Raw genomic sequence first — 109,723 nt, forward strand, 5'->3', positions numbered from 1 at the left:
GTAAATTCTTACTTTAATGAAAAAAGATAGAAGAGTTTCAATTTTGCAATTAGAGCAACATATATAGGGATGAACGTTTTCTAATTTATTAAATAAATGTTGCGCTAAACCTAATTTATAGCAATTGCTATCGAACTGATCCGAAAATTGTGATTCTAATTTTTCAATATATGTATATATAATAACAACACTCAATCAAAGTATAATTAATAATATTAATTTCTCTTCAGGATTTTTCCTTTTTTATAATTATTAGTATATCATGGAAAAAATAAAAAATAAAAGCACAACTTAATTCGTAGTTTATTATATACACTAATTAGGCACACATCTAAGTTTCTAATGTGTTAATACATTTTATATATTTACTTTATTCTACAACAATAAATTGCGTTATTTTTAATTAATAATATACCTTCGATAATCGTTTGGAAAAATATAGAGATGTTTGAAATTTAAACATCCAAGTACGCACTTCCGTTTCAATTGTAAATAAATTTTAATTAACTAATAATTCATATATTTTTCTGGAATAATTACCTTTTTTTAATGCTTTTATAATTGAAAACAAATTCCGCCTTATTTTTCTTTTAGTAATGTGGTATTTGTGCACTTAATTGCAACTTTGGCGCATTTTCTCGTAACGGATTTTTAATGTCAAAAAACCAAAACAAACAACGAAATTTCTCAGAAACCTCTCTTACTTTAGCAAATATCGTGGTGAGTAGGGACCGGGTGGGCAAAGTATCAGGGTCCGGGTGGGGAAAATATTCACGCGCCATTATGTAGCATTAGGCTTTTTGTTATTGTACAGCGTAATATTTTCACCTCATTACACAAAATTTTTGAATATTTTTTGAATAATCCAGAAAAATTTATACACAATTTTTCGAGTAACTCTCAGTTTCTTTTCTTTATCTTCTTTGATGTAGCATTAGGCTTTTTGTTATTGTACAGCGTAATATTTTCACCTCATTACACAAAATTTTTGAATATTTTTTGAATAATCCAGAAAAATTTATACACAATTTTTCGAGTAACTCTCAGTTTCTTTTCTTTATCTTCTTTGGCTTAGATTTAAAGTCAGTTTTGGTCAAATCTACAACTGTAAATATTGACATAGTTTTTGATAAGAATCTATAGTTTTTAAAAACACACAACAAAATTTTTTTTTGGTTTTTAGTTGTTAAATCCTTTGTTAGTTTATTTTTATATTAGCAATTAATTGTCAATATTTTAAGAATATCTTGGTATTAAAAAAGTTTGTTCAATAATTTAATCTTCACTATTGTTTATATATGCATACACATATACGTATACATATGTACATATATGTACGTTAATATATTAAGAAATGTCATTATATTTCAAAATATGATAAAAATTGAAAAGGTATTAATAAATCAAAAATAAAAATATTAACATAATAAAGGTAAAAGCTATAGAAGCGAAGTGTACAATCTGCGTTATGATAGTGTTTAATATAAGCACAAACACGCAATTGCAAATGGCCAAGAAACATTCTCCTTTGCTGTCCAGTTCGTTTCTTTTCGTTTCAATGTTATGCTATGCTTCGCTGCAACAGTTTACTGCCCCAGTCAAAAAATATGTACATACAAATATAGTATATATATGTATTATAATTAAAAAGTTTTGCTACTGCAAGTGTATGTATTCGCTGCATATGTATGTGCCTCCATTCATTAGCTTTGTGTACTATACACTAGGCCAACTTTTCAAATTGTTAAACAATTTGGCTAATCTGAGTTTTAGTCTTTCACCAAACGTTTTGCATGTGTGACGTTCGGAACTAAAATTCGGAGTTTAATAAAATTTCAAAATTAAATATTAGAGTATATTTGTGTTAAAAAAAGGTTATTATATATCAAATCGCATAAACAATAAATTGATAAAATATTATATTTCTATAATAAAAGCGTAAAAACGGGCATACAAGAAGTTTTGTTCTAACGGATCAAAAGATCAATTTTAAATTAAATATCTTTTAAGTTACATTGACACTGAATGCGAAAATTATTTATTAAAACAATAATAATTAAAAAATAAAGCATACCAAATGTATTACTATAAATAAGATAACGCGTTTAATAAACAAACTTTTACCGTTGTGAACGTGTTTCTAATTTTTATTGCATATTATTTTGTGTTGTAACGATAAATAGATTTTTGATAAAAGAAAATTTGTAAAAGCCAGACATATTTCAATTTAACACTGTGACAAAATTTATATTATAAAAACACGTCTGTACTTTCTTAATTTAGTTTTCATGGAAGCCTTAACTGTTTTCGAGTTATTTACAAAAACAAAATTTTAAATATGACATTTTTTTAGAAATATCGCAATTTATTGAATTTGATTAGAAAGACACTGTAGTTTTTAAAATACTTGCATAGAAAAAGTCAAATGTAAAAAATAGATCATAACAGATGCACCTATGAACTGCTGCGAAAATACTGAACAACCGTCAATATAAACGTGATTAGTAACAAACATCATTAATAACGAACCACAACTTTTTTCAGGCATTTACACTTTTACTTCGTGACTGTACAGAGAGAGAGAGTTCATTAAAATGTTATAAATAACAACAATAACAACGACATACTTACTGCTAAACATAAAAAATGAAACAAAAAAAAAACATGAAGTATTTTTCACCGGTTTTAATAATTTCTTTTAAATCTGACTAAATGCATTCAATAGTTTGTTTAATTTATTTGTTAACAATTAGTTGTAGTAGTTATAGTTATTGTGATGATAAAATTTTATAATTTGTGAACTGCATTGAGTTTAAAAGACTTTTATACAGTTTTTTTATTTTTTTAGTTTTCAATGTGTTCCCCTTTTTAAAAAATTGTGATTTAAAAAGTACAACAACTATATATAATAAATAAATAAATATTTGGAATCTGAAGTCAGTGTAATGAATTTCTTCGTAATCTGCTTTTTAATTATGCAAGCGTCAAGTGAGTACCAAAACCTATTCGCACGTTAAAGAATTTGTCCTTATAATTTATGTATATATAAATATTTACTTAAGCTACTAAATGGTTTTCGGAATGGTTAGTTTCGGTAGTTACATAAAAAAAGAATACTAAATTCCACATGAGATGATTTTTACTTTCACACACAAAAATTGCTTAAAATTATGTTATTTAATTCAAACAAACTTGTAAATAAACTGTGCTCTCATATGTTTTCCTTTATATGTATGTGTAGAATGGTTTTTAAAAATTAGAGATTCATCTGTTTATCTTATTTTAGAATATATCAGAAATGTTTAAGAGCGAATAGTAAAATATTGAATAATTGAAAATTAAATAGATATAGAAGATATTACTTCAAGCCCATTTTATAAAATATGTTTACGAAATTTCGAATTATTTGTGTAAATATGAGATTAGTAAAGTGATTTTACGTTTTTTAAATGTTAATTTACAATTAATTATCTGCTTTAACAGATGACAAAGTTCAAAACACACTGAAATTCGAAAATAAAAGATCTGTTCCACGAGTTATTCGTAGTAATTTCGAGTAACTCTGCTTATGCATAATACTATGTTTACAATACGAACTTTGCTGGCTGGAATCGACTTTGAGCGCAAAACCAGCAACCAAAGTCGATTTTGCCACATAAAAATAGGCACAACAAAACTCAAAGTTTGGTTTCATTTAATACCTTTTCCTGAATACAGTGCTGAATTTAATGCGTTATCGATAAGTTTTTAGTATGAAAATGGTGAAATGACATTTCGTTTTGTTTACACTTTTGTTTGTTTACATTTGTATTGACAACAATAAGTTAAATGCAAGCGGTGTTCAGTAGAAAGAAACTTTCTATACCTATATAAAGAAAGTTGCATATAAAAAAGGAAATATAAAAACAATTATATTTATAGAAACGTTTGTTATTAAAATAATTTTCTTTTATTACTACAGTGTTTAATCTCGAGTTCGGATTACCAAAATAAAAAAAATGTGAATGAAATTGATTTTTAATGAAAGTCATTTTATTTTTAATATTTTAAACTTTTATACAAGTTTTTAACAAAATTGTTAATTGTTATTTGCTGGGTTTGTTTCATTTTGTTCATTATATGCAATTTTTCTTAGACTAAGAAATTGTAAAATGTTCTATATTTATTTGCCGCTATTAATTGCAATGTTTTGCCAATTATTTTACGGCGCCTTATTCGAATTTAATTTAATCATTATAGAGAATTTTATTTTGTTGTGCAGATTCACTGCAGAGCAATGTAATAATATTTAGATCCATAATTTTTATCAAAATATATAGTATAAAATATATACAAACACAATATTCACAAATATCAAAATGTAAACAAAAGATAACAAAAACAGCAACTGTCAAAATGAAAACCCGAAACGATAATGTAAGCGCTGAATCAACTTTAGCAAAGTTCGTTTACTAAATTTCGTAATGTAAACATAGTATAAGTGCGTTCCACCAGCAAATTTTCGAGCAAATGAGATCATATAGAGAGCATAACATCCCTGTCGAAATTTAAAAATGCTACACAGACTTTACTGGAACATTTTCTTTCAATTTAAATTTGTTTTTATGTGTGAATCATCTGTTTTGGTTTGAATTTAAATTTTAGAATTGTTTATTTGTGCGGCACTGGTGAAAGTAAAAAAATTCTGAAATTTTAATTATATCAACTGTTATAAATAAATAGGGAAATGGATAAAAACATAATAAAAATTTTGTTAAGTGAACTCAGTATTTCAACACAGCCAAAATATAAAGTAATTAATATACTTTAATATAGTAACTTTGAAGAATTAGAATTGCTAAATTTATTATTATATAAAGGAAAAAGAAAACGAGTATGTGTAAAAAATTATGTACAAGATGTCGCCGGGCTTTTTTAATTCTTTAATTATAAAATTCACCTCTTCAGCAACACCCCACTGCGATAGATAACTCATTCACATATTCATCATTCAATAAAAAATGCATTAAATACAATATGTAAAATACAATTTTTATTATTTTGCAGTTGCAAAAAAGTTGTTGGTGAACATGGCACTACAATTTGTTTTTCCTCTAAAGTGTCTGTCATAAGAACAGAAAATACAATTTTATGAATTCTAACTCTAACTGAAAAAAATAATTTCAACTTCTATTTTAGTTTTGTTTTTCAAAAAACAGCTCACCAGACTTTACACAAAGCTGTTCTATGAAAATATATGTACAAAGCGTAGTCTGGCATTTTATTTGGGTTACGCTCTTAGTTTGTACTTTACTTATGTTTTACTCGAGTTTTATTGACTAGCTTGTGGAAAAATCCTAAAATCACTTACTAAATTAAGATAAATTCTAAGAGTACACAAGTATGAGAGCGCGCGAACAAAAATTATTGCTACGGTTGCACTAAAAGCTCCAGTATTTCTATGTGAAATGCTATTTAAAATGCATTTCGCAAATAATACAAGTTTACAGCCAACAATTTCCGAAGACTAGACCTGATGTTTGTATAATAATTTTTTTTCGTAGAAATCTAAAAACCACATGATTTTTTAACTATGTACTAGTGCTGTTCACATTATTCGAAGTTTTTAAAAAACCGAAGTTCTTCGATTATTCGAATATTCGCATTTCAATGAAGTCTTCGAAGTTGAAAAAAACTTCAAAGTTTTTGTAAATTTTTGTTCTCTCGAAGTCTTCGAAGTTTAAGTGCAGTGAAAAACTTCGAAGACTTCGTAAGCAAAAGGTTAAGTGAGAGTGCGCAATGCAAACAAACGTGCATCACACAAATTATTTGAGGGATGAAAGCACTTACTTTTTTTGTACGGTTTTATGTTTTTTTTGGTATTTTATGCAGAAATTAAAAATATGTTTTTATGGCTCATTCTTGCACACAAAATTTCAAGCGCGAATGGGATCCATTGGATCGCATTCTGTATGAATGCGTCCCAACGACGTTTGAATGCGTCCCAAAGATGTTCCAAATGCAAAGGAATACATTGAACGTACCCTAAATAAGCTTTTCATGACATTTTGACAGTTTGAGAAAGCTGTATCTAATATATTTACAAAAAAAGGTAAACAAATGTTTGGTGGTTGCATTTTCTTGAAAACCATGCACCTCTTTTTAGAACTTCTATTTCCCAAAAAGTACTTAATTGAACTTAAAAATATGTTTTCAGTTTATATTGTAAGGTTTGAAGGTTTCATGCAACATTTTTTTGCCACAGGCCAAAAATTAAATCAACAGGAAAGTTGAAAAATTAGATGTTTGAAATGGGAACAAATGAATTACAACGAAAGTAAACACTTTCAAATGGCTCATTCAAAATGAGCCATTTTCAGCCAATGTAAACGCCATATTATTTTCGAAATATAAGGCAATCATTTATTTATACTAAAATATGTCATTTCATATAAGGCGCTACATGATCATGACCATATCATGAACCCTATTAAATTTATATGTTTATAATGTCATTTAAAATCTGAAAAAAAATATTCATATATCCTACACATAAACAATACACAAAAAATGTTTTTTTAATTTTTATATTATATAAAATTTTTATAATATTCATCAAAAAGAAGCACTAAAAATGTATAGAATATATCTCGTTTAAAACTTGCATTAATTTTGGTGTAACTATTCACTATTCGCGTACTTCATTTCATAACAATAATAAATTATGTAAGCAACTTTGACTTCTTTTAATTAAACTTAGCTAATATTCTTGTACCGAGAAGAGTTTTTCTTGGTAAAACAACAACTAAAAAGTGAAAAGTTTTTTTTTTTTTTTTTTTTATTTAATTTAAATTCAATAAGTATTCTGTCACATAGTACGGTGACATTTTACAATTTTTTAATAAATACTATTTGAGACTTGATCATTTACAATTAAAGTAGTTCTCCCTGTAGAGAGCTACTCTTTTCTTTTTAATTTAAGATTTCTTTATAATAAAATTTGATTTTTATAATAAAATTTGAAGCGGCGTTTTCCTTTTCAGTCTCGTAAATATATTTGAGGGGGACATCAAATTCGAAGCTAGGATGTTGGGATGAATTTGTATTCGTTCATGGTATTTTCTAGCTACCTTTTTTACTTCATCTCTTACCGGGATTATCCCAAGGTCCCGATGGATTTGAATGTTAGTTACATACCATGGGGCATTTACTATTTCCCGTAAAGTTTTAGATTGAAATCTTTGAAGAATTTCTATGTTGGATGTTGAGGCTGTTCCCCATAATTGAATGCCATAGGTCCATACTGGTTTTAGCACACTTTTATATAAAATAAGTTTATTCTTTAGGGATACTGAAGATTTTTTATTTAGTAGCCAAAATATTTTTCTGTATTGAATCCCAAGGGATTTCCTTTTGTTAAAAATATGTGTTTTCCATGTCAGACGTCTATCTAAGTGCATGCCCAAGTATTTAGCGCTATTTGATTGCGGAATTATTATATTATTAAGTTTAATTTCCGGGCAGGTGTCTTTTCTCATTGTGAATGTAACATGAGTAGATTTTGTTTCATTTGCTTTCATGCGCCAATACTGCAACCATTTTGATATACGATCAAGACCAGCTTGTAGTTTGAATGAGGCTACAGACGGATCGTTTGCACTCGCCAGGATAGCTGTATCATCTGCAAATGTACCGGTTACAATTCCTACCGTCTTCGGTAAATCGTATGTGAAAAGCAGATAAAGGGTTGGACCGAGTACACTGCCTTGTGGTACTCCAGCTCTAATATCATATAGAGAAGACATTTCATTTTCATTGTTGACATAAAAGAGTCTTTTCAATAGATACGATTTTATGAACGTATAATAGTTAAGTGGCAGAAGCTTTTTACATTTGTAAAGAAGTCCTTGGTGCCATACTCGATCAAACGCTTGAGATATGTCCAAAAACGCTGCTGAGCAGTATTCTTTTCGCTCGAAAGTGGTATGTATTTTTTCAACAATTCTATGAATTTGCTCAATGGTTGAGTGTTTTCTTCTGAATCCAAACTGGTGGTTCGGAATTATTCGTTTCGACTCAATTACCGGCATAAGACGTTTTAAAAATAATATCTCAAGAACTTTTGAAAGAATGGGAAGGAGACTTACTGGACGATAGGATTTTACATCTTCAGCTGGTTTCCCTGGTTTTAGTATCATCTTTATTTCGGCAACTTTCCATTGATCAGGGATGAAACTTTTTAACAAGGATGCATTGAAAAGATGAGTAATAAATATTAAAGCAACATCTGGAAGTTTTTTAAGAATTTCAGCAGTTATGAGGTCATAACCAGGTGCCTTTTGATTTTTAAGAGATTTAATAGTATAAATTATTTCTCGTTTTTTAAATTTCCTAATTGGTAACTCCATTTGGTGAGTTTCTTCTAAAAATTTGGAAACATTGACATCTATTTCTGAATCGCCAGTCATATCATGTGGAATAAAAACGTTTTTTAGATGGCTTGCGAAAAGTTGAGCTTTTTCAGACGGTTTTTTCGCCCAAGTATTATCTGTATTTTTAAGTGGGGGTCGATAATCTATTGTATTATTTACTTTTTTATTTGCTTTCCATAGAGAATAGTGAGATAAGTGAGACGTGTCGAGGCTATGTAAGAACTTCTGCGTATTTTGTTCCGTCTGTCGTTTCAGCAGAGTCTTTAGATCTTTAATAATTATGTTAAGTTTCCTCTTGTCTTCAGGAAATCTGGTACGTTGCCATATTTTTCTAGCATTTCGTTTATCCTTTAGTTTTTTTGTGATCTCCCTAGTATACGTTACTAGATTCTTCATATAGACTTTTGGAGAAGGAGTAGCTTCCCATGCTGCCTCTTGAATAGATCTGGTTAGGTATTCAGTCGCTTCAATTATATCTTCTTCAGTTTTTAGTGGAATTTTGACGTTTAGAGACGATGACAACATTGTTTCAAATATAATCCAATTTGTTTGCTTGTTGTATAATTGACATTTTTGGATCTTGTTTCTAAGGTCTTTATCTATTATTACAATCACTGGTGAATGGTCCGATGATAACTCTAAGCTGGTCTTACATTGCACATGTTCATAAAGGAAGCCTTTGGTAACGCAAAAATCAATAAGATCAGGAATTTTATCTGTATCTGATGGCCAGTATGTGGGCTCTCCTGTGGAAAAAACTTTAAGTTTCAAGAGTCTCACTGCTTTGTATAATTCACGTCCCTTTGTTGTGGTTAGTCGTGATCCCCAGAATATATTTTTCGCATTGAAGTCGCCACCAGTTATAAATCGATTCCCTAATGTTGAAAAAAATTTTGTGTAGGTTTCTTCCTTCATATTATGTTTTGGTGGGCTATATATGGCAGATATAAGAATTGGTCCGACTGAGTCCTCGATCATAATATTTGTGGCTTGAATTTCATCAGTGCTATAGTGAGTACATTCATAATGTTTAAGTGTTCTTTTAATTAATACTGCAGAGCCTCCATGAGCTTTTCCGTCCGGATGCGGAGACTGATAGAAACAATAGGATGGAATTTTAAAAAAACTTTTTTTTGTGAAATGAGTTTCTGAAACTAATAATACATCTACGTTATTTTTTGATAGAAATAATCTCAGTTCAGAGGAATGTTTTGACAACCCATTGGCATTCCATAAGACGAGCTTTATGGGCATATGGTTTGTTTAGAAACAAGACTTACTAAAAGATTTGTCATGGTAGTTATTTGATTCATTACTTCCCGCATTAGTTTCATCATTTCTTTCATTTCACTCACCAATGCATCGCTGTGAAGATTATTTTTATTGGAAGAAATTTGATCTATTTGGTTGGCAGCAACTTGAGCGTAAGTTTGCTGTGAGTTTTTATTTGGAGTAGTTTGACCTGGTTGAGCGCGTGCAGGTTGAGCGAAAGTTTGCTGTTTTTCGTGTTGTTCTTGATGCTGATTAGTTGAGGATACAAATTCAGCATCAGGTTTTAGAAATTTTTTTTTAAGTGGTGGGAAAGTAGACGCTTGCAGTTTTTTATACACTAAGCAGCCCTTGTAGTTTGCTGGGTGGTTACCTTCACAAAGAACACATTTAACATCATTTGTTCTGGATTTTCTTTCGCAGTCAGCCGATGCGTGATTACCAGCACACTTAATGCATTTGGGTTGTCTTCTACATCCTGATTTAGTGTGGCCATAGTGTTGGCATCTTGAGCATTGAGGTAACTCACGTTTAAAATGGGGTGGCTCAAAGGTAACTCGACTGTGGAGTAAGCTTTTAATGTTGTAGATATCTTTGTTATTTGGTTTTTGCTCTATTTCTACAACGAACATTGGAAGGGGCCTTTTTGTTTGGCGATGTTTCATATTCCATATATTTGTAGTAGCATGTCCAAATTCTTCTAGAGCTGTTTTTATATCCCCAATATCGACGGAGGGATGCATATTTCTTAATATGACCTTAAAGCTCCTTTCATTTTTGGGTTTGTATGTGTAAAATTCCGTGTTCTTACTTTCTAGCATTTTAACGATTTTTGAATAAATTTCCGGTGCACCGGGCTGTATACGAACCCGAGTAGATGAAATCACTCTCATTTCATATTTATTATTTGCAATTTCGTTAAGCAGATTTAAAAGTGGGCGAACGTCCTCAACTTTATCTACAAAAATTGGTGGTGATTTAAGCGGTTTTTCCTCTTGTTTAGCAGGTTGGTCTTCTTTTTCTTCCACTACCAGTCCATCAAATCTATTCGAATTACTGAGCCAGTAGTTCAATTTTTGTTGCTTTGGTTTTTTCATTTTTTCAGGACTGTCTCTAAGTCTTTTACTACCTTTAACTTCGTTCCATTCTTCTTTTCTGCACGGAAAATCAATTTTGGCGTTATGAATTTCGCTCATAGATCCTGCTCGTTCTCGCTGAGAAACCTTTAGTAAAGTCGCAATGTCTGTACTTTGATTATTCATTTTTTCTAAACTTTGAACTTGTTTAGTTCCAACATCTGCTGGTGAATTTTCACTTTTTAATTGGTGTGTACCACCTTCTTTTACCGGAGGTGGTGTTCTATTTATAGGCATGAAATGTTTTTATAAAATTTGTGCAGTCGTTTTATATAAAATATAAAAAATATATAAAAGAATACAAAAAGAAAAAACAAATTAAAAGATTTTATTATAAAATTACACAATTACACGATAAGCGAATTGCAATTGGTATAATTTCAGAGTCAATTTACAACACTTTTTTTTTCTTTATTTATGTGAAGCTTTCAAGCTTTATATGCTGTCTCTATCAGCTGTTTTAGATGTGTGTGAAAAATATTAAAATAAAATTCAAAACAAAAATAATTTTGCAAAGTTAAACTCTTTTTTTTGATAAAAAACAAATGTTTTAAATTCAATAAAAGTTTCACTTATCTTTTAAAATCAGGCACAATTTTATTAGCTTTTTATTTAGAGTCACTGTCTCAACTTATTTAATTAAATTTGTGATCACTGTGTTCCATTTTTTTAATAAAAAACATTAAAAGTTGCGGAGTGAAAAGTTAATGTGAGTTTGATCAAGACTGACTTTTTTTTATTGTATTAATTGCATTTGTGCAACAGGGTTGCCAATGATACAAAACATTCATTATTTATGGTAATTATTTATTTTATTTCACTGAAAGTGTATTGTTATCCAACAGATCTAAAATATTTTAACATTTATTAATAAATATCTAATATAATATATAAATATCTCGTGTCACGGTGTTAGTGTGTAAGCTCATCCGAAACGGCTCGGCCGAATTTCATGAAACGTTTTGTGTATATTTGGTAGGTATAAAAATAGGTCGTAAAGTATATTTCATACCGCTAAAGCAATTAGGGTGTCCCTATCAAGTAAATTTTTTTATTTTTTTGACAAATTTTTTTATATTAACATTAGATGACATTAAATTATTTTATTTCAACAGAAACATCATGCCATTAAGATATTTTATTCTGCCCTAACAACCTCAAGTCCACTTCTTGATTCTCAGGAAAATATACTAATTTAAGGTCTGTCATCAACTAAAAGACAAATAAATGATATGATTTCTTAGCCTAGTTAAAGCCTAGTGTGGGGTAGAGATAAGCCCCCCAGCCATTATAGAGTAAAAGTGCGTAATAGCACTAACTCAAGAAGAAGAATCAAGAATCAAGAATCTGTATTTGTTATATATCAAACGTCAGTGTCTGAAAAATTTAGTATTTATTTTAATTTCTAAGACTTATAAAATAAATAAAATCTGTGTAATTTGGCACTTTATTTGTGTTACGCTCTCAATTTGTACTTTACTTGTTTAGTGGGTTCAAATCTCACACGGTAGCTTTCGATGGTTCCACATACTGTCAAAAAAAAGTGCTTTACTTGTGTTTTACTATGAGTAACTCGTGAAACAGAACTAATGTTTTACACGCTTGAAATTTATTGAAGAAAATGTAACTCATTAAATAAGAAATATTCAACTGTCAACTGTTTTTTTTTATATTGTAAAAACATTCGCTTCTACAAAAGTTTTGTTACCGAAAATAATAAATTAAAATACTGTAAAAATCATATGAAAATATGAATATATATTACATGATTAAGCAAATTAAACTGATGTAAATGTTTATATATTAATTTATATATTTATTTATTATTTGTTATAACATATATTTTGTTCATGTGATGTGATATCAGCCGTAATTTTTGCCTTCAGAGTTGTAAAAAAACAGCATTTAGTCTAGTTGAAACAAATTGGCATCACTTTTAAAATATGTAAAATGCCATATTATTATTATTTAAGTAATAGGCTATTAAAGCACCCCGACCTAAACGATCTATTGTGCGCCTAAAGGCCCAACTAGGACAATTTTAGACTATTTATAAATCTTGTAATTGCTGTGGGCTTAACTTTACTTATTTGACTTGGGACTAATATTCCGCTTCCAAGGTAATCGAGTCTATGTCTTGCCACCGCTGGGCAGTTGCATAGAACATGTTCTGATGTTTCCTTCTCCTCATCACAGTCGACAGGAGTCACTTTCTATCACAGCTATAATCTTCATGTGGTAATTAAGTCTACAGTGTCCTGTAAGAAGTTCAGTGTAGATTTTTATATCGTTTCTGCTAAGGCCAAGGATAGCATCAACTTTGATGTGATCAGGATCAATGAACCATTTTGACTGTCGCATGCCTGTTTGGGCTCTCCAGTGTTCAAGTAGATGTTGTTTCTCCCGTTCACATAATAAGCTATTTGTGAAGCTATTTGTTGTCCCATAGAAGGGCTCTGGACCAATGAAAGGAGTACATGCACCCTTCTTTGCTAGGGAATCTGCTATTCCATTGCCCTCATGCCCCTCACGTCCCGGTACCCACATAAGAGTAACATAGTTTCTCGATGCTAGGGTGTTGAGAAGTTGAAAGCATTCCCAGACCAACTTTGATTGGAATAACGATTTTGCTAACAATTTTAGAGCTGCTTGACTGTCTGAAAGGATGCATATTTTGGTACCTTGGGTGCCCCTTCGTATGCATTCTCTTGCACATAGCTTTAAGGCATGGACCTCTGCCTGAAAAATGGTTTTTTCCATAGCGATTACTTTGCGGAATTTCGGTCCTATAACTCCTGCTCCCGTACTGCCATCTTCCATTTTGGACCCATCAGTATACCATAATTGTGAGCACTGTTTTAAGTTAAATTCATTGTTTCTCCAGGTGGATCGGTCACTAATGACCACTTCGAATTCCCTGGAGAAAGCTAATTTTCTATTCATCTAGTCAAAGACCTTAAGGCACGAAGAGTTCCAGACTTCATCTAGAATCATTGCGTGTCCTGTCAAATTGCCCTCTTTAAGATTACATAGAATAGGAAAGCTTAGTGCGACACTGGTCGCAGTCCTTTTAACTGTAATGTGTAATGGAGTGAGTCCAGTAAGCATTGCTAGGGCTTCTGTGGGGCACGTTTTCATTGCTCCCGTTACGCTTAGGCAGGCTGTCCGATGAATCTTATTGAGGGTCATCTTTGCCTTCGCCTGATTTACCTTTGGCCACCATGCCAAGGATGCATAGGTGATCATTGGTACTATTACGGTCTTGTACGACCAAGCCATCATTTTTGGTCGCAGACCCCATGTTTTGCCATACAGTCTTTGGCACGCATAAGCTGCTCTTAGAGCTTTGGCAGTTACATATGATAAGTGATTTTCCCAAATAAGAGTTTTATCTAGAATTACACCTAGATATTTCATTTCCTGAGATAGTATTATGTCAGTGTCCCCTAACTTAAGGGTCTTAGACTCATCTTCCTTCTTCTGGTGAAGGGTACTACGCTTGTTTTATTCGGATTAATCGAGAGTCCTTTCTCTTGACACCTATCTTGAGTGACGACAAGGTGACTACACCATGCCATATACATTATAACCCAGCGAACATTTTCAATCGCAGAAGAGTCTTCCGCGAATCTTAATGCTGAGCAATTTAATCGCGGAAGAGCGCGTCTGAGAGTCGTAGACGATGCTTTCGTTGTGAGAACTTGTCCGCTCATCCGCGATTGGCTTAGAAGCGTAACAAATTAGTCTTCTATATGAATCGTTTATGCATCGCCTAGAAGCGTAACAAATAACTCTTCCATATGCATCGCGGAGAAGCGTAAAAACTTACTCTTTCGTATACACAGTAGAGAAGCGTAAAAATTTATTTTTTTGTATATATCAAGGAGTAGCGTTACTCCGCTACTCCGCTAGATAGAAAGGAAACAGCGAAAATAAAATTTAAATAAAGTTGAAGTTAAAATTGTTGGTTTATTAAAATTACTGGTTTCTTATTGGTTTATTTGTAAAATTATTTACAAAAAAAAAACTAACATAGTGAAATAAAATACTATGTATGAACAAAATATGTATAGATAAATGTTTATATAATCACATACATAATATTAAACTTTATAAATTTATAGATGAGTCGAAATGATCGACTGTTGGGGGCGAGACGGAGTTGTTTGTCAACTAAATTATTAAAAACGGTTAAATGGTTTAGTTCGTAAACAAGTTTGTTTTGTTTGTTACAGTTAATCGTTTTAGTTGAAAAACACTTTCGTTTTTAGAAGGATTATTTTGTTGTACTTTGAAGTGAAAAGACGTGAATAATTAAATAAAGAAATAAAACTTAAATAAAAAAAAACTAAATCGAAATGTCTTTTTAATTTAATTATTTAATTTGTGTCGATACGTGTTGATAAATGGCTAAATGTGTGCAGTGCAAAAAATCCTAAAAAATCTCCCATTTGGTTTAGCATCAACTTAGCCTAACTCGCACACGACCTTAGTACATTACATAGTTAATGTTATTAACTTTGAATAATAAGATATCAAAATATTACTTACGTATGTATATATATTAAAATTTTTTTATTAAAATTTATTTATTTAAATTTTACATACAACTGTAACACTCCAATTGCACTTTAATATAAACAAAAGCGAAACAAAAGCGACATATGTAAATATTATGTTACAGAAAAAACAATAAGAGCAAATTAACAATTTTGAGACAACAATCGCTTAACGATCGTCCAAGTGCGTAATAAGGGAGTAACTTAAAAACACATTCGCCAAACAATCGTCGAGGCGAGTAATAATTGCACTTCAAGAATAGAGAAACAAAAGCGACATACGTAAGTATTATATTTCAGAAAAAATAAAAACAGTAAATTAGTAATTTTGAGAGAACAATCGCTTAACCATCGTCAAGGCTAGTCATAAGCGACGCATTTTGATGATTGGCGATAAATGAATCGTCTAAATGCTGGCTGGGAATATATGTACACATATTTATAAAACACATACAGACATACTAACTTATTTAATTTTTACTGAAATTAATTTTTGTTTTCTGATTAATTTTAACCAAAGAAACAACAATAAAATTGTAATATAAAAAATTAATATTTATTCTTTAAAAAAAATTAAACACAGTTATATGCAAAAATAACAATTTTCGAAGCAGAAAAAGTCTACGGACACTTCTTAATATTTGAATTAAAACAATTAAAATTCACAGAAATCTTAAATTTAATAGCCTATGGGGCAACCTTTGGGTTGAACAAGCTCTTTTAAGCGTATTTGCATGGACTCAGCCAGCTTTGCAGTACCCTGCACGTTAATTGTTAGCCATTCTTCCTTGATGACGTTTCCTAACATATATTTGCTCGAAATCGTGTGCTGGCGAATCTTTTTTTCAAAATAAACCAGCAGATATTCTTTGGGACTAATGTCTGGTGATTCTGGTAGTGTTTGAAGTTGCCTGGCAGCATGGTCCAGCAGCCAAATCCGTACGATCGCTGCTATATGCTTAGAGTCGTTGTCCTGTTGAAACAAAAAGGTTGCCTCAAGCCCTAACATTCTGTCATTTTCTTTCGAACTTGTTTTTAGTATACTTATATACCCATATTTATCCATTGCATCTTGTATCAATTCAAGTTTGCCAGCACCATTACTTGCTATACACTCCCAAACCATTACGCCTCAACCACCATGTTTCACCGTTGAAATCAAGTTTTGTTTATCATAGGCCATAACACACATCACTTTCTCCGCACAAGTTTGGTACCTTTGATTCCAAATATGCAAAATAAACTCTCATTGGAGTAATAATTCATTTTCAGAACTTCATAGGGTTATTTACATGATTTCTTGCAAAGCTTAGTTATTTTACTCTATTATATCTGGATATGTATGGCTTTCTTGCAAGACTGTTACTCTTGGATTTACATTCACTGGGTTGATTATGCTACGTCTTTCACTACCTGACAGCATTGAGGAGCGACCAGTAGGAGGAATTTTTTCTGCTATAACTGTTAATTTTCGTTAATTTTTGGTTAAAATAAATCAGAAAACATAAATTGATTTCTGTAAAAATTAAATAAGTTATGCAAAATTAAAGAAAAATTTTGTGGCTGTCCGTAGACTTTTTCTGCTATGTGTATATGTATGTATATACATAATTATATGAATGTATAATAAAAATAGAGAAATTGATTTTTGGCAAGAAATTTGCATTTGGTCAATTTGCAAATGGGCTCTGTTGCAAATGCAAATATTGAAACCAAAAACTTTTACAAAATAGTCCTAAAAGAGCTTCAGAAGGAATATGATGAGAATATAAAACTAGTAGCACAAAATATGTTTCTCGTATCTCGATCGAAATATATATTTTTAAGAAGTAAATTGAAAATTAATTTGCCACATGAAAAAAACAATCAACAACTGGTCACTTATAAAAACCGATTTTCCATCGTTTCGTTATTTTCTGAGATATATAGCATTAAGAGTTTTACCAAAAATTGATTGCCAATCATGTTTTAATTTGTATTTAGATTCTTATCAGCTTACAGACCCGAACAATTAAACGCATTTATTTAAAAATGTTGGCAAATATTTCGTTCTTTATTTAAGAACTTCATTAGTGCTATATAATAACAAACATTAATTTAAATATAAAATACTAACATCAAAATATATATACCTTATTTTTTATAAAATGCAGTAATTTTTTGTTCCACAATAGTCATTAGTAATAAAAATTGAATTAACAAATTAAAATAAAAAATTAAAACAATTAAAATTCACACATTAAAACTTAATACACAAAAATATCCGCCAAAAATAATAATAATAACAAACGTTCTCTTTTTTATCTCTTATTACTCAATTAGTAGAAACCCAACAGCTGACTTTTATTTTCTTTTATCTCTTATTTTTGATTAACTTGTATTTATCCAATAAATTAGAGTAAAGTGTGCTAAAATTATGCGTCTCTCTTGTAGTTTACCACCTGTTCATTATTTAATATAATGTGAATAACTTCACTCATTAATCTTTTCTGATAATTATTTTCAATTTCCAGAATTATTATTTCATCAAAGTTTAAATCCATTTGTCACCCTATTCATTAATTGTTAATTCTTAACAATGTGTTGTAACAACGTTGTTATGTTTTGAGGAGTGAGTGAATTCGCAAGCGTCGTCGTAGTCAGTTCGTACTGTAAATATTATATTGAAGTAATAATTTAATGACAATTTTACTGTAAATGTTGTATTGAAATAAAAATGTAATGACACATTAAACCAAGCAATACAACCAACTTCGCTAAGAGAAATAAAAAATAAAATACGAAATATGAAACTAAAAAAGGCTCCTAGTTGGGATCAGATAACTGCTGAGATCTTAAACCAATTCCCTAATAAAGGAATAATCAAACTAAGCAAAATAATTAATGCAGCTCTGCGCTTAAGACTCTTCCCAATTTATTGGAAAGTGGCGGAAGTACTTATGGTACACAAACAAGGAAAACCTGCTAATGAAGTTTCGTCGTATCGTTCAATTTCTTTATTACCAGTTTTATCAAAAATCTTTGAACGAATTCTCCTTAATAGAATACAGATTGTTCTCAGAGAAAATCAAATAGTTCCGAGTCATCAGTTTGAGTTCCGAAAAAAGCATTCTACTGTAGAACAAATACACAGAATATGCAACAAAATCGAAAGAGCACTTGAAGAACAAAAAATTTGCACTACAGCTTTCCTAGACGTATCGAAAGCCTTTGATAAAGTTTGGCACAAAGGACTTGTGCATAAGACTGAACAGTGGTTTTCAAGACAAATATCCGAAATTATAAGGTCCTACTTATCTTGCCGATTCTTCAGAGTAAAATATAAAGGTGCGTACTCTACACTTGAACCAATTGAAACCGGAGTACCGCAGGAAAGTATACTTGGCCCAATTCTGTACCTCATTTACACACCCGACTTGCAAGTCCCACCAGAAAGTGTCGTGCAGATGATACAGCGATCCTTACTACTGGAAACACCATAAACAAATCAACAGAAGCAACGCAACATTCTATTAATCAAATTATGCGTTGGACTAAAAAATGGAAAATTGAACTCAACCAACCAAAATCCGTCCATGTAAATTTCACAAAAAAAAGTCGACTATTTGCCGATAACTATGTGCAGTGCTCGAATACCATACTCACACACAGCTAAATACCTTGGCATGAACTTAGATGCTAAGTTGAAATGGAAAGAACATATAAAGAAAAAACAAGTTGAATTAGAATCCAAACACAAAAATTTATATTGGCTTCTTGGGAACAAATCACCCGTCTCTCTAAACAATAAATTAATGATATACAAGCAAGTCTTAGCTCCGGTGTGGACGTATGGAATCCAGTTATGGGGATGTGCACGAAAATCCACTATTCATTCATTCAAAACTTTCAAAACAAAGTTTTAAGAAACTTAGTCAACGCTCCGTGGTTTATTAGGAATACTGACCTCCATCGGGACTTGAAGAGCGAATCTGTGGCTGCAGTAATCCAGAAGTTCGCGGTAAAGCACCAAAAACGATTACAATAGCATCCAAACGAGACAGTCAACCATCTGTCTAATACATCTGGCCTGCTGAGAAGACTTAAATGAACAAAGCCTTCAGATCTACTCCCGAATTAGTAGTCTAATAATAATTTAGATTACTACTATTAACATTAAGTCTTTGACAACTTCACAATTTTAATAAGTATACTGAAATGTAACAAAACTGCTTGATAGTTCTTGTATGAACTAGTCATAGTCAAATGAAACATGTATTTATATTATTGTACATATTGTGTTTCAAATAATAAAAAAAAAATCAAAGTTAAAACTATGTCGTTTAGAAATAGAATGTTCAGAAAGAGCTGTTTTTTTCCCTAACATCTTTACGCTTACACGTACTTTTGTGTTCACCAACTCTTTTTGCCAATCTTTGTTTGGTTGTTCCTATATAAGCTCCATTGCAATCATTACAATTGATCTTATAAATAAGATTTGACAAATTTTCTTTCTTTTCTTTGTCTTTAATCTTTGAGAATAAATTCCTTGTTGTTTTCAAGTTGTAAAGTACAATATCAATTATTTCCTCTTGTTTAAATAATTTTGAAATTTTTTGAGAGAGTCCTGGTATATTAGGGAACTTACATCTAGGTTTATTGTTATTAACATTGTCAACTGTATTTTTTGACAGAAAGATTTTATTTATAAAATACTTAGGATAATTATTATTCATAAGTATCTGTCTAATTTGTTTCTTGTTATCATCCATAAACCTGTCATCACTGAGACTTGTAACTCTGCTAATCAAGTTTCTAACCGTATTAATTTTTTGGTGAATTGGGTGGTCTGATAGAAAATTAAGTAACCTTCCCGATGATGAAGGTTTCATATACCAGTTTGTAATAACTTTGTTATTGTCCGATCTTATCACCATTATATCTAAAAACGGTATTGTTCCATTGCATTCGATCTCATACGTGAATTGAATACTCGGATATATATTATTAAAAATCTCAACTGCCTTCTCTACCTCTTCTTTTGGTATTGCAGAAAGAGTATCATCTACATAATACATTGCTAATTTCACTTCATATGGTAATTTTTCTAAAACATTTGATACGATAATTTCCATAATGAAATTAGCTAATGATGGTGAAGATGGGTTTCCCATTGATGTTCCATCCAATTGGTGTATAATTTTTGATTGAATTTGAAAAAACTGTTGTCAAAAATAAACATTACAATTGAAATATATATATTTTGATGTTAGTATTTTATATTTAAATTAATGTTTGTTATTATATAGCACTGATGAAGTTTTTAAATAAAGAACGAAATATTTGCCCACATTTTTAAATAAATGCGTTTAATTGTTCGGGTCTGTAAGCTGATAAGAATCTAAATACAAACAAAAATTTAAACAGACGATAAACTACATCAAATCATGTTTTAAGTCACGGAAACAAGATGAGGTTGTACCTGCTCCATCATAATTGTTCCTGTTCTTTCAGAACTACTGCATTATCACTGATTTCGGGTGTCAACATATATCAGTTTTCAAGAACATTTTCAAAACAAAATCAGATGAATTGGTAATCAAAAAAAAAAATCATTGAAAGCTGTACGTCCTTGACTCCTGCCTGGTTTATGAATGATTGCAGCCAGCACAGAAGACATTTTATGTTATTTATTTTACTTTGTAAACATAGCCATTGAAAAAGTTGATTGATGACAACAATAAATAATTGTGATATGATAAAAGTGTAATATTATTAAAACTGTTTATTAAATACATTTATTCTTTTAATTATTTATTTTATATTCTACTAATGTCTTTCGTCTTAACAACCAAGTTACTATCTCGGCAACAGAATTTGAAAAAACAATTGATCGCTACGAAAGACAAGCTTTTAATATATAGCTCTTAATATATGTGTGTATACTGAAACAAGTAGTAGGCCTTTACATATCTTTATTTAAAACCAGTTCTAAGTCAGAATCGAAACAATTAGTCATTAAAATCAATGCGAAAGTAATTGACACGCACAATTATGTTTCCAAACAAAAATAATAATAACATTATTTCTGATATGAAACCAAAAAAAAATCGAACTTCTTTTTATTTGCTTATAATTTCTTAATATTGGGTACAATATTAATACAAACATACAAGCTGAGAAATACAAATTTGAATATTATGAACATATATATTATATATATTACTATATATCTTTCAAGTGTTTTGTAATATACATACAATATTTTTGATTTTTTCGTCTCGCATAAATCGAACTATGTATGTATTTTTTTATTGTGATATTTGTAACATACGAGTATTATTGACCATGAGGTCAATATGTCTTTGAACAAGTATAGACACTTAAGTTTTAAAACTAATTACCATTCTCTCGACAAATCTAGAGTACAAATATAAAAGCATTGCGATCATGTGCTGCTGTAGTAAGATTTTTTGCTTATGTTTGAGTCTATATTTAAAATTTTGAAAACATAATATTATCTATGGAAACAGTGTAAACATGGCACAACGTGGTTTTAGATAGAACCTGTTAAATGAGGTAAAAATTATTTAGACTCCTTGGTTGAAATTAGTTGCACTGTTAAAGTAGTCGTAGCATCTACGGTACAAGCATGCAAATGCAGTACTTCACTTGGCTGTATCTGTATCCGTCTCTGTCGAATTCGTGTAACTCGAAGGGCCCTTTTTCGCTAAATGATACCATTTTCTCTTAATACAAACCAAAAACATAGAAATATAAAGACATGTAATTTGCCTCTGTTAAAAAATTCATGAATTCTGAAAAGCTACATACAATGGGAAAACATATACATATATTCAAATATAAAAACTATCGAAGTTATTATTTCTTGTATGATCGCTAATATTTTGTAGTGGAATCAACATATTTTGCTAGATAATTGATTAAAGATCAGTAGATTTGCGAACGACCCTCTGTATCTTTTTTAAAGTTCAGTCTCTGATTGTCCGGAATATCAATTATATGTAACATTTCCAGCATTAGTCTGCGTAATCTGCACTTCTTTAAAACTAGGGTTGATCATTGGGAGTTGATCATTGGTCATGTTTATGACCAGTGATTCTCATCCGAAGCTTGTTTTTAGTTTTATTAATATATACCTGGTGTCATGTCTGGAACCCGTCCCTTCTACATAGAATTTTTTTTTTTCTTTTATTATTATTTATTATATAAACACAATCTGTAAAAGAACATTCAGTATTACTTATGGATATAAAATAGAATAAAAATGATATGTAGACATGTGTAGTAAACACCGCTAAAGATTAAATTACAACTAATAATGAGTAAATTGTTGGCTATAAATGTTTAATTTCAGTGAGTTTACGATTACGATTCACGTATTTAGGGTGCTACTTGGCAAGTCCGACGTAAAAAATCTTCTTAGTCGACGTGGATGATTGATATCTGATAATCTGATTCTGATTTGATAGCCTTGTGCAGTAGTTTTTGCTGTCTGTTTGTATTATTTCAAACACTTATGGGACGTGGAAATCGCGCTGTAAAGTACTATTTGGGATATTTGGGATAACTTTATATAAAAGTGTTTTTTTATTGTTCAGTGATAGCTTTGAATGTTGGCAAAGAAGCCAGTATATGGAGCGCATTTTCTGATCCAGTTACTTGCGTTTCGTAAATATATGGTGTTTCTAGGTCAGACACCGATCAAGATGAACACCTAGATACATCACGTGATCGAATTATGGTAGTACCAGTGACGAGTGATCTAAGGTGCGGAGGTGTGCGGTGCACACCCTAAAATAATTTGTAAACTGACAAATTTATTAAATATCTTTACATCCAGAATTAATATTATTTATTACATATTCATATATGTATATATTTTTAAAGATTAAAGTTTTAGCAAAAACAATTAAATATAATTGTCTATGAAAACTCATTTAATTTGCTTCTCTTAGCTACTAAAGTCGTTAGTTGTGCTCATAAGTTTGCAGCTGACATCGTAGAACATTTCTATTATATTTCGTCTTTCCCCTTTAAACAACTGCATTCACAATTTTCTGTCGTTAGTTGTGCACAAAAGTAGAATGAACAAAATTTTGAGCGTGTGCTCTAGCTTAAAATATGAGAAATAGAGATTGGGAATTGTATAAGAGTAATTTTCTGTTCTATTCGAATATCAACTGCATGTATAAGAATCCAACATGTTAACTTGCCTAAGCGGTTAGATGTGTGGTTAAAGTTTGCAGTTCACATCACCATACATTTCTTTCAAATTTCGTCTCTCCCCTTTCAGCTGTTGCTCTTGCGAATAACAACCGCTATGTGTGCGGAGTAGCTGGCCGCACATTTATACGTTGTAAGTGTGTTCGATTTTGTTTGATCACTGCGTAAACATGTATGGTTCTCTCGTTTGTTTGAAAAAAGTTGATTTGATGTTGTGAAATGAAAGGCTTGAGTATTAGTTTGATACTGATTTATTTCTTAAAATACTACGGTTTATATACAATTTTTGTCTTAAATCTTAATCTTAATCTTAGAAATTAAGGTTGAAATAATCTTACTCGGCATGTTTTTAATATTATCATTAACAATATTGCATTTGTTTTTAGTGGACTGTATTTTCTGGTTTTTACAATTTACATTAGTGATAAAAAAAGATTTTAGTGCTGCACATGCTCATATGCTATTTTGGTATTATATGCTTATCCGTAAGTATACAACGATTAGATGCGGTTATTTGTTTAGAATAAACTGAAAATTAAATCTATCTATATTTATCTTTACAATCCCATGCAGAGACGCCGTGATGGCATTTGTTACAATAAATTTAATATTTAAGTTTCATGTAAGCAATGTGGTGAACCTATTATTTACTTAGGTTCAATTATCAATATGATTACAGTTGTTGGGTTGCTTATTTTTACTTTTGTTGTTCTGGAAAAATATTTTATGATTCTATTTCTCTTTATTCAAATAACAGATAAAGCATGTTCATTATTGAACATTCTGCCAGAACTTTTTAATGCAGAGTCATGTATCATTAAATACAAAAGATCGAATTAGATATAATTTTAAAAGATAATATAAAATAATAAGATTATATAATTAACATTATGGTATATATGTATAAAATTAAAGCAATGTTCATTTTTGAACAGATGTTATAAGGTATATGTGAAAAGTTGTATTTATTCCTTATTTATGTAATATTAAACTTATATATAAATTATTAATTTTTATGTTATTATGTTTTATGTTATTTTGTTAATGAATTGTTAATATTATATTGTGAATATATTGTTGCCTAATGTAATATAGTTATTATTAATAAAACATCTCAAATATTTCAATTGATTATTTTTAATTTAAGTGGTAAATGTAAAAACAACATTGTAGAAGGGCCGCACACCCTTCCAGATAGGGCACATGTCGCCACTGGGTAGTACGTTACTATTTAGTGTGACTGGTGGGCAGTAACTATGGCGAAGAGTGAATATGGTTTGTGGAGATTTAGATTCATTAGCTGTAATGCGCCATTTGTTAAGCCACACTTAAATGCTGTCTGGGTTTGTTTACAACTGACTAGTAGCGATTGTTGGGTCTTTGCTTTTAGCCATTATCAGTATGTCATCAGCAATAGTTACGGTATACGTTGATGGATTAAGTGGTAAGTCAGCTGTGAAGAGTGTATAGAAGATTTTCCAACTTTTATCGGGAAGATTTTCGTGTTATAGTCTTCTATTTTAACCATGAAATATCGATTATTGATATAAGACTTAAGTAACAAATAGAAGCTGTCTGGTAGATGTAATCTCAGTCCGGTAGAACAGTCCGGTGTGCTATAACTTGTCAAATGCTTGCGTTGTATCGAGTATTCGTTTTTTTTCCAGACCATCTCTTGCATATTGATAAACTCGATTTATCTGTTCAATGGTTGAGTGGCGGTTTCGAAAGCCGAATTGGTGAGCAGGAATTAGTGAGCGACTTTGGATGATATGGTTAATATGCTTTAAAAGTATTTTTTCGAAGACTTTGGAGAGCGCTGGAAGTAAGCTTATAGGTCTGTAAGATGTAACTAACTCTAATGGTTTACCTGGTTTTGGTATCAGAATAATTTGGACTACTTTCCATTGACTTAGATAGTATTCTTGACTAATAATAGCATTAAAAAGTTGGTTAATGAAAACAAGACCAATGTTTGGGAGCTCATTTAACACTTTGCCAGTCATCAATTCGTACCCAGAAGCCTTTTTGATTTTAATTTTGGTCTTGATTGTCTATTCAACTTCTTGTATTGCGGTTTTTGGAACTGGAAAATCCATTTGATGCAGTGTTTGCAAGAAAGTCTCAATTTCAATGTCGTTTTCAAAATTACTGCACGGGTATGGTTGAAATACGCCTTGAAGATGCTCTGCGAAAGTTTGAGCCTTGTCGATTCCGGATCTAGTCTACTGTCCATTATACATTTTGAGTGGTGGAATGTGTGGCGTTAATTCATTCAGCTTGCGAGGTGCCAGCCGTAATGAATAGTCGGTTGCTACACTGGGAGACAATTCAGATAGGTATGTTTCAATATGTTTGTTTTTGTTCTCCCTTATGGTTTTTTTAAGTTTTTTTATCGCTTCATTCAAACATCTTTTGTCTTCACGATTTTTTGTTATTTGCCAAATTCGTCGCAATCTACATTTTTGAAAAAACTGTTACTTGATGCCTCTGTCTATGTGCTCTTATTTGTATTCATTGAAATGCATGATTAAGTTCCACGTGGCATTCTGTACGGTTGTATTAAATTACTCGACCGCAGATTCGATATCGTTTCCGGTTTTGAGTGGGATGTTGGTTGTTAAATTTTCATTTATGATGCTTCTGAAAATACTCCAATCTGTACTTTTGTTGTATAATCGAGGCTCTTTATTTTTTACAAAGATTTTTCTCTTTCTCTCCATCTTGAACGAAATCTGTGCGCGTTGGTGGACTAGTGGCTTCTTTTCTACAGAGAGGTGGAAACGCTTTTTGTTGAAGCTGCCTGTATACTTCACAGCCCTTGTAATTAGCGGGGCGATTTCTGTTGCATAATATAAATTTTACTTCATTGTCGACTACATTACGAGCACACTCTGATGTCAAGTAATTTCCAGGGCATTTGACATAGCGAGGCGTTCGTCTACAGTAATGCTTAGTATGGTCATAGTGCTGACAACGAGAGCATTGCGGAATTTCGCGTTTTTTTCTTAAAGATTCAAATGTAGTTTTTGTATGCAGTAGGCTGTTATAGTTAAAAATACTGTTATTTGTATCTGACGGTTTCAAACCAATGAAAAACACCGGGAGTGGATTTTTGCTTTTTTAAGTGTGGAATAAGTATTTTTATAAGTATGGAACTCTGTTTTTTGGGTTCAAGAGCCTTAGTGATAACAGAGTATTTTTCTGAGCTACTTGGCCCTATTTTAACCTTATTGCTGGTAAGTATTTTTAAATCATATTCGTTAGGGGCTATTTCATTCAGAAGCTGCCTTAATGGTTGTATATAACAGACTCCTGCAACAAATATTGGGGAAGGCTTTGACATTATAATTTTTCCATTTTGCTCGTTGGGTTTTTCTGATGAATGAGCGTCTTCATCTAGCATGGAATATCGGTTTGAGTTTTTTTTGGATTCAGTTGATAACCAATAGGTATCCAGCTTCTTTTGTTTGATATTTGAACTTTGTCGAGCTCCTTGGGGACTTGAGCGACTTCTTTTTGACGAATTTACCCACTACCATTCTGGTTGCGTTGTTTCACCAAGGCTTTTTGTACGAATAAAAGTGTTTGTTGGCATGCTTTTGACGATATTTACCGATTGAGTGTCGCCTTCTTCATCACGAGTATATTTCCACATATTTTTTTGACTGAAATTGATGTTGTTTGCGTCTTTTGATGAGAAACTTGTTGAAATATTAATTAATTTTGTTTTATTAGCTATGCCAATTTCACTAGCTATTTTTGATATATTTCTTTCAGTAATTACTTTATGTAAAGGTGTGGTTGTGAATTGTTCATTTATTTTCATGTTTTCCGAACTTAGCATTATATAGCCATTTAAGCCGTTGTTTCCCCTTACAATTAATTTCCCTGCTCCACTAAGTTATAATATTTATCAGATTTATCCATGTAAAAAGCAATTTATGTCTAGAATAAAATCGCATAGTTCTAACGATTAAATTAAATTTATTTTTTCTTTTAAACTGCAAAAAACCCACATGCATTACTTATGTTACAATCGTGATAAGCTCTACGATTTCTCATTGTCAACCGAACCGTTTCACAGGCTGCCTCTCTTTGCTCTTGTGTTTAAGAAGCGCGAACTCGGGTCATACTAATGTCGAATTGTCAACGGTTTGAAACAGAATTTATAAATTTATTATTTATGTTAAAATTAGTGGATTTTTTCAATATTTTATAATATATTCAACTATTCGGAGCGGAGACGAATCCAACAAATCAAAGATAATTAAAATCGGACACAACTTTCTTTTAGATTTTATATTTATAAACAAATAAATTTATTTTTATTTAAGTTTTTTAAAAACACTTGAAACTTATGCTGTAGCAACACAACATTTACAATTTTAAACTTTCGTTAGCTTTCATATGTTGTCTCTATCAGCTGTTTTGAGCAAAATACAATTTTTGTTTTTGTTTATTTTGAAAATGTAAAAATTAATTTTGTTAGAATAAAAAAATTTTTGAAGTAACAAAAAGTGAACTTCAGCGTTTAAAATCGGACACCGTTTTCGATAATTTTGTATTATTTATGATCAATAGCTCGATTGTTCATACATTGAAATTAACTTTTTCCGATTAAAAAAAGGTGATCACCTTTTGCGCCCATTCGTTGACAACATCGGGCTCATCTAATTTGTTCATTGAAGATTTTGTTTTGTTGAAATAGTAATAAAGTATGTTCTAGCCTAGCTCAAAAGTGGGTATTTGGATTTTTTCAACTTTTTTGAGGTCATTGGAAAGTAAATTTTTGGCTGGGGATTGGATTAGGTTTTACACACTATATATATAGTGTATTCTCTTTGTTGTCAATTTTTATGACAGCAAATATATCGTCTATGTATTCGTGATCATTTTGTCTAAGATATTCTCCATGACAATATCTGTCACAAGAGGTGGGATCGGAGATCCCATTGGCATCCCTTTCGTTTGCCTGTAAATTTTATTTTTAAATATAGAGTAGCTATTTTCTTTTAGGAGGAAGTTTAAAATCTCCATAACCGTTTCATTATTTATATTACTTCATTTTTGATAAGTGACCGCTTGTTATCAATAATTTTTAACGCATAATCTACTGAAATGCTTGGAAATAATAAATCCACATCAAATGAAACTAGTTAGTCTTGCATATGTACAATAGAGGCTCACAAATTAGAACCACTTGGTTTTTCAGGGTAGTTCGAATTTGCGAAAAGCTATCATTTCTGGACTTTTTATTTCTATAAAAAATGATCAAAAAATTAAAACTAAATAAAAACTTTATTTTACAGTTGAAATCAATCCTTACTAAACAATATTGTTTAAAATATTCACAAATGTTTGTTTCTTGTTTGGATTAGAATAATAATTTATTAACGGGCTAATTGGTCAATTTAAACAGAAATAAAAAACTATAATTTATTATTTTTATTTAAGAACAGTTTATATTTTATTAAAATATTTTTTCAATATTTCGACTATCTTCGATAGTCATCTTCAGAGAAACTGAACAAAATATATAATGCTCAAATTTATAGCGGAAAATTACAAAAAAAATCATACAATACATACAATAATAATAATGACAACAAGATAAACAAAAGAAAAGAGAATAAAAATTATAAAAGAAATATACAAACATTCTCTCTCATTTGTTTATAATATTCCTATAAGCCTGAGCACAGTAATCTGTATCCGTTTTATAATTTAGTCTTATGGTTAGATTAGGTGCGGAAGGCGCCAATGCTGTACTGGCTTCAGCACCACTTTTATTTTTCAAACTATGTTTATGTCCAGCCATCCTTGTCTTAAGTTTGGTCTTAATCGTACCTGTATATATTTTATTACATACTTTGTAACCGTCACCTTTACAATTCAGCTAGTACACTACATTAGATTTCTCCTTGTTATTTATTTTTGTTTTGGTGTTACTATATAGTGTAGCCATTGTGTTTGTTGACTTCTGGGTGATTTTATATCGTTTCTTGTCGTATATATTGGAATTCATTATTTGATTTAATAATTTTGGAACGAAATTAATTGATTTATATATTTTCTAGTCATTATTATTAGTTTGGTGGATATTTTTCAAGTTCCTATTAAGAATAGTGTTAATACTTTACCTGGGAAGTCATAGTGCGTGGTATGCACTGTTTTTTTTGTTTGCTATGGAAAATATTGTCACAATTGTTTGGATTAGTCAAATTTTTTACAATGTTTTCGTTACGGAGAGTTAAAAATTGGTCATGTGACCAGTAGGAAATGAGTCAATCCTTTTGCACCAATTTGTTAAGATGTTGATGTTTTCAATCGCTTCAGAAAGAAACACATTTGTTGTGGATTGGGAACATCATCTTTCACTGTTGTTTAACGTGACATTATCAGTATTGAACTCATATTCAGATCCGTCCTGAAGTTGAATTTCTGAATGCGTTTTATTAAACTGCGCATTTTGAGAATTACACCCTTTATTATTTTTTTTTTTTGAAACAAAGAACGAACAATAGCATTTATTAACTAACTAATTTGTACAAAACTTAAAAAAAGACAAAAAGGAGAATTCGCTCAAAAATTAGAACCAAAATTTCTGGTTGCTAAAGAATAACTTGGCATCATTGCCTAAATCAGTAACATAACATATGACAAATAAACAATATTTTAAACAAATTAGTGGTTAATAAACATATGTAAATACAAAAATACCTGCAGGTAATTTAATAAAAAAAATTTTTATATAGGTATATATAAAAAAAAGTAATTAGTGAACCTTTTATATTGCATTTGAATTTATATAAAAGTACACATTTTATTTAGACTTTGTCCATGATAACGGAAAAAAATAATGAAATAAGGAGGATACAAAGAACGCGGCGTATTGACCAAATATTTGAAATTTTTGATAGCTGCAGGTTTTCAGAAGGCAATATGAGATCGTCAATAAGTTCGTTTATATAATTTTCAAACTTCTAACATCACTAGCTAATGCTAAATGAGCAGTATTAAACACTGTTTTATTTTTCTTGCAATTGTCTCATAACTTTTTGCTTTTATTATAACAATTGTATTTTGTATTTATTTATGTATTACTTTTTTTAAAGAACACAAAAATTAAAAAATTTTTAATAAATTATCACGAAATTTGTATACAAATTATATAAATAATTTATTATTTTTTTCATTTCCACTTTATAAATTTAAATGTTAAAAATGTCAACATTGAAAAACACAATAATGTCTTTTAATCTATCTATCAGATATTTGTATCTGGTCATCTTCAAATAATTTGTTGTTTTTTTTGCTTATATAAGTTAACATTCCCTACACATAAATATTATTTTATTATTACTTATAAGCCAACACAGTCGACATAAATATTGTTTTATCATTACTTATAAATTATTTCACCGTTTACAACAGTATTGAAATGTTTTCAAAATACCGTTGTCAGGTTATATAAAATTTGCTTACTGGAATCGGGTTGGAGCATGTGAACTACATCTCAGCAACTTTTTAAAGCATAAAAACTTAGACTAAGAATGTTTAGGTAGATTTAAGAAATTAAAAATTAAAATAAACAGATTTGTTTCTCATACGAAAACGGAAAGTCGTTTCATTTAACTTATACATTGAAGATGGTTTACGAAGTAGACCGAAATATATGTATTGTAAATATTTTAATAAACAAATTTAAATATAATTAAAAAAATTTTACACAAATTAATACGTATAATTTTTGTATCATTTTTATGTGTTAAATAAACGACATAAGCCCGATGAAAATCAAAAAACTTATTATAAATTGGTGGTAATAATAATTAATTATTAATAATTATATTATTAATATAATAATAATGACTAATTAATATTAATTATTGATTAATAATATACTTAATAATTATATATAATGGTTTATGGCTTGATTTCAAATTGAGTATTAAAGAATTAAAGAACATCCGTACATTAGTGCTGGCCTAATTATTTGAGTATATAATAACTTTCTATTTTTGAGGTTGAAGCGATTATTATTAAACAGCGGCTTAAGGAGATGTAGAATTTTAGAGCAACTATTCCGTTTGCATTTCATATGTTTATAACAATTAAGCCGTTTATCAAAAGTGAGACCTAGATATTTTATTCTTTCCTCTCACCGTGTCTCCGTGCCACCGACGCTCACTCCTGGAGGATACTGCCTTTTCTTTCGTATTATAAATATAGCCTCGGTTTTGTCGTTGTTAATTATAATCTACCATTTCTAGAAGTATTCCACCATGAGGTCTATATTTCTCTGTAAGGTGTTACTTACATTTATGGCATCCCGGTCAGAGTAGATCAAGCACGTGTCATCTGTGTAAAGCGCTATTGACACGGGGCTTAAGGTGGGGATGTCTGTTGTATATATATTAAACAATGTGGGGGACAGTGGCGACTCTTGATGTATTCCTGCTTTTATTATTCGTGCGGATGAAAGAGTGTTGTTAATTTTAGTTCTGATCTTTCTTGCAGGAAGCCACCGATGATTTTAATCAGCCCGCTTGGGACCCCAAAATAATAATATAAGAGTATTTAACTGACAAAAAAATGATTTCCTCGTACTGCTACAATTTTTGTATAGCATTCTTACGTTTTGTGCACCTTGCATTGACTTTGCAACACAGATTGAATACCCTCATTGTGTTATTTGTAATACCAGTGTGTACGGTATCTGTATACGCCAGGCGCTTTCTAGAAATATCTTTACAAATGTAATTTTTCATTATAAAAAACAATAGCATCACAAAAAAGATTATATTTGAATTGTGATTATTTTTTAAATTAAATGCGATTAGTATGCTAATTAATGCTAAATTTGTCTTAAATAATTTTAAATGGTTAGTGAGTGCCCTGATTGTCTAACATATAGAATATTCAACATATACAGTTATGCGATGTATAATATATAATATTTCAATGAGTAAAATAAAATGATTTTGTTATTTTTTTACGGGCTTATTGGTCAACAGTTTAATAATGATCTTTTTGAAATATATTTATTTGTTTTTAAAAGATTTTATTTTTACCAATATTTCGACTATAATCTATAGCCATCATCAGGGTACTATACAATTTAAATACATGTAACAATATTTTAGTACATATCACAAAGAAAGAATTATAAAATACATTAACATCGAAAACATGAATTATATATATGTATATAGAAAATAATTATACAATACTATGACAATAGATATAAAAATAACATATATAGGAAAAATATATTCATTCTCTTGGAGATTTGTTGAAGGTGTTTTTATACACCTGTTGTATGTCACTTTCAAAGTTCAGTCTTGTGTCACTAGGAGTTTGGAGAATATATAACATTTCAAAGAGAAAGCTTTGATGTTATACAATGTGATAACTGTATTATATTCACTGTGTTATATATGAAGAATGTTATGCATCCTCTAAACTCCTAGTGACATGTCCTAAACCTAAATCTTCTGCGTCCTGGTCAACTCTATCCATCTTAGTTTTGAACGACCCCTGCTTCTACTTTTTGCACACTGTCAGATGATAATGTGTTTTGGGGGGTAATTTTGTACTGCTCTAAGAATTATTTGTTTTAATAACTGTAATTATATTAAGATGACCAAATAAAATTTCTTATTTATGATTGTATCGTCGTCGTCAGATAGTTGGTGTTGATGTTGACACCAAGATACTGCAAATTATTCATAACTTCGAAACTGTACTCTCCGATGCTGAGATTTTATCCATAATTATTTTGTGTACATGTTCTCTATTTATGTGCATGTTCATACAATATCACAAATTATATATTTATTTTCAAATTGTGTTATAAAAATTAAAAAACATCATAATTATTAAATAAAAAATATTTTAGATACCCCTGAAGATGTTGGAAAATAACCAACGAGACGTCGGGTGAAAAACTGAAATAAATTGAATTTTATTTGCATCCTAGTAATAAGACCAGAGTAGCCTAATGAAAATTCTAACTTAAACAATAAAACGTACTGGTCAAAAACTTCATTATTAATTAAATAATATCTTTACAGAGTTGTGATTGACTTTACAGAGTGATTGATTTGATTTTTTGTTTGTCCATTTGGCAACATCCACGTCGCTTTGTGGATATTTTTTTTGTCTCAAACAAAGTACTACCAATAGCTAAGTTATTCAAAGCGGCTAAATTTATGAGTCTAGTACCGTTGTTATTTGTTATTTCGCGTAGGCTATGGTTACCTATCTGCTGCCGGTACGCTTATTCGCTATCAATCTTCGCGTTTAGGTCACCGATTATGATTTTAGTGGCATGGTAAGGACATTTTTGATATTGCGACTCAAGATCGTCGTTAAACTTTTCCTTTTCTTCTTCAGCGCTGTCTGCTGTGGGTGCGTGAACGTTTATTATATGTACATTGTTAAACTTAGATCAGATTCTGAGTATATACATTCTGTTCCTGATTCCTTCAACAACATTCCTACTAAAAAACCAACCCTTAGAAAGTATTTTTTTGTTTCGTAACCTCTGTAATAAAAATCATCTTGCTTATTATTTATAATTTCTTGACCAGTCCATCTAATTTCCTGCACTGCTAAAATACCAACGTTGTATAGTTCAATTGTGTTTATTCATTTTTGTAATGCTCTATTGTAGTGTAGTGTCCGAATATTCCATGTATATAATTTCAAATCATTTTCCATGTAAAGGTTCCGAGTCCGTTGACGTATCGTATCCTCTGGTACCACATTGGGCCATCATTTGAGCTCAAGTAGTCTTTTTGGAAACGAGGCCGCCACTCTAACCTACCTACCTACTTAGGTTGTCGGCCTAGCGTCTAACACCTTTCAGGAGGAACCAATCTCATGTTTATAGCCTTTGGGAGACAGCGATATAAAACACGTTTATCTAGCGATCCGGTTGCTTCAAGAACATACGCCTGCCTCCAGCCCCACTTAACATAGTGAAACGGATGGTGGAAGACATCATAAGTCCCTCGATACCGTTAACCACGATAAAAATTGGTTCCTTCGCCATCGTTACGATTCGATCGTGCCTATGTATGTTGATTGACGAAGTTTTCATTTCCAGTCTATTTGTTCCGCGATAGGTATTTCATTTTCCTCCTACCACACATATCAAGGAGACCTTCCCCTATCCACTACTTGGGGACACGCCCTTTAGGGATATTAGACTCCCTTAAGTCTAATGGGACATTGTTTTTATTTATGTATTGCTATATGTGTGAATGTAGCATTAATGCATTTGAGCAGTTTATTCGTTCTCTTTTTATAAAATCGTTGTTATTGCCTCTTTAATAAAAACATTAATTACATTAAAAATTTTGCATTGATCACAAATGAAATACGTTTAGTCTAGACAATGCAATCATTTGCCATTTCAATCAAATATAATTGTGAACAAAAATTTTTTTAAAAAACTTATTTTTAAATTTATTTTAATTAATTTACCGGAATTAACAAATATATAAATGTGTAAAGGTTTTTTTATGCCGTACGATTTTCAAGAAGAAAATTAAAGTTTTGTTAATTTGTCTAACATTTTTCTTTCAACCTTTTTAACGATTTTTATAACTTTGTTCTTGTAAGAATGAACCTATTTCCCGATATTATAGAGCATAACAATTATCAAAAAATATAAAAGTGTTTTTCTATGCTCTGAACGTACAATTTCACCATGACACAAATCTTTATGTTTGCTTTAATTTGTCCTTGTAATAAGCTCTTTCAAAATATAATTCTTGATCTTGAGTGATGCTTCAATTTAAAAAATATATTTTTATATACATACATACATATATCAAAGTGAAGTTGACAAACGTCGTAAAATAATCCACTTGAATTTATTAAATAAAGACTATTTGCGTGTCTTTTATTCTTTGGTTGGTTGCAGTGGCAGGCCATTAGATAACTTCCATGTACTTCAAGAACCCTAGTATAGAAGAGTAGAGACTAAATCCATCCCGCCGAATTTTGGTAATTCAATAGGTCTTTCATCTTCACCGTTCAGCAGTCTGATAGACTATCAAAGAAGTATTTTCGTAAGAACCTATATCTTGGGCGCTAAGGCCGGACATTTACAGAGAATATGTATTATTGTTTCTTTCTCTTGCGGATTTCCACAACTTCTGCAGTGTGGGTTATGGAGAATGCGCAGTTTTTCCTACAAACAAATGACCAGTAAGAACTGCAGTAAGCCTTGTAGTGTTCACTCTCTTTTGATGAGTTCCGAGGATTTATTTTTAATATAAGTGGACCATGTTAATCTGGAAGTCGCAAATGACCAAGTGCTTTTCATCTGTTATTGGCAAGTTGCATAAAGTAGAGGTATGATCTTTTAATGATCTCCAGGGTAATATAAACTGGTACCGCCAGTGACGCATCTAGGAAGGCACCAGAGCGGGCTAGACTGTCAGCTTTCTTGTTCCTTACGATGTTCCTATGTCCAGGAACCCAGATGAGGGTGATATCAGCCAACTGATTTAGCTCATCAATTGCTTCTCTACATTCCTTTACTATTTTTGATTTTATTATGAAAGATTCAAGGGCTTTAATTGTTGCCTGGCTGACAATAAAAATAACAACACTACATATGTTCTCGATGTGACTTGCAATATTCCTTCTCTAATTGCTAGAATTTCAGCCTGAAAAACTGTAGCCTCATTAGGTAGCCTAAGTGAATTATTTATGATTTCAGGTGGTACGAAGGTTCCTGCTCCTGCCCCACATTTTTCATTTTCGAGCCATCTGTATATATTGAGATATCGTAGTTTGCTTCGAAATTTTTCCTTTTCCATTTATTTCTTGAAAGGAATATTGTTTGAAAATTCCTTTCGAATTCTATGCACGGGTTCAGATAATCCGATGTCGTCCTATACAGACAGTGTGGAACTGTGCCTAGTGTAAAATTCGTTTAGCTGATATAGTTATGTATGGTTTTTTCTAGCGCAGCGAGACGCCCTTCTTATTCGCAACGAGGCGAATAAAACTAGGTTACAACTAGGGAACTTAAATAAAATAATCAGCGAGACTCAATGTTCTGTTTGAATCTGAATTTCTTTATTAAATTTGTATAGCATTTATACTTATTAAACACTAACCTACCTGAATATTATTATATGTTCTTCTAGTAATTTTCATATAAAAATGCTTAATATGCATTTTAATTAATTTAAAAATATGAATTTATTATTATTATTTAATAATTACTCGAAATTACTAAATAATGAAATTCCAATGCAAGTTAATCACTTTACGAATTTCATTTGCGCAAAACAAAAGAATCAAATTATTTTTCTTTTGCGCTTTTTCACATGGCAAGTGTGTGATCAATGTCTTTGCTTTTGGCATGTGCCAGTAACGTATATCATCATATTACCATTAACAAATAATTATTTTGTTTGTTGATGGTATAATTAATATGCAGATATACTACACTAGAATCCGACTATGTCCATATGTTCGTTCCGACCAGACGCATGTTACTTTTAGTCTTACATTGATTTGCTGTTGCAAATCATGTTTTTGATGTGGAGATCGATAGGTAGCAGTTGTTTTTTTTTTTTTTTATTTATATTTAAACAAAATGAAGAGTTTAAATTTACAACAACTAGTCATATTGACTAACAAGAGGTTTTTTTTTATTACAAGTAAGTTTATCTAAGTCTATCTAGGGTGAGCATATAGATACGAACTAGTCATCTTCTTGCTGGTTGAAACGCCTCAAAAGGTCATTAGGTTTGAAGCGGCATAAGCGTCTGTAAGTGACATCACAAAGTAGCGCTGGAATGGTGCTGTTTAAGTGTTGTTTCAGCCTGTCATAATGTTTTTTAGCAGCCTTCTGAATTTCTTGCTTGACAGTAGGTATTTCAAGGTCACGATGTAGATCAGAATTTCGCACGTACCACGGAGCGTTAACTGCATCCCTGATTGCTTTGTTTTGAAATCTTTGCATCATATCTATTATATGTTTTTTCGCACAACCCCAGATTTGGACACCATAGAGCCAGACCGGCTTGAAGACTTGTTTATAGATCATAAGCTTGTTTTGCTGAGATAATTTAGATCTCCTTCCAATAAGCCAAGTTAACTTTTTGTATCTTATTTTTAGCTCATTTAATTTTTTCTTGACGTGTACCTTCCATCTCAGTTTGGCATCTAGACTCATACCCAGATATTTTGCAGAATTTGCAACTGGAATTTTTACGCTATTTAGAAATAATGAATTTTGATTTTCTCTTTTGTTAGTAAAGTCTACATGATTAGATTTTGAACTGTTTTCTATCAGCTTCCATCTATTTGTCCATTGTTCAATTTCTTGAAGAGCGATTTGAAGCTTAGTGGTAGACACCTTGTTGTTTGGATCTGTAGCCATTAATACCGTGTCATCCAACAATACATCTTGGGTTCACTGGCAAATCATATGTGTACAGCAGGTACAGCAATGGGACTAGTATACTCCCCTGAGGGACCCCGCGATTTATAGGATATAATTTCGAATACGCGTCAAGTAGTTTAACTCGATAATACCTTTCGCCAATATACGATTCCAGTAGTTTACAATATTGATGTGGCAGGATAGTGTTTAACTTATATATCAGGCCAGAGTGCCAAACCTCGTCAAAAGTCTTTGATATATCCAGAAACACAGCTGAACAAGTTTCTTTGTTTTCTAAAGCCTTTTCCATTTTGTGCGTAACTCTGTGTACTTGTTCGATTGTTGAGTGTTTTTTCCGAAATCCAAACTGATGATTTGGGATAAGATTTCTTTGACAAACTACTTTTTCAAGTCTTTTACAGATAAGCTTTTCGAACAGTTTTCCTATGGTTGGCAGGAGAGAGATTGGTCTATATGAAGTTGGAGAATGTTGGTCCTTATCTGGTTTTAGAACCATCACCACTTCAGCAACTTTCCAATAGCTAGGGACATGATTTAATTTTATACTCGCATTAAATATCTGTGCAAGTTTGGCTACTCCTTTTGGAGGTAGCTTTTTCAACACTCCACTAGTTATGAGGTCATATCCTGGTGATTTCTTTAATTTCAATTTTTTGATTTCTCCAGTTCTTTATTTTTTATCCGCAAAATAGCTTCATCATCTATGTTGTTATTTGGCTCTATATGATGGGTTTCTTCTTGATTGAAGGTATTACTTAAATATTCAGCCAAAACGTGTGCCTTTTCAATGTTGCTTTTCGCCCATTCATTATTATCTTTTTTTAATGGAGGATTATGAGTGATCGGTCTTTTATATTTTTTCATAGCTTTCCAGAGAGAATAGTTAGTTTTGCTATCATATGTCAAGTTTGTAAGATATTTCTTAACATTTTCATTTTTAAAATTACTGATTTCTCTTCTTAATTTTTGAGTGGCATTATTAAGGTTTTTTTTATCTTGCATTAATCGTGATTGTTGCCATTTTTTACGAAGTTTTCTTTTATTATAGACTAGATTTAAAATTTCTACCGGATAGTTTTTATCAAATTGCTTACTATTCTGCAGTGGAGAACTGCGCCATGCCGATTTTTGAATCAAGCTTGTAAAGCAATGCGTTTCACTCTCTAGGTCATTTATACTTCGTATTTTGCAGGATAGGTCAATATTTTCATTTATCTGGGCCTTAAAATAATTCCAGTCTGTTAGACGGTTTGTTAGTGTCGGTTTAGGTAGCGTAGATAGAATATTACATCCATAAGTAAGCAATATTGGAGAATGGTCAAAATTTAAGTCAAGTCCTGTTTTAACTTCAATGTCTCTTTTTTGAATTTTATTTACAATAAAGAAATCAATGACATCTGATAATTTATTTCTATCAGTTGGCCAGTATGTTGGAGAGCCAGTGGAGAGAACTTCAAAACCTGTGGCCTGACATGCTTTAAGTAATTCCTTACCCTTTGTGGTATTTAGTCTTGACCCCCATTGAACATTTTTTGCGTTAAAATCACCACCAATTATTGCTTTATGTTTGTGTAATTTTAATAGATCTATGTATTGTTCATATTTTACGTTATGTCTTGGTGGACTATAGATGGACGTTATTTGTATTTTGGAACCACTCTCTTCAACTGCAACGGTTGTTGCCTGGAACTCTTCATTAGAGAGTTTATTATCTTGATAATGCTTAATGCTGTATTTAATTATAACGGCACTTCCGCCTCTAACATTATTGCTTGGATGAATAGTATGATAAATATTATAGTTTTTAAAATTGATATACGTTTCTTTTGTAAAATGAGTTTCGCTTATTAGGCATATGTCTATATTTTCTGTTAGCAGAAGTAATTCTAATTCGTTTTTGTGTTGAAGCAAACCATTTGCGTTCCATTCCATAATTTTAAGAGCAATCATACAGATGTACAATTATGTTTTTGTTCTAAGTTGTCTAGGCGATTTTCTATTGCCATTAGTTTTTCAAGAATAACAGAGAGGACATTTTGTGATTCATCAGATATATTTATTTTTTGGGCTACGGAGGTTGTTGGCTTAATAGCGTCTGCATATGATACTTTAGCGATTCTTCGACTTGTGTATATTATTGGTCTTTCGATATTATCTGTTTGAACTGGGTAGCAGTTGTAGCATCACGTTTAGGGCGTCCAAGGGAGTCGTCCTAAAAGCTCCTGTGATACCTATACATGCCGTCCTCTGAATTCTGTTAAGTTTATCGATATTATACCTCTTATTCAGAGCCGGCCACCAAACGACAGCACCGTACGTGAGAATTGGACGTACAATTGCCGTGTACATCCAGTTGGTAATATCGGAACGCATCCCTAATTTTTTCTCAAACATCCTTTTGCAAGAATAGAAAGTAAAGGTTGAAATTACCACTAGTTAATTTCAACCATACATAATAAATCTGACTTCAGATAACGTCAGTATAAAAAGCAACAACAACACTATACTAGTAACTTCAAAAGACATTTTAGTTACACATCACAATACACTATGTTTAACACATAACATATAATTTAATTTCACTCACTGTTAGAACTTTAATATAATCTAAAATAAAATAGATTAATTTTATTTAATATATATATTATATTGAAATAACTCACAAGTAACACACCGCACCTGCATCGGTAACACACGGAATGCATCTGAAATTATTATTACAAATAACAAAAAAAAATAAAGAAATGTATTTAAATAAGTGAAGAATTTACGCACCTTATTTATTCACTATTTATATATATATTTTATTTTTGTTTGTTTTATTAATTGTTGTTTTATCTTATTTTTATTTATTTATTAATAAGTATATATAAATAATAAAAGCACAAACATCGGCACTATATAAACAAAAACACGTTTGTAAACAAGACAAGAAACGTCAAAGCTTGAAAGCTTTGGTTGAACTAAATACAATGAACGACGAATTCAAGAACGCACGAAAACACAAAGCACAGAAATTACACCCAAGCAAACAATAGCAACAAAAGAAAACAAGTATAAAAAATACCAACGGCAAATGTACCGATGCACTAAATAAACGCGCATTGTACAAGTAAGGAGACTTGGCTCTATGAATTCAGACAAGAAACAATTTACACTCAAGCTCATTCCAGCCTATTGGTCAATTCGATCAAAAATAGCTTACAGGCTCGTTGAGCCTAACTGACCAATCCCATCAAAACTAGGATAACCCAGGTTCGTTGAGTGTTCCGGTCCATTGGATCATTTGTTATTAAATTGTTCCTAACTAACCTGGCTCATTCAGTCAACATCACGTTCTATACAAGTCTTCCAGCACTACTAGGGGTTGAGATCCAGATTACAGCAAGGAGTAAATACGTACCTTTCAAGACTTCCGTAGGTCGATTTCATCCTAGAAGACAAAGCCGTGTGTGTTTTTCTTTTATCTATTTCCGTTGTACCAAGGCTGTGTTATTGAAATTATCTTCGAATTTATGAATTAGCTTTAGAATTAATTAAATCTATTTATCCCAGTTTAATAATCAAAAACAAACAACTTTGAATTATAATTTATATATATTAATCTATGAAATTTTAAAAGGAGGAATAAAAAGAGATAATAATCAAACTTAAAGTGAACTGTATTTTAGTATATAAAAATATTGTTGCAACGAACCTGGACAGCCGCTTTGCTATCTCAGGAAACAAAACGACTGGAAAAGTGGGTCGTTACAACATGCTTTCTTAATACGAAGATCAACATTGTGTTTCCAGTTTAGCTTACTATCCAACAGAATTCGTAGATATTTAAGTTTTTCCAACAGTTTTAATTGTTGCCCGTTTAATGAAGGCAACCTGAAAGCCAATATTTTGATTTTGATGGTAAACAGCATCATTTCAGTTTTTCCTGGGTTAATACCTAGTCCACAACCTCTGGCCCAGGTACTTATTTATATTAACTAAGGCCCTTTTCATAATATCGCTTATTATTTGAGGAAAAATACCTGACTCTAGAGTAACCACGTAATCCGCATACGCTACTGCTTTCACCCATATCTTATCTAGATTATTAAGAATATTATTCACGACCAGCAGCCATAGTAGTGGTGAAATAACCCCTCCTTGTGTCGCACCTCTACTGATGTGCTTAGTTTAGGTTATGCTGTCTAACTTTGAATGAATAGTCCTTGTTTTTAGCATAGTAACTATCCAATTTTTTAACTCCTCTTCAAACCTATTCTGGAAAGCGAGTCATGGATAGCTTTATTGCTTACATTGTTAAAAGCCGAGTATTGTTTAAAATGAATCGATTTTTCCACAGTACGAATGACCTCATGTAGAGCTGTTTCCATAGACCTACCCTTGAGGTAAGCATGCTGGGATTTAGAGATTGGAAAACATTCTACCTTTTTCTTAGGTGGAGCTCTATTACCCTCTCCATTGTTTTCAGTAACAATAAAATTAGACTAATCGGCCTGTAATCTTTGGCGGACTCGTGTCCGATTTTGTCTACCTTGGATATAAAAACGACTTTAACCTGCCTCCAACTAAGTGGTACATAACTATATTTAAGACACGCTTTGTATATTTCCCCTAACCATGGAACCACTCAGTCTTGTAGTTTTTGCAACATAATCGGGAAAATACTGTCCAAACCTGGCGATTTATAGGGACAGAAACTGTCGATTGAATACCTAATTTTTTCCGCTGTAACTATTGCTTCAGCCATCTGCGATGGTGTGCTTGCTAAGGTGATTGAACCATTTTCACTAGCATCATCTTCGCAGTTTGCGAAATTTTTTTTTTTGTTTTTTTTTTTTTTTTTTTATAAATTGTTTTATTATATATGATATTAAAGAACAATAAATAAAACAAAACAAGACATAAAGCAACTAGTTATTAGATAACTAACAAGCAATTTAAATTTAAACAGATTAGGCGATTCCAAGCAATAATAAATTAATTGTAGTACATTTCAATGATTTAAGCCCAAAGATCGCACGGCTTTTGGCGCTTTAGACGGCGTATTCGCTCAGTTGTCGCTAGTAAATGCGCATCAGCATTTATGTGACAACTAAGTCTACCTTGGTGTGATTTGGCTTTGGTATGAATTTCTTCCTGTACTGTTGACACTCCGAGGTCACGATGTAAGTCAGAATTTCTCACGTGCCATGGCGCGTTTGTTACACTCCGTAGCATGAAATTTTGGAATCTTTGAATGATGGAAATTTGTGTTCTGCTTGCGCAACCCCATAGCTGTATTCCATATGTCCAGATTGGCTGGAGCATTTGTTTGTATAATACAAGTTTATTGAAAAGCGATAGTTTTGATTTTTTGCTGATTAATCAACGATTTGAATTTAAGATATAATTCACTTCTTTTCTTTTTTATGTGCTCGCTCCATCTTAGTTTAGCGTCCAAAGTCATACCCAAGTATTTCGCAGTATTCGCGTGAGGGATTTGTGCTTCATCGATGTAGACAGGTATATGACTGATGTTTCGATTTGTGAAATTTACATGCACTGATTTTTCTTTATTCAGATTAATTTTCCATTTATTTGTCCAAGCAATTATACTGTCCATACTATTTTGCAAATTATTAGCTGCTATTACTGCGCTTTCTCCAACTGCAAGGACTACAGTATCATCAGCAAAAGTTGCTGTGAACGTCGTTGCACTCGTTGGCAAGTCGTGTGTATAAATCAGATATAAATGAGGACCCAAGACACTACCTTGCGGAACTCCAGCGTTAATTTTATGCAGTTTACTATAGGCATCACCGTGCTTTACTCCAAAGTAACGATCAGATAAGTAAGAGGAGATTACGTCATAATACTTCGTTGGGAGAATATTTTTTACTTTGGTAAGCAGTCCGGAGTGCCAGACTTTATCGAAAGCCTGCGAGACATCTAAAAACACAGCTGAGCAGATTTTTTTTTGCCTCAAGATCTTTTTCTATTAAATTGATAATCCTATGGACTTGATCTAAGGTGGAGTGATTGCACCTAAAACCAAACTGATGTAAAGGTATTATGTTTTGACTTTCAATCAGAGGAAGGATTCTTTTCAGTAAGACTTTTTCAAATATTTTTGAAAGTACAGGCAGAAGTGCTATTGGTCTGTAACCACTTACGTCATTAATATCCTTTCCTGGCTTATGTACCATGATAATTTCAGATACTTTCCACAGGGATGGAAGGGTTCGCATCTGTATTATAGCGTTAAATATATTCGTAACAGTTTGGGAAATGAGTATTTAATAGTAATCTTAGTATCTCAACAGAAATTTCAGTTCATGTGCCGTCCTTTTTCTTGAGATAAAAAGGATTTGCACTTTTTTTGGATAGAACATTGTTGAACCTAGCAAAGGATGACTACTGTTTTTGTAGCTTGCATTAAACTCTTTTCATGTTTTCGGCCTGAGATAAGGCGGAAAAGATTTTTTTACTTCTACTTATTGGACAAGATTTCTTGTAACCTATATTAGAAGCTGTCTCAAGATTATATATCCTATCTTCTAGCTCACTAATAGAATCAATCTTGATTTGTTTTACTTTATTAAGTTCCATCTTAGTTACCCTTGTAAAAGTGTCCCATTTTATCTTCTTCGGGTTTCTCAAGGTAATTGTATAATTTGGTTTAATGTTTAAGTTGAAGAGAATTCAACTATGATCCGAAAAGGATTCCTGGTCAGATATCTTCCAATTACTAATTACAATATCTGGATTTTCGGATAGAAGTGTTATATCTAGCACTTCTTCCCTTCCATTAAACCCCTCTGAACTGGGGAAAGTAAAAGAAGGAGTTTTACCTCTATTACAAATTAAAATATTTGAGTTGTTAATAAAATCAAAAAGGTACTCACCCTGTCATTGCTTTCCGAACTGTCCCAAAGCGTAGGCTCCTATCAGCATTCATGCGCCATGTAGTCAGAAGCCACAATAAAATTTTGTCCACCTGGCTTTTTGATCATATCGTCAAGCAATTTTTTAGCATCTACTAACTCCTTTTTTTTTTTTTTTTTTTTTTCAAAAGAACGGTTGGGAAGTAGTCACCGCGTCACTGCATCCTCGAGGATTATTGTGACATACCCACTTCAGTTCCATAGACGAGTAGCAGTTAAGAATGCCAGTATGTACTTTGGAAAGATGTTGCCTAATTTCGTTATAAGCGGATAGGCAATGGATAAGTAGCGAAGTCTGAGTCTTGCAAGACTATCACAGTGACACAATATGTGTTCTGCTGTTTTCTCTTCTTCGTAACAAAGTCTACAGCTATCGTCTCCAGTAATACCTAGATTCAATAAATGTTTTTTGGATTACCAATGAGGTTTCTGCTGGTCCATAATGCCTCTCTGGCTCTTCGTATAACATTGTCTACATGAGAATTCCACGTCCACTTCTCATCCAGAATCATTCCCAGGTATTTTACTTGGGTAACGGATGATAGCTCTTCTCCATTCAGGAATAGGTAAATGGAAAGTATTTTTTTCCTTTTCTTTGTGAAGACTACCAGACTTGTTTTCTTAGGATTTACATTTAATCCTACTTCACTGCACCATCTACTAACGATGTTCAGGGCTTGCTGGAGTCGATATGAGATCATGTCTTCATATTTACCCCTGACAAGTATGACTATATCGTCAGCATAGCCTTGTGCGTCGAAATGTTTGGCACTGAGTCGATGCAAGAGCTCGTCTACTGCAATTGACCACAGGAGTGGGGATAATACACCCCCTTGTGGGCATCCTTTTCTACTAACTCCTTACCTTCATTATCTTTGCCTGTTGGGCGAAAGATCTTGATTTTTGTGTACCATACTCCAAACCTTAGCTTACAGTCCATTTCTTCTAGCGGCTTCACAGATTCCTCGTTTATTACCAGAAGAAGAATCATGTTGTTTTTTTGATTACCCTCATCCTTGATGACTACCCAGTCATTCATTGGCACGTTTTGATTCCCGTGCTCCATTTTCATATTTGGCAGCCAAATGCGGGCCCTTGGTCTTCTTGGGATAAGTTTAAGTCTCAAACTTTGCATCACTTATCTTAGCAATGCAGTTGCTAACAAATGCCTTGGAAAGCTGGTCATCGCATTTGAAGACACTGTGGCCATGAACCATTTCTGATAAGTCAAAGTCAGCGATGAGTCAAAGTCTAGATTTGTTAAAAGGTGTTCCATCACCATTTTAGCCACCTTGGGCTCAATCGCACCCCATTTCTCCAGCACCTTTTCCCCATTGTCGATAATGTCATCAATGAGCGCCACATGTAGCTCGTTGACGGTTTACTGAGAGAAGTTGTTTTCACAACCTTGCTTCTTGAAGTGTGGGTCCTTTCTTCCTGAGACCGATCCCTCTTCATCGCCTTTGCGAATTTCGATAGGGTGACCTGGTATTCCTTGTACTCATCCACCACCTTTTGGTTTCGTATTTTGTCTGTACCTTTTTTGTCCACCTGGCTTTTTGATCATATCGTCAAGCAATTTTTTAGCATCTACTAACTCCTTTTTTTTTTTTTTTTTTTTTTCAAAAGAACGGTTGGGAAGTAGTCACCGCGTCACTGCATCCTCGAGGATTATTGTGACATACCCACTTCAGTTCCATAGACGAGTAGCAGTTAAGAATGCCAGTATGTACTTTGGAAAGATGTTGCCTAATTTCGTTATAAGCGGATAGGCAATGGATAAGTAGCGAAGTCTGAGTCTTGCAAGACTATCACAGTGACACAATATGTGTTCTGCTGTTTTCTCTTCTTCGTAACAAAGTCTACAGCTATCGTCTCCAGTAATACCTAGATTCAATAAATGTTTTTTGGATTACCAATGAGGTTTCTGCTGGTCCATAATGCCTCTCTGGCTCTTCGTATAACATTGTCTACATGAGAATTCCACGTCCACTTCTCATCCAGAATCATTCCCAGGTATTTTACTTGGGTAACGGATGATAGCTCTTCTCCATTCAGGAATAGGTAAATGGAAAGTATTTTTTTCCTTTTCTTTGTGAAGACTACCAGACTTGTTTTCTTAGGATTTACATTTAATCCTACTTCACTGCACCATCTACTAACGATGTTCAGGGCTTGCTGGAGTCGATATGAGATCATGTCTTCATATTTACCCCTGACAAGTATGACTATATCGTCAGCATAGCCTTGTGCGTCGAAATGTTTGGCACTGAGTCGATGCAAGAGCTCGTCTACTGCAATTGACCACAGGAGTGGGGATAATACACCCCCTTGTGGGCATCCTTTTCTACTAACTCCTTACCTTCATTATCTTTGCCTGTTGGGCGAAAGATCTTGATTTTTGTGTACCATACTCCAAACCTTAGCTTACAGTCCATTTCTTCTAGCGGCTTCACAGATTCCTCGTTTATTACCAGAAGAAGAATCATGTTGTTTTTTTGATTACCCTCATCCTTGATGACTACCCAGTCATTCATTGGCACGTTTTGATTCCCGTGCTCCATTTTCATATTTGGCAGCCAAATGCGGGCCCTTGGTCTTCTTGGGATAAGTTTAAGTCTCAAACTTTGCATCACTTATCTTAGCAATGCAGTTGCTAACAAATGCCTTGGAAAGCTGGTCATCGCATTTGAAGACACTGTGGCCATGAACCATTTCTGATAAGTCAAAGTCAGCGATGAGTCAAAGTCTAGATTTGTTAAAAGGTGTTCCATCACCATTTTAGCCACCTTGGGCTCAATCGCACCCCATTTCTCCAGCACCTTTTCCCCATTGTCGATAATGTCATCAATGAGCGCCACATGTAGCTCGTTGACGGTTTACTGAGAGAAGTTGTTTTCACAACCTTGCTTCTTGAAGTGTGGGTCCTTTCTTCCTGAGACCGATCCCTCTTCATCGCCTTTGCGAATTTCGATAGGGTGACCTGGTATTCCTTGTACTCATCCACCACCTTTTGGTTTCGTATTTTGTCTGTACCTTTTTTTATCGTATTTTGTCTCAAACGCCTGTTCTGTACCATCAGCTTCATTTTTAGCAATCTTGCCAAGAATGAACATAGCCTTCTGGCACCTTAGACGTCTGATTTTTGCCTCAGACTTTTTTGGTTTTTCAGCAGGCGCACTATGGCTGACACGCTTATCTGCCGATTTTCCTGTTATGGATGAAGTAGGAGCAGTGCGGCTACTACTGCCTACATTGATTGGGGAGGCGGTTTCGACTCGCTCGTTTTCTTGACGAGCCAGTTCATCTTAGGAACTGGTTCCGTGTTTGTTTTTTGAGTATTGATTTATTTGAATGAGTCCATAAATGTTCCCACGAGTGTAGGGGAGAGGAAGATCGTCCGAAGCATAGTAGGGGGCTATCTTCGGAAAAGCTAATTGAAACCGGAGATCGCCAGTTATCCGAAGTCCACCGTTATAAGACACACTCACGCAGTGCCATTCATCTTTGGGCACGGTCGTTCATACACCCAGGATTTCGGGTTTTATCGAGTTTTCCTCTCTAGATCCGCCATAATATGTGGCTTTGCACCTCGTATGGACGATCTTGATTCATCATGAACCCTGGTCCCCAGACCTTCACACTTACATTCACTCTAAAAACACAAAAAATACACATGCATGTTATCGCATGCTCTCACTTTGTAGGGTTAAGTATAAAACAGAAAGTTATTTTGTAAGAGAAAATATAGAGAACAAGTAGAATTTAAATTACGATCTGAGCAAGCTTTGAGTAAAAAGCTTTATTTGTAAGCTCAGATCATTTGAATATAAAAGCAAGAGCATCGCTCACTTTGTTGGATTTTGTCGGCTAAGCGTTTTAGAGTAAATATCGTAATATGTAGAACGTTGAAGTTTTCATTTTTAGTTTTAAGTTAGTTTTAAGTTTTCATTCTTTTGTCCGGTTTTAAGAGGGTTAGAAGCGAATTCTACCCATTAATAAATATATCTTTTTTAAAACATATAACCGAACACGAATGAAATAATTTGCATACATAAAAACACACAAGAAGACAAAGACACACAAGACTGTCTATGCAATGACCATTGCATAGACAGTGAGCAGGACACCCGTAGTCAGCAAGCTTGCCTGTAGCTAAGCCCCTACTAAGCTACTCTGTATTTAAAATGTTGAGGGATTATTGTTACATAGCTATGACACGAATTTTGAAAAATAAGTTTTTCCTCACATCCTGATTGCATTTCCCAGTAAAAACAAAAGAAATACTTGACGTTGACGTGAATATATTTTTAGTAAATTGCATCACAATATTGAGAGTCAAATCAATCCCGTTACTCTTTAAATACAGTATAAATTTACGAACAATTTGCATTTTACCAATACTACTTGTAAAAACGGTCGTTTATTTATGCGTCGGATCCAAACAACTTTTAAAGTAATTTCTTTTATTATTGAAAACATTTGATTTCATATACACACAGCCAATAAAGTCTGCGTACACCTTACGAATTTTGATATGTTATAAAGAAACACAACATAATTATATATTTTATATTAAAATTTTTACATATATTTATTCTTTGAAAACTTAAGTTTAAATAGTAAAAGACTTAAATTGTATTCGTTTGTTCAATCTTGAGATAACGGGATAAACGTGTCCCTGCATGTAAATATAGGCCCCATAAAGTCTGCGTACAGTTTATTTGTTTATATAATATAGTTAATTTTTAAGCAGTTTGTTCTTATTTTTGCTCGTTTTGTATTATTTAGCATTTGAATTGAACATTCAGCGAGATCAGTGATCAATTCATTTTTAAGTAGTTACTATTTTAAAGTATGGAATCGAGGGGAAGACAATTTAGTGTGCACGAAAGAAAAATAATTATTAGACTATGGAAAGATGGAAAAAGTTTCCGAAAAATTGGGGAAACTTTTGAAATAACGTATTCATCAGTCTAGCGCATAGTGGCCAACTTCAAAAAAACCGGAATTTTAACATCTAAGCCTCATATTACTTCTTCGAAAATTAACAATACATAAATCAATCATTTAAAAAAAGTATTTGTGCAGAGACTGCTAGGAAAGTATTACATAAAGCTGGATATCATGGTAGAGTCGCTAGAAAGAAACCATATATTTCACTTGTAAACAGGCAAAAGCGCGTTGAATTTGCAAAGAAATACATAAATAAACCTCCGGAGTTCTGGAAACAAGTGATATTTTCAGACGAAAGCAAGTTCTGCATCTTTGGTATAAAAGGTCGTCAAATTGTGTGGCGGAAATCAGGAGCGGCGTTTGAGAAACAAAATCTTGTTGGTACAATCAAACACGGCGGTGAAGGAGTTATGGTATGGGGTTGCATGGCGGCTGGTGGTGTAGGCCAGTTGGAATTTATAGAATCGACAATGAATAAATGGGGATATTTAAACATTTTAAAAAAAAATTTGAAACAAAGCGCAGATAATTTGGGCTTATCCACGACTTTTTGGTTCCAACAGGACAATGACCCAAAACACACAGCGGAGATTGTTAGACTTTGGCTTTTGTACAACGTTCCAAGACAGCTTAAAACACCTCCACAATCACCTGATCTCAATCCTATTGAGCTTCTTTGGGATTTATTAGAAAAAAGAATTCGTCAGCATGTGATAACAAGTAAAGAGTCTTTGCGGAGTACAATGCAAGCAGAATGGGCGAAAATTACTGCTGAAGAAACTCAGAAATTGGTTAATTCCATGCCAAATAGATTAAGTGAAGTTCTAAAACAGCGTGGTTACCCAACAAAGTTCTAATTTAATAAAATTTATAATAAAATTTAACTTTATTTTTATTATTTTTACCGATTTTATCAGTTTTTTTATAACTGTACGCAGACTTTATGGGGCCTATTTTTACATGCAGGCACACTTTTATCCCGTTATCTCTGGAATAAATAGTCGAATACAATTTTTGTCTTTTGCTATTTAAACTTAATAATTCAAAGAATAAATATATGTAAAAATTTTAATTAAAAATATTTATTTATGTTATGTTTCTTTATCACATATCAAAATTCGTAAGGTGTACGCAGAGTTTATTGGCTATGTGTATATATATATGTACAGTGACGAATAAAAATTTTTAATAAACAAAAAATTTTTTTAGATAAATTGCTTAATTTGCTTTTAAATTCATTTTATTTCATTTTATTTTCTCTTATATTAATTTTTTTTTAAATTAAAAAACCAAAAAAAGAGCTAAATTTAGCTGAACAAAATTATTGGCACAGCTAATGTAAAAAGTAAAAAACAATTTTACAAAAAAATTATTTTCGATAACAATTAATATTTAGTGGCCAAGCTCTTCTATTTAATAATAGCTACTATTTGTTCTTCTTCCATACGTATTCAATCATACATTCAACCCTATTTATTACATTATACGCATGTTTGTATGTTCGCTGTAAAATGTTCAAGCGATCATACAGCATTTCAGTGACGAAATCAAAATTGTGTACATTTGATAAGTTTTTGAATTTAATAGTACATAAAACAAATTAACCTGTTTGCTATTGGTATGAATTGTAGTGTTAAAACACATTACAAATTTATTTATGTCTCAAATTTGATTTTTTCCATTCTATGAAGCTTTATTCTTAAATGTTGCCCATGCGCAATGTTTCCGAATCAACATCGTAATCACCAATTTTAAAATTTTAATCCGGTGTAAATAGCATTCATGCGTGTACACATTTTTTCATTATAATTTTTCTTTCATTTCTAATATTTTTCTTTTCTCTAAAATACTTTTCAAACACTTTTATATGAATCTTGCAAATATTTTTTAAAATAATTACAAAAAGTTACCAAAAATTCATACTATTAAGAAGTACATAGTTCCATTTGAGGTAAAATATATGCACAAATGTGCAATAAAAACATACATATTAATATACTGTAGACTTAATGTCTCCAATATCACATTTGTACATACATAATAGTTTTTGTAGTGCATCATTTTTTGCAATAAAAACAAATATATTCTATTACTCTTTACTCCTATGATAAGGGCCTTTCCAGTGCAAGAAGATAAAGCAACAAATTATATGCAAAACTTGTTTCAGGGATTTCTTTACCATACACTTCGCTACTAATCAATGTATATTAATAAAATAGACAAATAAAAACAAGAAAGGCAGAAGAAACAGGCGTATAAAAACAATTGTGGGTTGCAATGAGTTTAAACTGAACATCATACCAGTTGTGACTCGATCGAACATTGTTGCATGAGGTTGGGTGGATTTATAATAAATCCACCAGCAAAATAAAGTGGGTATTTCGTTTGTATCAAGAAAAACAAATCGACACACACCACCTATTTGTCGACTTCAAAGCTGCTTTTGACACTACGACTAGAAGCACACTCTATGCCGCTATGTCTGAATTTGGTATCCCAGCAAAACTTATACGGCTATGTAAAATGACGTTGAGCAACACCACCAGCTCCGTTAGAATTGGAAAGAACATCTCTGAGCCGTTTGATACCAAACGAGGTTTCAGACAGGGTGACTCCTTGTCGTGTGACTACTTTAACCTAATGTTGGAAACGATAATTCGAGCAGCAGATTTAAACCGTACTGGCACAATATTCTAAAAAAGTGTAATGCTGCTTGCGTATTCCGACGATATTGATATCATTGGTCTGAACACCCGCGTCGTCAGTGCGGCATTTTCCAACTTAGAAAAACAAGCAAAACAAATGGGTCTTGTGGTAAATTAGGACAAAATAAAGTACTTTCTGTCAACAAACAAATCTCCTGAGCGTCTTGGGACCTACGTCACTGTTGACAATTATAAGTTCGAAGTTGTGAAAGACTTCGTTTATTTAGGAACCAGCTTAAACACCAAAAATGACGTCAGCCTAGAGATTCAACGAAGAATTACTCTTGCCAACAAATATTACTTCGGGCTAAGTAAGCAATTGAGAAATAAAGCCCTCTCTCGACAAACAAAAATCACGCTCTACAAATACCTTATCATGCCTGTCGTGCTGTATGGTGCAGAAGCTTGGACAATTACCAACAGTGATGAGAAGGCGTTAGGAGCATTCGAGAGAAAAATTCTTCGGAAGATCTATGGTTCCTTACGCGTTGGCGACGAGTATCGATTAAAATGGAACGATGAGCTGTATGAGCTATACCGCGATATTAACATAGTTAAGCGCATAAAAATTCAGCGGCTACGCTGGCTTAGTCATGTTGTGCGAATGGAAGAAAGTGCTCCGACTAGAAAGGTATTTGATTCGGTACCCGCAGGTGGAAAACGCGGTAGAGGACGTCCGCATCTTGGGTGGAAGGACCAGGTGACCAACGATTTGGGGGCGCTCGGTACTACCAACTGGCGTCAGAAAGCAACTAATCGGGCTGACTGGCGGAGGCTACTCGACGCGGCCAAGGACGACACACGTCTGTAATGGCCAACTAACAAAAAAAAAAAAAAAAAAAAAAAAAAAAAAAAAATTTCGTTTGTATGAGCGTGGCACTTCTTTGTACTATAGATTCTTTGCTTGTACTTTGATAAACGACCTAAAATGTTGAAATATTACCATAGAACCGTGTAGGCTATCAATTACATAAATTATAAAATTTATTTATATTATTTAATTTTAATTATTTTTTTATTATTTCTTAAATATAAGAAATAATTCCAAGACCACTGATGATGGGTACACTCGAAACAGCGATATAGTCAGCCAAAAATTCAATTAATTAATAAAACAATAAAATTTTGTTGCTGTTGTTGTAATTTAATACTATTCGAAACACGTCTCTATTAAAAAGAATAGTTTATATTAAGAATTTAGTTTCTTTCATCAAAACAGACATTAAAATTCAATTTAGTAAATATAAATTTATAAATTCAATGCATTTAAAGAATGTTTTTTTTTGTTGCTAATGTGTAAAGTTTATTTAAAAAATCTTTATCGTAATTATAATTATTATTTTTATATATTCCAGTTCATTTAAACAATATGTTAACTTCAGTGTCGGTTTTGCTTATGATCTGTGTGCTAATTGTGGAGATAAAAGCATTGCATAGATTTAATTCATTTGCTGACCTTATAAATAAATTAATTTAATAATATTTTGTGTATATTGTTAGGCCCTTGAACTTTCAATAAATATCAATATAATTCACAATACATAAGTGAATGAATGCACTAGTTTGAGTAAGTAATTTAGTTAATACTATGTGTAAGCACACAAAAAGTTACTTATAAAAAGTAATTTCCAACGACTTGTTTTATGGCTTAATAGATCTTTTTAAAGTGATTAAATCAAAACTCATTTTGATGCAAAAGTCAGTTATGATTATAGTTAGCGAACTGGCAACGTTGTCGAATTTCGTTAATGTGTTTGCATAAGAATAAGAAGGCATGACAATAATCAAAAAATAGAAACGTAAAGACATGGAATTTGCCTCTATTCAAAATAGGAAAAACAAGTCTGTTCAAACATTTTTTTTTATTTTTGAAATCCATTTATTTTATTACAATCTGTCAGATATAAATGACAAATAAATGACAATAAGTAATATATATAAATATAAATCGTAATAATAGTTATTACGATCTAAAGAAAGGCGCGTATGTACTATACCCAGTGACATATCCATATATATCTAAAATAGAAGTGAGTGACCTACATATACATATCTAAAATGTCTCTCGATGTTTTCCTGCTCAGCCTTGTAAAAATGTTGGAAGAGGACATCAGGTGTGTAACCAGTTCAAACATATATAAATGATCGAACTTATTATTTAATGTATGTTCGCTATTTTGTTAGTGAAGTCAGCAATCAAACTAAATAATTTTATTTTAAAAACATGTATATTACTAAGTTTTGATAAATAAAATACTACCGAATTGCGTCGTTAATTTTATATTTTTTATATATAACAAATATATAATAAATTAATATATATATAATAATTAATATATATATAATTAATGTATCCATATATTTAATATCAAAAAATATTTGTTTTTGACCACTTGTCGATGGAGAATTATTTTTTAACTCATTAAGTATCGACAGAGCACTTTTCTGAATTCGCATTTGGCTCAATTGCATTCTTCTTTGATTCTGATTTTCTATGCAAATGGATGGAAGGGACTCAATTTTTACGATAACTGGACTTTTACTTTTTGTGATTTGTTTGACCTTCAAATGTGTGATCACTTCTCTATAGTGTTTTAGTTGGAGCTAAACCCAGAATTCTCCCAAAGTCAGCAGTTTTTTTCTCCAAGTTAAAAACTTTTTAAAATGTCTAACTTTTGTTCCAAGGATATTTGTTTTCGCTTCTGTCTCATTTTTATACATTTCAAAGCTGAAATTTACATTACCACACAAATGTAAACTAACATCTTTTAACTAAAAACTTAATACATGTAAATCCCTTTTGAAAAGTGTAACCACAACAAATAAAATGGTAATCCTCTATGTACTCAAATATTAAAAATCGACGCAAATCGAAACACTACCGACGCAATTCGAAGTTAAAACTCATTTTTTTTTTGCAACGCAATACGAATTAACGCTAATCGGGGCGACGCAAATCAAGTGTATTTAACAATATCTGGTAGAGAAGAACAAGAAAAGTTTAAATTTGTTTGTATTCAATTATTATATGCTCATATGATTTACATATGTATGTACGTATTATTTTGTATTGTTTAATTTAGCTTAGTTTAGCTGTGTTCCCTTGACATCTGTTTCCAATGCTGATACTAGTATGTTTCTGTATCTTGATGCGATTTAAAAACCAAATTCGAAATTATGAATAATAAAATTATCAACATATCTAGTTTTTAATTTCCATACAAAATTTTTGGAGCTTTTAATTTCGCAAATATTTCACTTGTAACATATCTATATAGCTAATCTTTGTAGTAACAACAAAAATTGAATATAGCTTGTAAAATCTCAACGATATCACTATAAGGGAATAATGCTGTTGTTGAACGCATTTTAAATATAAATACTAAACTAAAATAAGCAATTGAAATGAATAAAAACAAATAATAAAAACGAAAATAAATTCATAATAACGGTTATAAGTTCTTTTGAGCAGTGACATGACTGATGGATATAAAAAAAACCGAAAATTTTAGATGAAAAATTGCGAAAGCTTCAACAAAAATGTATTAAATTATTTAACGTCAATGTCAACAAAGAGTAGTTTATGAATAATACTGGAATATGTGTTCTACTCGATCTCTTTTGGTCTCAATGGTATTACCTAATATTAAAAAAATCTTCCATTTGCTCAAACTTTGATGTGATGGGGAAAACTATAAAAAAATCCAGCAAAGATAAACTAGAAACAGAAGGGGAATGTTTTGTCTGTATGATGGATAAATTAAAAGACAACTTAAAAGGAGCGCAAAAAAGAAATATATATACATACGTATAGTGGCACTAGCAAGAACATGTTTAAAACAAAAACATATGTATACTATAGCTAAATTTGAAAAAGGTTATACAACTGTAATATTATTGAAGAATGATTATGTCGTTAAAATGACAAATGTTTTAAATTATATATATGATGTCATACAAAATACTTTGTAAAAATCCAAGTAAATGCTTACAAACAAAGAATAACACATTATTTGATAAGCTCATTAATGACAAAATTATAAGCAAGAATGTAAATCCCTAGGATTTATGGTTCAACAAAAAATCACAAGGAAGATACGTCACTTAGTCCAATATACTCTTACATCAACTCTCCCTGTGATACTTCATGTAAATAAAAAATGAAAAATCTAAAAAGTTTAACAACGAATTTTATACGCATTAATAAAAAATAATAAAACTGCAGATGAAAATAGAATTGTAGCTAAATTCGTAAATTTGGCACATCTCAATTTATATAGTAGACAATAAAATCATACAATTATACACATATTTGAAAATGCATTATCTACTACCAAATAGTTCCCAAAAAGCAATAACAATTCCTGTTTTAAAAAAAATGACCCGAATAGTAGGTCTGTTCCACGAGCTACTCATAGTAAAACACAAGTAAAGTACAAACACAAATAAAATGCCAAATAACGTTCTTTATACAGATTTTCATGGAAGAGCTTTGTGTAAAGTCTAATGAGAACACCTGTTCCGCGCAAATAAACAATACAAACATTTAAACTCTAGCCAAAACAGCTGATTCACATATCAACACAAATTTTACTTGTAATAAAATATACGTGTAAAGTCAGTAACATTTTGAAATTTCGACAGGGATGTAACGCGTTTAGATGCTCTCATTTACTCGAGAATTTGCTGGTGGAACGCAATTGTGTGTACACAGTATTATTTAAAGTTACTATTAGCAGCTTATGGAACAGGTCCAATGTTTTGTCCTGACTATTGTTGAGCAAGAATTTATTTCAAAAAAGAGTGAGATGGGATTTTTACTTGGTTTAGGAACCATTATAGTAGCAAACACAAATTCTTTACAGAGAAGGTGCATATATACAGCTGGTTAATGTCCTCAAGAAATATAAGACTGACATTACCGCCTTCCAGAGAATGCGATGGACGGGACAAGGATGCTCTAAACGAGAACATTGTAACATCTTCTACAGCTGCCATGCAACAAAGTACGAATTCGAAGGTCAAGAAATTTGGTCTCAACATTTACACCAATAAACGCAAAGCTCGCCAAAATCCATATTAAGGCAAAATTTTTCTACATTATTCTAATTCGTGCACATGAAACTTTCTATAAATAGCTTGATCAAACATATGAACGCAGTCCCCATCATGACACCAAAATCATTATAGGAGACTTCAACGTAAAGGCAGGTAAAGCAAGTATTTTTGATCGGAATGTTCAGCCTTCATACAAAAACTTAGCAGTACCAGATATCAGCATCTTAACATACATAAGGCAACATGGCTGTCACCTAATCAAAACACAAGATCTCAAACTGATTACGTTGTGATACACGGAAGGCATGCTTCCAGTATCTTGAATGTATGTACTATCCGAGGAGTCAATCATCATGTTGCAGCTAAGAACCGTACACGTCGATGACAGGATCGATGAAAAAGGTACGTGAACAAGCACAGCAAAAGCGTTAAAAATCTGCAATCACAACAGACAGCTAATGACTTCGCTACTCGACTCTTCCAGTATCTAGAAAATGTGTCTGAAGAAACCATTATATGCGCGCAATGGAACCACATCTCCAACTCTATGCGTACCGCTGCAGAAGAAGTGATTGGCTATCACCGTAGACAAAGCAATAATTGGTACGACCAAGAGTGTCGTGATGCTACCGCAGAGAAAGAGGTAGTATATCAAGCCACCCTGCGGTCAGTTGTGACGCGCTCTGCTAAATAACGATATAGACAGAAGAGAAGCGAAGAGAAACGTCTTTTCAGGCAAAAAAAAAGGAAGTAGAAAGGCGAGAGTGCGAAGAACCTAAGAAGCTGGACGACAGGAATATAACTTGAAAATTCTACCAAAGAATAGAAAGCCTGACAAATGGTTACAAACCCGGAGTTAATACCTGCAAAGATGAAAATGGTAATCGGGTGATAGATGTGCAAAGCATTCTTTATATTTGGAGGGATCACTTCTCGAACCTATTGAATGGCGGTGGTAATAATTTTACTATCGCATAAACATATTTTTATTTCGCAAGTCAGCTGTTTCTATTTTCTTCTTAAATTTTATTTAGTTTATTGATCACAATACGTTAATATTAATTAATATTAACAATATGAGGTGATGTTATTTGTTTGGATACATTTCGAAAAAATCTTCTTTTTGGTCAACACAACGATCAATTCTGAAGTGTACTATCATCTGTTCATGAATTATTCACACGTGTAGAAAAGGCCAGCATTAATCAATTCAAGAGGTAATGTTCCAATATTATAAAATTTCATATCTGGCACTTTCTGATTATAATAGCCGTAATTTTTTCTTTCAGAGTAGGAAAAAAAATAACGTTAAATCAATCTGGTTGAAAGAAATTGGCATCACTTTTAAAATATGTCGTGTTTTTTTTTACATATGTTTTTTGTTGTGTTGTGTACAATATGGTATATAAAGAATGTACAATTTGAAGTTTAAAATTTTGTAATTCGTTTTGTATATATTTAAATTTATTTATTTATTTATATTTTTGAATTTTTTAGTAAATGAAATGCGCAGTGATTCGAGTCGGTTGCAGGATGAAAACAATGTTGCTGTCCTAGATATTGTAATTGAGAATTCCTCCTCCAGTTCTTCGGAAAGGTCTCATTCAGAATAAAAGGAGCACATGAAGTGCAACAACTTTGAAGTAACGATGCAGATTTTAAACTCCATTTCTGCTTACTTACATAGATAGTTCAACCTGATATTAAATATCAAATAAAGAAACAAAAAGTAATTAAGAAAGAAAAAACTTTATTTAAATTGACATTAATTATTCACTAAAAGCTTAAAATTAATTAAAAGTCACAAAGCTTTTAGTGACTAATTAATCACTAAAACCTGTTTCAATTAGTTGCAATTTTCTGTCTTCTCTTTCTGCATCCCTGTTCCATTTATTTCGTAACATATTTTGCATTTTGTTTAAAGATTCACATTTCCTTTTTTTCCTTACCCTCTACAGTCGTTTTCTTCACTGCAATCATGTCGCAATATATCTCCCGAAGGGATTTGCGCATAATGCCACGCATGTTTCGTAATGTCGAAATTGGTAATAAGGATAAAATTTGTGGAAATAAAAGTGAGTCTGATGATGTTTTGCCACTAAACAAAACTGCTGGCAACGAAACTATTTCTTTCTAAAGCATCAAATAAAGCATCGATGTCACTGTGTATCTTTTGGCATCGATGCCACTATAAACTGTTGGATATTTCACCTATAAATAATTAAACCGCACACAAACAGTTGTTGCTAGTTCTCTTATATCAGCGCTAGCAAAAGTGCAAGAATATAGAAACTTATTTTTGTCAGTGCCAATAGTTGCATACATATTTGGTGTTAAGTAGTGTTGGAGAATTCCTTTAAGTAGACTAAACGAGATATACAAGCGAGATATACAATTCTTACATTTCTACCACGAATATATTGATTTCACAGCAGAGAAACCTAGATTTCCGTAAGAAAGACCTCTGTTTACGTCATACGTCACACATCGCTAACGTTCCACTGTTCCTACCAAATAAATTTTATTGTAGGACTGAATCTGGAATCCGGCGAGCAAAACCTCAGCGAAAAAGGTTCGTTATAGTTATTTTACGTATTTTATTGCGACCAAAAGACAAAGTTCTCCTAATTTTTCTGAAGAAGGTCTTTATAGAAGACGATAAAATTTTGTATTTCATATATTAACATATTTTTAATATCCAAATATAAATATGCATTCAAAATGAGTGATAACAATTCGTGATAACAATTCGGAGTGATAACAATTCGATAGACCAAATTTTTTTTTGAGTTCACCTTTCACGACTCCATAATAAGTCTTCCTAATAATTATAATTATAATTATTTTTAAAGCAATAAAAATGTATAGACAAAGTAAGCAAACTTAACCACCGTTGAGTAAACAGTTTAAAAAGAAACATTTTTACGCGTAAGTTGTTAGTGCAAGTTTAGTGAGCTTTCTCCGATTAGCTTTGTGTATAATTCAAATTAATGTGCTGAATAAAGGTTTGACACTTACAAATAGAAATTTGTAAGCAAATATGAAATCAACTATCAACATTTTTCAGTTCACATATTAAAAGCTGGGCCTTTTACTCGTAATCAATTAACATACGATACGTCACTTTTAATGCATTCACAAATAAATTCGCACTGCCCTTATTCAACTGTATTCTTCTTTTATTGGCGAAGTGACGCACTCGTATTATGTGGTTTGCTTAATCCACATTGCTCAACATTCAGTGCAGATTTGGTTTCAATCGTGTTATTTTAGGAAGTTTCTTGTTCAATTAACTCTGCTATAAAATTTTGAAAGTGGGTCAATAAATAACATTTTTTTCTATTTACGCATCTTCATTTTTAATTTGTGTTTGCGTACATATATTAGCGTATGAGAGTTCGCTTTTCAGTTTTGTTTAGGAAACAAATTTGATTATTTTGTTTGTCTTGAACTGAATTTTAGGTTTCGACGTCTTTTGCTTAACGATTGCATGTATAAATTTTTGTTTTACTTGCTCGTATATCTATCTACCTATCTACCTACGTCTGTTATTTTACAAATTATCTCAATACTAGTAAAATACACCAGCTTGTCATCACCTTTTAATTTGCTTAGGTAGCCTTAACCTTTGGTGGTGAATTGTTAGTCGTAAGCCAACCTCATAAATCTGTGTCAATTACATAATTAAATGTTCACACTTTGCTCTCATAAAGCAAAACACGAATTTACGTTGTTATTGAAATTATTTATTTACATACATACATATGTATGCATATAAGATATCATGCGTTTATGTACATGGTCTTCTTAAAGTTACTGTTTTTGATTTAAATTAATATTCTGAATTATAAACTGAATATGTGAACAATTTTAAAATACATTACTTATGTGATGTAACAAATTTTTGGAACTTAATTTTCCTATTTACCTTTTTTCAAATATATCAAAGAATTCTAATTTACAATTATAGGCAAACATAAATTGCAATATTTTTACACAAATTTCTTCTTACACAAATTTTGAAAGTGTTTGAATAAAATTTTCTAAAATAAAAAACATGCAGTCAAAAACCACCTAATATCTCAAAAACAATTCACCAAATTAACTTAAATTTATAACCACTTCTTAGGTCATTAATAACCTTTTAATATGCCACTACTATTGTTTTTACTAAAATGGATTCAAAAGGTGTAGTATTTTTATCTGGTATCTATTACCGTACGTTTCTTCTTTCAGAAGTAGCAAACAAATATTCGCAACATACGAAAGAAAACATGTAACGCAACAACAAAGATGTTACAAATTTCAAAGTTAGGTTTTACTCGCAAAAACTATTACGTTTCAGTGCAGCCAAGTTCAAAAATCAGTCTATTGTGAATGTTCACTAGAAATATGTTGCAAAATTCCAATATGAGGATTTCATTTACTTATAAATTTAAACACATAAATAAATAAATTAATTGAAATAATAATAACTATTTAATGTTTACAATTTTTATATTTCATATTGTACACAACACAATAAAAAACATGTCAAACACAAGCATTTACCATGTTTAAAAAGTGATGTCAATTTGTTTCAAGCAGATTTAATGCTGTTTTTTAACAACACTGAAAGAAAAAAATACGGCTATTGTAAACAATTATTTACTATAATTATTAAATTTATTTTATAAAAAATCTTAAGTGAAGCGACAAGCTCCCTACATTCTTCCATATTAACTAAAAACAAATAATCAAGCTTATAAATGTGCAAGCTGTGTAAAACAGAAAGTTTACTACTTTGTTTAGATAAAATTTTTAATTGTGTTCAATGCTACGAAAAAGACTTTCTTCGGATGGATAATTAACTACAACTCCATAACATAGTTCCAAATTTCTTAACTAATCAAAGTAATATGGTGTATGATAAGTTTTTTAATATTCTGCGCTACTTCTGAAAGATGAAATTATGACTAATATCCTTCTGCAAATAAAATAATTTTGTGTGCATTATTTAAGTTATTAAGGTCGTGTGCGAGTTAGGCTAAGTTGCGTTCTAAATGAGGGAAATTCTAAGTTGTGTCGATAATGTAGTAATGTGTCGATACTTAGCATATTTTCGAGGTGGCTAAGTCGAGACTAAATCGCCAGGGTTCCCATTTTAGTATTTTCATAAGATAATATTTACATAATTGAATTCAAATAAATATAAGAATATAGAAAATGACAATAAAAAATAATTTAATTAAAATGTTTTGTGTTATTTGTATTGAAAAAATTAATAATCGCTATTAGGAAACTTTTAACCGAAAAATGATCACTTTTAGCATATATTTTTCATTATTTAATGAACATTTGCAATAAATTCTGTAAATATTTGTATTTTCTAAAATTTTAATTACTTTTATTTAATATTATAAACATTTCTTTGATAAAATTTTATTATAGTGGCTGATTCCAAAAAACAAAGTCAATTTCTTTTCAATGACTTGGCAATCTTGTTTTGATTATTTTTGACATTTGAATAATTTGTTTGTGTTCAACATTGTTTGTAAACAATTTGTATATTGAAATGGTAAAACATCTTGATCCGCTTTGGCAGCCAAAGTTAAAAAGTCCACAGAAATGTGAACCTGCCTTTAGTTTGGTAGTTAATTTCACTGAGCTACCGATAAATGATGTAGTACAAAAAGCTGAACATGAAAAAGATGTTTTTTACTTTGTCAAAGAAGCCAATCTTCGAAGTTTTGCAAATGAAGAACAGACTGCTTTACATTATGCTGTTAGTGGTGGTCACTTTGATTGTGTACGTTCTTACTATCATTTAATGCAAATAGCAAACTAATTGATAGAAATGTTCAAACATGTTAGGATATTACTGATAATAATGATATTCGTATGCTGTTGTCTTCATAACAAATATAATTTTTGACTTACCTTTTAATTCAGGGCCCTGTTGCACCAACACTTTTCACTTTGCAAAACTTATGAGTTACTTTTTTTTGCAAAGTAAAAGTGAAAAGCGTTGCACCAAAGACTTAACATAATTTACTTTGCACTTTGCAAATAAAAATTTCACTGCAAAGTCTTTGCATAAAATGCAAAGCAAAGCGTTGCACCAAAAAATTAGATCACTTTCATTTTGTATTGGTTTTTGAAAGCATTTCGATTCTGTATGTATACTTGTTTTTTGTTTGTTTGATATTTTGATGCTATGAGTACATGATTTATGCATAGTATGTACTTATGAGTTTAATTTTTGTTTAAAATAAAAGTTTTTAAAATAATATTTTATTTTAATAATTTATATTATTACAATTTGTAATATTTGTATAATTTTAGTACAATTATATGTTATATATTAATACAAAACACAAAATTTTTGTATATGATTTCTTTTATTGATATTGAATCGTAGATAAAGAAGTTGTATATATCCATAGAAACAATTTTTATGCTTTTAATTTTTTTTGCAGTTTGAAAAGTTATAAAAAAAGAATTTAAATGTAAAGAGTATGAGTATGAGTTGTTTTAACAACAATTATATTGAAAAACAAAGTTAACAAATATAATAAGTTGCTTTTATATAAAAATTTAGTTGAAAATCTGTCATTATTATTTAATTTTAAAATATTATAAGTTATTAAAGTATAGTTTACTTGTCGCTGTGTATTATCCTAATACAAAAGAAACCTACGCATAAAGGGCCTAAATTACTGATTTTATTTAGAACATTTCTCTCAATTTATACATTTTTATACATTTATATATTTTTATCTTATAACTAACTTAACTAATTTTATTAATTTTAGTCTTTAGAAATATATTTTTATTATCATAATTAGATACGGATAATTATATATTTAAAAATGTTACAATGTTAGCTATTATAGGATATTTTTTACCCATGTTTTTTCTTAGTTCATAATTCGGAGAATTTGAACGATAACAGACTTATAATAATAATAAACTGATCATTATAATAAATAAGTGTTCATGCTTAAACAATAATTCACATAAAATATTTATTTTAAATGTATTATAAATTTTTTTTAGAAACTGAACTCTTCAATTCTCAATTTAAAAGTATTATCCGGTAATATATCCCTTTAATTATTGCAACTAAATTTATTTGAAAAACAGCAATAATATTTGCTTAAACTAATTTTCTATTTATATTTTTTTAAAACTATTTTTATTTATTTATTAATGATTTCTTTCATTTTACGCATTGAAAGAAATCACTTTGCAAAATTTGCAAAGTGAATTAATCATTTGCAGTTTTTTTGTATTTGCAGTTTACTTTTGCAAAGCGCAAAGTAAAAAGTGTTGGTGCAACAGAAAGTGCAAAGAAACCAGTTTTTTGTCAAATATTTCACTTTTCTTTTCATACTTTACTTTTCATTGAAAAGTACATTGGGGCAACCATTGAGTATAAATATTATAGAGTAGAAATCTGAAAACAAACTCAATTTGCTAAGTAGACCTGTGGGGGCGCGGGTAACAACGTTACATGAAATAGAGAGCACAATGAATTTCTCTACAACGTTCTATAACATAGTGAGCACGTGCATGTAAGTTTTTTGTTATGATTTTGTTTCCTTGTACTCTATTTTGTACCCTTGTGTATTTATATTTCATTGAAACTAAATATCACTTTTCAGCACCAAATTTAAATAGAGGAATATATTCTATTTTATGGTCATAGGCATAGGCATATGAACATATTATTATTTTTGTTTCAGAACTTCCTAGAAATAAAGGGTACTCATGTTTTTTTTAATGAATTTTATTAGTTTTGGGTTTATTCTCATATATTCCTTACATTCCCATATATATATATACATATATACGTATATATAATATACGTAGAGAAATAGATTTTTGGCCCCAAATACGGAAAGAAGATGAGGTTGTAACTGCACCATCAGAATTGGTTAAACATTTTTATATTTATTCTTTTTATTTATTTATTTATTAACACATGAAGCTCATAATATATACATACATACATATGTGTATAATGAAGCAATTAGTAAGCCTTTACATATACATAGATATTTTTAAAAACAGTTTTAAATCAGAATCAAAACAATAAAAATAATAGTAGCATTGTTTCTGATATGAAACAAAAAAAACCAAACTTCTTTTTACGCTTACAATTTCTTAATATTGGATGCAAAATCAATACAAACATACCTACATGCTGAGAAATAGAAAAGAAATATGTAAATATATACAGTGATGAACAAAATTATTGGCACAGCAAGCAAATTGAACTTTTGCACTATTTTTATCCTGTTAATAATGCGATTTTTAATAGTTCAATTTGCTTACTGTGCCAATAATTTTGTTCGTTACTGTATGTATGCTAGTAAAGTGCACATGCAATATGAAAGCACTCAAAAAGACTAGAGTAATATTTTTTTCCTACATATACCTTCCTAATAAATTCGCAGAAGCACTGATCAATATAACAAACGACGAAAAGAGTTATTTGAGAGAATCGTTTTGCCCTTTACTTTAATTTCCAAAGCAATTCAGAAAACAAGACATGAAGAGAATGGAGTGTTTTTTGAGTGCAAAAAGGTTGCCAGCAGCAGCAACCTCATACAAAAATTTGCTTGTACGAGATTGCTACTCTATAATATTTATACTCAATGGTGCAACGCTTTGCATTTTTTGAGTGTTTTCAAAACTTTGCATAACCATTGAGTAAAAATATTATAGAGTCACAATGCCATAGAAATTAATTTTTGTTCTAGGTATCTACTACTGGGTACCCAAATCACTCAAAACTCTGCCGACGTCGCTTCAGTCGTTTTTGCTTCATACCAAAGAAGATTTTGCAATATTCTCTGCTTCATAGGTTCAAGAAATTTTTATATTCCTTTTTTGTGTTTTTTTCTCCTTTTGCTCTTTGAGGTGTTGTTATTGCTTCCTTGAATTATAATGTAAGTAGTAAAAAAAATTATTCGCTATTTTATATTCATTCATGCCTACTTGCTTTGTGTTTAAATATAAACATATGGACATTGATATTTTTGTATGTAATTTCGGGGGCAAGAGATATCAAAATTTTATTTGCAGCATTGAAACAATTTTTCATTGTGATGGCATTTGAAGAAAGAGTTATAATTGTTTTCGTAATTAATTGTTATTAAGTATGGATTTTCAATTTTATCGCATTTACATAATATTTATATTAAATCTTAGGAAGTAATACAATCATAAGAACACATACATATGTATATAAAATAATTACCAATAATTCGTAAAACATTTTTTAAAAATAGTATGATTTAGCTTTGCCAAATGTATTACAATAAAATTATATAGAAATCGATTTAAGATTAAACCTTCAGTTTATATGGCAGTTTGAATAGTTAACGCTATTTTACATATATATGCACTTAAAAGATACTGAATAAGTATAAACGGAACATCAGTACAAGGGGTACAAGTGTATCGACTATTAGCTTTTGCAAGCGAATAATTGCCGAGAAATGGAGATTTATTTAAATAACTGCATAATCATTGATAGTTACTAGATCGACATACATGAAAGGTTATCGTTAATTAAATAGAAATGACAATTTTCATGTTACTAGTTGCGTACTAATTTCCAGACCACCTTTGAGGTATAATGCATCGCGCGTTTTTTTTACATGGTGTCCCCAGGAGGCCTAGTCCATGTTAACGAAGAAATTTTGTTTAAAAAAAATAATATAGAAAAGAGATTTTTTTACTATTTCAAAGTTTTTTTTTATTATTTGTTCTCTATTTCGACTATAATTTATAATCGTTCTCAAGAATTTGAAGAACTTTAGTTTTTTATATTAATATACATTAGTATTTTCGACAAAAAGATTTTTTGCATATAAATGATAAAGAAATATATTATCACACATAAATAATTGGAAAATAGAATGGTAAAAAAGAAGAAAGAAAACAACCTGCAGAAGATTTTCCGAAAATACTCCAAATCCTGCCTAAAATCCTACCACAACAAGGGCCAATGACAAAACGACAACAAACAATGCTCAGGAATAGAGGAATATCACCACCAATAAGAGAACACATTTGTTCTTGCCGTTATTAGATATATATATGATACATTATTTTTTATTGTTTATATGTAGAAATTGCTTTGTTTAAAATATTAATGTATATTAACACAAAAAATTATAAATTGATCAATATCCCGTGAATAACCATAAAAAATAGCAAAAGTTTCTACGTAGTAAATATTAATATTTACATTTTTATACATATTTATTAACACATGTTTATTAATAACTATCTTAAAATTAATTCACTTAAACTATTTTGAACAATAATAAATAAATTATAAATAGATGTTATTAAGCCTGTATAAGGGCAAATTTGTAATATAAGGTCATATAACAATTTATGCCTTAGTCGATTTCACTTTCTCTACCATCCAAAGGAATTGCTTACGAAGTAATATAAGCAGAATAAAGTTCAGCAATTCAATTCGATGAAGTCTGCAGGCCCCAATAAACCAACTCAATAAATTATGGTAAAGTAAACTGAAATTTCTTAGGGTTTTTTTGCAATGCACTTATGTTAAAAGTTTTCAAATTTATTTATTTTTTTATTATACATCTTATAAAATGTTCCCAATGGTAATATCAAATTTACCTAATTTACCATACTCGAAATTTTGGTAAATACCAACATTCGCTGCCATACTGACATAATTTATCATTTTCCTCAATTTACCATCAATTACTTGAACTCGCACATGGTCAATTACATACAATTATCTTATTTTAGCTAATACTAATATAACATACATATAACTATTATTATACCTGATTAAAACAAAAAATTGAAATTGGTTGCATTTGCTTCAAATGTTCCTAATATAAGATCAAAAAATATTCATATTCTTTCAAATAAAAGTACATATGTTTATAAATATACATTTATACTCATACATATATATATGTAGGTCAGTAAACTTCCAAACAAGTAGGGATGATTGTCTTATTTGCATTATGAAGTGATATTAAATGCATGCAATTTTTACGTGCTGCTTGCTGGTGCCAAGCATTAATTGCAAAAACAAATAATTACACCAAAAACTAATTTCACTCTTTTCTTGTACTGCCTGCCTTCGTAAACAAGCAAATCTGTTTTTTGTTTTCAGTTTTGTTCTTCATTCATCAATAGTAAAATTTTTAGAAAGAACAAGCACAAGCGCGGCCGATCTAGCAGCAGCGCAGAAAGAAGAAATATCTTCACTCCGCCCTCCCGTGCCTGTTGCTGAAAATTTTAAAATTGAGTCATTGTGACTCTATAATATTTTTACTCAATGGCATAACTCAATTTTCAAATTAATGCTTTATGTTCTCAATGAGAGAAAAATGTTAAAAAACTCATAAAAATTTGCAAAGTGAAAAGTGAAAAGTGTTGGTGCAACAGGGCCCAGATCTTGTAAGGATTGTAAATACGGTTTTAGTAATTAATAAATAAAATAAAATTTGATTTATTCAACACAATTATTTTCTGAATTTTTTATATATAAACCTGGCTAGATTTAAATTTACTTTGTGACAATAACTCTAAATAATAGTGGCCTAAATAACTTCAAAATAAGGGTATCATTAGCACTGGTGGCATGTAAAATATTGAATTTTTGCCTTAACGATATTATTTGTTTCAAAAATATTAGTACTACTCTTTGCACCAGATGCTTTTAATAATTTGTTTGTAAACTACATTGAATATTTTTTTGGTCTACAGCATGTCTTGAGTCGAGAATCACTGCTCTAATTTATGCAATGTCTGCAAACATTTTGTTGTTAAAGCCGAGATAAGTGCTTTGATTTATTGAATTCTACTTGATCTCGTTTTCTTACGAACGATGAAACTTTCTCTAAAGTTTTTAGTGGCAATGGTTAGTTGATGCTGAGTATGTCCGAGAAAAAGTCAATAATCCCCTAGATTTTTATTGTACTGTGGCATGTTACGAAATTTTTTATTTAGAAAACGCAACTCAGGAGGTTTTGAAAAAAAATTTAAAACAAAACATTTTTTATATAAATTAAAATCATCTACAACTGTAATAAAATATATAGTAATAAGACCAAAATTTTAATAATAAAAAAAAAATTAATTATGCGTTTCTCACAAAAAATTAGCAAATACAAAAAACGTAAATGTTATATTTAGTTTTTAACTTTTAATTGTGAAGATCCAAGAAATAATTCAATTACAAATCAATAATCATTTTATAATATTCGGTGTATAAATATATAAAAGTAATAATTAATAATAATGATAATTTATGTTATTTACTGAAATTATTTCATAATTACCTTTGGATATTCTTCTAGGAATCTCTTTATCAATATGTTAAGACAAATATTTAATTAAATTAATTCGAAAATGTGTGCAATGAAAAAAATCCCAAAAAACTTCCCATTTGGTTTAGCATCAACTTAGCCTAACTCGCACACGTTCTATGTTTATAATAATAATTAATCAGAGTTATACGGCGTTTACATTGGCCGAAAATGGCTCATTTTGGTCAAAAATCGAAAATGAGTATCGAATGGCTCATTCTTGCATATAAAATTTCAAGCACAAAAATGAGCAATTTTCTCACATTCTGTATGAATGACGTTCGAATGCATTCCACATACGTTCCAAATGCAAAGGAATCCATTGAACATACCCTAAATGAAAGCTCTTCATGGCATTTTGACAGTTTGAAAAAGCTGTTTTTAACATATTTACAAAAAAAGGTAAACAAATGTTTGGTGGTTGCATTTTCTTGAAAACGATGCACTGCTTTTTAGAACTTTTACTTCCCAAAAAGTAATTAATCGAAGTTAAAAATATGTTTTAAGTTTCTAATGTAAGGTTTGAAGGCATATTTAACCTTCATGCAACATTTTTTTGGCCTGTGCCAACATGCAACTTGAAAAATCAGCTGTTGAAATGAGAACAAATGAAATAGAACGAATGTAAACACTTTCAAATGGCTCATTCAAAATGAGCCATTTTCGGCCAATGTAAACGCCATATTACTTTAGGTTTCTTGTAATTAAATAAAAAAAGTAATAAAATAAATTAGAAATTGGGTACTAAAAAGGCTAACAGCAGGTCGATTCCACTAATCGCCATAGCTAAAACTCCAATCTCTTCGCTAAAATTCTTAAATAAGCGATTCGTTTATTTTAGGAGAATAAGCGATCGTGTGATTCTGCTAACATTATCTCTTCGCTAAACTTATCCGTTGATGTGGATAATGCTGAAATGCATGGAAATGTCAAAATAAAAACAAAAATTGTAAACAAATATCAGCTGTTGGAATTATAATTTAAATTTGAAATTTAAAAGCCGATACTGTAGCAAAAAAGTATTAAGCCATTGTGAAATTTTCATTAAAATTAAATTAATATAACATTGGTGTGTGGATTAATTATATAATGGACTATTTAATAAGAAAGAAATTTTTTTCTGGTGATAGGAGAGATTCACGGAATCATTTACGTTTAAAAGAAAATGTTTGCGAAATTTTACAGACCCCTTCACTATATCTGATGAGCGTTTTATTGAAATATTTTGTCTTTCGAAATATTCATGTAAGGTTTTATGGCGGAAATAACTCCGTACATGGTACCGAAAAGTTGATTAGATGGAATTTCAAGAGACATACGCGTACTTGTTGCTTTGCGGTTTTTGCTCAAGGTAGGTTGATGTTTAATAAGCGTCTATGGTAAGAGAATTGTTGTTTTTTTGTCACATTTAACAGCTGCCGAGGGCACCTATTGTATATTTCAGTGCACAGTATATTGAAAATAAATCCAGTTCCTTATTTTGAAACAACTCGTTTCGTTTCATAAATCAAGAAATAATTTCCGGGCTCCATGATACATTCATATAGACACAAAGAATAATGTTTTTGAAAAAAAAATTATTTGGTTACATTTTATAAAATATGTATCCAAAGATAAAACAATTTAGTCATTTTAAACAAAAATATTAAAGCGAACCCAATAACATGCATAATATTTAGGGTTGTTTTAAAGGAATTGAAAAATTACTTATTTCTTACTGTGTTCACAATTATAATTATCAATTGTAATATCGATTTACAATATGTGTGTAGGGAACATGAAACTTTCTGCTGTTCATATACATATGTGTAAACGTATTTTATTAGCGTTTAGAAATACCCGTACCATCTGGCATTCTTCTAAACCTGCACTTTGTGAACGGTGTGGCAACGATTGAATTGGTGCTTAAATGACGTTTCGCTTAAGTGTGAGCTGAAAACGTAGTAACAGTTCTATGCTTGCAAAACTAGTAGTTTTCGTTTTTATATTAAGTGTAATTTTGGGAGGTAATTATTTTAGTTTTACTTTATAAAAAAAGTTAAACTAATAAAATTTGTTTTTAGACTACTCATTAATGTACTTTGATACTAAAAGCAAGGCTGTGACAGTCGTAAAATTTGTGCTCTATTTTTAATATAACATTTTTGCAAAATTGGAAACTTCACATCTCAAAAGTGCAGCAGCATTAAAGAAATGAGCGGAGGTAATATATTTACTGAAGAAAATGGCATGCGACGTGATAAAGTAGTCATATTGGATGCTGGAGCTCAATACGGAAAAGTTATTGATCGCAGAGTGCGTGAGCTTTTAATTGAAACAGATTTACTTCCTTTAAATACGTCAGCGGCAGAGATACGTGCTAAAGGGTATCGAGCTATTATTATATCTGGTGGACCAAATTCAGTATATTTAGATGATGCACCGTTTTATGACACAGGAATTTTTAAACTGAAAATACCTATACTTGGAATTTGTTATGGTATGCAATTAATTAATAAGGAATTTGGTGGTGCAGTTCAAAAAAAGGATGTTCGAGAAGATGGCCAGCAAACCATAGAAATTGAAACAAGCTGTCCCATTTTTAAAGGGCTACAACGAACACAGTCTGTATTGTTAACTCATGGTGATAGTGTAGAACGCGTTGGTACAGGTCTTAAAGTAGGTGGATTGTCATCGAATCGTATCATCACTGCCATTTATAATGAAGTTCAACGTGTATATGGACTTCAGTTTCATCCAGAAGTGGATTTGACCACAAATGGCAAACACATGCTGTCGAATTTCTTATATGATATATGTGGCCTGAAACCAACTTACACACTAGGTAGCCGAAAAGACGAAGCTATACAATATATTAAAGAGCGCGTTGGGAATAATAGAGTTCTAGTTTTGGTAAGCGGCGGTGTAGACTCTACTGTATGCGCAGCTTTATTACGCCAAGCCGTACATCCCAGTCAGATTATTGCATTACATGTTGATAATGGATTTATGCGAAAAGAAGAAAGTGAAAAGGTAGCTAAATCGCTGCGTGATATAGGTATAGATGTTATAGTGCGTAAAGAAGTATATACTTTCGCTAAAGGTACTACACGAATAAAACGCCCCGAACAATTTTCTACTGTTGAAACACCAATGCTATGTGAAACGGTTAATCCTGAAGATAAACGTAAAATAATTGGGGATATTTTTGTTAAAGTTGTGAATAAATTACTTTCTGAAATGCAATTGAAACCAGAAGAAGTTATGCTAGCTCAAGGCACTCTTAGACCAGATTTGATTGAATCTGCATCACATCTAGTAAGTACAAATGCAGAAACGATTAAAACGCACCATAATGACACAGACCTAATTAGAGAATTACGAAGAGCCGGTCGTGTTATTGAACCATTGGCAGACTTTCATAAAGATGAAGTTAGAGATTTAGGTTACGATCTGCGCCTTCCAGCAGAGTTAATTGAAAGACAGCCTTTCCCTGGACCAGGATTAGCAATACGCATTCTTTGTGCTAAAGAAGCTTTTGCTGGAAAAGACTACTCAGAAACACAAGTCATTGTAAAAGTAATTGTGGACTATAAACAAAAATTAAACGGAAAGCATGCTTTAATAAATCGTGTAAATGGAGTTACTACTGAAGAGGAACAAAAAGAACTTATTCGAATATCATCCTCTTCTCAATTGCATGCGAGCGTTTTGCCAATACGTTCCGTAGGCGTGCAAGGGGATAAACGCACTTATAGCTATGTTGTTGGTCTCTCTTCTGCCCATGAACCAAACTGGAGTGATTTGATTTTTTTGGCTAAGATTATACCACGTATTTTACATAATGTTAATCGCGTTTGTTACATATTCGGTGAACCAGTAATACATCCAATCTCTGACATTACATTAACAACTTTAACTCAGTCCCCAATAAAAACTTTACGTCAAGCTGACTGGGTTATCAATGAGGTTATAATGCAAGCTGGTCTAAACAGAAAAATTTCGCAAATGCCAATTATTCTTGTACCAATTCAGTTTGATAGAGATTGTACAGATCGCACGCCATCTTGTAGTAGATCTCTAGTTTTACGACCATTTATAACGCGGGATTTCATGACTGGTGTGCCAGCTATACCTGGTTCGCTTCACATGCCAATGCCAGTTCTCACCAAGATATTATATGAATTGAAAAAGGTTCCAGGCATATCGAGAGTACTTTACGATTTAACATCAAAGCCTCCTGGTACCACAGAGTGGGAATAATTATATCAAACTTTTACTTTATAATTGAATTAAAACCACGTAATCTGGATTAAATGCCTGCGTAATCATCTAATTTTAAGTAATTGTATTGTAAAACCTGCATAAAAAGTTATGAACATAATAAATGTGATCAACAAACATTCAAATATTTTTATTTCATTACAAATATATATACAGTATATTTAGTATTATTTGTTTTTATATATGTTAGAGGAAATGGTTGTTCAAAATGTTAACACGTAGTTCAATTTAGACAAATTAAATATGAATAAAATTTTAATTATTTGTTTCACCCCGTCTAAGTACAGTCAAATTAAAGTACTTTGAAGTTTTAATTTTATGTTTATTAATTTTATTTTAATTCTATGTAGATGACGCATGAAATTTATCGTTGATTTTTTTTTTGTCGATTGAATTTCTTGAATAGTGAAGACAGAAAACGGAAGAGAAAATAATAACAAACATAAACACTAGATTTTCACTTAAGAGGAAAACAACACAGAATCCTTTAACAACAGATTTTGATTTATTTTTTACTTTTTTCCTATAATACAAATGACTTATGCCCTATTTCCCATCCTGTTCTATACTTTCCTAACCTCTTCCATTTTTTCTTTGTAAAAAAAAAATTCTATTATATTTTTAATCCTGAAAAAAATTTTCTAAAATCTTTTTTTGTAAAAAATCCTTTTCTGTGATTGTTTTTATTTTAGGACTGACGTGCGGGACGTGCGTTTTCGAATCTGATTTTGGGTTTGTACTTAATTGTAATTTCAAAAAATCTGGACTGTTTCGAGTACGGAATTTGGGAGGCCTAAAAGCACATTTTGGTTTAGGTAAATTAACAAAATAAGAAAAAAATATTTTAGATGTATATAAAGTTAAAATAAACTAACAAGCGGTTTTATAAATACTAGCTATTAGTTGTATTTTGTATTAGTATCTATTTTGTAATCAATAAAATATGTGGTTCGAAGGATTCTATGTATGTTGAAATCTGTTGTACTGTAAATTAAATAAAAAGTTTAAGGACACATATTACGAATTTCTAAAGTACTTACATTTTATTATTTTGATTGCTAAAAGGTTTCAGTCTGGGCGATGAACTTGGATTCGCGGAGTCTCTTGGAAATTTGGAGGGTGGTAAACGCCGTGCTATAAATTTTAAAAATGGACCACCTAATTTAGTTGGAGTACTCCCAGCATCGCAACAAACTGTAAGTCAATATTATAGATCTTAAAATAAATCATCTATTCTCGTACTTTTTCTTTTTAATGGCGCACTAAGTATTCTCAAAATTCGAAATCAGAGAAACGTATTATTTCGCGTTCGACAGGCACCCAATCGTTTACTGTACCATTTTATGCACAAACTGTTAAAAAGCCAGCACCTGTGTCTTTAATGACTGAAGCGAAGCCTTTACCACTAGGTGTACCTGCCTTTCGCCCTATACCGAAGTCTGCAGTAAAAGTACCGATAGCTCAAAGGCGCTCAAGCATAGCTGTAGATACTCAAAATCCACGCGTTAGCATTAATAACAAATTAGTTGAGAGTGCTCCTATGTTGGCGGTAATCATTTTTATTTGTTTAAATATAAAAATAGAAATTTCAACCACTTCTTTGTTATAAAGAACGAAAATCGTACTTACCATGTTATGAACCCTGTAGTTGCTGAGTCCGCAACTAGTATTCTACAATCTAAGCAAACAAGTGCTTTGACAGTGCCCGTATTTCAAGCAATGCCTAACTCCATATCTAGAATATATTCACAAAAAAGCGAAGGATATAATCAAGAGCACAAACATCCGAATTACTTACAATTTGAGGAACCAAAATTCGATTTAAAAGATGTAACTGTTGAAGAATTGGCAGCTACAGCTAATGTTAGTGTTGAGACCATTAAACATGCAATCTTTGTGCGTGAACAGCAAATGAAGGCTGAACACCGTGCATTATTGGCTTCTAAACTGCGTCAGGAATTTTACCGCACATCAACATCAACATCAACGACAAGCACAACTACACCGAAACCAAATGTTAATGCAATAGGCAGTCCTTCAATACAAAAGCCGCAATTAAATCCAAATGTCGCTTATGAAAATAAAGCATCGCAGGTAAATGCATTGTAATATTTTGAGAAAAAATTTTTATCTTTGTTGGACTGGCTTTTGCTTATCATTACAGGTTATGAATGCACCGAAGGAATATTATCCAGTCGGTTATGACAAAAATTTTGATGATAACTTCAAATCAAAAGTTGATTTACCACCAACAACTTTCATATGTAGCAAACAAAAGCACTTCCCTGGCTTGTATGCAGACACTGACCTTGGTTGTATGGTAAATATAGTTTTGGGTTATATAAATACTTGCTTAGTCTGTTTCGAATGCTTAACTCTTATTTTTAAACTTTAATCATTACAGGTTTTTCATGTTTGTGCGCTTACTGACGACGGCCTAGTTCGAAAGTCTTTTCTGTGCCCGGAAAATACTTTATTCGACCAAACGATACTAAAGTGCAATTGGTGGTTCTATGTCGATTGTAAATCAAGCAGGAGCGTCTATGACTCAAATATCCCAATTTCAAAAAGTTATCAATTGATGAAATCCCTTACGTATTTTTCAAAATACAACAATCAGGCAGAAAATAATAACGAGAGTGCAATCTTGAATATGCAGGTTTTGCAAGACACAATGGCTGCATCTGAACGCAAAATTGATGAAAACAGCAAACAGAAACTAACAACCACAACGGATGCTGCGTTGATTATTGAAGAACTTAAAAATTCGAGAGAACAAACAAATACAAAATAGGCACAAATGCAAAAGAAATTTAGTGTAGATTTATATTAGCGATGTAATTTTAGAAGAACAACTTTCTACAAATAAAAAGTTGTCCGAGTTGTCAAAGTAGTCATCTTAAAATGAACCTAATATTGTTAAAAGATAATTTTAAATTTAAATTTAACTCAAGACTAATACCAATAGTTTTGGCTTACTTTTAATATAAGTTATGAATTTGTTATTTTTATTATAAAACTAATTTGGTTTAAAATATTTATTTATTGTTTTCTTCTTTCCTTTCGGATAATAAAAAAATTAATATGTATCAAATATATCAAATATTTTATATTTAAATATTGTATTAAATATTAGGCTAACACATTGATCGATAGCAACCGCAAACCATTAACCACACGGTAGTCAAGGTGTGTGGTTGTTTAAATTTAATCTAGTATCAACCGTATTGTATTCATAGTGTAATGTTAAAATGGATTAAAATAGATCATATATAATATTGTTGATTGGTAAAAAAAGATTAACTATACAAACATCGTAACCGAGATTAGCGATAAAAAGCGATGATAATAGGCTTGCAATGGTGTTATAAATTAGTTCTACTTAAGCAAACAAAAAAAGGTCGAAATTATTCAAGATGAAAGGTGTTGTGTTTCACTATGACAGTTCTAGAGCATACATATTTTTATTAACCCGGCCTAAATTGAGAGATATTTTTTAAGTAAATTTGATACTTTCATTAAATAGCTATGACATTAAATCTTCATTCTTTATCATTCATTACTATTTCCTCAACATAATTTTACTGACAAAAAATTGACATCAAAGGAAAACGTCGACTTCAAAGGAAGTTTGCAAAATACAAAACCGCACAATTCTACAGTCAAAGAACAAAAGCTTTTTTCAAAAACGTAGTTAAGAATGAACAATATTTAACCTAAAGAAATTTTTCTATGAAAAATAACCTTCATTAAAAAAAATTTTTGATTAAAAACCCTGAATAATTTTTGGACATTATTGAAGGCAGATTGTTGAATATATCAAACGAGCAGTAACGCCAAGTTTAAAAAATCTCGCAGAAAGACTAAGCTATTCGCAGCAATTTAAAGTTAAACATAAAATTATTATTTTTTAAATGATCAAATAAATATAATTGCAAGCAGAACGACATCGTAACATAATAAATAAGCGTAAATATGTAAATTAGGTATGGTAGTTAGTTGCAAGTATCCTTCGCTGCATTAATCTTGGCTTCGTGTGCAGCAGCAGCAGCTTTATATGCAGCTGTTTTAGTGTTATTGAAATCGCCTCTAGCTTGACTTAATTGACGTAGCAGCTGTTCCACCCTCGATTTAGCGGCTTCCAATAATTGCGTTTTTTCAGCAAGTTCTGATTGGGCGCCTTGAGCGGCTTGCTCAGAGTTGCCAACATTTGCTTGTGCGGTTTTTACCGCTTTGGAAAGTGTTTTTAGTTGTGATTGTGCTTGTTGCGCAGCCTGCATTGCAGCATTTACATTACATTGAGCATTCTGTAGGGATGAACCCACCTCTTGAACAACTGCTTCAGCTTCCCGTACTTCTTGTTCTAACTGTTCTACAATTTGCTGCTTACCAGCTAACGCAGCTTCTGCTGCTTTCGCTGCTGCCATTGCCTTTTCAGCCAGTTGCGCCTTAACTTGATGGGCTGCAGCTTGACCAGCAGCTGCTTGTGCTTCAGAGGCAGCTTTGGCCTCTTGAGCAGCTTTTTGCGCTATATTTGTGGCTTTCATTTTAGAATTTCCACCACCCGGTCCACTATTGCATTTGTCTTCACAACCATTTCCATTGCCATTACCGTTTCCACCACCTTCACCACCACCGCTTTCGTAACCACTACCACCACTTTGTTGTGCTTCACCAGTAGAATAGTCTGAGAAGTATGCTGGATTGTCATAAATCATACGTTTCAAGTTATGTGTTCTATACTAAAGTGCGAATTAACTAATTAAATAAAAAGTTAGTTTTGATATTAATTTTCGTATTTACCCGGTGTCGCTTTATGCGACGGCAATAAACAGTTACATCTATCAAGAGAACACATGTCAAAATGATTACGGAAAAACGCATGTTATTGGTATAAAAATAAAATTTTAATGCTTTAATTTCAGATAAAATTTATTTCATTCAAAAATTTATTAATGTTTTCCTTTTAAGTCAATTCCGACTCGATTTTCTTAATTCTGTTTTCATTTGTTATATCTTTAATTTATGAGTTAAGTTTATGAGACTATTAAAATGTTATAAAAACGCAATAAAATAATTGTCGGGCCACTTAGCAAATTAGATATTGATTCTTGTTTACAATTGGCTTGAAATTCCATTTTTTGTTGTGATTGTCTTAATATAGTATAGTCAATTTAATAACAGAAATGTATTAGCAAACTAATAGATTGAGTTTTGAAAAACAACTTGAACTTTCATGGAACTGGCGAATATTCGGTAATAGATAACAAAAAGTATAGATATGAAAATTTTGAAAGAATATAGCTTTTGGACGCGTATCATACAGTTACAAACTATATGAGTAAAATTTTTTTTGTACCTTTGACCGACAGATACAAAACCAGTCATGGAACAGTACGCTATTCCGGTAATAATGAATAAAATACCATGAAGTAATCTATACCAATACCAAAATTGCTTAGGTTTGCTAACGTTGGAGTCCAAGCCTTGTGCAACAAAGCAAACGTTAGCACAAATAATGTGTGGCTCCCTTATTTAAATAGAAGTGAAGCAACCTGTCAAGTCTATAATCTTGACAATGTCTATAATAGTAAAAGCTGATGTCTCTGTCAAGTATACTGCTAGTAGCGGTATCTTCATCAAGCATCAATTTGGGTTCAGAGCTAAACATAGTACAACTGAACAAGTGCATTGAATTGTTTCATTCGTAAGAAACTCATTTGAAAATAAACAATACTGCACTTCCATATTTATAGATGTAGCCCAAGCTTTTGATAAAGTATGGCACGAAGGCTATTATACTTGCTGTATACAAGTGATATGCCAACTTCGGAAAACACTTTAACTACAACATTTGCTGACGAGACAGCAATACTAAGTGCACACAAAAATCCCGCAATAGCACAAAGCAAGCTTCAAAATCATATTCACCAACTCGAGCAATGGTTATCAGTATGGCGTATCAAAGTCAATGAACAAAAATGTACCCATATCACATTTGCTCTAAGACCAGGCAACTGTTCTAATATTACAATAAATGAACAAATAGTACCCTCGAGCGACTATGTGAAATATTTAGGGATACATCTAGATAGACGTTTAACCTGGAATAAACCTGGAATAAGTTCATTGCATTGGCTTATGGGCACGTCATCTAAACTATCACTTGAATACAAAATTCTGCTATACAAGTCGATAATAAAACCTATATGGATTTACGGAATTCAAATATGGGGAACAGCGATGCCATCAAATATTGAAAAACTGCAAGGGCTGAAATTAAAAATCCTAAGAATGATAACGGGTGCACCGTGGTTTATAAAAACGCCCACCTTCATAAAGATTTGGGCGTATCAACAGTAATTGAAGAAGCTGCTCGATGTAGCCGTCAGTACCTCTTAAAGTTAGAAGATCACCCTAATAAATCAGCTGCTACTGAACAAAGGCCATAAGCGTTTAAAAAGGACACCATTAACATCTGCTAACTTTCTAAATTTCTTATTTGATTTAAAATATTATAAATTTTATTTAATTGAATTGAATGTGATTTTTTGAATTAATTTTAATTTAATTTTTGTCTTAATTTTAATTTCATTTTAATTTCAATTTTAATTTCAATGTTAGTTTTCAATCTTATTTAATTATAAATAATTTAATGTCTTAGTAGTTTTTTCCAAAGCAATTGCCTAGGAAAAAAAATAAATTTAGTTTTAATAAATAATTTAATAAATGTTTATGAATAATTAAATCCAAAATATATATCTGAAGACTACTTATCAAATTGAAGTGCAAAGCCTAGTGTGAAACAGTTAGAAGTCAATTTAGCCGCAGTGCTATGGCAGCGAATGAGACTTAAATAGCAAAATATTTTGCACATTTAAATATAATTGCGTAAATAAAAAACACAGTGATGTATCACATGGACTGAAAATAACAGTTATTTCAAAAATTTTTAAGACAAAAGCAGCAATAAAAAGTTGTCGTAACTTATATTTAAGTATATAATTATCATAACTGTAAATAGCACGTGCTTTTAAAAGAAATTATTAAATCTTTATTGAAGATCCTTTGTAGCCTCTTTTAAACTACAAGTTGGTCTTGATCATATATCAAAATGGTAGAAGCATTGGTGCATGAAAGCAAATGAAACAATATCTACTCATGACACATTCACAATGAGAAGAGACCCCTGCCCCGAAATTAAACTTGATAATATATGTTAAGTTTAATCACACAGTGCAAAATATCTGGGGCTGCATTATATTTTTAACAAAAGAAAATCCCTTGGGATTCAATACCGAATATTTTAAAATATTTTGGCTACTAAGGCCGTGTGCGAGTTAGTATTTTCATATGATAATATTTTCATAATTGAAATTTAATGAATATATGAATATAGAAAATGACAATAAAAAATAAATTTATTTAAACGTTGTGTTTTATTTGTATTGAAAAAATTAATTATTGATATTTGAAAGCTTCCAACCGAAAAATTTTCTTTTGTTGTGATGAGCATTTGTAATACATTTTGTAAATATTTGTATTTTCTAAAATTTTTATTACTTTTATTTAATATTATAAACATTTATTTGATAAAATTTTATTATAGTGGCTGTTTCCAAAAAACTATGTGAATTTCTTTCATTGACTTAGCAATATTGTTTTGGTAATTTTTGACGTTTGCATAATTTTGTTTGCGTTCAACATATTTAACATATTTTGTAAATTTAGGAATTGTACGGCAGCCAAAATTTGAGATCGCTTCATGGTATGTAACAAATATTCAAATCTATCGGGTCCTTAAGGTAATTTCGGTAAAAGATGAAGTAAAATAGGTAGGCAGAAAATATCATGAATGAATATAAATTCATCCAACAATATTGCTTCGAATTTGATGTCTCCCTCAAAAATTATTACCAAAGTTGAAAAGAAAAACGCCGCTTCAGATGTTATAATAAAATCTTAATTTAAAAAAAAGAGTAACTGTCCACAGGGAGAACTGGCTAATGATCAAAAAAATTGTAAAATATCACAAAATTATTTGACAGAATACATATTAAATTTAAATTAAATAAAAAAAAATGTCTATATTTAGGAGGTTATTATTAATTATAAGAAAAATTTGTAGGATATTTTCAAATTCAAAAACGTACAAATTAAGTTGAATTAATTAGAATTATTCAACGTTTTAGTGATGCAGTTTCTTTTTAAAAGAAACAGAATTATCCATTAATATTTATATATAATTCTTCTTATAATTCTCTTATTTTTTATTTATTTTTGTATGTATTAGTGTGAAAGATATGCATAATTTTTAATTTAAGATTATTAGTGTTATTAAGAATGACTAGAATAGGGGTTTATATTGTAATAATTGCCGGTGATCCACAAATTCAATTTATACATTATTAAACAGATTACGTGTAGTACTTTATCTATTTCTTACGAGTTAAGTTTAAATTTAATTTAGTTTAATTTTTTTTTTTTGAATTGAAATATATAATATAATTTATTTCACAAAATATCAAAATTTTATATACTTTAATACTCTTTTATTTTCTATAGCATTTATTTGAAAGAGAATTGTTTAGCTGAATTTATTCGAACTCCTTCTGCGTACGGGTTTAATGCTGAATAAAAAAGAAGAGGATTTACTTTCATTTTTTAAACAGAATATTCAAGTATTCCGAGTATATTAAATATCCTCTAAATATACTATATTTATAAGAATTTAATTTTGTGTAATTTTTTAGGATGTAACTTATTTAGATTGATATTTTTTTCACTCAGTATTCATTGAATTTTTATTCATTTGAGTTCTTTACCTTGATTTTGATACGATAAATTAATATATTTGTAATAAATATGTTTACCACATTCATCAAATTTTTTATTATTTTAATTGGATTAAAAATTTATTTATTTCAATTTATTATTTATAGCATAGAATAATAGAATTATTAGATCCCATCTTATATTTGTAAGATATTTGCTTGATTGAAAATCATTAACTAGTACTTTTTTAATTTAGTAAATTATCTCGTCATATATAACTAATTGATCAATTAAAAAATATAAAAATTAAATAATTATTTAAGTTTAATCAACTATTTCATATGGTTGTTTAACGTGCCAAATTCCAATTCAAATTAATAAAATTACAGTTGATAATATGAATCAAAATAAAAATTGGTTGATTGGATAAAATTGTAGTCCTTAAAATTATCTTACATAAATCAAAGGTATTATTATTAAAATAGCAATATATAAAAATAAACCAATTTCTCATTCCTAGTTTGTTAGGAATTAAACGGCATTTATATCCGTAAATAATTTTCATTCTGATAAAATGAATATATATAAATAGAGACAGAGTTTACTAATTCATTAGCAGGAATAAAATTATCTGGGTCACCTTATACATAAGTAAGAATTTATTTAAAATCAATAATATGAAAAATTTGATTAAAATAAAAAATCCTGTAATATCTTTGAAAGTAAAATATGGGTGAAAAAATGGAAAGCTCCTTCGGGAACCGCCGTTAGGTCATGCGTCTGAAGGCGCCTTAGCAAGAGCTCATATCATTAGTCTGGTAACCATTCATTTTCTTGTGAAAGCATCTGTTTCCCCCGTCGAAGTTGAGCAGAAGCTTTCAATTCTCTCATCAGAGCGGAAAGAGTTCAATCCATCATCTGCCAGTTGTTAGCCGAACTAAGCATGAATGACGCCAAGTTGCCGGTCGATACTTGTTCTCTTAATTCTGTATCTAATTTCGCTCTAAAGTGTCCGAATTAGTTGTTAGCCGAACTAAGCATGAATGACGCCAAGTTGCCGATCGATACTTGTTCTCTTAATTCTGTATCTAATTTCGCTCTAAAGTGTCCGAATTTTGTAGAAGAGAACAACATATGTTCTGCGTTCTCTTCTAGCTCTGGACAAGCAAGACACTAGGGATCCTGAACGAGAAACCTGTACCGTAGAGTGGTTTGAAAAACAAAAATTTTTTTTTTTAAACAAAAAAGTGCGCAAAAGTTGCCTCTAGTATAGAGTAGATAACTGTAAAAAAATAAAAAATATCAGTTGATATCTTCCGTTCTTGCATCGCCTCCAAAAGTTGGCAAAACTGAATAAATCGATCATTTTTCAAAAAATTTTTATTATTTTTATTATTATACATACAATTAATGTAGTTTTACTTTTGTTAAGCAGCCTAAAGTTCAAAATATTAAAATAAATTAACAAACCACTGATATAATAATATTAACCTATCGCCCAATGTCAACGCAAAATTGATAAACCGTGCAATTTTCGCGACTTTCTTCATATTTAAAAGCGACTGCAGTTGAAAATTGTAACTGAAAATAAATGTAGTGTACAATGGTACTATTAAACATCATTCATATTATTATATACCAATCGCACATTTACTGAAAATATTCGAACTTGTCCACCCTTACCATATCCAAACAACCATCCAAGTAATTACAAATTTTAAAATAGAGATGATGCGGAACTAATTTAAAATTTAAAATTTTATGTAGAATTGAATATACATATAATTTGGAAATAAAAAGTAAACATTTTTGTTTTATTTTTTTTTGAAAATTTATTTAATGGTATTATGGTGCATATGAGTGACGTGTAGGACGCCTGATAAATTAATTTTTTTTATTACTTCTAAAAGCAATGTCACACTGGAAATATTTATTTTTTAAGTTGAATGCAAACTAAAACAGAAAACCTCTGGAACATATTCCTCTTGTTTTTTTTACTGAAAAATCGTGTGTATGTGTTTAGTGTGATGTGAAGAAAAAATTAATTTTTTAAAAGTATTTCAAATGACAAATTTCGTCCTGAAATTTTTGGGTTTTTGTAGAATTTTATCTTAACCAAATATTAGATTAATCGAAATCTAAAACATTAGATAAGAATATTTGTAGTATATTCTTTGCAAATTCGTTCTATGAAAATATACATAGCCATTTTGAATACTCCCAGGGAACAAGTCTCCCTATTTCCACGCTATTCCTAAGAATAGGACCCCCTTATTCTAAATTGCTTGAAACATAGCTGTTTTGGGAACAACAAAAGTTTCAAATTTGTTTTGGTGAATTTTGGCAACCATGGCACTTTTTAATGGTGAAAAATACGAAAATTAGCAAAACAAACGAAAAGAATTACGTATCATATATTTAATCCTTTAACTCATAGGAGAAGCAGCACAAAATATAAGGAATAAATATAAGTTAATTTATAAGTACGATTCAAATTTAAAAGGGCGCGATAGTGCGCGAATTAAATAAATTAAAAAAAACATAAAGATTATCTTAAATGTTTCTGTATTGAACTGAATCTTAGGAATAACTTATATTTAACACTTATAAAAAATTTTTGTTAAACAAATTAAATTTTAAGTTTGCAAAAAATAACAAAACCAAAAAAAAAATTGAGTTTTGCTCAGCTGATAGAGACAGCATATGATCTTTTTTTTAACGAAAGCAAGAAATTATAATTGTGGTGTTGCCACAGTGTAATTTTCAAGTATTAAATATAAATACATAAATAAATTTTATTTATTATTTTCAAGTATCTTATTATTAAAAATAAAATAAAATAAAATAAACTTATATAAAAATAAATAAATTTACTTATTTACTTAAATAAACTAACTGTAAAAATATTGTAAATCCATTGTATGGGCGATTACGAAAGAGTTGTACGTCGGCACTCTCTAATAAGTGGCTACATAAAATGGCCTAAATGGCTATATAACACTAAACACAGATGACACTAAAATAATAAATCATTCCCCAAACAAATTTTTTTAAAATCAACACGCAATATTAAAAGAAACCAACATGAACACACGACGGGCACCAAGCAATGCGACTTCGGGTCATCTAAAAGAAAAAACAGCTTAATTAGTTCAACTGCTTCAAAAATTGTATAATGGAGAAACCCTCCTCAAAGACAAAGGATCGAATCAAGCTGTAGCCACCAGAAACGTTACCTCTGTTAACGACACTTGGAGAGTAGATAATAATCGTAAACGTCAACGCGATAGTCCAAGTAAAATTCACCAAGCAAGCCAAAAACAATCCAAGCTAGACTCATACTGGCTAAATGAACCCGTCAAACCAAATCGATACGCAGATCTTCAGATAGATGACTCTAAAGAAACTGAAGCACCGTTAAAAGACAATAATACGGTTCCAAAAATACTGAAACCTCCACCTATATTTATTGATAAGGAACATTGCATCAAGCCTCTAATAGATGTATTAAACGAACATGCGCCTAATCAATTCAACTTAAAAGTGCTAAATCCAAGTCAAGTAAGAGTTCAACCTTCTACATATGACTCTTACGTAAGCATTGTAAAGCAGTTGGAGGTCAAAAAGACTGAATTTTATACTTACAAACCAAAAACCGAGAGAAGCTTTAGGATCATATAAAAAATTTGCATCATTCAACCGATATTAATGAAATCAAAAATGCACTTCTGGACCAAGAACATACGGCTGTAAACGTTTGGAACATTAACGTAGAGGGTCAGGAGAACCTCTTCCCATGTTTATTATTGAACTTGCGCCAAACCTAAACAATAAGGACATTTATTTGGTTAAGAAACTCTTGTATACTACAGTTACATTTGAACCACCTCACCCGAAACGTGAAATCTGTCAATGTGCAAACTGCCAGCAGTATGGGCACACAAAAGGATACTGTTACCGCAAACCCAAATGTATCAAGTGCGCTGGAAACCATGCATTTGTCAATTGCGAAAGGAAAAGCAGATCCAATGATACCAAATGTGTTTTATGTGAGTGAAATCATCCGACCAACTACAAAGGATGTCAAATATACAAAAACCTGCAAAAAAAATGTATCCCCAATTGAGGCTTAGGGCACCGGAAGTGCAACTTCAAGAAAATCATCTTCCTTCTTTAAACAAAAATCACATCACGAATTCTCATTCATCACAAACATTCACACAAATAGTGAAGTGAGATAACATCACTGTTGAAGCAAATGATGCAACAAATCGTAGTAATGACAAATTTACTGATCAACTTGACGACTAAACAAAATTCTTAATTTAGTCGTAGACATATGGAACGACAATGGTCTATCAAAAGATACTGTCGAAATAAAAGCATTCTTAAAAATAAATCAGGTCAACATAATGCTGGTATCAGAAACCCATTTTACGACGCGTAGTTTCTTTAAAATTTCGAACTATGAACTTGATCATATAATGCATCATAGTGGTAAAGGAAATAGAGGCTCTGCGGTCCTCATAAGGAAATCGATAAAACATTATGAAGTAAAACCATATTACACGAATGAAATTCAGGCAACAAACATTATAGTACAAACTAAAGAAGGCGACATGACTTTCTCATCACTCTATAGCCCACCGCGCCACGGTATCTCGAAAGATGTGCACATATCATTTTTTCAGCTGCTTGGATCTACGTTCCTAGTAGGCGGATATTTTAATGCTAAACACTTAAAATGGGGTTCCCGCCTAATATCTCCAAAAGGTCAACAATTTTTCGAAGCAATAAATGTACTCAATTTACACACAATCTCAACAGGTGAACCCACATACTGGCCAACGAATAGAAGAAAAATACCTGACTTAATTGATTTTGCGGTATCAAAGGGGGTACGTGTCGAGACAACTACCTGTAAGTCCAATTTCGACTTGTCATCTGACCACTCGCCAATAATAATCACTCTCAATGACTGCTGTGAAATTATGGAAAAATGTATTCTTCATAACAAAAATACTGACTGGAGCAGTTATCGTCAACTCATTACAATTAGTCTAAATACCGAAGTAAGGTTGAAAACTGAATCTGATATAACTGAAGCAGTAGAACATTTCAACTCTTGTGTCCAAATGTCTGCATGGGAATCAACTCCATCGTTTTCTAAAAGTGTTATGCAGGATTATCCATTTAACATTAGATACCTGATAAAAGAAAAGCGTAGAATGCGAAAACATTGGCAAAAGACGAGATTCTCTGCGGATAAAACTCGCTTAAACAAATTATGTAAACTCGTTAAAGTCCTTCTTATAAAGTATAACAATAATCGCACGTGCCTATACCTTCAAAACCTAAGTGCTTCAAGTGATACAAAATATGGTAGTCCCTTTGAAAAGCCATAAAAAAGAATAGCAGACTGATAGCTTGTCAACCACCTATACGCAAAATCAACAACTCAACATTTGCGTTACATTTGGACCAGGTCTTTAAACCAAATGATAACCAAAATATGCCAGATATCATGAAACAAAGGATAAATTTTCTACAAGAGTCTTATCAATTGGAACTTCAAGTAAAAGATATACTATTAATGAAGTTAGGGATGTAATATTAGGCCTTTTCTATTGTAAGTATGTTGCAAAAGAACAAATAAAATAAGCACTACTTTCGATGGCGACTCTGGACAAAAAGCAAAATTTGTTAGGCTTACATATGCAAAACGCGTAATAACATTTAAAGTTAAAATTACAAAAATGAATAATAATTCTTTGCGATTATTGGTTGGAACATTTTTCTTACAAACAATGATAACACGAAATACGAAAAATTAACGAAATCATTCATTGACAGTGAACTGGAAATTTCATATTTACTTCCAAAAATCGTTCACAATAAATGCGTTTTTAGTCTTGGCAACTATGCATTTTTAGCTGCTTATTAGTTAAGCGGTTTCAAAAAGGTTGGACTAAATAAGCAAGCAGTGTTGTTGTTTCATATGTTATTTTTAAAATAAGCGGTTGTTCTTTTGTGATTTGCTTACAAAAGAAAAGGCCTATTGAAGTTAAAAGTAAAAAAAGCTCCAGGATACGATTTAATCACAGGCATGGCCTTGCAGCAGCTTCCACCAAAAGGATTTGTATTTCTCACTCATCTATTTAACACTGTAATAATAAGGGGGTTTATTTCGCCACAGTGGAAGATAGTGCAAATCTCTATGATACCGAAACCAGGGAAAAGCCCAGAAGACATCACATCATATCGCCCAATAAGCCTACTTCCGATTCTGTCAAAAGTTATGGAAATCCTGTTTCTAAAGCGCCTTACACCGATTATCCAACAAAACAGACTCATCCCTGACCATCAATTCGGCTTTCTCCAAAAACATAGTACAATAGAACAATATTTCTTACCATTTATCGCACTATGGGTATGTCTGACAAGTCTCAGAAATATTGCACTGCGACATTGTATTTTGCAATTGTATGTATTTGCTTGACTTTGTATGAAGACCAGCAATTTCATAAAATTTATTATAAATATGAAGACTAGCAATTTCATAAAATTTATTATAAATATTCATTTTAGATATTTCACAAGCTTTTAATCGAGTATGACATGAGGGCCTTCTTTTCAAACTAAAACTGAATTTACCCCTAAATTTTTTCATATTTATAAAATCATACCTCTCAGCAAGGTAATTTTTCATTAAGCATGGATGCGAAACCACAGTACTTCATGATATAGGAGCAGGAGTATCTTAAGGTAGCATAACGGGACCAATGCTTTATCTTTTATATACTACGGATCTTCCCCTTACTGATGAGAGTGTTATCGGTACATTTGCAGACGACACAGCTATTTTATCAGTTGACAGTGACCCAATCCGTGCTTTCACCAAATTTCAAACCTGCCTTAACAATATTACTCTATGCATGAACAACTGGCGTATCATACCGAATGAATCAAAACCTGTCCAGGTAACATTTACTACATAACGTTCTATGTGCCCGCCTGTTTTAATAAACAATACTCAATTACCACAAGTTGTAGAAACAAAATACTTGGGCATACATCTGGATAGTAAGCTATCGTGAAAATCACTCATATTCAAAAAGCGTAAAGCCCTGGGTCTTAAATTACGAAACTTATTTTGGTTCCTCAGCCGAAATTCCAAACTGTCATTCGACAATAAGCTGCTTTCATACAAATCTGTACTAAAACCTATATGGAGTTATAGGACCCAATTATGGGGTACTGCAGCAGATTCAAACCTGGCAATTATTTAGCGTTTTCAATCTAAAACACTACGTATGATCACAAATGTACCTTGGTATATAATGAATGAACAGCTGCATAAACAATTACATGTTCGGACAATCCAGGAAGAAATAGCTAGTATTTTAAAGAATTAACACTTTGTTCAATAATGTGTGTGACTGACACATAGATTGTGGCACTAATACTAAATAAATATTTTTTTTCAAAAGTGGCAACCTTTTTAGGCTTACTGTCAAAATCATATGTTAATCCGACCATTTGTTTACAAGTTACAGTGCTTTAAGTGACGCTATTTTTGAGTTTTCAAAAAAAAAATGAATTCAAAGCAATTCCGTGTGCTGTTTTATCATTGTTTTTTAATGAAAAAAAATACTATTCAATGCCAGAAATGGCTTGAAAAACATTATTCGAACTCTGCTCCATCAAAAAGAAGCGTTTGTTATTGGTATGCCGACTTCAAACGTGGTCGTACAGACACCGATGACATTCCATCTACTGGACGGCAAAATGACGCTGTTATTCCGGAAAACGTTGAAAAAACACTGAAAATCATTATGTCCGACCGTAAAGTGAAAGTGAGGGAGATTGCTGACATTCTACAGATATCAGCAGGCAGTGTACACACCATAATACACGAACATTTGGGTACGAAAAATGTGTTTTCCAAATGGGTGTCGCGTTTGCTCACACCGGAGCAAAAACAACAACGAATCGATGATTCAAAGAGCTGTTTGAACATGTTTACGCGCAATAAGTCGGAGTTTTTGCATCGGTACATCACGATGGATGACACATGGATCCACCATTTCACTCCAGAGTCAAATCGGCAGTCTGCTGAGTGGCATGCAGCCGGTGAAAGCCGCCCAAAGCGACCAAAGACGCAGCAGTTGGCTGGCAAGGTATGGCGTCTATATTTTGGGATGCGCATGGAATAATATTCATCGACTATCTCCAGAAGGGAAAGACCATCAACAGCGACTATTATATAGCGTTATTGGAGCGTTTGAAAGACGAAATCGCAAAAAATTTTTTTTTAATATATAATAAAAATTTTTTATTTTAATGAGCAAAATAAACATATGTAAAGAATTGTGCAGCCGTTAATGTTCATTTTAATAAAAAATTTAAGTTTTCAAAAATGCATTTAATTGTATTTCGAATTTTAGCGGATGATTTGGTTCAAGAACAGGAGCAAGAAATTCTGCAACAAAGGATCAATCGAAGAATTTGCGAGACGCTGCAAATCCACTTGAGTTCCGTGATTCCTTGTAAGAACAAATGTAAATTTAATTTGGTCTTAAAATAAACGTTTTTTTCATTATAGATTTTAGAGCAATTATTTACCTGTTAGAGGAACTTATTAGGGAAATACAACCAGCAACGAAAAAATTTTTGGCTTCTCCAATTGTAAAATTGAGCGGGTATTTGCGTTTTTTTGTTGAATGAGCTTATCAGATATAGGCTTGGAAAAGACTACGATGACGCTCTAGCTCAGTCTAGCTTCAGTAAAGTGACTTCTGAAGTTGTAAACATTTTTGAAACGTGCTCTTTACCAAAATGGATAAGTGTTCCAAAGACATCTGAGGAAAAAAGGAAAATAGCTTCAGCATTTTATGTTAAAATTAATATTCCCGGAGTAATGGATTACTTTCCATTAACTGCAGCAGCATTTGTTATTGCATTTTATTTGCGTTTTTAGTCCTGTGTAAATATCACACTAAAATATATTCCAAAAACTAATTATTGTTGGTTATTTACATGTTAAATTAAACTCTTTTTTTATTTTTTAACTTATTTTTAAAATAATTAAAAAACAACCTTACTCCATATCAATTTTTCAATGTTTTTATTTTCAAACATTCACTGCTTTTATACGAAATTGGAGTAAATTATAATTTAAATTTATAATTAGGATAAAAACGTCCTAATTGATGGACGTTTTTATAATAATAGTCCTATAAACTATAATAATAGTTTATAATTGCGCAGATGTTACAATAAAAAAGAAAAGATTATTTTGACTTATTCTAGGAGTTCCATTCATTCTAGAATTTGGGTTCCCTTCATTATCTATTGTTTTAAATAACAATAGTTAACGCTTAATTTGTGAAAGAAACTCGTGTGGATAAAATAAATAAATAAAAATTTTAAAATATTAAAATTATTTTAATAATTTTATTATAATAATATTTTTATATATATATATTCAAAAATCTGATCATTATAAGTTACTTACATATTAAATTAAACTCTTTTTAACACTTTTTTTACTTGTCTCCCAAACAATTTGCTTGGAAAAGATTTTGTGCAAAATTGGGAAACAACTCTTATTCCCATATGATTTAGAATAGCAAAATTGGAATAAGGGAAAAAACTCCCATTCTCATATAATTCAGAATATTTTCAAGTTATTGCGTAAAATGGTGAATTTCATAATATGTGCGCATACGAAGAACTAAGATGAATTAAATAATTATTTCATACCATTTTCAGTAAGGTTTTCTTAGTCTGAATATTTTCCGAATCAAGTGCATAGCGGAAAATTTCACGTAAGTTGTAGGACAGCAGTTTACAAGTATATTTGGTGTGTAAGCAATACCGTGACTTATAGGCAGTTGGCAAATATTTTTGGAGTATCTGGATCAGTAATTTCAGTAAACCATGAAAATATCAGCTGTAAGAGAATCAGCTGTAACAGATGCAATGAAGGAGTTTCGGAAAAAGCAAAACATACCAGTGATAATTGGAGCAATGGATTGCACACATATCTGAATCTAAAAGCCAAAACATCCTGGAGAAGATTATTTCTATCGCAAGCAACAGTCCTGCAAACTGTTGTAGATGCAAAAAAAGGTTCTGAAATATTAGTTGCGGTGAGCAATGATCGGGATTGCATGACTACCGAGTCTTACGGAGATCTGATTTATGTACCAGGGTAATGTAAAATTATGATGAGTTATTGCCCAATTCTGCTTTTTTAATTGAAGATTCGGCCTATACATGTACGCACCCGCTTGTGCCAACTTTTAAAGAATACGGAAATTTGATTGACAATCAAAAGAAATTTAATAAGAAATATGCATCCATACGGATTGCAATAAACAATGTGTTTGGCTTCCGGAGAATAGCAAAGTTTACCGAAAAACGCAATTTGGATGCGATTATTAATATAGTGATTGGTGTATGCATATTGCATAATATTTGCTTAATTATGGACGATTTGCATGAAAATCATGAAGTAAACAATAGCACAGAAGTACATGAAGAGGAATCGGATCTGTTCACAGATTATGAAATACATCAATCAATAGATAGAAAACAAAATGTTTTTAATTATTTAATAAACGAAAGTATAATATAATTTGTAAACTTATATATTTTATATCTTAAGTATAAATTAAACTTATCTTAACGTAATGTAAATATATCATTCAAATATATATTAAGTAAAACTAAACTGTATCTTGACGTAAATTAATATTATATAAACATAATTAAAGCGCAGCTTAGTTGTAAATAAAAAATATGTTATTAAAATAAATAAAATGAATCATTTGCTTATGATTGAGAATTCACAAGCTTGTCCAAAAGGGTCACTTTAATGTTTTCTACCTCCTGCTCCTTCTGTCACTGCTTTACTAACCTGTCCGCACCTTTTTTTCTTTGGTGAGCCTTTTCCAACAGCGTAACTTTTTACAATTTTAGCTTCTCGCTGTAGTAGCGGTCTAGAGTTGAACTTTTGCGTCTGCCTACTACAACTGAGCTGCTTCCTGATGAAATTTGTGCTGGTGAAGACAGTTGTTGCATTAAAGATGATGACGACTCGGCAAAAGACATTGGCACTAGTAAGGAAGATGAAGCAATTAGATCGGAAATTGTATCCACCTGCAAAACTGCTTCATTAGAGTCGAGTACCATATTTACTCTTTCAAATCGAACATGGAGGGTGTGAGCGTTTCAAATTCTTGAGGAGTTTAAAAAAATCTCATCCATAATCTCTATGTACGGTGCAAAACTTAAACTAGTGCCAGTTCTTCTATTGTTGTCAATAGCATATAGTGGCGGAGCTAGCCCAACTCTGGACGTCAGCGAATCAAAATTGCGCGGCCCCCTACATCACCGAGTTATAAAAGTCAATAATTCACATTCACTTAATCAATTTATTTTATTGGTAATTAAATTAAAAGAAAAACAAATTAAAACAAATGAATTTTCCTACTTTTAGCCTCACTGAATTTTGTTTTAAATTATATCATATTTTGCACCGGCTGTTAGTTTCACTTCAATTGATAAAATTGCCAATGCAGATAGTCTTCTTCTCATAGTCTTCTCTTCTCAGACTCATAGTACTTCGCAAATAAGTCTTAATCAATTTTAGCTTTGAGAAACTTCTTTCTGTAGAAGCTGTACTGACTGGAACTGTAAGCATGATTCTGGTTACTATATAATCATTAGGATATACTTCCCCTAAATTACTTTCTTTAATGTACCGGATGAATTGCTTTATATCGTTGATTGAGTCTATTGAATTCGATTTTAAAAGCAGTAGTTCCTCATACAGTTTAATGTCGCAGTTTTCACCTTTCCGAAGTATTATACCCAAAGCATTACAATGCTTGAGAAGATCTTCGTTTGGTATATTTTTTATGTGATTAATGTCATATATGAAACCAAATTGTTCAAAATATCCATTAAGTATTTTAAATCGACAATCGGTATCAGTTATAATAGCATCTATCATTGTGGTAAAAAAGTTTACTTTATACGGGTTTTCAACGGATTGTATGGGTTCGTCAATATGTTCATAACTGAACAATCGTATCTTCTTTACTAATCTTTTTTCTTTAAATTTAGGTGCAATTCCGTAACTACTTTTTTCATACAAACATTTGGCCTGTTTCAACGGTTTTATCAAATCCAGTATTCCGATACTCTTTTACCCAATTACGAAATGAACATAGACTTTCAATAGAGATCTTCAGGTTTATATTATTCGATTGCCATAGCAAAGTTTCGTACCAAACGTGTATGGCAACAATAAACTCGAAAGTTAGCATTTCATTCAGGACTGCTTCACAATCGCTTGTAGTTTCAGAATCATAAGTTTGATTTTTCAGTTCAATCACGCATTCAATAACATCATCAAATTGCAAATATATCGCTCTTACTGCTCTGATTCTACTCTCCCATCTGGTTTTAGACAGAGATTTTAAGGTTAATTTTAATTTGATTTTTACAAGATTCCAAAGCTTGCTCGACTTTGAAAAAAGGAAATAGATTTTGTTGTTTGTCACTAATACGTTGTTGGTGCTGCCGTAGTGTAAGATCATATTTAGATAACTTAAATAGATCTATGAAATTACCACTATTTGCACTATCGTTCATGCTAAGGGATTCTCGAGAGCTCTAAATGGCAGATTATGACAGGCTAAGAATATTATTATGTCAATCAATCTTTAAAACAAGTTATACCAATACTTTTGCGATTCTCTAATCAATTTCCCGTTTTCTTTATCTATGGTTTTTCCGTGTGTGATTCGTTTATAAAATTCTATCCAATCAATCATGCATTCTCTGTGCCCTTGACTTTGTTCATGTCTTTGCAATATGCGACTTAAATCTATCCAGTCACAGCAGCCTTCTTTTACCATCAGTGTCTGCATATGCGAAAAAAGTCTACATGGAAAGCAATAGACTTTATCTTGGCACTTAGAGTAAACTAACCATGTACGACGTTGCGTTTCGTTGTTACTCAATTTTCGAGTGAAATAAAAATTAGAAAAATGTCTCTTATAATAATCCTTAGGATGATTTTCATCAAATTTTTCCACGTTTTTCTGGGGGTCATTGCTAATTAAATCATGATGTTGTGAATCCGTTATTGGAAACACCCACCTCCTCGGATCTAAGTTAACAAATGACGCTCTTAATTGAACTGCTTGCTCTTCATTTTTCAAATCACTGATTTTCTCAATTTCGAATGTTTTATGGAGTTCAGTAAGTTGGTCAATAGAAAATTCACCAGCGTCCAAAGTTGGTGTAGAAATTTGGACATCAAATTCTTTGAACTCTGAAGCAACCCCTGCTTCAGAACATTGTATAAGAGATTCATCAGACTGTGGAGTAAAAGTTTCTAATAGTTTCTTAAGAAATTTTTTCATAGCAGCACTCATAGCTTTGTTGGACGCAATCAACTCAACTTTTCTTTTTATTTTGGAAGCGCCGGAATCCCATTTTCTTCCTATATCTCTATCTCTAGAGTGTCCTTCAGACATGATGACCTAGAAAGTATTTTTTGCTAATTGACTTTTTAAATATTGTTTGAAATGAAAATAATGAACCGAAATAATGGTGGCTATTATGAAATGTCTACCAATAGACAATAGACATTTGTCTACCGAGTCGATTGGTAGGCAAATTTGGTATTATGAAACTTGATAGACAAACATTTGCACTATTAGAGCGCCCAGCTTTAATTGAACTTATTTTGTTTGTATTGTGTTCACTAAGAAACATTAAAATTGAATTCAAATTCTTTTTAAAATAAATAAAAATATATTTTCTTAATACGAAATTATTATTTAATATTACATTACATTAATAAACTAAAGTAATATATTAAACTTAAACTTTAATATTCTAAAAATAAATATGTTTATATATAGATTAATTTTAATATTTTTATAATATGTAGTTATATTTACATTATATATATATTACATTAAATTAAATTAGTAATATTCATATCTTTTTTAAGCAGTTGAAGCTTAAAGGACCGATATTTATATCTTTAGTCGGTGTTTTCCATAGCCAATTTTAATTCCATAACAAATTTCTTGTATTACAGTAAGTTTTTAATCACAATACTCTTGCCTCCGTTCACTAAAATGTTTTCAATATTTTCTAGGCCCCTAGAAAGCTCAATCATAATTTTGTCCCACATTGGTCTGGAATGTGTCTTATTCCAAATGCCTTTCTTTTTTCCATATTTGCAACAATATTTTTTCCAATATTTGCAACAAGTTTTGCTATCTGCTTTTTATTGCTCTTCAATTTTTCCCTACAACAAAATTCATTAATTTTATTATTTCTTAATTTTATGTAAATACATTATTCGTTGAAAAATATATCTAAGAAATTTGGAAAATGCTTGCGTATGTTGAAAATATTTGAATAAATACACATAAATAAATAACAAACCAAAACAAAAATGCAACAATCATTATTCTCAATATACATATAACACTACACTTGAAATCAAATATATTAAATATATATTATATTATATTAAATCTTAATGAATTATTACTAACTATTAAATTAGTAATATTTAAGTTATATTAAATTTATACGTTAAATTGACTATATAAAGCGTTTTAACAGCATATATTTTATACGATCGACAAACTTCTACTGCTCAAATGCAGTAGAGAAATTTGTCTACCGCTGATAGAAAAACTTCTATCGGTTTGCAATTCATAATACCAAAATTTGATTTTTTCTACCAGCAGCAGAAATTTTTCTACTGTCTATCACCGATTGACAATTCATAATAGGCACTATTGTAAAAATATTTCTTTGTGTCTTCTTGAGTCAAGAGTGATTTTTAGAATGTTTAGAAATTGATTCAGTTTATAACTAATATAAAAATATCTCCTTGAATATGTACTCAGTTTCTGTATATTGTATAGATTTTAGATATTGTGTAGATATTGTATAAATATTTATATAAATATGGAATTTAAGTAGAGATCAATAACACAACAATCTTGAAAAAGAGATATTAAGTCAGGCGATGCTAAACATTTAATTTGTATATTAAATTAATTTGTAATTTGTGATATTTTATATATCAACTTTAAAAAGCAAACTAAAATTACTATAGAGCATTATTATTTCTCATATTTTTATTTAAAACTCATTATAATTTTTTTAAATAAATTTTTGTTCAAAATTTTATTTCATAAATATATCATATTATATATGTAATTAGCTTTATTATAAAATTAACAAATTAGTATTGTCAATATTTGGAATAATATTTAATAAATAAAAAAAATTATATAAATAAATTTGTGTCTTACTATTTAAAAACACATAATTTTTGCATGAACTGAAAATTAAATACTTAGAGTACTCTCAAATACTTCAACTACTTTTAGAATGTTGAGAGCACGGTTGCCATTTGAAAATTTTTTCCTGTACCAAAATTGGTTTAAAAAGGTACCATTTCTGTAAAAAAAGGTCCAAAATTTTTTTGGACCGTTTTATTTTTTCGTTCTGTGTTTTTCATAGTGTTATAAATAAACAAAATATAAAATAGTGCAAAGTTGCATTTATAAAAAAAATTAATTGGAAATATCCACAATAAAGTTGGGTCGTCAAAAATGTACCATTTTTTGAACATGAGTACCAAACGAAAAAAAAAGTACCAATTTTGGTACTAAAGTACCATAAGTGGCAACCGTGGTTGAGAGTTAGAGTACTCTAAAAAACGAAACTTATATTCATTCCGTGTATTCATTACGCGTATTTCATACGTATTCGTTTGTTGAGAGTGAGAGTATGCTACCATTCTAAACACAATAACATAGAATGCTTTGAAACTGAAATCAAATGCGTGCATGCACGCAGTACTTTAGTACATATTATGTACAACTTTTTGCGAGGTCCATAGAGGTCGCCGATGCCTAGCGTCGCTACTGATACCATCTTTATATGCCTTTGTCAGAGTTCGCATTTTGCCCTTTTAACATAGAGACGTTTATGACTAAGACCTAAAAATGGAAAAACAAATTTTCTCTCGTCACTATGTATTTGCATATTCAATTTACAGTAATGTTAAATGTGAGAATGTCTTTCTTGCCATGAGCACAGCAAAAAACCAATGGTCTCGTCATGCAACTACAAATAGATAAAAAGAAATTTCAGGTAAATTTATTTTGTTGAATAGTAAAATTGAATGCAGTAATTGTTTTAATTTAATAAGGTATTTAGGCAATAAATTCGTTTACATAATTTTCAAGCTTGTAATATCACTAGTTAATGCTAAATGGACAGTATTTAAGACTGTTTTATTTTTCTTGCAATTGTCTTATAACAATTTGCTATCATTTGCTTTTTTAACGATTGTGTTTAGTATTTATTCATGTATTGCATTTTTTAATGAACACATTTTTAATTTTTAATGAATTCAAAATTCATTAAAAAATCATTAACTTCTTCACAATTACTAACCTGTCAGTCATTTTCACAAATTTTATTAAAAAAGTCACGTTTTTAAAATATTTAAATTTACTCATTAGTACTCGGAACAGTACTAATCAGAATAAACAGCTGATTGGAGTTTTTAATTTTCTTACAAAAATTATTCACAACAGATCAGTTTTAAGATTTGGCATCATTGTAGCGCGAAGGGGTTATTCGTTAATCACTTTCAGGAAAGTGGGCTTACTTTAGTGCATTTTGTTTTTGCTTTGCATGTTAATTTTTAAGCAATCTGTGTTTTTTTGAAGCGATCATTTCAAAAGAATACACCTAATATTAAATTTAAAAAAATAATTTAGTTGTAATTGTATTCTACAAATAGAATTTAGCAACTGACACTTTGCAGAGTGTAAGTAAGACAAGTAAATTGTAACTGAGCAAATCACAACAAACATAGCAGTATATATCAGCAGTATTTTTTTCTTTCATAATAGGGAAAGAGAACACATGTGAAGTAGTGCTGTTCACATTATTCGAAGTTTTTAAAAATTCGAAGTTCTTCGAATATTCGAATATTCGCATTTCAACGAAGTCTTCGAAGTTGGAAAAAACTTCGAAGTTTTTGTGAATTTTTGTTCTCGAAGTCTTCGAAGTTTAAATGTAGTGAAAAACTTCGAAGACTTCGAAGACTTCGTAAGCAAAAGGTGAAGTGAGAGCGCACAATGCAAACAAACGTGCATCACACAAATTATTTGAGGGATGAAAGCGTTTGCTTTGTTTGTACGGTTTTATGTTTTTTGTTGTTATTCTATGCAGAAAATTAAAAACATGTTTTTTTGTTTTATTTTATTACATAAAATTTATTTTATTATTAAATATGTATTATAATATATATTATTTTTAAATATGTTATTATTAAATATTTTTTATATTAAATAAAAAATTCACATTTTAAATAACTTATATTTATTATTTATATTTAAAAAATTATATTTATGAAAATTTTTAATATAATATAAAATACATGAAAATTTGATGGAATTTCTTTTATACAATTTTGCTTATACACTAATTTACATTTTATTTAGATACTTCCTTATAATATTATGTATTTCTTTTCCTAGAATAAGGGATTTAAAAATTTTCCATAAACAGTAAAATAACTGTAACTACAACAAAACATTCAAAATTTTATAATGCAAAAATAAATTTGCGCTTACCTGCGTGATCATCACAGCTCATACAGGTCAAATAATTAGGCATTAATGAGCAAAACTCATTTTTCCATAACTAATTTTCAAGGTTTTAATTTGTGATTTTCTTTTTAAAGGAAAATGAAAATTTTTATAAAATTCCATTACTAATAAAATCCATCAATATCAATATTTTCATATTATTACGTATATATTTTATATTATAATAAAAATTTTCTCAAATATGATTTTTTAAATATAAATAATAAATATAAGTTATTTAAAATGTGAATTTTTTATTTAATATAAAAAATATTTAATAATAACATATTTAATAATAATGTATATTATAATACATATTTAATAATAAAATAAATTTTATGTAATAAAATAAAACAATAATTTTCTGCATAGAATAACAACAAAAAACATAAAACCGTACAAACAAAGCAAACGCTTTCATCCCTCAAATAATTTGTGTGATGCACGTTTGTTTGCATTGTGCGCTCTCACTTCACCTTTTGCTTACGAAGTCTTCGAAGTCTTCGAAGTTTTTCACTACATTTAAACTTCGAAGACTTCGAGAACAAAAATTCACAAAAACTTCGAAGTTTTTTTCAACTTCGAAGACTTCGTTTACTATTCGAATATTCGAATTTCTTCGAATACTTCGTAAATTCGAATATGAACAGCACTAATGTGAAGCAACAACAGTGCTCTTAAAATCCTCAGAGTTATATATTAATCGCAAAAATATTTGACTAAAGTTTTAATGCGACCAAGTGCAATAATTAGTCTATTGTGAATGTTCACTGAAAATATGTTTCAAAATTCAAGTCGTTCGTATCATATCATATTGTACACAGCACAACAAAAAATATATATCAAACAAAAGCATTCAACATCAACCAGAGTTAATGTTATTTTTTTTCTGCCCTGAAAGAGAAAATTACGGCTTTAGTTCAATTAAAGTTAAACTTTATATATATACAATTTAATGTTTTAATTTTCAGCAATTTCATTTTAACTTTTAAATATTTTTTTAAATTGTAATTAATTATTTTTATTTTTTTAATTAATTTTTTTACTGCATTATTTAATTTTTATTATTAATATTTTTATTTTTTTTTTACTTATAAACGAATTTTGGATTTTCTGTTGTGAAATAAATTCATTTTTTTTTTGAGTAATAATTATTAATTTATCATAGTAAATTTTGAAGACGAACCGTATATAAATCATATATAAACATATAAATCGTATATATATTGCAAAAAAATTTTACAAGCTACTATTCTCAGGTGTAGGTTTTTTTGTATACATAGGTTTTTTTTTATAGATTTTTTATACAAAAATACATAAAGAAAATAAAGATAATAGAGAAAGTTGAAATCGAAATGGATGTGGGAAAGCAATAATAAGGGTGCGGTGTTCTCTGTTGGTTTTTATAAATTCTGATATAGGTGTATGAAATATGTTGTCAAGGACCCCACCGCAAAATCGACGAGCATACCAGGCTAGTCACCGTACCATGAACGGTTTCTGAGAGCGTCGAAATATCAAGAGGCGGACACAACACAGTAGTTAAATGATGTTCTCATTTATCATATTTAGCAAACAAGTTGATCAGCTTTTTATAATTTCCTTTGTTATTCGAACTCGTATTCATAATTGCCTTTAAAAGCAAGCTCTTGAGTCCCAAAAAGCAAACACAATCTATTAGATATTCTAAAATTTCACAGTTTTATGAAACCTGTTGATTGTGTCGAGTTGTTATTTTTTGTTATTCGTGTAGAGAAAACCCAATCCTTGTTTCCAAACGTTTTTAAGGAAACAACACAATAATATATACTTGTGTCAGTTGATGTATATTCATAGCAGTAGCTAAATAATTTAAGTAACTGTATCCAAAAGTCCAAATTCCTCCCTCTTTAGATGTAGTAAATAAAAGGTATGGTCAGCTAAACAAATTATTTTTTAAAGGACAGTCACATAACTAAGATTTCTCATCGTAATTGGATGAATGAAAACGTCTACTGAAGTTTCTGTCTTAGTATTTACTTACGCAAGTCATATTTGGAAGTTTTGGTGTTGGCATTCCAACTTGCACCAATTCTAACTTTTCTTGGAAACTCGGACGCACTTACAACGTATTTTGTCGATTCTACTGTTACGCACAACTAACGACATAAATTTGCGAACGCAATTGTTTAAACGGGAAAGACGAAATTTAATAGAAATGTTCTGCGATTTGAGGTGCAAACTTATGGGCAGGCCTAACAACTATAACAGCTAAGAGAAGAAAATAATTGACTTTTCATAGACAACTCTATTTAATTGTTTTTGCTAACACTTTAGTCTTTAAAAATATATATGTATATGTAAATGTAATAAATAATTTTAATTCTCGATGTAAAGATATTGTGATAAATTTATATATCTTATTTGACATTTTGCAAATTATGTTATGGTGTGCGCTGCACACCTCCGCATCTTGTCTCTGGTTCATATCAATAAATATTTCTTTACGAAAGTAATTAGTTTTTGTTGAAAACTTTCATTCGAAAGACACTTTTAACGCTCAAGAAAACCAAATGACCGGGTACGTTGACTTGCCTGTAAATGCATTAAATTTGCACTTTCATTGTGAAAATATTTCATGCGAAGTGAATGACAGTAAATGCTTGAATGTTAATTACCTAGCATTCAGTTAAAGCACACATACTCGTACATAGAAATTTCGTCGAAGGAAAGTTTCAATATCATTCAAGCATAGATTAAACGGTCGTCGTCCATCTGTGCATATATTAGAAAAAAAAGCGGATTTAACTATCAAAACTTAAGTGAAATGTTCAATTTTAATTGCTAGTTAGTTTGACCAACTACTTTTCGAACCTCAACGCTATTTTTATCCAAGTAAATATAACACTACATAGCAGTGTTAAGTACCATCCAATCACATCGACGTGGCAGTCTAACGACTTCACAGTTGCACTTGTCCATATTTTGTAATTTTCGTTCATGTGAAAAAATGGAAAGTGGAATTTCCAGCAAAAGTAAAAGTATTTTCCTTTATGCCAGGCAAAGCTTGTTTATTAACATTGAATTTGCAAAAAAATTTAATGTTCGCCTCCAATCGAAAAAATAGAGGACTTTAGAAGTAATTCGTTAGTGCAACAGAACAGTTAAAGCGCTTGCATTGCTCATTTAATATAATCTGAAAGTGAAGTTGTGTTGTATAAGATATACGGCTTACATATATAGTAGAAGTAGATTTCATTATACCTTATTTGCGTGCACAGAAAAGCAACACTAAAAGCAAGAAGTTTAGGTAACATAACGGGTTTTAATGTATCATAAAAATATAATTATTTTAAAATGCATGTAAAAATTCATGTGTTTGATATAAAATAGGGGAAATTTCGATTGGTTTTGATGCGCTACTAACAAGTGTCCCGCTGGGCGTTTACTTGGGCTTCATGTGCAGCTCGTGCAGCTTTATATGCGGCTTGCTTTGTGTTGGCTAGATCGGCTCGTGCTTGACTCATTTGGCGTAGTAACTGTTCAACACGGTTTTTGGCTGCCTCCATTAGTTGTGTCTTTTCGGCAAGTTCTTGCTGTGCTCCCTGCGCTGCTTGTTCTGAGTTGCCAACATTTGCTTGCGCTGTGCGGACAGCTTGTGTTAGGGTCTTCAATTGAGCTTGAGCTTGCTGTACAGCTTGCATTGCAGCATTAACATTACATTGAGCACTCTGTAGTGATGCGCTCTCCTCTTGCACAACAGCTTCTGCTTCACGCACTTCTTGCTCTAGTTGTTCCACAATTTGTTGTTTACCAGCTAATGCCGCTTCTGCTGCCTTTGCGGCAGCCATCGCTTTTTCAGCCAATTGAGCCTTCACTTGATGAGCAGCGGCTTGACCAGCAGCTGCCTGTGCTTCAGAAGCAGCCTTGGCTTCTTGGGCAGCTTTTTGTGCTATGTTGGTGGCTTTTTGTTTTGAGTTTCCCCCACCCGGACCACTATTGCATTTGTCTTCACAACCATTTCCATTGCCATTACCGTTTCCACCACCTTCTGAATTTTCCGAAGCACTTGATTCGCCACTGGCTGGAGCAAAATCCGCATAGTAACTCTGCACAATGTGCTTCAAATTGCGTTTACGCTGTTTAAAATGATTGTGAATTTAACACTTGTGAACAGACTAATATAATATCTCACCTTTCCCTTCTTATAACAGTCCGCAGTTAGTATTGATAAACTCAGAAATATTAGAAACAACGTAAGAAACTTCATTTTTTACTTTGTACCAGAATATCGATGTGAAATTATCTAAAAAAATAAATTTAAAAAAAATTTTTGATTAGTTTTTCTAAAAAAATCAACGCAATCTATGAGTATTTGGTTAGTATGTGATATATATTTTCGGATCGGAGATTATGAGTGTTATTTTCCTTTATTTTTTCTGTCGCATAAAAACCTTTTTAAAGTTACATATAGTAGTTAGTTTATATATTTACACAGCTTATTATTATTTAAATTTATTTTTAATGAATTTCTTTATCGACAATACATGATATATGAATATACATATACAAAAATATATTGAAATATTTGACTCAATTTAAGTGAATATCTTTACAAGAACATTCAATAAGCAATATAAAAATTTTTTGAACTGGTCGTACAAGGGATAAACTGCACTATATAATAAATATTTGGAGTTGAAACTTTGAATAAAATTGAAAGCTACAGAACTTCATTATATATTTGTAACCGACATGTCAGCGATTTTACGGTTAACTATTTTAATCTTAATATTTGGTATGTATTCATTGTATATATTGCTAAGGATGAATATTTTTACTTTTTTATCATTTAGATATAAACTATTTTGTTTTGGCACGAAAAGTAAAAAGAAAAGGAAATTACCATCTTAATGTACCCCCACCTCCTCCAGCTCCACACCCACACCAAATAACAATTGTAGATACATCCCAGCCTTATCAATTTGAGAATGTGCAACAACACAATGAAGAACAACCTTCTCAACAAGTAACATATTTTGAAAAAGATTTCCCCATTGTTCACAGCAGTGGTGGAGGAAGTAGCTTTTATATTGATAACGGTCTACGTAATATTGCCAAGGGTTCTGCAGATCAAGCAAACTCAGCAGTCGCAAGTCAAAATGCAGCTGGCAAGCAAGCAGCGTATGTGGCAAAAAGCACTTTGGCACAAGCCGCAGCACAAGCAGCTAGTACTGCCGTAGCCGTGCTTAAAGGCAAAGAAGTGCTGCTCCATAGACTTGAAGAACAAAACAGTGAAACACATAAAATAATGGAAAGTGAATTAACTCAATTGCAGCAAGCGAAGAGAGCCGCGAAAAGTGCGCAATACGCAGCACAGCAGGCTATTAATCACGTTTCAGTACTAACTGCTGCACTTAATAATGCACAGGCTGCTTCTGAACTTGCTCAGAAAGCTGCTTCCGAAGCAGCTGCAGAATTGGCTTCACAAATTGACATGGTGGCACAAGCAAAGACTAAATTGGAGCAAGTTGAATCACACTTATATTCGGCTCGTCTAGACTATGAAGAAACAAAAGAGGCAGCAGCTAAAGCTACACAATCTGCACAAGAGGCTCAAATTAACGCCAATGATGCAGCGGTTCACGCGAATGTTGAGCTCAGTGAATCGGTGCACATTCAAGAAAATCACAATGAACAAATCACGCCGATAAATCATAATTTTTGAGTAAATACTCTTTGCAATTCCATTTAAATTTATTGTTTGCAAACTAAATTTATTCACGATTGTAATTTATTGCTTTAGTTATTGCTACTTAGTATTATTTCAAAATATTTTTAACTAATCAATTTAATAAAAATACATAATTACTTACTATGTCCTAGAAAAATATTTACAATTTTTATATAACATTTTGTACTTGATTTTTTCTTTTTTTTTAAATATAAATAATAAAATCAAATGTAATGAGATTAAAATAACTTAAGTCTATGTCCAAGTGGCTAATATTACAAAAGTCAGTTAAGTTCAATGACATTGAGACGAATGTCATAAAGTTGTCTATACAATTGTCGTAGGACATAGTAAAAAAAAGCCCAGCTCAGACAACTTGCATAATATTCCAATACAACTTCAACAATAATCGCATTGCATTTATTGCAACTTGTATTAATTTAATGCTATTTATTGCAATAAATGGGATAGATTAAGATGAATAGTTCAGCTGAAGTGGGTTATAAGAGTATTCGTTTTTCTTCAAATTTTAGCTTTTTTCTTGGTATCAAATAAATAGTTTCCATTTAGTTTGCTCAGATTTTGTTAGTAGGTATAAAGTTTTTCGGATTCAAATTTCGTCCTACAATAACCATTAAATAATCTTATTGATATATAGATATTCATATATACTATATAAATATAGATTCATTTCATTAACATTTTCTTTTAAGTTTATTATATGTCACTTTGTACTATCGCTATAGAAAAGTTATTTCCTGAACTCCATTAATTTTTTTCTTCAGAAAACGTTAGTATCTGAGCATCAAAGAAATAGCTTGCTCAAGAAAATGCATATTTCTAAGTACTATGAAACATTTATGAAAACCTTTATTAATCTAAGTTCTCTGCTTTATAATGCTGATATTTCCGCGGAATTCTTTCTTTAAGTGGGTGCTGCGCATTCAATTCACAAAGCTTCCAGCTCTGTTCAAATAGCGTATAGGTGTCATTATAATACCACAAACCAGGATATGAAAATTTAAGTTCTAAAATCAATCAACAAGGTTCATAAAGGAAACTATTTTTGAAAGATCTATATTTGGGATAAATGCTGGTTTATTATTTCGTACATAGTGGAATAGTAAAATGTCTTGATCTTACCAGATCGTGACATTTGCTTAGGAATTGTTTGGTTGTTACTTTTTCATCTTTTAACATACAGCTTCTGGCTAAAAGTGATACTGATTTTTTGACATAGGTACCTACTGGTCACTGGCATACCAACACCTCCAGGAATTCTGCTATTTTTATAATAGTCTTGCCCAGTTAGTTTTTTCGCATTCAATAAGTTGTAGTGTGGCTTTATTAATTTTAAAATAACACAAAAAACAATACTGTCTAGACAACAATACTCCCTCTTTAAATTTTTTTTACTTTTTATGTCTATTTTGTATATATATATATATTTTTTGTAGATTTTGAGGTATTCAGAACCATGGAGGTTAATAATAGTTCAAATTTGAAATTTAATTTTTTAAGTTATGAAATTTGTTTTTCCATATATCGAAACGGCGTCTTCCAAGTTTTTGAACATATATATTCGCTATTAATATACGAGTTCAAAGCCTATCACTTGCACTTCAACAACATATGGACTATAAACTAATTAAAAAAGAATTCGAATATTTCCAAGACCATTGTTGTTTGGTCAGCCAAATTTCATTAAATTAATCAAATTTTTGTTGGTTCCTTCTTCATTACTGTTCGAACTCTTCTACTTTCTTTTCGTATTTAGACGTGTCACATTCGACAAAAAAAAATCAACCTTAAAAAAATCCGAAAAAATTTAAGAAGTCGTTTCCAATCCATATACTATTCTATAATACCAATATGCGTATTCACGGTTAAAAATTCTTATGTGTTTATGTGCTTCCACTTGCAAATATAGATGTTGGCATTAAAAACCTTTTGTAATCTCCAAATTTTTTCTTCTACTTGGTGTCTTAATGCAAAAAGAACTGTATGTGCCTTACAGAATGTGGGATATGCATTTAAATAAAACCATATCTCTGCCTCTGCCCCTGATGCATCTTTATGATGAAAAGAAACTGTTTTAAAGTTAGAAGAATCCGGAATACAAAAAAATTGTTTATATTTTGAGAAATTAAATTTACAATTTTATTGTGCAATATTCCAGTGTTAGATCAATGGCGTAACTACATTTTTTAGACCCATAAGATAATTCTAACTAACTCCTACTAATATCTTTTTATACCCTTTATACGAAAAAGTGCAAAAAGGGTATATTAGGCTTGCCAAGATTTTCGTAGCGTCTATTTGCAATGTGTCAGTTTATTCTGTGTATCACAATTAGCAAAGGCATCATTTAAATAAATATGATACCTAAAAAATAAATATTTTTAGAAAATTGTTTAGTTTTGGTAATTTCTTTAATGTTTCTTCTCATTCGATTTGCTCTTTTCTTTTCTTGGCTCCACTTAAATGTCAACACAAAGAAATTTTAAAGATTTTCTTGAAATTACAAATGCAACCTTGTTCAAAAACCAAAATTTATGTTATTCCAACATAAAACGTTTCGACCCACTTTTGAGAATTTATTAAAAATAAATATAATGAATACATAAATTGATAATGGGGCTCCCTAAGTTCGGGGGCCCGAAAGCGTTGCTTTCAGTCGCTTCCGTGTAGTTACGCCACTGCGTTAGATCTAGTTAACCTTTAGTCTAGTAACTTATGAAACCCATTTCTACCTAACACAATTTTAAATGCGTGTTTAATGTTCACCATAATCAATTAAGTATTTACTATAGAGCTATACTAATTTATTAATTTATTATTTTTAATAATATTTCTAATTAATTAATAATCATTAATTAATAAATATAAGACCGTGTCCGCGGATTTACTTTTCCCTCGTCGTCATTTAGTATATATTCGATCGGATCTAAATAAGGACACGTCACTTAAGTTGATTTCACATCAACTTAAAACTTTATTATATTCCACTGGAAATTGTAAACATCAAATTTCCGATGTCCTGCTACGCTTAATGTTGCTGCGTGTATTCCAACTTCCACTTACTTGTCTCACTTACATTTGTTTGCCCATTGCCGACTAATCACTGCTGGAATATTGCTTGCATCGTTAACGGCACCGAAATAGGAACCATTATTCGCCAATTATAGGGTAAGCAAGGAAATC

At 31.1% G+C, this 109,723-nt stretch overlaps 5 protein-coding genes across 7 annotated transcripts; 3 read left to right on the top strand and 2 right to left on the bottom strand.

The window, feature by feature from the left end:
* Positions 1-2,848: 2,848 nt before the first annotated feature.
* LOC119683141 lies at positions 2,849-77,256 on the top strand. Of its 2 annotated transcripts, XM_038096752.1 has the most exons (7): positions 2,849-2,988; positions 75,001-75,123; positions 75,374-75,504; positions 75,576-75,857; positions 75,920-76,402; positions 76,473-76,628; positions 76,713-77,256. In XM_038096752.1, the coding sequence occupies exons 1-7, from the start codon at positions 2,946-2,948 to the stop codon at positions 77,100-77,102; spliced, it is 1,608 nt and encodes a 535-aa protein (XP_037952680.1). In that variant the 5' UTR covers positions 2,849-2,945; the 3' UTR covers positions 77,103-77,256. The 2 variants fall into 2 exon arrangements, with proteins under 2 accessions (XP_037952680.1, XP_037952681.1); XM_038096753.1 differs by lacking the exon at positions 75,001-75,123.
* On the top strand, positions 71,929-74,427 carry LOC119683140 (GMP synthase [glutamine-hydrolyzing]). The gene is made up of 2 exons (XM_038096751.1): positions 71,929-72,051; positions 72,109-74,427. The coding sequence occupies exon 2, from the start codon at positions 72,239-72,241 to the stop codon at positions 74,285-74,287; it is 2,049 nt and encodes a 682-aa protein (XP_037952679.1). The 5' UTR covers positions 71,929-72,051; positions 72,109-72,238; the 3' UTR covers positions 74,288-74,427.
* A 974-nt stretch (positions 77,257-78,230) lies between the features above and the next one.
* LOC119680024 (tol-Pal system protein TolA-like) lies at positions 78,231-79,234 on the bottom strand. Its single transcript, XM_038092641.1, has 2 exons — positions 79,112-79,234; positions 78,231-79,050 (listed from the first exon to the last, which is right to left on the bottom strand). The coding sequence occupies exons 1-2, from the start codon at positions 79,190-79,192 to the stop codon at positions 78,304-78,306; spliced, it is 828 nt and encodes a 275-aa protein (XP_037948569.1). The 5' UTR covers positions 79,193-79,234; the 3' UTR covers positions 78,231-78,303.
* Positions 79,235-104,090: 24,856 nt separating this feature from the next.
* Positions 104,091-106,678, bottom strand: LOC119680025 (protein no-on-transient A-like). 2 transcript variants are annotated; one of them, XM_038092643.1, is made up of 3 exons: positions 106,662-106,678; positions 104,981-105,091; positions 104,091-104,924 (listed from the first exon to the last, which is right to left on the bottom strand). In XM_038092643.1, the coding sequence occupies exons 2-3, from the start codon at positions 105,053-105,055 to the stop codon at positions 104,208-104,210; spliced, it is 792 nt and encodes a 263-aa protein (XP_037948571.1). In that variant the 5' UTR covers positions 105,056-105,091; positions 106,662-106,678; the 3' UTR covers positions 104,091-104,207. The 2 variants fall into 2 exon arrangements, with proteins under 2 accessions (XP_037948571.1, XP_037948570.1); XM_038092642.1 differs by lacking the exon at positions 106,662-106,678 and adding an exon at positions 105,692-105,773.
* On the top strand, positions 105,671-106,635 carry LOC119680026 (the record flags this gene model as incomplete). Its single annotated transcript, XM_038092644.1, has 1 exon — positions 105,671-106,635. A coding segment is annotated over one exon (843 nt), but the record flags the coding sequence as incomplete, so codon positions are not given.
* Positions 106,679-109,723: the final 3,045 nt, after the last annotated feature.

This window comes from Teleopsis dalmanni, chromosome 2, assembly GCF_002237135.1.
Source record: "Teleopsis dalmanni isolate 2A chromosome 2, ASM223713v2, whole genome shotgun sequence".
Classification (NCBI taxonomy): domain Eukaryota; kingdom Metazoa; phylum Arthropoda; class Insecta; order Diptera; family Diopsidae; genus Teleopsis; species Teleopsis dalmanni.

What these genes read in the sequence shown, in the direction of transcription:
- LOC119683141 (XM_038096752.1), top strand. Translation starts at nt 2,946, where the DNA reads ATGAATTTCTTCGTAATCTGCTTTTTAATTATGCAAGCGTCAA. An exon ending in AGAGTGCTCCTATGTTGGCG is followed by an intron (nt 75,858 to 75,919) that starts GTAATCATTTTT and finishes TTTGTTATAAAG; the next exon opens with AACGAAAATCGTACTTACCA. An exon ending in ACACTGACCTTGGTTGTATG is followed by an intron (nt 76,629 to 76,712) that starts GTAAATATAGTT and finishes TAATCATTACAG; the next exon opens with GTTTTTCATGTTTGTGCGCT.
- LOC119683140 (XM_038096751.1), top strand. Translation starts at nt 72,239, where the DNA reads ATGAGCGGAGGTAATATATTTACTGAAGAAAATGGCATGCGACGTGAT.
- LOC119680024 (XM_038092641.1), bottom strand. Translation starts at nt 79,192, where the DNA reads ATGCGTTTTTCCGTAATCATTTTGACATGTGTTCTCTTGATAGATGTA. An exon ending in GTCGCATAAAGCGACACCGG is followed by an intron (nt 79,051 to 79,111) that starts GTAAATACGAAA and finishes TTCGCACTTTAG; the next exon opens with TATAGAACACATAACTTGAA.
- LOC119680025 (XM_038092643.1), bottom strand. Translation starts at nt 105,055, where the DNA reads ATGAAGTTTCTTACGTTGTTTCTAATATTTCTGAGTTTATCAATACTA. An exon ending in ACTGTTATAAGAAGGGAAAG is followed by an intron (nt 104,925 to 104,980) that starts GTGAGATATTAT and finishes CATTTTAAACAG; the next exon opens with CGTAAACGCAATTTGAAGCA.